The sequence below is a fragment of the Astyanax mexicanus genome, chromosome 1 (genome assembly GCF_023375975.1).
Source record: "Astyanax mexicanus isolate ESR-SI-001 chromosome 1, AstMex3_surface, whole genome shotgun sequence".
Taxonomy (NCBI): Eukaryota; Metazoa; Chordata; class Actinopteri; order Characiformes; family Acestrorhamphidae; genus Astyanax; species Astyanax mexicanus.
The window spans coordinates 43,851,345-43,995,523 of NC_064408.1; the positions used below are offsets into that span (position 1 = coordinate 43,851,345).

Genomic DNA, 144,179 nt, shown 5'->3' on the forward strand with positions numbered 1-144,179 from the left:
TAAAACACACATCCAAATATTTATTTTGTAAACAGACCATGTCTCACTGTCTCAACACATGGATGGCATGTAATACATTTGTATTGTATTGTATTACATGCCATCCATGTGTTGAGACAGTGTAATATGTGTGTTTTAACTAAAATAACCGTGTTGAAGTTACCTAAATTTATCTGAAATTGAATTTACTTAAAAAAAAGCAAATGCAGAAAGTTGCTAAGTAAATTTTATGCATTATTTTTTCAGTGCAGACCTCAACCCAATAGAAAAGCTGTGGGTTGAGCTAAAGAGGAGAGCGCAGAGGAGAAGATACAGGACTCTGGAGGATTTAGAGACGTTGTGTAAAGAGGAATAATGGAAGATCCCTCTTTGATTTCATTTAAAAGAAATAAAAATCAATGTGTGATTATTATTATTATTATTATTATTATTATTATTATTATTATTATATTTTTAAGAACTTATTAAAAGCCAAAGAACACTTCTTAGCCAGGGATGCCAATACTTATGGAGGGCGTTGTAAGTGGATCCCCATGGCCAGATCCAAAGAGCTCTCTGAGGACTACAGTAAGAAAGTGCAGATGCAGATAAGTCTGGGAAGGAATTTGAAAGGATCTCAGAACAATTAGAAATCAGCTTTTCCACTGTTCACAAGTGTCCAACAATCCTAAAATGTCAGACCTACACAAAGCTCTCACCACAGTTGATGTCAAGGTACAGCATCTACCATCAGAAAGAGACTGCATAGGTTAGATTTGTATGGGAGATGTTCAAAGAGGAAACACTTGCTGTCGAAAAAACATCAAAGAGCACCCAGACAAAGCAGGACTTCTGGGACAGTGGGTAAATATAGAAAGCACTATGAATTCTTCACTGTATCAGAGGGCACTTTGGAACAATGTAAAACCTTGGGCCGTATCTTACCCCGGAGCAAGGCACACTGTGATGCTCATTGCTATCTTACACCCCGACAACAGTTTATATCGTTTAAATAGTGACAGAGCTTACATATATATCTAATCTGATGGGCGTGGTGGTCTGGATGTTTTGCTGTCTTGGCAGCGGAAAACACAGGTACGCCACTGACTGATTAGAACCTAGATCCCAGTCGACTGTCATTTTACTTTTTTCTTTTAGCACATGAAGTGCACAATGTTTGGTAATACTGTACTACACAAAAGTTTGTAGACACCCCTTCTCATGTAATGTTTTTTCTTTTTTTTTTCTACAATGTAGATTTATATTAAAAAAAGGCAAATTTATTTTCTATATTAGATTCAAAGTAGCATCTTTTGTTTTGATGCTCTCTTTGCCCACTCTTGGCATTACTCTCTCAGCTGGCTTTATGAGGTAAAACCTGGAATGGTTCTTTAACTGTCCCAAAGGATTCAAAAAGTGCTGAGGACAAGTTAACTGTTTTTCCTTCACTCTGTGCTTCATGTGAGGCGTTTGCGAAGGCCAAATCAGCTAATTAAGAGAATTAGTACATGCTTTTTGCACGTTTTAAGGTGTGCAACGCATATATTTTAAATCCAACTGCACTGTGCATGGTTGATGGCTAAAATAGGGCCACATACTGTATGTCCAAAAAATGTAACTGAAGTGGAGGTGGACCATGCAACATGACTATGACCTGAAACCTTTTCCTGGATGATGAAATAGAAATAGAAATATAGAACATGTTTAATTGTTGCCATTTCATATAAATGGGGGAGTACATGGTATTATTCTTTACAAGAATTTTACATTTTTGTGTATTACATTTTACTTTTTCAGTTTTATTTGAGTTACTTGAGCTCCAGGTCCAGGTCATATGATTAAATATGCTCAAAAAGACAAAGGTTGTCATGAGGCATTCTAACTTCTTTTCATAACTGTATATACACACATATATGTAAAAGATTCTTGAATATACAAGTAGTGTTTTATATTAAGTGTTTTAGTGTCAAACACTGCTCAAACCCTCATATCCATGTTTTGCCCCTTTAACAGAACTATGTGCCACTGTGTGATTAGATATGGTAGCACTGTACAATGGACGCGGCTTGGATTTATTGCTGAACAGCATCAGCTATATGTGGAAAAATGATGTAGCAGTCAATAGGTGAGTCCAGAAAAAAAAAATCCAGTGGGGAAACCAAATTATGCCCCTGGTCTCTGCCACCCTTCTAGAGTTTCTCTGCAGCTTCTATTTTTGTCCACACCTTTGTCCTCATGGCTAGCTCCTAATATAGCATATAGTCTCTCCCTGATCACACCACAGTGCTAGCAGTGGGTGAAGGTCAGCGTGCACTGCATTCAGCGTGTGATGGTCATGCAGCTGTCAAGTGGCTGGACTGTATGGCTCAGCATGACAGTGTTTGTATTGCTCTGAACAGATAAAGGTCACACTGACTTTCATCTGCGGGGAGCCTGCCACACTCTACATGACCACACAGAGCCATCCAGAGAATCAGTCAAGATGATGAGAATGCACTTTTATTCATGTCACACATTCCGTTTCATTCATAATAACTGATTTTTATATCAGACTCATAGGAATAAGAGTTCTAAATTCTATGATTGTAATCGAGTGAATCCAGTGTCCAGTTTCCATCACTAATATTTAATGACTGACTGCCTGTTCCACCAAATTAGCCAGTGGTAGGCTTATTAGCAGTGATAGTGTATTAGGTCAGAGTTAGCACATCAGCACACAATTAATGTCTTATTTTGTGGTTAGCATACTATCTCATAATTGGCCCATTAGATTGTGGGTAGCTTGTCTGTCAGTCATAACAAGATGAAAGCAGTAAATCTATTTATTGTGGTTATAGTAGAGATTTTATTCGATTTTAGATCTATTAGATCTAATACCACATCACGCTCGATTTAATTTCATTTAAATGTCCTTAACACTTTCTTCTTGGATTTCTTCAGTTTTTTTGTTCTTGATTCTAAGAAACCAGTCTAACCCTTTACAAGACATAAAACTACACTGAATAAAATAAATCTGAGCGTTAGTAAATGTAACGTAATTAAATCTGTGTTATTAACAACAACCTTTACATGAATATATCTAGTTTTTAATTACTCCACATTTGTTCAAAATACAAGACATTGTGTATTTTTTCCTTAATATAATTTATTTATGTAATCCCAACAAATTATTTTAGGTACACCGGCACAACAAACTAAAGTCTTGTTGTATTTACTAGAGTTTTAGTCACTACCTGTGTCAATACTCTTTCTACAGTGTTGGTTCATACAGCTTTCCTATAGGCTCCTGGTACCATATATTTGCATATAGGGTGTGGCCTCTCCCTTACTTACCATCTTTGTGTTGTCTGTTGCCCGAAGCTACCTTATCCTAGTCGTACAGTAATTATAATATACATGTTTACATGTCTCAGTGTTGTAGAGCTGTAAGAGCACATTAACTTTATTCTGTGTGTCTAGTGATCACAGTATGCTGACTTTCAGCTACAGAGTTCACTCTTTAAAGAGTTTACTCTTATACTGCTACAGTATTATACTGTCAGTATTGGCAGTTAAATAATAATATGCTAAATATGTTGAAAATACCTATGGTTAACTTTAAATGGCAAGATATGTGAATATTACTGAAGTTTTATTAACTTGAAAGTGTGTGTTAAAATAAAGATGAATTGTTAGTTATTTGACTAAACAGATAATTTTTTAAAAAGGACAAATTAAACACTTAAGTTGAGTTAACTCAGCTTTTTAAGGCAGCATTGTACAAGAGAAAATTAAGTTGACAATACTTAAATTTCCCATGTAGTGTCAATGGACTCTTTTAAGTTGACACTACCTGAAAAAGTATGTTATCCCTACTGGAGAAAATTAAGTAGTAAATACAATGACTACTCTTGCTTGATCAAGTTGACATTATTATCATTATGCCATTTTTGTATAGCTGAATGTTTTAAATAACTTTTAATGAAATCATATATTGGAAACATTAAAGGAACAATCTGTAATAAATATGAGTGAATGTGTGAAACGGCTACTGAAGTCCAAGGCTACTAAAGAGTTTTTTGCCCCACCCGCTCCTCTCCAGATGTGAAGCTCACACGAACGGATGACGAGATTCTTACTCTAAAGCTGATTAGTGTGTGTATATATATGTATATTGTAAGCTGTTGTCTATATCTGGCAACATTGTGGTGGAAATGGGACTGGAGGAATGACAGGCAGATTCGAAGGCTGAATCGTGTACAGTTTACCACACTGTACACACTGTCCTAGTAAGAAAATACTGCTGATGATAGCTGCCAGAGTTTAAACTCAGCATGTTTCCTTGATTTCCTTCATTTTATGAGTTACGACAGAAAATATAATCCTGAATTGTCTTTTAAAATATCTTTATTGAAAAAATTATTGATTTTTTTTACAGAAATTAGACCTTTAGATAAAAAACATCAAAAAGAGTAAAAAAAAACACTATTGCTATTTTTTAATCTATAAATTAGATTTTGAATAGTATTTAAATTTGTTAGCAATGCTTATTGACTGTTAAACACATATATCTAGAGCTTATAAAGACATTTGATGTCTGATATGTCTAATGTTAAGCTTTTAATACAATATTAACACATACATTGACTAGCCATAAACAGTATATAATGTTAGAACCATAATGTATAATAAAAGTAATATCCACTTGTTACCTAATTTTCAGAAGTAAAACATACTTCAGCAAAGCCATTAAATACAGTAACAGTCAAAGGTTTAGACACACATTAATATTACGACATTTGCCATTAGAGTTTTGCATTCACAAACACCTCACATGAGTGAAGGAAAAGCAGTTAACAAGAGCTCAGCAGCTATAGAACATCTTTAAGATGATTGAAGAACCATTCAAGGTTCTACAACCCCTGGCAAAAGGTATGGAATCACCAGTCTTGGATGAGCACTCCTTCAGACATTTCATTCTGTAAAACAAACTCTGATCAAAAACATGATACAATAATAAGGTCATTCCAAAGTGCAACTTGTTGGCTTTCAGGAACACTCAAAGAAATGAAGAAAAAACATTGTGGAAGTCAGTGAATGTTACTTTTATTGACCAACCACAGGGAAAAAAATATGGAATCACTCAATTCTGAGGAAAAAAGTATGGAATCACTCAAATTGAAGGTAGAAAATAAGGACACACCCAGTCAATTTCCTTTCCCTAAATGGACACCTGCCTCAGATTAGATCTGCTCGTTAGTCTGCAGTTAAAAACACCTGCAGTCATGACACCTTGGAGGGCTGCTGGACGAATTAGAGTGGCAAGAACCATGGCTCCAACAAGAGAAATGTCTCTTGAAACAAAAGAGAGGATTGTGAAACTTCTTGAAGAAGGTAACTCTTCACGCATGGTTGCTAAAGATGTGGGCTGTTCACAGTCAGCTGTATCCAAGATATGGACCAAATACAAACAGCATGGAATGGTTGTTAAAGCCAAGCGTACTGGTAGACCGAGAGAGACATCAAAGCGTCAAGACAAGCAACTTAAGGCCATTTGTCTTGAAAACTGAAAAAGTACAACTAAACAGATGAAGCATAAATGGGAAGAAGCTGGAGCCAATGTATATGACCGAACCGTAAGAAATCGCCTAAAGGAAATGGGATTTCAATACAGGAAAGCTAAAAGAAGACCATCATTGACACCTAAACATAAAAGAACAAGACTGCAGTGGGCTAAGGAGAGGCAATCATGGACTGTGGATGACTGGATGAAAGTTATCTTCAGTGATGAGTCAAGAATCTGCATTGGACAAGGTGATGATGCTGGAACTTTTGTTTGGTGCCGTTCCAGTGAGATTTATGAAGAGGCCTGCCTGAAGAAAACAACCAAATTCCACAGTCCTTGATGATATTGGGCTGCATGTCAGGCAAAGGCACTGGGGAGATGACTGTGGTTAATTCTTCTATCAATGCACAAGTTTACATTGACATTTTGGACAGTTTTCTCATCCCTTCAATTGAACAGATGTTTGGAGATAATGAAATAATTTTCCAAGATGACAATGCATCGTGCCATAGGGCAAAAACAGTGAAGGCATTCCTTGGAGAAAGACACATTCAGTCGATGTCATGGCCTGCAAATAGTCCAGATCTCAACCCAATTGAAAACCTGTGGTGGAAATTGAAAAAAATGGTCCACAAGAAGGCTCCGACCTGCAAAGCTGATCTGGCAACTGCTATCAAAGAGAGTTGGCACCAAATTGATGCAGAGTACTGTTTGTCACTCATCAAGTCCATGCCTCAGATACTGAAAGCCGTTATAAAAGCCAAAGGTGGTGCAACTAAATACTAGTGATGTATTTTGAATCATCTTTTGTTTATCTGTTTTTCATGATTCCATACTTTTTTCCTCAGAATTGAGTGATTCCATATTTTTTTCCCTGTGGTTGGTCAATAAAAGTAACATTCACTGATCTCCACAATGTTTTTTCTTCATTTCTTTGAGTGTTCCTGAAAGCCAACAAGTTGCACTTTGGAATGACCTTATTATTGTATCATGTTTTTGATCAGAGTTTGTTTTACAGAATGAAATGTCTGAAGGAGTGCTCATCCAAGACTGGTGATTCCATACTTTTTGCCAGGGGTTGTACCTCATGAAGCCCACTGAGAGAGTAATGCCAGGAGTGGACAAAGTTGGCATCAAAACAAAAGATGCTACTTCATAGAATCTAAAGTACAAAACATTTTTTGGCTTGTTTAACACTTGTTGGTTTACTTTATAATTGCATATGCGTTCCTTTATAGTTTTGAATTCTCCAATATTAATCTACATTGTTAAAAATAAAACAAATAAAAATTTAAAATGAAATGAGAAGGGGTGTGACCAAACTTTAGACTAGTACAGTATTACCAAACATTGTGCTAAAAGAAAAGAGTAAAATACACTCACTTTATTTAAAGTAGTTTTCACCCCGTAAATATAATCTACAATAAACTGCTGACAAAAAGCTGAGACACTATGAAAAATAAGGTAAAGACTAAATAACATTTCTTAATACATTACACAATGCCCCATCCCTTACTTAACATCAGCATTACATAATAGCTGTCAAATCCTGAGCTAACATGCTATGTTTTATTCCAATCCTTGCTTCAGCTCAGTGCTTTAGGTTACTGGTTTGTAATTCCCCCCCAAAAAAACATCACAATGACTACAATGACAAGATTGAGCTATTTTTGTGCAGTTCATATGGAGTTTAATTGGGGACGTTGTATCATATTAATTTTGAAATATCTTTGAATATGGTTAAAAACAAAGGCAACAACTCTTCAAAATACAAAAGTCTCAGGGTCACCATCCATTTCCACTCTGCTATTTTATACCTCCACCATCGTACCTTTGAACTGCACTCATGTTAAATTAGCAAGTTGTTTGCTCTCTTAAAAGGTTCCAGGAGGCAGGAGGTGTGAAAAACAAAGCCATTGCCGTCTTTGGGTTTAATTAAAAAGCTGCTAGTTGCCGTAATCAAGTACTTGTCTCCAAGCTGCACCAATTACCTGTAGCTGCTAGACAAAACAAATCACGGCTGGCGGCTCTGGCCTGCTGTTCAGAGACCTGTCAGCTCCGTTAATTTTAGCCCGTGGAGATAAAATCAGTCTTTCGGAGCATTTGAGAGACCTGTAATGACTCACGCTTTGTTGCATAATCTACACTCAGAAAGACTCAGGAAGCATCAAATTAACGGTGCGTGACGGATCTGAGGACGCCGCTGTTGTCTAGAGCCTGAATATAAGAAAAAGAACAACGGAGCTCTTCCTCTTTATCAGAGGAAGATCACTCTGCCAGCTGTATTCTGCAGGGAAAACATAAACCACACTAAAGTGATTCCTCAGTCAGCTAACACCGGACTAGTGACATCTTTCTGCAGGCACACTAGTGGCAGTTATGCCATCCTAATGGACATAAACTGGTTGAATATTATTTTACTGGTTTAAATCCTCTGCTACAGGCACAGTGATAATGCTTTAAATGAACTACCAGCATAATTATGAACTGGCAAAAGAATCCGTTAGTCATATTCTGATTTTCATTTGGTGGTAGCAGTGTTGTCTAAAATTATTATTTTTATTACTATCACTACCAGATCGTCTATTTGGCTTTGTTTGGTACAAAACACCAGTACATTTAGTCAGACTTGACTCTGTCAGTCTGCCTGCCAGTACTCACACTAGAGACTCCATTTCCCAGAATTCACCTGTGCCGAAACTCTCAGACCTGCCGGATCACATGACACTTTGGCCCATTTACTGAGATTGCTCACACCTGTGTTCCCCTGTATAAATACCCATTGTTTTCATCTTCTTCTTTGCTCTTCCACCCAGTATTTATTTTGTGTTTTTCCATTTATTGACCAGGTTTTTACTTTGACCACCCTTATATAGTTTTACCTTTTTTTGTTTACTCGTTGCCAAACTTATTTTTATTTTTTTTACTACCCTTTTTTGCATTGCAATTCAAACTATTAAGAATTAGCCATGTAATACCATTTTTCATGTTAACTCTAGTATGTTTATTTTTGTTGCCCTTACTGACCTTGCCTTTCCCTGACCACTCCTGTAGGTTTTGCCCTTTATTTAATAAACTGTGTGTTTGGTATTCGTGTTTGTTGTGTTTGGCCACCGTGAAACATATGCTGCAAAAAAAGCAAATATGTATATTCCATCCCACAAACAAATTGAATTTAAGTCTAGAAACAGATTTGACAACCTAGTGTAAATGCATGTGGCTAAAATCTTATCCAGATTCAATTCAGGTACTACTCACACAAAATGAAAACCAGACACTAGTCACATGACCTGACACAGGAAGTCTTTTATACTGTAATTAGAAATTTACCTGTAAGAGTTTCTGCTTCCAACAACTTCTTGCCAGTAAACAGTCAACACAGTTTACTATCTGAATTTTAACTACACACACTCTGTAACTGTATAAATAAAATATATATTTTTTTAATATAGCAGATGTTCCAGGTGAGCTGATGTGCTGCTACTCAGGGCATCTGTGCACACTGCAGGCCCACACATCTATCATCATTTACATTTTACACACTTTTATATAAACTGTGTCTAACTACAGGCATTTACAAAAAGTTTCTGGGTGAGAGTTAAGAGAACTAATGCAAATATGATCAGCTAGACCCAGCTAGTATGTAGTCACACTGAGCAATACTGAACGCAACCTGCTTTTACAGCCTTTAACACCAAGAGCAGGAAGTTAACTATTAAATAACACATGTGAATCTCGAGAGAAGCAGCCTGTGGAGAATGACTACACACTGATGGTGAGTGAGAGGAGGACATGCCCAATATGCAAATAGCGTGACCAACATCAGGTGAAAACCCCTGCTGAATTGATCAGTAGACCCCGTTTAACTAAAGAGTAAAACTGAGCATGTGCAGAGTAGTTGGCTTGGCCTTAACTAAATTTAGCTAAACCTAATGATTTAGTTAGACCACCTTTAAGAAGAAATTAAAAAAAGTTATTTGAAGCAATTAGTTTGCTATAGTTTATGATGCAAATTGATATTTCTTGTTCAGCTGACTTAAAAATCAGCTTAAGGAGAACAATTTTAAGTTTTGTTTTTTAGTTTGATTTATTAATCATGTTGATTTGCTCATATTATATATTTACTTAAACTTCTATTGCCCCTATAATGTCAGTTTTGTTAAATTAGTTTTAATAAAGTCAACCAACGTTAATATTCAACAGTATGATCAACTTTATTCAATGCTTTGTTCCCACTATTCATCCCTCACATACTTAAAACTGGTGCCTGGTGGAGCTTTTTTACTTCTCCAGAGTGATCTTCAACATGCACAAGTTGGTGGGAGACTTCAGATGGAAGGGAGAAATAAGTTGTCCAATACAGATAAATAAGTTGCCGGAAAATGGCTTTTGTATTTCAATGTTTAATGGAATATATTTAGTCTGGGTTAGTCAGGAAAGTGTGTTGATACAATACTTCCATTTTTATATGTCACTATAACTCAATAAAACAAATTCATATAACTTATTTTTTTATATTACAACAGGGTATTTATTTGAGTATTTTCTAAAGGCCATCTTAATTACTTTTTAGAGTGTATACACGTCAAGGCAGTTCTCATATTGCATCCCAAGATGCATTGCGTTTTACAATTTTACAACAAAACATCTCCAAACAGTCAATTAACCATCCTGTTGAACACTCTCTCTATCAGTTAAGATAATAATAGTAGATAAAAGATGTTTTAAAAACCTGTGAAATTGCTAGTTGTTATAAATGTTTAAATGTTTGCTTAAATCAGCTCAAAATTGCTGCTCATCATTTAGAGAAATACTAAAATGTGTCTCTAGGTCTCAGTCTTGCCATATGCTGTATCATGCTTGAATGTTAATCATATTATTCCGCTCCAGTCTTGATCCTCTCATGGCTGCCATCCAAATGCAAACAGCGCATTTATTTCCCCCCAGTGTTTCCTGGATAATCCTATACTGTAAAAGCAAAGTGTGAGTAAAAGGCTGAATTATATAAAGTGCATTCAAAAGCAATACATACACTTTTTTTTTAAAGCAACCAGTTCTCACTTTTTTTTAATAATGGGGAATGAAAACTTGAGTTAGCATAAATTAAAACATGGAGTTATTACAACTAAAGGGAAAGTTGATTTAACGTTTTGATTTTTGTTGTATTGTAAGACAAAAATAACTTTTTTAAGGCAACAAGTTTGCTTAATTTTTTTTTAATAATGGGGAGTGAAAGCTTGAGTTACCATAAATTATTACAACTAAAATAAAATTTGAGTTAACTTTTTTATTTTTGCTGTACCAATTAATTTGCCCAAAACGTCGACTTAGTATCCTGTATTCCAAAGAAATAAATATGTTGAGTTTTTTCTCAACATTTTACAAAAAATGAATTTTACAAATACACACTATAAGCCTGGAAAAGATTAATTTAAAGGCCGACAGTTTATCAAAATATATGAGCTGCACGTTTACCAAAGGTAGCCCCGGGGGAATGACTACACTGAAAAAAAGTGTGCTTGATCTACTTTAAAAAAATCATGTCAACTTTTTGCATCAGATAATTAAGTAGATCAAGCAAGAGTAGTCATTGTATTTACTACTTAATTTTCTCCAGTAGTGCTAACATACTTTTTCAGGTAGTGTCAACTTAAAAGAGTCCATTGACACTACATGGGAAATTTTTATTAAGTATTGTCAACTCTTCTATTGTACACTGCTGACTAAAAAAGCTGAGTTAACTCAATTTAAGTGTTTAATTTGTCCTTTTTAAAAAATGATCCGTGTAATCAAATAAACTAACAATTCATCTTTATTTTAACACACTTTCAAGTTAATAAAACTTTAGTAATATTCACATAACGTATCTTTTTAAGTTAACCATGGGTATTCTCAACATATTTAGTGTATTATTATTTAACTGCCAATTCTGACAGCATAATACTGGAGCAATACAGGAGTAAACTCAGTAAAGAGTGAAAGAGCATTTAAACAGGTAGTGACTAAAACTCTAGTAAATATAAAAAGACTTTTGTTTGTTGTGCAGGTGTACCTAAAAAGATTTGTTGGGATTACATAAATAAATTATATTAAGGAAAAAATACACAATGTCTTGTATTTTGAACAAATAGTTGAATATTGTTCAGAAATATCCAATTTTATCTAACAGTGTATACAACTCAATTACACCAATATTCTGCAAGGTTGTCCCACAATCTTCATACAGTTGTGTATATTAATCCACTTGGACAGGTTGTCCTTTCTTTTTGAGAGCCACTGATATTGTACAACCTACCATTTCATCACAAAAAAATAACTTATTACTTAATACTTTTAAAAAATTAGATCAAAACCTCTACAAAAAACCTCTATTTATTCTAGTCCCAAAAATGTTTTTTCAAGCCATGGTGGCACAATCTGAAGCTTCAGCAGAGGATAAATCAACCTGCATCATTCCAACAAAAGCTGCCGTAAAGTGGAGCTTCAGTTCCAGTAGCCAGGTCACTGCCCACCAGCTCCAGGCTTCCAGCCCCCCTCCTCCCTTTTAGACCAAAGCCAACAAGAGGCTCTTTCTGCTGCCTCCCCAATCCTGCGTATAGCTATTTTACGTTCCTTGCCTGATATGCCGAGTGAAGTGAGCAGTGACCATACAGACTGTGCCGGGAACCCTCTACACCCCACCTCCACTGGAAACAACCATGCTTGCCACCCTTTCTCTCTACACTCCATGACAAGTTCTTAATATTTTGACCTCTTTCTCTCGTGAGCCTCATCACAGCCTTCTTCCCAGGGGACAGTCAATTCCACAAGGATGATCTTCATTGCTTGCTCTGACCAGATGACTATGTCAGGCCTCAGAGTGGTCTGCACAATGGATGGGAAAGTCAGCTTCCGTCCCAGGTCAACTTCCATCTCCCATCCTCGTGTTCCTTGAAGAATGTTGGGTCTAGTCTTCCTTGAAGAAAAATGACTGCTCCCCTGCCCTGATGAACTGCAATTTTGGTGCTTGTGTGGTTGTGGTTTTTTCCTAGCCTGCTCCAAGATGTCTGCGATCACTCTGAGAACCTGGTCATGCCGCCACCTATATCTCCCCTGTGTCAGAGCTGTGACACCCAGCCAAGATATGGGAGAGCGTACCCGTCCTCCCGCACAGCTTGCATAGTGGATCCACCCTCAGTCCCCACTTAGCAAGGTTCACTGGTGATGGAAGTGTGTCGTAAACAGACCTCAAGAGGAAACTTATGCGGAATGGCTCCAGCCTCCATAGTTCGGTCCATGAGACCCTCCTTTTAGGCAGGTCCCATTTGGTCCATGTTCCCTGGGTTGCTAATTCGACAGCTTTCGCCTTCCGTGTCTCCTCTACTTGACGATGCACTTCAGCCTGGACCAGCTCTCTCCTCTGCTGCACACTTGCCTTCCCCCACTGGATGAACCGGGAAGTTCCTAATCCCTGCCGCCCTATGCAGACATTGCCAATGATGTCCCTTAGCTCCAAAGAACTTTCAGCCTGCCTGACTGCAGCATCTGCTGCCCACTTACGGCCTGCTCTTCGGACTTGTTCATCTCTAGAGTCTCGGAGGATCATTGCCACTCTGCACTTGGCCACCTTAAACTCCTCTACCACAGATGAAAGTGGAAGTTGAAGCTGCCCTGACCGGATATACAGCCCCACTGCTGTAAACTGGATGGGATACCGAGCCACCGCCTCAGATGTTTATTCACTCAATTCTCCATGCCCTCCACAGTAGTCATTGGAATCTCATAGACTGTAAGTAACCACATCAGCCTTGGTAGAAGCCCATGCTGGTAAATCCAAGACTTAAATTTGCCTGGTAGCCCCGGTACCTCATTTCTCCTCAGCCACTCATCTGCCTGTTTTTCAGTGCTAGAGATGTTATTCCTATCACTAAGGGTGTCATCATACCACTTTCCCAGGCATTTGATAGGATTCTCTTGGATTGTTGGGATCTCTTCACAATATCCCCCTCCTTATAACCATACTCCGTGACTTCCTGGGCTTGAAGGTCATCCTAGCCCACGATGCCACAGCACCAAGTGTTTTCAGAATCCACCTTGCCTGCACATGAGTATTTGTTGTTATTGTAAGGTCATCCATGAATCCTCTCACTGGGGGTTGCCTGGCCCCTGCTGCTGTCACTGGTCCCTTGGCCTCCGCTGCTGCTGCTGTAATAAGGAGATTCACCCCCATGATGAACAGGATGGGGGAGACTGTGCATCCTGTTACAATCCCCTTCTCCAGCGCTTGCCATGCGGCGGTAAAATGTGCGGTCCGAAACCGCATCTTGAATGACCCCAGATAACTGCTGATCATGTGCCTGATTTTATCCGGGATGTGGTAGTAATCCATTGCCTTATTGATGAGGCTATGTGGCATAGACCCATACGCATTAGCAAGGTCCAGCCAAACAACAGTCAGGTTTCCCTTATTCCTCTTTGCTTCCTGGATTAAATGGCTGAGAATAGTGGTGTGCTCCATACACCCAGAGAATTCTGGTATCCCACCCTTCTGGATCGAGGTGTCTACATAGCTGTTCTCTATCATGTAGGTTGTCATCCGCCTTGCTAAGACTGAGAAGAAGATCTTAGCTTCCACACTCAAAAGGGAAATGGTACGAAACTGGCTGACATCGGAAGATCCCTTCTCTTTCGGCACAAAACAGCCCTCTGCAATCCTCCAGGATGCTGGTATGTTGCCTTTTGCCCACACTTTCCGGAGAAGCTTCCATAGTCTACGTAGCAAAAGTGGGCATTTCTTGTAGATTTTATAGGGCAGGCCACTCGGTCCAGGGGCTGATGCTGTCCTTGCCTTCTTCACCACCTCTGATACTTCCTTCCAGGTTGGCTCTCTAATCTCCAGATGTTTTGCAGGGAGTGCGACACTGGTGACCTTTGGGTGGCTGCCCAGATCTTCGTATCTGCAGGAGTCACAGTGCGTTGATCTAGGGACTTCCTCAACCTCCTCTTTAGAGCTGCTCAATGCTCCTGATCTAGCTTCCCCTAACAGAGTCTTGGTAAACCTGTAGGGGTCTTTGATGAACTGAGACCTCTTGACTTGTCTCTCCTTCCTATGTTTCCGTGTCTGCTCCGCCTTCCTCAGCCTGCACAGCCGGTCTCGGAGTCCAGATGTAAGGTCTTTAATCCCCTCTTTTTCTTCTTGTGCAGCACTCCTAAACCTCCTGGAGAGGATGTTGAACTCTTTCCTCAAGCTCTTTATCTCCTTCTCTCTCCGATTGAGCTGCATCTCCTTTGGGCTGATGGTCTTCCTGTCCTCAATCCCAAACCGCTCCCTGGCCATGTTATATGTTATTGCTGTCATTGTCTCGATTTTCCGCTCAACTGTATCGGCCAAAGCAACTTCAAGGATCTTATCCAGATCTTTGTCCAGCTGCTGCCACTCCTTGTTGCTGCTCATTCTGGGCCATTTCACCCTTTCTTTCACAGGTTGGGGTTGTCGGGAGGCATCAGATTGGACCATTGTATGGTTCTGGGGTGAAAAAAACATTAACTGATGCTGAGAGACTGATTTCAGGAGGGAGATTTTTCCACAGTCTGTGAGCATTTGCTGCAAAAACCTGGGGAACCTTTTAACTTAAGGTGAATTTGTGAAATAATCAATAACCCTTAACAAATCAGATCAAAGCTTATCTATTTTTTCTAGTCCTAGAACGTTGTTTCCATTCATGGTGGCAAAAGCTGAATGTCTGAGAGAACTAGAACAGAAACTTTGCCTGCATCACCATACTGCACAATATAGGATGAGACAGCATTCTCTAAGATCAATAAAATAAAAGGAATCTTAAAAATTGTCCTGTAATTGCTTCAAACTCATGGGTCCAGATTTATTTTCTTAAAAAAAGACTTGACACACGCCAGTCAGGAACACAATCTGAAGTGGGAAGTCAAGACAAGTCAAGTCATTATCAACCGCTTTATCCATTAAGGGTCGCGGGGGGGTGCTGGAGCCTATCCCAGCCAGCATCGGGCGGAAGGCAGGATACACCCTGGACAGGCCGCCAGTCCATCGCAGTGAAGTGGGAAGTGTGTTTCCCAAACACAGCAGACAAGGGGCAATGGATGATAAGACCCATTTTAAAACCCCTGATTTTAGCTGACTCCACCTATGGCGTCACATCAATGTCAAAAATCGAGGGTGCAAAAATACCAGGTGAAAAAAATTAACCAGCGTGTTTTACCATTTTGTGTGTGTAAATTAACTACTCGTGAACACAAATGTGAAATGCGAGCAAAAAAAGTGAATCGTGTGCACGCTGAAGAAAATCTCGAGCTTCATTTTTCTCTTCTCGGGTGTTTTTTTTTTCCTCGCTTGCTGTGTGAATTACCTGCTGCAGCAGTTTGTGCTCGACTGAGTGATTTGCACTTGAGTTTTGAATGGGGTGGTTTTGACAGTTTGGGGGCGGGGCCTGGGTAAACTCCCTCAGTGAAGGCTATTGGCTGATTTCTCCAGGGTTCGTGACGGACCGCCTACCTCCACGAGCCGGAGGAAGCGTGGACAGAAGGACGGCAGGAGAGTTAGCTAACTGGCTATGCTAACATCCGAACAACTCGATCTCCGGTGTCCCGGCTCTGTCTGCCCGCATTTACTGCCCGTCACAAACCGTGGAAATATCAGCCAATAGCGTTCGCTGAGGAGATGACCCCCGGCCCCGCCCCCAAACTGTCAAAACCACCCCTTTCAAAACTTGAACGCAAAAAACTCAGTCAAGCACAAACTGCTGAAGCAGGAAAAAAAAGCACCTTAGATGAGAAAAATGAAGCTCAAGAACAACATTTTCTTCAGCGGGCACACGTTTCCCTTTTTCTCCAGAAGGTGTATTTTCTTCTGTTTAAGCCGTTCAATTGTTTATTTACTTCCAATTTATGCAGAAATCTAAGTAATCCCAAAGGGTTCACATACTTTTTCTTGCAACTGTAAATTCATCACCTAGACCAAAGAAGCACTCTCCACCCCCTGAAATTAGTTGTGGGTGTGGCCAGGCCAGATCATCATTTGTTTACAATAAATAAGGAAGTATATAAGAAAAGTTTATTTATTTTGTCATGTGTGTCATACTAGTATGTTTCCTGTGTGCAAAACCAAGTCATTATTTTTTTTCAGTGTAGACCTACCAGTGGTCTGTTGGTGGGATTTCTGCTAGTTACCAAACATTTTTATGAAAGCACTGCTTTTAAATGAAAGTAAAACAACACGTTTACATTTACATTTACAGCATTTAGCTGACACTTTTAATCAAAATGACTTATCCTTTTACAGAGGTTGACCAATGTAATGCTAGGAGTCTTGCCCAACGACTCTTATAGATGTAGTGCAGCATTTAGTCACCCAGATTAAGAATTGAACCCCAGTGTACCACAGGGTGTGGTAGCTCACTAGCAGGTGGAGTTGTTATCCGCTGCACCACACCAACCGCAAATTTGAGCTACCAAAAGAACTCAGCAGCTTTAATACAACTCTTTTCTGGTCTGAGAGTAGCAGATCTGCACTGTCACGTGAGTGCAGAGCAGCACATGTCCTGTGGGAAATCTGTCAGTTTGACATGTATGTTTAAGTGTCTATGAGGGGCCACCGTCAATGCCAACGTGAAAGCCTGATCCTGAGAGCTTGTGATTGTGCCATAGTTGTCATGACTCATTAGCTAATGTGTGTGTGATGTGTGGTTACTGGCCCCTGTGTCTAGGCCCTGACATTGTCACATGGGATGAAATATGCTATAAAAAGCTTCCTTTCTTAGATCACACTCTCTGTCCCTGGGCCACTCAAGCATATACATTACATATACTCAAATGATTTTGTGTTTTAGCCAAATTAACAGTATTATCAGATGCTAAGTCAGCTTAGCGACCAGTGCGCAGTTTCCCAAAAGCATCTGAGCATTAAAAACATTGTCATGCTGGCCAGATACACGACAGACACACACATACACACAGTTTATTATAAATAAATGGATCAAAATGGCAGCAACTGGAAACAACACACTGTAAAACCTAATAAGTTGACTGAACTCAAAACTTTTGTTGAAACCGATTACCTAATACATTTAAAGTTCATGTAATATCATTTTTAAGTACAGTGAACTTAACAAATACATACACATACATATTTTAAATTAATATTTTTCTGAACTTGTTTATAGTCTTTGTTTGGGTTTCATTCAACTATTATTTTAAACACTCATAAAAAAGAAGATGAAAGAAAACATTAAAAAATAAAAGTGCTGAGAGCACAGTGAGAACACAGAGTTAATGCAGCTCAATAAATGATGCCTGTTTTACAACCAACAACACATAGACAAAATATTTAATCATAAAATGTGATCTACAAGTTTACCTAACCTAGCCTGGGAGGAATCACTACACACTGATGGTGAGTGCCAGAAATTGGGGGACACACCCAGTATGCAAATAGATTGTGACAGAAGCCAATGGAAAAGACGCTCTCAATGGCAACAGACTAAACTCCGTTATTATAATTTGATTCAACTCAAAGATCTCTGTTTAAGTGTATATATGTGACCACAAATGTTCAACTAACTCAAAATAGTTGAATATTGTTTAGAAATCTCCAATTTTATGTAAAACAGACTAAATTTATTTGAGTTCAAACAACTTCTGGGTTTACAGTGTAGAGTAAGGCAAAAGTGTACACTCTAAAAAGTAATACTGTGTTTTGGTCAGGAGAATCAGTATTATTAATTTGAGTGAACTTACCGGTCAGTACAACTCAATAAAATGAGTTCAGAGAACTTCTACCTGAAAACTTAAAATGTTTGTTGAGCCAATAAAAAAAATGTGATTTCAACCAACTTTTAGTCACTACACGTCAATGCTCTTTCTACAGTGTTGGTTCATGCAGCTTTCCTATGGGCTACTGGTACCATATATTTGCGTATTGGGTGTGGCCTCTTCCTTACTTACCATCTTTGTGTTGTCTTTTGCTCAAAGCTACCTTATCCTGAGTGTGCAGTATTGTAATATATTTGTTGATTGATAGTTCTCAGTGTTGTAGAGCTGTAAGAGCACATTAACTTTATTCTGTGTTTCTAGTGATCACAGTATGCTGGCTTTCAGCTACAGAGTTCACTCTTTACTGAGTGTACTTCTGTATGATATACATATATAATAAGTAATGGAAACTTATAAAAAGTTATTACAATTAAAATAAAAAGTTTGTTTAACTTTTTTTGTTTTTTTGTACCAAATTAATTTGCCCAAATATTCTACTTAGTTTCTTGTGTTTTGACTAAATAACTATGTTGATTTCTTCTAACTTTTTTTTAGAAAATCCATTTTACTTAAATATTTATTTTATAAATATTCACACTGCACTGAAAATTATGTCTGCTCTGATTGGCTGCCTTGCATTACTTGTATTGGGCCTCATACAAAATGCAGTGTAAACTGAAGCATTCTTTTTCTTCAGTATGAAAGTGCAGCACCTATCAGCTCTAATCTCAGTATACAGTTACATTTGAACTCATATCTTTTGAAATAAAGAAAACATTGCTTTGTTTATATCATGTTTTACAGGAGTTTGTCAGTCACAGTCAGTGTGGCTCTTAAGATTCATGTCTATACTTCTACTCTGCAGTATAATGTTGTTATTTTCCCATTTCACTCCTTTCCAGTTGTCTGCCTCATATGTTACTGAAAGAGATGTAATTACAATGTAATTATCCCAGATTAACGTGTGTATGATAGACATCAGTGAAGGTCTTCTCCAAGTCTGATCTATTTATAGACACATTGAATGAGCTGTCAGCTCTAATTATAGTAAATAACGTGAGAGCGCAGGCGTGGAGAGCACTCACGTGTTCACCTTTTTTATTCATGATAGGAGAGGTCATGTCTCCTGATATCTGCTCCTGTCGGGGGGAAGTCACTGCTCCTTGCTGAAGCTGCAGACTTCTTTCAGATGAACTCATAAACACCAAGTTTTAAAGAGTCCATATCGCTAAAACCTAATAAAATGTGAAAATTGTTGAAAAATACACTCAATTTGTGAGAAATGGTTGTAAAAATAGCTGCAAACAGATGTGTCGAATTAAAAAATGCTATTCAGAACTATGATAAAAGATTAAAAGATAATAGAAGATATTTTTTTTTTATAAAATGTTATAACCAATATTTATGAGTAAAACATTTATGACACAGCTGATTCAGCATGTAAAGTCAGAGTTGTAAAGGTTCCTAATGGTGTTCTGCAGTAATCCTTTCCATACAGCTTAAATATTCTCTAAGAGTTCCTGCAGATGTTATGCATGAGGCGGAGTGTTAATAATGTGTCCAATAATATCCGATTAGAGCTTAGATAAGACCTCAAACATCCAGCCTGACCCTACCTAGCCTGACCCAATTTAATTGTGAGTGAGAAGAGTGCTAAAACTGACATTTTATCTACAACTCTAAATTGTTTGAATGAGTTAAATCTGTTCAGATTGATGTTAATGAACAGTGCGACAGGAAACATAGCCCTATTATGCAAAGGAACACTCAGTAATAAATGAGAGTGAGTGTGTGAAACGGTTGCAGGAGCTTAATTTCCAAATGCAGGATACAGGTTTCTGTCTCACCTGCTCCTCTCCAGATGCAAAGCTCATGCAGGTTGCCAGATTGACACACAGTGACAATTTCAAGTGTATGCCAGTGAATTTTTCCGTTGTATAAGAACTTTAACGCTGCAGTTCTCAGTGCACTGCTAGAAATTTGTCACACCTTACAGGACAGACCATAGTAACTTACTCTTATAGCCAACAACAGACTGACAAGAGAAACTAGCATTTTATAAAATATAATGAATTACCCAATGGAAGGTAGCCCCGTTGAGCAAGACTACACACTGATAGTAAGCTACGATTAGGGGACACTACCATTATGCAAATAAATGTTGCTGAATATTTCAGTTAACACTGAAATATTTTACTTTGTCAAATAACTTCACCACTGAACATGATTTAAATCCAAAATGCTAAAGCTAAAATGACACTTTTAGAGTGAAAATCAACTCTCAGTTGTTTAACTCTCCAGTTTTTGCTGTGCACTTAGTCTACAGTAAACAGCACACGTTCCCTATGTGTTGATATAACTAGAAATTCGTTAATACACAAATAATCGGAAGTAATGTGCATAATATATTAGTTTAAAACATGAAGTGCGCAAAAGTGAAATTGCACTTTCACCTCCTGAGGTTAAGTGAAGTCGACGTGGCAGAAGCATTAAAGGTAGATCCACTCCAAGACAGTTGAGTCACGCTCCTCAAAACCCTTGAAATAAACTGAAATACTATACCGAAAAAGAGTTCCCCTAACTTAATGTATAATCTAAATTAGAGAATAAACTCAGACAATTTAACACTTGAACACACTTTTTTTAACTCCAGATTTTCAAACTCCAGAAATTAGCTTTCTTTATGATCACAGTGGGATTTGTTAGTTTTCTATATAGTAATTTTCACACTGTAGCTTTATTTAAAATAAAACATAACTTAAAAAAAATGTAGGCCTAAATCACAAACCATTTTCTTGAGCCCGACCTGACAGGAAATTCAGAAATTCAGAAATACATTTGTCAATGCTTTTTCTACAGTGTTGGTTCATACAGCTTTCCTATAGGCTCCTGGCATCATATATTTGTATATCGGGTGTGGCCTCACTGTTACTTAGCATCTTTGTGTTGTCTTTTCCCCATTGCTACTTTATCCTGGGCGTGCAGTGCTAAACTTTGTGTGTTGATTGCTACGTCTCAGTGTTGTAGGCTGTAAGAGCAAGTCTCTTTTATTCTGTGTTCATAGTGATATCAGTATGCTGGCTTGTAGCTACCGAGTTCTCTCTTGTGCTCTTTCAGTATTATGCTGTCAGTGTTGGGAGTTCTATAAAAATAAGCTAAACATGCTGAAACTTTTCATATATATATTAAAAAACTAAGTTTTTCAAGCCCACCTTACTCAACAAAACACTCTTGAGCTAATTAAACTTTTTTGTGTGAACAAAACTCAGTTAAGTTAAATAAACTTAAAATGTTATATATTTACAACTTTACTGAGTCAAATCAAATTTTCACCGTTAAGTTGAGCCAAATATTTTTTTTTCTATATTTTTATAAAACTGGTTCAGTTTATTAGTGTTTTTCACTTCTGAGTTTGTTAATCTAACTAAAAATGTTTTAGAAGCTAATTTCAACACATTTTTTTTTGTCCTCGACTAAATATATTAAGTTTAGCCAACTTAACATATTAGATAATGATAAAAGAACTATGATCAATTCTATGTTAAGGTGATTCAATCATTTAAGTTTAGCTAACATTTAAGACTTGTTAGGTCAACTTAATTTTGTAAGTGCAGAAAGCAAATGAGCCATAAAATTTTACTAACTTTAAAAAGTCCAGAAAGTTAGTTGCTTAATGATTTTAATTTGTAGTGACTTGTAGTGAAATTTTTTTAAGCAACAGCAATAAAATGACCATATTTTCCGCAATATAAGGTGCACCGGATTATAAGGCGCACTATCAATCACATATATTTTCTGGTCTGTTTTCATACATGAGGCGCACCGGATTATAAAGTGATTTTTATTCGAATTTTATTCGACTACTCTAAAAAGTGATTCTATGTTGAGTTGAGAGAACTTACTGCCCAGTTCAACTCAACAAAATGAGTTCAGAGAACTTTAACCAGAAAACTTAAAAATGTTTGTTGAGCCAATAAAAAAAAAGAGACTTTAATCAACTTGTAACTAATGCTCTTTCTACAGTGTTGGTTCGTGCAGCTTTCCTATAGGCTCCTGGTACCATATATTTGCATATTGGGTGTGGCCTCTTCCTTACTTACCATCTTTGTGTTGTCTGTTGCCCGAAGCTACCTTATCCTGGGCGTGCAGTTATTATAATACATAATATAATAATATATATTAAACACATAATCACTTTTTAGAGTGCAGTAAGCTTACAGTATATTTACAGATTTCTACTAAAGCATGTGCATTAGCGGCTAACTGCTATCGCTTAGTGGCTAATGGCAACCGACACTGTAGGTTGTTTTAACACAGTGAACGCACAGACTACAGTCCAATATACTCACCTCTAAACAGCAAAGAGCTAGCACTGTGGTTAGTGTGGTTAGTTGCACTGACGATTTTAGGAAAATTAAAGTATTAAATTGAAACACTGCAGAAAGAGCTGCATCTTAAGCTTATCTTATGATGCATGCTGTATTCAGTGTTCTGGGCAGATTTACATGACAAGTTGAAGATGCCGGGATTTGGAATAGAATATAGGGATAATATCCTGACCTTCCTGGAGAGTCAGCAAGTTCTTACTACACAAATAACAGAGAGGTTGTTCAGCTGTAATGTTGACATTGAGGATCGTAAGTGCATCTTAATCTAATTTTCTGCTGCACATTGCATGCTGTCATCGGAAGGGCTAGCATTATGTTTAACACAGTATTAACCTTAGGACATAAATGCCAGGAGTGCAGAAGTTATCAGGTATATCAGACGCATATACATTACATATGCCTAAATACTGACACCCTAAAAAGTGATTGTGTGTTTTAGTCAGATTAACTATTATTATTAGATGCTGAGTTAGCTTCCCGACCAGGACCAGAGAGAGAGTGCTTGCATGACCATCTAAAAATGGTCTTAGTGATAAAAACCTTTTGGGAAACCCACCCCAGTGGACTGTAAGCCTGGATAAGTTGAATTTACATAAAAAATTAAGTAATGGGTAATTAAAACTTAAGTTAGCATAACTTAACACATCAAACTATTAAAACTAAAGATGAAGTTGATTCAACTTTTTTATTTTTGTTAAACTGTAAGACCAGATAAGTTGAGTTCACTTAACTTTTTTAAGGCAGCCAGTTTATTCATTTTTTTTTAAGGTATGTGTAATAAAAACTTGAGCTGGCAAAACTTAAAACACCGTGTAATTATAACTAAAAGAGAACTTGATTTATTTGTAAGGTAGCCCAGGGGGAATCACTACACACTGATGGTGAGTGTTAGTCAGAAACTGTTGGACACACCCAGTATGCAAATAGATTGTGACAGAAGCCAATGGAAAAGAAGCTGCCAATGAAAACAGACTAAACTCAGTTATTATAAGTTGCTTCAACTGTATAACTGAATGTATAGATGTGCCCACAAATGTACAACTAACTCAAAATAGTTGAGTATTGTTTAGAAATATCCAATTTTATGTAAAACAGACTTAAACCATTTGAGTTCAAACGACGTATGGGTTTACAGTGTATAACTGAATAAAGTAAGTTAAAAAAATAACTTCAACCTGAAGAGTTGAAAGTGTTAGTTGAGCCAATGGAAAACAAAAGTTTTTAGTATACTACGCATGTGTCACTACATCTTGCCAATTGGCCAGATAATTTATCTACTCCCTTACTTACCATCATTTTGTTTATATGTATGATTTAGCTTGACAATAGAGATGAGGTTTGTACTTTTTATGTTTTTTTTGTGCCTAAAATGTGTTGGTCCCACTTCATAATAAGTGTTTCTGATATTAACAATCCAGATTAGTTATAATTGTAAAGTTAATTACACCTGTGTATAAAGGTCAGTTAGACATATCAGAATCTTCCTATAATGAAAACTGAATCATGACTTTTCCATTAAAACAACCACAGCCCTAATTACATACCAGACCAAGAGCTACTGGAGTAACTACAAGTGAAATTTCACACATGCAATTCATTATTAAATACAAGTCAAAATTGATGCTTAAATAACCTGTACAACTGTAATTAATCTGTAACAATATGTACTTCACCAGTAGTTACACTGTTATTGGTTATCAGACACATATTATAAACTGGGACCAATGTTTTTCTAAAGCTTATATAAAATACAGTTTCTAAAGTTCTATATTTAACAGTCACTATTTCTGTATGAATCACCTCTGGGGAATGTCTGCATGCTTTGCAGAACACTCTGTCCTTTGCCTGCAATAATCAAACAGTTTTAATTGCTCATATTTTAATTGCATTTCTACAAATAACAGTGAGTCTTAGCTGAAGATATTGTTCCTGGGAATGAGTGTAGTTTAGGGTGCGTCAGTGTTAATGGCAGTTAACAGCAGCCGAGTCTATCGCTGGCTTATTCTCAGAAGGTTGCACTGGCAGTCTTGATTGAATTGCTAAAGCATCAGCTGCCTGCGTCACAGCCTCTGTCATGCCTGCCTGGCTTGTTGAAGCTGTAGCCATGAGGTCATAGTAACCTTAAATAGGTTGCTGCTTTCTGGAAAATTCTTGTCAATCAGGCAAAAAAAAAAAAAAAAAAAGACAGAACTGATGTTTGTGTTGGTAGTGTTGTCTCTAATGGCAGGACTTCTAACTGGCATTTCTCAACAGGATAATGCTTGCCCACATGCAGCAAAGTTTCCCCTTAGGAAAAACATTTACTTCATTATTTATTTACAGTGATTTTGAACCCTTTCTGAATGAATATGACATTAAATTCAAAATGATCAGATCCTAAAAGTCCTAAAAGTAGTCCAAGACAACCCAGTGAAACAAATTCTCCATTTTTATCAAAGAAAATCATTCAGTATTTGAACACTGTAAAACCAAATAAGTTAACTAAACTCAAAACTTTTGTTGCACCCGATTACCTAATAACTTTTAAGTTCATGTAATAAAATTTTTAAGAACAGATAACTTAACAAATACATATACATTTAAAAATTCCTGAACTTGTATGTAGTTTTCTTTTTGATTTCATTCAACTATTTTTTGAAATACTCATAGAAAAGTAGATGAAGAAAGAAAACAGTAAAGAATTAAAAGTACTGAGAGCACAGTGAGAACACAGAGTTACTGCAGCTCAAAAAATGATGCTTATTCTACAGCCAACAACACAGAGACCAAGTATTTAATTATAATCAGTGATGTACAAGTTTACCTAAAGTAGCCGCGGGTGAATCACTACACACTGATGGTGAGTGTTAGAAATTGGGGGACACACCCAGTATGCAAATAGATTGTGACAGAAGCCAATGGAGAAGAAGCTGCCAATGGCAACAGACTAAACTCAGTTATTATAAGTTGATTCAACTCAAAGATCTCTGTTTGAATGTTTATGTGCCCACGGATGTTCAACTAACTCTAAATAGTTGAGTAATGTTTAGAAATCTCTAATTTTATGTAAAACAGACTTAAATCATTTGAGTTCAAACAACTTCTGGCTTTACAGTGAAAAGTGTCTTTCAGTCTTTCAATCTCAGTATTGTTTGACCCCCCTTTTGCAGCAACAACTGTAACTAAACGTTCCCAGTATCTGTTAATCAGTCCTTCACACCGGCGTGGAGGTATTTTAGCCCCACTTCTCCATAAAACACAGCTTTAATTATGGAATGTTGATGGGTTTCCTCACATTTACTGCTCATTTCAGGTGCTGCCACAATGTTTCCATTGAGTTATAGTCAGGCCATTAACTTGGTCCTTCCAAAACAATCACTTTTTTCTTCTTCAATCATTCTTTGGTAGAACAAATTGTGTGTTTAGGGTGATTATCTTGCTGCATAAACCACCTTCTCTTGAGATTCAGTTCATAAATAGATCTGATATTTCCAGATACAGCAAATCAGATTGCATAATGTTAAAGACTACATTTTCCTTTATTCTTGCTAAAAATGGAAGGTGGGTAAAAGGCCTGCAGTTTGTAAGAGTGAGACTGTTTTAAAGGTAGTGGGGACAAAGGAACATACAAGGCTTGAGAAGGAAGGTAAGATTTACTGATTATTTCTGATACAGAGAGCGGCTCATTCATTGTCAACAGATTTAACAATAATAAAGGAAACAGTTTGTCAGATATATCACTGGAAACCTCAGGAAAAAAAAAATCCTGAACATGATTGGCTGATTCCTCTGTCCTTTTTCAGATTCTATTGTTATTTCGATTTTTCTGAAGAATAAGGTCTTCTGTCCTCTTCCCAGAGGCCTGGCTGAGCTGCTTAACAATACAGTAAGAGTCACACTGATTGCAGAAGTGCTGCTTGACTTGCAGAACTATGTCCACTACAGTGGAGAAGAGTTAAGTGCCGGATCTCAGGAGGAAGATACAGCAGAGTGTTAAAATATTCAGTGTCACTTCACTCAAGTCTTGAAGGAAGCACCTCGCCCTTGGTCATCCAGCAGCAGAGGTAGAGTACTGTAATAGAGGGAGACCTGGCTGGTGGAACTGAACTCAATAATACTGGAAAAAAATATTTCATTAAAAAAATATTTAAACATGATTGACTAATTTCTCTGTCACTTCTTACACTGAAAAAATGATACTTTGAACCAACCTAAAAAACACTCTAATTTGTTACACCTAAATATATTAGCTTTTTTAACTTTTATTTATGATTTAGTTAGAATCTAACATTTAGATCTTTTTTTACTGTAAAAAACCCTATTGTTTTCTATTACAGCCATGTTTAGTTTTACCTTTGAATAAACTAATTAAACAATTTTATTTATTTTAGTTTTAGCATATATTTATATATTTTTAATAGTCACAAGTATAAAACCTATCAAAGTTTGTTAGAATAACTCAAAACGACTTAACATTCTAACATTTGGTAACAATTAAGACTGAGAAAACTTTCAAAAGTTCCTAGTCCTTGAGCACACAAACACAGTATAACTGTACAGCAACACAATTACGAACATTGCAATACTCAACAAATCAGTGACTTGCTCTGACAGCCTACAACACTGCATTCAAACATTTAACCATTATGTAAAACTTCCCTCCGTAGCTAAGAGAAGATACCCTGAGGTGAACAACTTCACAATAATGGTGAGGGAGGAGGCCACGCCCCTTACATGTAATAGTAGTGATGAGAACCAATGAGAAGAGTGTGAGACTGACTGAGAGAAAAACTCCAGGAGAAGTGATCTGATGGAATCTCATAACCTCTGAAAAGAAGTAAAAAATATTATTTAAGTTATTATTTATTATAAGTTGTTTTAATAGGGCATTGCTTTGCTTTCAGGCAAACTGAGAAAAACAGGTTTGAACCAGAAATCCTAATTTTTCATTAGACCAACATAAAAATGCACTTTAAATCAATGACATAGTCGTTACACTTTTTTCAGTGTAGATTCTGTTGGGAGTTGTTCTGAAGAACAAGGCCTTCTGTTCTCTTCCTGGAGGCCTGGCTGAGCTGCTTGAGCTGTTTCCAGACATTGTAGTATTTTCTCCCAGAATTCATTAAGCACTATATAAGATTATGGAAGACCCTGTTGGTTCCTTTCTAACAAAAACACTGCAGTAAACACATTAAAGTCCTGAAGAGACTCAGTATTATAGCTGCTTTTATTTCTTTAAAAGATAGAAATGAGAGAAAATGAATGTAAGTCAATACTTACAGTTGCATCCAGACACAACAAGATTTGACCATTTTGTGTGTGTGCACACTTATGGCCATAAATGGGAAGGACTGTGCAGGTTGTCCTTGGATTTCACTTTCCCGTTTTCCTGTGTTTGTCATTGGCTGTCTGCATGACGGTTAATGTTTTGGTCTGTCATGTGCCTTCTAGCACACGGCTCGGTTTGTTTTGTTCAGTGTCTTCTCCTTTGTCCCATCTTCTCCCTGTTTGTTCTCAGCTGTTCCTCATTTCAAGTCCAGGTCTCTTGCATGTTGTCAGTTTATTTGTAGCCCTGTGTTCTTGTTTATGTCTGAAACTGTGTTTTACACTGTCACACTGTCTAATTCAATCTCTTATGGCTTTGCCTGCGTGGCATTGTATCAATGTTTTGATGTGTGATTAAGTTTGGTTTTGTTTGGCTTAGTAACTAATATTTATGCTGCATCAGCACAACCCTGTAAACCCATACGTTGTTTAAATTCAAATGATTTAAGTCTGTTTTACATAAAATTGAAGATTTCTAAACAATACTCAAGTATTTTGAGTTAGTTGTACATTTGAAGATACAAATACATTCAAACTGAGATCTTTGAGTTGAACCAACTTATAATAACTGAGTTTAGTCTGTTGACATTGGCAGCTTCTTTTCCATTGCCTTCTGTCCCAATCTATTTACATTCACTATTTGCAACACTCACCATCAGTGTGTAGTGAGTAGTTTTCTTTTTTTTTTTGTAAAACAGACTTAATTTATTTGAGTTCAAACGTTTTTAAACAAATTATTACTGAATTAAAGAGACTGAGGACTTTTCAAATCTTTTCAAAGATACTGATTTATAGAACATATAGAACTTATAGTGTTTATAGTTTATTTAGTTAATGTAAATGTGTGCTGTATCTGTTACATTCTGTCAAATGTATGCTTGCTATACTAATTAAGTAAAGTTCTTTAAAACAATAAGTAAATGGTAGGGGCAAGGGATGAAATAGGATTGGGAAAAAATATAAGGCAAAAAAAACTATTGATATTGACAAATTAAACACCATCTACACTCTAGAGAAGGCAAGATGTCAAGGTTCCTCTATAATAAAAGGCCTGTTCCACAACTATGTGAGCTTTTCTCGGATCCTGTGTTGAAGATGACTGAGGCACAGATCAGAACACGTAATAGAAAAAAAGCTTTATTGTGTTGAGTAATTTGAAAAGGTTGTGATTTTTCACACATCTCGTGTCTCAATGGAACCAAATCCTCAGATCGTCTTTTATGGCTCGGACACAAAGACGTCTGATCTACAAGTACTGGCGATATACATTAAACATGCAGCTGTAATTAAATCAGTCCATTCACACAGAATATGCACAGGGGCTGAGCTCTCTGTAAATGTTTCATCTAATTAGAAAACTGCTCTTAAAAATTCTAGGATGTTTTGCACAGTGTGCAGGTTTTAAAAATGCGCTCTGTGCTTACATTCGTATATAAGATCTCAAGAGATGTTTCTGTGAGAGGAAAGCTTGAGGTACATTCATGATGATGCATTATGTTTCCAAAGGGTTGCACACAAAGTTTCTTCAGAAATCAAGGGAAATTAAAAGTGAATATATTATTATAACATAATAATGTTGAATAATTATAATATTTTCCAATGCTGGGGTGTTTTATACCCCTCTAGACCATGGACATCAGTGCTTCTACCATAAAGTAGACAAACTCAATCCTTAGAAGGGCCATCTGGGTACATTTTGACATATAGGGCCCTATCTTACACCCTGTGCAAGGCGTGTCGCGATGCTCATTGCTATCTTACACCCCATCAATAGTCTATTTTCACACCTTCTGCCTGCACCATTTAAATAGCAACAGGTAAATTTCTGGTGTATTGCTATCTAGGCAAATGAAAACACAGATGCACCACAGACTGAATACAGCCTAGACAGACAGCTACAGTCAAACATTCATTGCTATCTTGTCAACACAAGACAGGCGTGCCGTGTACATCCTCGCTCATAACACACACACACACACACACACACACACACACACACACACACACACAGCAGCAGCACAAACGCAACTGATTAATTAGGAGAATTAATACATGCTTTTTGCACATTTCAAGCCACACAATGCATACTTTTCCCATTGTTTCTGTAACAAAGACACAGAGACAGGTCCTAAATCAAGCTGCATGGTTTATGGCTCGCCTATAGATCTCTGTTTGTTATTCATATAGTAATTATGCTGTGTGATTAAACACATAATCTTCCCAATAATATCTTACAGTGCACTGTATTAAACTAGCACTTTGAATGCTACAATTTAATGCTTACAATGTTAATAAATCATTGACAGTGTTGATTTAACACTGACAGATTTGCTATCTAGTCAAGCAGTTAGCATCATGCTAAGCTTCCATTACTAGTTAGCTACATTAGCCTCAAAACTCCAGTGCAAAAGTAAACAAACAATTATGCTCCTGAATGTCTGTACTTAAGAGTAAGTTAAAAAAAAAAGTAAAATTATTTTTATCTTTTATTTTTGGCTGAACTGTGACTTTTATTTTGTTGTTTTGCTGAGGCGCAGTGATGTTCTTTTTCCAGACATGTCAGTACAGTGTCCATTTTCCCTCCTACAGCCTCACTGAAAGCTCACTGTGTGTAGAGAAGTTCACTCTCAGACAGGTCCCAGTGAGGAGGATATAAATTTATGATGATTCTCATGTACACGCACACACACACACACACACACACACACACACACACACGCACACACCCCCTCTCACAGCACCCCAGAGGCGGCAGACTCTTTTATGTAACAGTAGGTCTTAGCCGGGCTCCAGTCTCTCTTATTTCACTTCCTCTCTCCGTGACAGGAGGGCGTGCTGTCACATCACATCAAACATCAAACACAGAGGAAATCATGGGAGCGAGATTTCCGCTAGCTTTTAGCATCGTTCTGCTGAGCTCCAGCAGTCAGCACTGGGGGCCAGTTCACAGCCACAGAACGTGATTAGCAATACATGCTACATGCCTTAGCATTCTGCCCATGCGCTTGTGTTTCATGCTGTCTTCAGCTCCTGTCAGATATAACATACTGTATTTAGACAACCAGATGAGTGCCCAGGAAATTTGTGTTTATCAATAAGCACAGACTTGGGGGATAGTGAACAGAAAATGTTGAAAATGCTGACAACTGTATTTTAAATTGGTCATGGTACATTCTGTAGGAAATGAGAGTGAGCATGTGAAATAGCTACAGCAGTCCAATTTCAAAACACCACAGAGAGTAGTCTGCAATCATGATGATCTTATTAGAAGACAATGTGTGCTCCAGTCCTGTCTTTCACCCTGAGAACTTCGTACAATTTAGAATAAACTAAACTACTTGTAATACTTCTACAAAACCTCTAATTAAGTGTAGAGCTTAAAGAAAACAAGTCACTTTTTTAATAGAGCACTTGTACTTTTACTCAAGTCTGGGTCTCTAGTACTTTATACATGTCTGGTTGTCTCTGACTTAAGGTACAAACTGTGGCAGACTGCAGCAGACTCAAAAAATCCTTCATTCTGGGAGCCATCAGACTCTTTCACCCCAACCATCAGGGACGGGATGCTGCTGCTGACTGAGTTTAATCCAGTCACACCACATGGACATTATTCAACCACTTAATTCTCAATTCTTTACACCATCACTTCCCCAACCTCACTTACATTTAAGTACATTTACTCATGATTGGGTATTTACATATTCACTTCTCAGAACTATTTTGTAACGTATGCGTATTTCTATTTCTATGGCACATCATATGTAATCAATGTCATTGCACATTGCACTTTGCTCTGTTAATTATTTAATGACCATTAGCAACATCTACTGCACTGCTCTGCTTACAGATAGATCTTTACCTTGTATAGTACGTTTTTTATAGCCTTATATATTTTCTATTCTTCTGTGTTTTAATTTATGTTTAAATATGTTTCTTATTGTATCTATCTATCTATCTATCTATCTATCTATCTATCTATCTATCTATCTATCTATCTATCTATCTATCTATCTATCTATCTATCTATCTATCTATCTATCTAAACTTTCTAGGTGGGCTTGAAGGCAGCATTAAAAAGTGGGGCATTGTCTGAAACAGCATATGAAATATTAGATGATGCTACACTCTTTAAAAATAAAGCTCCCTAACTGGCTCTCAGCTTGTAGGCAAAGCTCAGGAAAGACATTGTATTGGTATACACTGTTCATTATGGGTAATTATCCTACTTTTCTCTTGATATTTGTTTATATTTTCTCCTGAGTTCCACTTACACCATTTGTACCAGAACACTTTATTATAAAAATGTAAAAAAAAAAAAATTCAACATTTTTTGAAATGCTTTATTTCTTCAGAGTTAAACATGCTGTGTCTGCTACTGTGCATTTAGGACTAATTGGCCACTCTTGCGCTGTACTGCAATCAACAAAGCAGTCCAGTCTGAAACTTTTCATATAACTTAACATATAACTTACATATATTGCAAATGGGTGGAACTGAACTGCTGTGGGCTGAATATGTGAATGTATGTATAAGCTTTTTTTTTTCTTACATAAAAAAGTAACAATTTAAAAAAGGAAAGAATATTTTTACTACATGTCATAACAAATGAATTAATGGAAATATTCAATGAATACCTGCAAAACTGTTTTGTGGTAAATTTTAGAGGATAAATGACTTATTTGTACAATCTATTTAGTGTCACATGATAGATTTTTCTCCTGTTCCTCTTAAAACAAAAATAAAGGCTGTGGAGCAATTCACATTAAAACATATTAGGTAGAGAAAAAACTGTTGCACCATTAGTGAAATGTAGAATTGTGTGGTTTGTGGTGCAGCAGAACAAACCGAGCCAGCACAGGAGAAATAGAGCTGAACTGAGGAGGAGAGTTTAGTGTTTTTAGCAGATAAGGGCCCAGATCCAGTTCTGAATATTTATACCAATTCAAAGTTCAATCAAACAAATTCAGTGAGGAGCTCATTTATTTTTTTTATATCAGGAACATGACTGTAAATAGGTTAAAATCCTGATGTAATGTAAATGACGCAACACCAATTTCATAACTTGTATTTCATTTTTTGTTCTATAAATCAGGTCAGAATTAATTATATGGAATGTACAGCATAAATTAAATATTTTAAATTGTTAAAACTGAGCTGTAGAAGCTAAAATACACATTTAAAAGGTGTTCATTTTATCTCCAGCACTAACAACACTACAATCTGCAAAAAATGTCACATGACCACACCCTGTCCTGTGATGCTCTCAGGATGTTCAGTAGCTACAGCTCTGAAACAAAAATAAGAGACCAGTTTCTGAATCAGTTTCTCTGATTTTGCTATTTATAGGTTTACGTTTGAGTAAAATAAACATTGTTGTTTTATTCTATAAACTATGGACAACATTTCTCCTAATTAATTCCACATAAAAATATTGTTATTCAAAGCATTTATTTGCAGAAAATGAGAAATGGCTGAAATTACAAAAAAGATGCAGAGCTTTCAGACCTCAAATAATGCAAAGAAAACAAGATCTTATTCATAAAGTTTAGAGTTCAGAAATTAATATTTGGTGGAATAACCCTGGTTTTTTATCACAGTTTTCATGCATCTTGGCATGTTCTCCTCCACCAGTCTTACACACTGCTTTTGGATAACTTTATGCCACTCCTGGTGCAAAAATTCAAGCAGTTCATCTTGGTCTGACAGTTTGTGATCATCCATCTTCCTCTTGATTATAATCCAGAGGTTTTTCTATTCGATAAAATCAAAGAAACTCATCATTTTTAAGCTCTTATTTTCCAGAGCTGTATATGTTACTTCTTCTGCTAGAAACCTTGTGCACATTTAAAAGGCTCTGTGACTCTTACGCCACCTTGGGCTCTTTTGGGTTAATAGGAAAACTTTTCAGCTTATACAGAAAGAGAAAAAAAAAAAAAAATGTTGTGAACAGTAGATCACGAGAACAAATTTTACACTGAATGTTAAATTTTGACTATTACTGATTTAGTTTAACACTGGCAAATATTTATAGTTTTGTGCATTTTCAATTTAGTTTAGTAACTTTATTGGACCTATGTAATCATCTTTGTTTCTAAATCTGAGCCTTATGATTCAGAAATTATGTAGAAATAAGTGTTTTAAAAGGGCGCCTGTCACTTTTTCCTTGCTATTTTACAACTACTTAAGTCTATATATGAAAATTAGCTACATGAAATTTCTTTTAGTGCCCCACTTTTCTGATGTCCCAAAAATGACAACATTTACATATCCCTGCTGATTGATACAAAGCAGTTTGGCTCCACCCGTCCATACTGAAGATATAAGAACTGTTTCAGACTACACTGGTTCTCATATGTGATGTAAATACAGAGCAGCCAATCATAACAGAGAGAACACATTTACGTATGTAAAGACTTTACGTCTTAAAGTCACAGTAACAGAAATAACCTGTAAAAGATAAAAACAGGTACAAAAAGCATAAGTGGAGGACCAGGATACACAGTGTCATTGATGCAAAGCACCAAAAGCTATTCATGTATTAAAAGCTTTTCCTTACAGACAAGTCTGCTAAATATTAGTGTTTGCTTTTAAATAAAAATGTATTAAATGATATAGTGTATGAGCTAAACAAGTTATAGACACAAGTAATAAACGTAATAACGACCCACTGAGCAGTTCTATCCATTTTAGTTGCTAAAAAACAGAATCATTGAAGGATAGTTATAACTTACATCCATCTATAGACCCCTACTGACACCTTTATTCTAAGAGTGTAATCAGATGAAAGTTAATCATCTGCATTTGGAAAAATACTGCTGTTTTATGATGTTGGTTTTGCAGCAACATAAATTAGGCTGATCATGAGTAGGGAGGAGCTCACTGTGACTACTTCAGTTTAATCACAGCTAAATATACAAATTCCTTCAAGGCCGTGTCAGGTTCTCTTCATTTCCCCACAAAGGCCACGTCCTGGATTTGGCATTCAGCAACATAAACAATCAACACACGGACAAAATACAAAGTTGAGCTGTATGTTAGTCACATAAATGTGAATATAAAAGCATAAATAATACATACATGTACATGTGAGATATGTAGACCAGTTCTCAAAGCAAACGATCAACCTTTGCTGTTCATAGTATAATCATAACTACATCACTGATTGAAGAATAATATTAAAACATATTTGGCTCTGTTGGACTTGGCAAATCTACTTCAGTTAGTCAAGATGCTTCTCTAGGTTAAAGCCATAACATATGCTGATATTTTTTGTGGTCTCTTATAAAGTGGTTCATACATGCAAGTATTTTTATACAATGCTATGAAACTCTCTCTCTCAACAACTTAATTTCTGACCACTTTGGAAAGCAAAAAACAAACAAACAAAAATACAGTGCACTGTATTTTCATTTTTTCATTCATGAAGACCTCAGCTTTTAACCAGACCAACATCTTACAATAATCCAATGATAATCCAGAGTAAAAAAAAAAAAAAAAAATGCACTGGAAGTAGTGAAGCTTGATAATATCATAGCAGAAACATACCAGAAAAAATGGGGAAACATTCAAGTAATATTGAGTTACATCTCTATTGCCACTTTCCCTTTTCTTTGCATATACATCCTTCAGTATACATCATTACCATCTGAGAAATCTTACATGCTAAACCGCATACATCAAAACCAGGTTACATCCCTGCAAACAATGCAATGTGTGCACTCCACAGAAATCATAGCATCATGTGAAAGCATCTTAAATATTGGTGATCTATTTATATATTTTTATTGGGAGTGGTTTAAGAATATTATAGCACTGTTGGTTATTTTACTTATCTGAAACATTTGGCTTATTTCAAACTGCAAATGCAATTACATGTCTTTTTTCAGTATAGTATATTCCTACCACAATCTCATTTTGACTAAATTTAAAAGGATTGCATGTATTTAAATTAATTTTAATTAATAAATAGGGGTGTAACAAGATCTCGTGCCACGTTGTTTTCCGTGTTCTGTAAATTGCCTGGTCCCGCCCACACATTCCCACATTTTTAAACTGCAGAGCGATGCAGAATCACTTACACACAGAGGCAACATGTTGAGAAATATAAAAAAGAGATTTGGTCATAGGATGCCAGGTCTGTATAAAATCTGCAACATTCACTAAGGACTGATGAGACTCATGTGAGATCATACAGGAGAGAAGTTGCTGGGTTTATGGTAAAACCAGCTCCAGTACTTAGATACTGTAGTGTATTTTACTTAGAGCAAAAAATGTAAAGAATTCACCTGCAGTTCTGTGACTTTTAGTCAAATCAAATATTTTCAATCATGTATTTCAACATTGATACTGTAAAAATCTCATCTTTTCTTGTTCTCGTGAACCCAATATCGTGTCTTGTCACACCCCTATTAATAAGCAACTTTCAACATTTTTTTTTTTTGCATTCATATGAACTTCTTTAAACTTAGTTTTCTCCTTACAAGTAAACAGGATACTTTTGTAAATCTGTTTTTTTTTTATAAGCAACAGTCTTGGCTTTTAAAGATAAGAAATAAAGGAAAAGGAGGTTCATACAGGGAAATAGGCTCTTTAAGATGCTTTCACTTCGCAGAGATATTATTTCGAGCAGGATAAACGTGTCTTCTGCATTATAAATTGTGAGGGCATGGAGAAATCTTGTTATATGGATTTGGGGTTTGGGGAGATGAATAGTAAAATAGGTACTTGTAGGATATGAGAGCAGTGGAGTGTATTGGTCATTTCCTACTGATGCCAGTGGTTTCCAATCTCGGAGCTGGAGCCGGGTAATGATATGGGATGAATCAGGTGCTTGAGCAGGAGGAACTCAGAAAGCTGTGGGATTGATTGCCGCTGGTCTAAGAATATCCTGTGATCATTTTGCCCTATTGGTTTCACCGGCGGGGTAACGAATCATGTATCCTGTCCAATTGTGTCCTATCATATCCAAGCACATTATACTCTTTCAGTGTTGTGCTGTATTGTATATTCCTAAGAAGAAGATGCTGCACGGCTGAGATAAGGCATGGAGTACGAACAGAGTCTTGGTACTTTTAATGAGAAACGCCACTGAACTGGCTCTACAGTCATGTCTCGGTTTTGCGCCTGTAGCCCGCAGGGTGGGAAGAGGGTGCGAGTCAGACTATACTTGGTTGCCAGGTTATAGTTACCATGGTAATCCTTCCAGGGATGGGGACCTCTTTTTTTTTTTAGGCAAGAGGCTCAAGTCCTATTCCCAGATCATCATGGCAACAGCAGACCTCAGCAGCTCTTCTGATTAGCCGGTTCAAAGTTCAGATCTAGGCAAAACCCGCCTCTATATCCCCTCGACCCACTTTCGTTTAGCCTGGGGTGCTTTACCTTTAAAATAAAGAATGCAAACATCCTCTTAAGGTGGACTGTGAAATATCATTAAGACAAATAACCAAGCAGAACGTTTCAGAAAGAGATCAACACATGCAGTGAATGTTCTTGAAAAGAGAGCCAAGCGAGTTCCATAGGAATTAAGGCACTTTTGACAGTATTTGACAGTAAAAAGCTGCAAGACTAAAAGACAGAACATTCTCTGGTCCAGACGTCCTTTCGGCAGACCTGAAGCGACTGAAAAATAGAAAGAAAAACGGTTTGGCCTTCAGAACAACAAATGCACATTCATCTCAAAGCTTTCACAGGACTGCTAGTGATCGCTCGGAGTCTTGAGCTCTTAAAGGAGTTCCAGCAGTAAGTCCTTCGTCTCTAAAATCAGGAGCAAGTAGAAAAGGCAAAACGTATGAAGTCCCATTCATCGTTCACAACACAGAGCGGCATAGCGGGGAAATAAGAACCTCTTCATCTGATGCAGACTCATGGGTCTTTGGGCTCTCAAAAAGTGGTTGTGGGTGGAGTGGGGTGTGGGCAGGTGCGAATCACCTGTGCAGACAGGCCAGTGTCATCAGCTCTTAGATGTAAAAGTAACACTTGTCTTTAATAAACTAGGCTGGTGTGCAAGCACGTCGGTCCCTGAATCAGCACCTTCCAGTGTCAAAGTTGAGCTGGTGGAGGACATTCCTACCCTCGTAACAGCTGGCTCTCCCACTGAGCACAAAGACATTTCAAAAAGATGTCTTCCATGGGTGTAAAAAGTTGACACTTTTTTTTTTTTTTTACATCATATAAAGCCAACAGAACGTGTCTGAGTTGGCCCTTGAGCAATTTAGCCAGGCTCTCTGGGATGTTCACATTAAAAGCCTTTTAAGCCTTGAAGTTTTTGAAATGACACATATCTGTCATATATGAACCCTTTCACACCTGAATTATGTTCCAGTGCTGAAAAATATAAGAAGCGTGCTGTTTCCTGTCTGTAATGTACTAGAAATACATTTCTATGTTAAATGCAGTGTATTCATGTGTTTAACATTGTTCTTTTTTATTATTTATGACTTTTAGATCACTTTCTATTTCACAAATCATCCCTAAGCAATAAAAATATTTTTATTATGAATAATTTTTATTATAATTTTTATTATAAAATATTTTTTTTATTTTGTCCAATGTAGTAGGCAGGACTTAGCTGCTGTTTGATTGGTTAATAAATTTAAATTCTGTTGGACAACAGGCCTCAATCTGTGTTAAATGCAAGAATACACAAGAAATAAACAAAAAAACAGATGTTGTCCATTGCAATGGATGCAGGGTCTGAAAGGGTTAATGTGAATAGCAATTCATATTTGGGTCTTTTTTAATGACACATATCTGTCATATATTATGTGAATAGCAATGAATGAAGGGATGTATGTACATTACAGTAGAAATCCAAGTCTTCTTCTTATGAAGCATAAATGTTTGTTCACATTAGGGTGAAAGAAATTGGATTGTTGTTGTTTTTTCAGAGCTGTGTAAACACCAAAAATGATCTTGAATAGTGAGTGGTTTGAATCACTATTGTATAAACTCCTAAACTGGGGACACATGTGATACATGGAGGTGCTAAAAGCATCAAATATTAAAAAGCATCTAATCCAAATTTGATAGTCTTTTAACACTTTTAACACTGAAGACAATGATACTGGCTAACATTTCTGGAGAACATTTTGAGCAGGGCTGTGCCAAAATTTGAAGTTTAGAATTGAATTTAATTTAATTCAATGGATGCATTTGAATTTGAATGAAATACACACTACAGTATGTTGGAATGAATTTAAAATAATTGAATTCATTGCAATTCAGTATCTTATCACATACGTGTGTCATTTTGTATATTGCTGTAAATACAAAAATTAATAGTACAAACCAGCTCAGACCTACAATTACCTTCTTTCTCTGAAGTGTACTTTATACAAAATGAAGACTTGAAGACTTGGATAAAGCACGGTATTCTGGAAAATGAAATTCTGTTCTATCATTTTAAACAATTTGAAAGTTTTTAGAGCTCTGTATTATAGTCTGTATTTAATGTTAATTTATGGTCCACACAATAGTATCTATCTAAAAATTCATGTTGCGATCATATTTACCATATACTGTAAAGATTCATTCTTAAATACACCTTCACTATGTATTAGAAATTTCTTTGACTTTCATGGAATTCTGATCCTACTTCCTGCAATTTGAATTTAAATTTAATTAAATTCCGCAATTCCACTTCCTGTTTGCAATCTCACTTCAAATTCTACTCAAATTCAAGAATTTAATTCATAATTCATTTCTAAAGTTTGTATAACCCAGATTCAGTAAAGTCCAGATTATTTAGGAAACAAATGGCTGAGTTTGACTATACAGTTTGTGCCTATAGAGCAGTGTCAGTGTGGATTAAGGAGAGTGAATTTTTTGAATAAGCATCTGATCTCAATTAAATAGTCGCCGGTATGTTTAACACTCCTTTCCTCCTTACACAGATTTGTATATAAATATTACAAAAAGCTATGAAAGATATAAAAACTTCAGTGTTGACCTTAAAATCTCTCAGCAAATCTTTCAGAGTATAAACCCCAGAATATTCCATTAAACAAGAAAAAGGTTATGAACGCTGAACAGCTAGCAATGTGCTGAAATGTGTTAGTCTGTTCGAGCTGCACGTCTGTTTAGTGACAGATATGTGTCATTCACACACACAAATGTGACTGTGACCTGTACTGATGGAAAGATCTGATCTCCATAGAGAACTGGAACTGTGGGAAAAGGCTTATAATGAGAACGTACCCTCAGTCCTGTAATAAAGCATGTGGAGCTTCACCTGCTGAAAAGAGCACAGAACACACTGCCCCAGCAAACACAGCGCCGTCCCTCAATTCCTGATGCTATTTTCATCACCAGCTCCCTCTTTCACAATTTCACCACTTCTGATCTCCTCTCTCTCTCTCTCTCTCTCTCTCTCTCTCTCTTTCTCTTTATTAATCTTCATCTTTTAGAACCGTTCCCCTCACACGTTGTCCACACCCTCCATATGTTGCTGAAAGATTCACACAGTTCACACATTCACACAGTTTCTCCACATAGTCTCTAATGTAGTGGATCAGTTAAGACGTGTTTGGTGTCTGGAGGATGCTTCTTAAGGCAGAGATATTTAGCTGGCTGTAAAAAAACTGATTGATAGATCTTGCTTGTTTTTTATTGTAGGTTTGTTTGTAGGCGAAGATGATTTGACTTGAAGTGAGATGATATGACTGAAATCTTGAGCATTACAATTTTTCTGCTATTTTTCAACAAAAGACAATATATAATTTTTTTGGATATAGTGGTGTATAACTTAAAAACGTAAATATATATATATATATATATATATATAGTAACAAATTTGCAATAATGATAATAATTATAATGATAATAATAATCATTTATTCTATCTTTTCCTCCTATAATATTCTGTATGTTTTGATGCATATTGTGGAAAAATACTTATCATACGTTTCCATGGAGACTTCATTTTCAGTTTCTCTGATTTTGCTATTTATAGGTATACATTTAAGTAAAATGCACATTGTTGTTTTATTCTATAAACTACAGACAACATTTCTCCCAAATTCCAAATAAAAAATAATGTAATTTAAGCATTTATTTGCAGAAAATGAAAAATGGATGAAATAACAAAAAAAGATGCAGAGCTTTCAGACCTTAAATAATGCAAAGAAAACCAGCTCAGAGTTGAAAGAGTTCAGAAATCAATATTTGGTGGAAGAGTTTTAATCACAGTTTTCATGCATCTGGCATGTTCTCCTCCACCAGTCTTACACACTGTTTTGGATAACTTTATGCCAGTCATCATTTTTAAGTGGGGTCTCTTCATTTTTCCAGAGCCATATACATATACGCATGTATATGCTTATTCTGATTTTTTTTACGGTTTTCTCAATCAGTGCATGCTGCTCACAAACATTACTCGAACTAGCACAGGTGCTAATTAATCCCCCCCACCCCCCAAAAAAAAGAAACTCATCACCATAACTGAAGCAAATATTTAAAAAAATCTACAAGAAAATCAGCATTATTAGAACTAAATAAATATTAGAAAAAATGTATATTAAGAAAACAAATGTTCCCAATATTAATAGCTGATTGTAAAATATAAATTCAATTATTGCTTGGCTCATGTAAATCTGGAGTTTCCCGTTACCTGATTACCCAGGTGCATGTAAACACATTGATCAAATTAGTGGAATAATCTAATTTTCTGCAGATTCATTTGCTATTTTAATATTTAAGAATGCAATGATAGTTCGGTAGTGCAGGACGACTTTCTGTTACATGTTAAATGTTAACCTTGAAGTTTCCTATGACCAAATTCCCGACACCAAACGTCTTACCTGATAAACTACATTGGAGAAGTGAAGGGGATAACTGTGTATATTTGACTTTTTTGATATAGTTGTAAGGCTGGTGCTCAGTCTCTCTCTCCCTCTCTCATTTCAGGTGTTCTATAACAGCGATGTCCCGGCGGTCGGCGGCGTACTCCGGACTGAGACCGTTCATGAACAGGCTGCCGTTACGGGAAAGCGGGTAGGAGGGGTACACCTCCCTCTCGTCCCCCAGGTTGACGGACAGCGTGCGCTTGCCCATCTCTTGGTTGACAGGCGGGTTGTTGAGGCCCAGCTCGGCCGAAAGCTTGCGTTTAATGGAGGCGGCTCGCTGGAACTTGTCGTAGATGTCGACGCTCAGCCGCCGGCGGGTCTCTTTGAACTCTGCTGAGACGTTGGCGGTCCACTCTGCAGCGTGTGCCCGGAACTCGCCCACCTATTACAGAAGAGGCAAAGAGATGCACAAAGGTGGATGAAGTGCATTTTCTATAAATTCTTGTCAATACAATGCAAAATACAGTGCTGTTCAAGTCCGTCCTCAAATAGACACTGGGTTCACAGAAGGAGTTGGACAAAATATTGATACTGCAATATATGTTTTCGTATGTTCTATGAAGTATAAAGACAATTGTCTTGTGATATATAGAATATCACAGAATCACAGTATTGTGATGATATCATTACCGTGGGAAATGTATTGTGATAATATTGTATAATGAGATGCTCTTGGATTCACACTCCTACTTTACAGACAGTTCCATGGGTGCCCAGAGGTTGAGTTGGAGAATGTTTATAACATGTGATTACTTTGGGTTGGTCATCGTAAGGCGCACTGGATTATAAGGCGCACTATCAATGAACGTCAATTTCCATGCATAAGTCGCACCAGATTCTCTCCTCAGGTGTTTCTGTTCATTTATAGTAAGCTTAGAATTCCAGTATTTTGTCCAAGAGTGAGCGCTAGCCATGGTTAGCAAGCACTTAGCCAGCCCCTGTTAACAATGCTAGCCAGCCACAGTTAGCAGTGCTAGCCAGCTGCGGTTTGAACCCTGAGTGTTCTGGTAAGGCAGGGTGCTATCAGATAGCGGTTCATCCCACGTAGCTTGTTTTAACACAGTAAACGCGCAGGCTACAGTCCAATATACTCGCCTCTGAACAGCAAAAGAGCTAGCACTGCAGTTAGCGGCTAATGCTAATGCCACTGCACTCAGCCTCAGCACTGGAGAAACTGTCTTTATAAGGCACACCGGATTAAAATGCGCACTATTGATTTTTAAAGAAGGGGTACCCATTATATTCACTGCACGTCACTGGTTCTAGTGTTCTGTACACACAGTATGAGTGTATGAAGAGGTTAATAATAAACTTAATATAACTAATAACTAATACATAAAATTTAACATACGCGATTATCATTAAGTTCTAATATAAGAACTGAAAGGAATTATGTTGTAATTAAATTCCTTTTCAGAACGTCTGAAATGAAGTCAGTATCAACAGCAAAAATGTCAGTAGATAGTTATAGAAAGATTAAGTTTTTGTCAGTCTTGAGATACTGAATAGACTTATCAACACAAACAGACTGGGGAAAAAACAAACAGCTAAAAAACAAGACAGGAACATGAAGGACAAAGAAAGGAAGAAAACAGGCAGACGAGAGCTAAGATGTGGTAACATACTTATTATTATCGTATATGAAGTAAAAAATAATAATATAGACATGTAAATATATGTACACAAATAATGTACATAAATTGGCAAATCAGCAGTCAGTTTCTGGGTTAAGTGAGGTCAGCTGTGTTGGAGCTGAAGTGATGGGAACATGCAGGTGCAGGTGCAGGTGACAGAGAGGATGAGACTCGAGTGAAGAAGATCTTGGGGGGTGACTTGAAGTCACTTCAAACTAATGAAGTGTAATCAGATATAGATCTACATCTGCTCTTTCTATCTCTCTCTCTCTCTTTCTCACTCTCTTTATCTTTCATTCTCTCTCTTATGTTCTTTTTCCCTCCTCCCCCTCTCATTATGAAATGATTCTCACGCAAGAACCTTCAAATATATGCACCCTGCTCACTTATATACACAGCAAACATGAGGCACAAATATCTGAGAAATTTCTGATTTGAGCAGGACTAAGTCAAATTATGTGTGTGTGTGTGTGTTTGTGCGTGTGTGTGTAGAGAAGGCTAAAGATATAGTACATGCTATGGTGGAAAACAATCATGTTAACGTAAGGGTTTGAATTCACACCTGTGCGTAATAAATGTATGTCTCTATGTAATAAATATCACTCATGGTCGCTTAGCGCAGGAGAGGAAGGCGGTTGCTAGGTAACCTGGTGACAGGTGTGATGGTGACTGGGTTACTTGGCTGTGTGAGCAGTTAAGGGCTTTTATTCCACAGGGGCATCAAGTTCAGCTTTTGATCATCTGATCTCAGGGTTTTTCTGAGTTTGCTTTTTAATACTGAACTTTACACACAAACACACAGGGTGTAACAGAATGTCTCCTAAATACCAACATATGTGTAATTATACTCAGTTTAGCTGCAAGTGTCAAACTCAACTGTTGGCCCTCGAGCAACCAGGAGCAAACCAGGCGTATAGTCTTAGTCCTTTCTAACAACTGAAGGATTACAGGGACACTTCTATCTTTTTATTTGTGAAAGCTATCTTTCCCTTTAAATCATTTATATATGACGATCTGTGTACATATTAAGTAAACATACTGAAATACATTTAGAACATTTGCGCAGTATGCTAGTATTTTAGTGCACTGTGAGGAGAACACACCTCTTCTTTAGTTTTCTTTGATATGACTCGGAACCAGTCTCCAATCATGCTGAGAACTGCAGCGAAGTAGGCCAGACCCACCAGAATCCAGAACCAGACCACTGGTTTATAGTAGTCCTGATACTCCATCTCAGACCCACCTGAACAGGAGAGAGAGAGAGAGAGAGAGAGAGAGAGAGAGAGAGAGAGAGAGAGAGGTGCATACTTAAAAAAAGAAAAAAAAACATCTTTGGGTGCTGCCCTATTATGCTTGAGGCCAAAAGCTCATCTCTCAAAACTATATAAAAAATATCTCAGGGATCAGACAGCATAGCTGCAATCATTTTATATAATAGCTTTTTTAATGGTAGTTTTCAGAGGCATTAAACCCAACTGGGCCCTTCAGGACCTTCAGAGAAAATCTTATGATTTTAGGCAACTGATTAAATATACTTTGTTTTATTATTTATTTCTGGGACTGAATATTATACACCTTGGTTCCTATATTATTTATTTATTTTATTTATTATTTAAAATTACATTACTAATCTTTTTCCATTATTAATGTTTTGATGCCAAGAAAAGGATTAAATGAATGAAATTTCAAAAGAGAATATTGTTTAAAAAGCTCTTGCATTGGTTCTGACTTGTCAGATTAAACACCAACATTATCAGTATTAGAATTTGCAGAGGAAGCAACCAATCTCTTGAACTATCCAGTGGGTGAAAACAGTTTAAAGCGTGTGTAAAAAGACATCATTCTCTAACTTTTAGTTGTCCTGCATACTATGTGACTGGTTGTGAATACATGTTGTTGTGTAACCAGGTTTCAGTCTCTTACTGACTCTTACTGAAAGTGACACTACTTCATTTCAACAGAGAAAACCAGAGATAAAATACATGGCATTGTCTGTATTAGGCATCAATTCAAGTGTTAAACATTTGTATTAAACATGCATTGCTGTTAGCTTTGTGCTATCAGTCTAATAGAATCCCATACTAAGGCTAGCATAAATTAGCTATAAGTAACAGCTGGCTTTTGACATTGTTGGCCTCATATGAAGACCCAGGTCTAAATCATGTTTTGGCTGCACGCATGACACAGTTACAGAATGCACGGACCAGAAGACCACAGGACTTTCGGAAAACCCACCCTATATCAGCTGATTGAGGTTGAACATTAACAGGGCAATGCTTATTACTGCAATCTACAAGTGAAACTAAACAGGAAGGCCCACGATGAAACAATGTGATTTATTTGAAGTGATGCCTCACCTGCCACAAAATCTCCAAAACCAATGGTCGTCAGTGTGATGACGACAAAGTAGATAGCGTCCAGTGTGCTCCAGCGCTCGATGTGCTGGAAGATGATGGCTGGCAACGTCACGAAGAGCAGGCAACCAAAGAGGATGAAGAGAACCGTGGAGATTACACGAATCTTAGTCTGGCTCACTTTCCATTTCTGCAGTAAAAAGACAGACAGGATGAATGGATGAGTGGAATGTGGATGAATAAATAGATGGCATGCGTTTGGTTTACAGTAATGTTTAGGGCATCAGCATAGATAGTGGATAGATAGATGAGCGAAAGGATAAAAAAATGGAGAAATGTAAAATGCCGAATGAAAAGAGAGAGAGAGAAAATGTGTACATGTGAATTGCATATACAGTTGGATAAACAGGGGTTGGACAATAAAACTGAAACATCTGGTTTTAGATGACAATAATTTATTGTGGTGACGGACAGTTGAGGTGCACATTGAATTCTGCCGTGATTTGGGCAGCCGTGGTTTTATGTTTTTTGGATACAATCCGGGTTAGCACCCGAACATCCCTTTCAGACAGCTTCCTCTTACAGCGTCCACAGTTAATCCTGTTGGATGTGGTTGGTCCTTCTTGGTGGTATGCTGACATTACCCTGGATACCGTGGCTCTTGATACATCACAAAGACATGCTGTCTTGGTCACAGATGCACCAGCAAGACGTGCACCAACAATTTGTCCTCTTTTGAACTATAATGTTGTGTGCACTGCAATAATTTGAGCAAAACTGTGCTCTTACCCTACTAATTGAACCTTCACACTCTGCTCTTACTGGTGTAATGTGCAATTATTGAACATTGGCCACCAAGCTGCTACAATTTAGCCATGAAACCATGAAACCAGAGACAAGACAACAACAAAACAGGGCCATGAGATTAAAGAACACATGGTTAGGTAAACAAACAGGCTGGGGAAAAGACAAAAACAGACATGAAGGGAAGCAAGACAGGAACAGGAAGGATAAAAAAAAACAGAAGAAAACTAGGCACACAAGGGCTGAGGTGTGACAACATACTTTGATATGTTCTATCTAAAGCCTCTGCAAGAAGCTGGTATAAACAGGACACGCCGGTGAGATTTTAATTTACATATAAAAGTTTTATTGAGTTACTAGGGAGGTATTTAAGGACAAGACCATTGCTTCCGCTGTGATTGAACTTGGTTGTCCCCCTCGAGTGCTGTGAAAACTCCTTCATATGAGTTTATCCTGAGTTTATATTCTCTTTTAAGCTCTCAACAAAGAGAAATGACTATTTAAGCCCATATTAAAAAGCCTCTCACTCTGACTTTGTGAGTGGATGAATCAGCGTTTCCCTCCGGTCCTTTGAGTGGCATATCTCTTTCTCCTTCATTCGCTCTGTCTCTGTCTCTCTCACATGCTTCCTTTCCCTCAGGTTGTTCTCTATGCTAGAAACACACTCAGTGTTTCAGACAGACTGCTGATCACACTCTCAGCTGCACACACTCAACTACTGCCTGCCAATAACATCGTTAAGCCAGACATGAAAGAGAGCCTCCCCACACACACACACACACACATACGTTCCTGTGGCTAACTCGCCTCGTTTGAAACAGACTCACTCTGTACTCCTGCTGTCATCATCATCATCACCTGTGGTGGAGCACAATGGAGAGGACGGCAATTTATTGCTTTCAGAGAGCTGCTGTATCAGTGCTAGCTCTGTAATATGCAGCTTCTGTACAACAGCTTGTAGATTTGGGCTTCTTGTTATTCGGTTTGTGAGGATATAATCAATAGCCCCCCCCCCCCAAAAAAAACAAAAAAAAAAACATATATTGACATTTTAATTTACATCAAAATACAGTTTTTCTGTATTTCTGGTCAAAATCTATAAGCAGAATTATACCACAGTTAGTTCCAAACCTGAAATGTAATTGGCTGAGAGGCGTTCTGTGAGTGCCATTATCAGCCGGTAATTCACTGTAGCTGAAGCTCTCAATGTATTACTCCGCCACATACAGGTAACCTAGCAACGATACAGCACTTAAGGTTGAGATATACTTGCTGTTAACTACATGTACGCATTATGGCTGCTTCGCGTATCCTGCGTCTGTTTGGAGCGTAGGTCGTGCACGTTCTTCAAAAATTAATGTGACGCGCACGTGAGGTGCAATACACACAAAACCGCTAGGGGCAGTGTAGCCACTAACCAGCATAAAAATGGCGGAAAGTTTGGAGTAGCAGTTGTGTGACCAAGTCCGGAGCTACCCGCATCTTTATGATGTGTCCTTTCTACGTTCTGCCCTCTAGTGGAAGCCTCCAGTTACACGCATTGCACATAGGCTAATATGTTCTCAGTCACATTCACAACACAGCCGTTGTCTACATACAATCCAAACAGAGCAGCAATGGGACTATTTTATCTCACAGAGTTTGCATAACCAAACAGATCGTATTTTTTCTCGACCTCTTTACCTCAAAATCTTTCAATAAACAGTGATAATGGAACAGAGGTTTAATCACAGTAATACACTCAAGGTTCATGTTATAACAGTTAATACTGGCACTGCAGACTTGTGCCTACAACCGCAGCACAGCAGTGCTGAAATTACATGTTATAGAACGAACCTCTTGTGTATTATTGCTTAAGTAATTTTGGAATATAGATCAGATACTTAATGAAAATCTTTCTATAAATCAATGTTTCTATTTTCTATTGTTTCTGTTTTTTTAGAGCCATAACAGAGCCATGCATTAGAAGCCTAAAGGCTATTGCACACTATAAGCAATGCAAAAGCAGTGAAGTGCTGAAGTGAAAGCGCCACAATGGAAGATTTGTTTGAACTGAGGGGTAATGCAAAGCAATCTGACAACACTGCATAGATTAGAGACAGTCTACACTTTTCCAAGTTTTTTTTTTTTTTAACATTTAACTCTTGTATTTTATGTACACTTCATGTCACAGGCCATTTTTATGTATTTTTGTAATTTTTATGGATTATTTTGTTTTTAATTTGACAAAATATAGTGTGGCATGCTGAGAAACAAAGACGTATTTGAGCATACACGTATGTAAAACATGATCATTCACTATTGTCTCGTATATACATTCTATATAGTGCCACATAGACATAGTGGGAGTTTTTTTCTTTTTTTTTTACACATAATGCTGAGACCCTAATTTTTACATGTGTTTTTTTTTTTTTTGCTAGCCATGCTTTTTTTCTTCCCTCACATGTATAAAGACAGAAGGGTCTTTGTGTATTCTAGGTGCATGTATGTGCACTCCATGAGTCCAGATGTGGGGTGTCAGGTAAAAGTATCGTACTTGGGTACAGGCAAAAAAAAGAGAGAAAGAGAGAGAGAGAGAGAGAACAAAGACATCAAATTGAGAATCCTAAGCTCTGCCACTATGATCAGGAAAGCGCCGGTTTGAATCCTGTTCATGTAGCTTGCCATCAGCTACCAGAGCCCTGAGAGAGCACAACTGCCTTGCTCTCTATGGGTGGATGGTGCTCTCTCCCCGCATCACTCCAAAGGGTGGTGTCTGCAGCACAGGACGTCTGTGAGCTGATGTATCAGAACCGAATCGCTGTGCTTTCCTCCAAGTGCAATGTGATGCTACTCAGCAATGCTGAACATTAGCAGCAGTTAGAAAAGAGGTGGTGGATGACTTCACATGTATCGGAGGAGGCATGTTCTAGTCTTCACCTTCATGGTGTTGGGGCATTACTATTGATAGGGAAAGTCCTAATGAGTGGGTTGGCTGAGTAAATTGGGGAGAAAATGGGGAAAAATCTCTGTTGGCGTATGGAAAATTGCAATGAGCATTGTGACAGATAGGGCCTGAGGTGTTTGTTTGACGCTGTTACTTATATATGTAATATATTTTTTTGCATACAAATTACAGTATTATCAGAGTCTTTTTTCACACATCACCTCAGCATCGGTGAGCAGAACACAACACACATGAATGGCTCTTCACCACATTCAAATCAACTCAAGTCTAAGAAGAGTTTAAGTCACTTAAATAACACAGACAGTATAAAGATCTTAGTCAAAGTGCGCAATCTCAACTAATCTTATGTAACATGGAAAGAAAAGACAAATGTGTGTAGATAATATGATTTTATGGCTTATTAAATAATTATTTAATGAGTACGGAGGTATTGAAGATGAGAAGTAAGAAAGTAAGGAAGGCTGTTATGTTGATGTAATGATGTAATGCCCAAGATAAAGCTAGAAAAGCTAAATTATATATTTACCTAAATTATGTATGGAACTCACTGTTCCTTACTTAGTAGACAGGCAGCCATCTGATTCCACAACAGTAAAGACAACTAACAGATGGATATTTAATAATAAATGAAGGATTTTGCTTTTGCTTTTGTTTTCTACAGCAGTTTTAATGGAACAGCACATCTACACCACGTTCAGATATACATATGTCGGATATTTAACTTTAACTTTTAACCATGTCAGTAAAACCCTAAAATCTAAAATAAACATATTATTAGCTATGACATTCAATAGAAATACCCCCCCTCCCTACAAATGGCATAACCCTGAACGTAAAACAGCTCTGAAAATAATTAAGAGACCACTTCAGTTTCTGAATCGGTTTCTCTGATTTTGCTATTTGTTTGCAGAAAATGAGAAATGGCTTAAATATCAAAAAATAGCTTTCAGACCTTAAATAGTGCAAAGTTCATATTCATATCACAGTTTTTTTTGTGCATCTTGGCATGTTCTCCTCCACCAGTCTTACACACTGCTTTTGGATAACTTTATGCCACTCCTGGTGCAAAAATTCAAGCAGTTCAGCTTGGTTTGATGGTTATGATCATACATCTTCCTCTTGATTATATTCCAGAAGTTTTCAATTGTGTAAAATCAAAGAAACTCACTTTTAAGTGGTCTCTTATTTTTTTTTCCAGAGCTGTATATGTTGAATCCATGTGTCAGTCAATGAATCGCCCAATGAATCACCATTCGGTTCTTGAGGAAACAAAAATTGATTCCTTTATGGCATCACTCAAAGAGACATTAGTAGCACATTTAGCCATTAGTTTGTCTACATTAATGTGAGTTCAGAGCAGCATGGACTGTAAAGTACGTGCTCAGGCTCATGCAATAAGATTGGTTTCCAAGCGATTTTGGACTGTTTCTATTGGTCCGTTCATCATAAAAGGTTCACAAAGTGTAAAGGTCAGCTGAGGTCAGATCGGGTTTGATTGGGGGCGTGTATCCTTGAGCAGAACATCTCATGCTACATTAGTCTAGCTGTATAAGATTACACTGTAACTCACCCTGGATGAGAGAAAATGAAACACCCTTGCATAATAAGCTTTAGATGACCTTGCATGTACACGTGACATAAGAGCTTGTGCTATGACAGCAAGGATATACTACAAAATAAGAGTGTGTATAAGGGAGAGATTTAGATAGATAGAGAGAGAGAGAGAGAGAGGGAGAGAGAGATGACATTGGGCAGGTCATAAATGCTGCGAGAGGCACTTTCAGTAAATTATAGTGACACACATCCATCACAGAATTATAGAGCTTGCTCGGTAACAAGGATAGAGAGAGAGAAAGAGAGAGAAGGAGAGAAAGAGAGAGAGAAGGAGGGAGAGAGAGAGAGATATGAAAGAGAGTCACATTCACAGCAAAGCAGCAGGTACACTTACAGTATGTGTATCATTGTACATCTCTATTAAACCCATGGTCTTGACAACAATTCATTCAGATTATCCTTCAACTGATCAAAATCTCTCACCTGGGAGATGAGCCGCAAGTTCACGCTGCTCACAAAATACTTTTATTATGTAGAACTGGGGCTTTGTGTGCTGACATGTTTTATGCTACTGTATAAAAGAAGCTCTTCATGCTGTCTTTGTTGTTATATGCTGCCACAGTGAGTACATATATACTGTATACTCTTAAAGAGTTCATTTTGAATAATGTCTTTCAACAAACTTTGTCCTGCAACAAGTGTCTACCTCTAAAACAGGAACTTAACAAGAGAAGGATAATCCCTCCTAGCTTTGCATAGAAATTCGTCCATTTGTCAGGAGGTTTTCTCTCAAAGCATTAAACAGAAGTGTCCAATCTTCAAAGGATCAGTGTTTCTGCAGGTCTTCATCACAGAATGCACATCTCTGTTCTAGATATATTTATATCTAGAATGAGTGGCCCAAGAGTGAACACAAACATACACGCTGGCACCACAGACTTTTTTCCCCAATCGTGTGTGAGAAAGAGAAGGAGAAGGAGAAAAAGGCTTTCATCTCGTGTGCATATTTATGAAGCGCATGCAAAACAGAGAGGGTTCTGATTGGCCTGTTCTCTACAAAGAGTCTGTGAATCAGCCAATCAGTCTTTAGTGTGGGCAGGCAGTGGACGGGATGCGTTTAGTGAGTAAGAGAAGGAGAATTATGGCTTCCATCAAAACTCTTTTTGCCTCTGAATTCTCTAAAGTATAACAATGTCTGGTAAAAGTAAAAAACAATGAAAGTCTTGGGCTATACAGTTATAGTAATAGTGATTTTAGCATTGGCCATGGGGGACTAAATGATTGCAAAAGGAATGTTGAGGTGAGTTAATGTAACTATACACACACACATATTTCATCGAAATCGATCGAAATGATGTCATGGTCTCAAGCCTCGAAGTTAAAAAGAGGATGACTGTTCCTGTTTTTTATTATTTATTTTGTTATGTTGCACATTGCTGTTTTAATAGTGCACACTGCTGCTACCAAAAACAGCCACTCGATGGCATTACATATATATCTTAATTAAATTATTTAAATTTGATCATTAGTGCCTAATGTGGTGTATTACAGATCACTTGTATCACTTTGCATCACTTATATGAAGCCCACCTTTTGAAATAAGATATTGTAAATTTGATGAATCAAACCAATGACTGACCATAGACTAATCTAAAACTGGCATAGGCCTCTCTGCTGTGAAAAAAAGAAAAAAGAAAATTGAGAATCGAATCCAATCGTGACCCTAAAATCGGACATAAATTCAAATTGAGGATTTAGAGAATCGTGACACCCCTAATATATATATATATATATATATATATATATATATATATATATATATATATATATATACCACCTCCAAATATGTTTTGGATATACAATGTCCAATTCCAGAGGTATCTCCCCTGAAATTAATTTTTGCAACCTGGCATGTCTGTGTATGATATTATGTATTATAGTAAACATCTGTCTAGGTTGTTTTCATGTATTCAGACAGCCGCACACCTGTGTTTTCCATTGCCAAGATAGCAATACGCCAGAAATGTACCTGAACACACCTCACTTCCAGACCACCACACCCATAGGCAGAGATATATATATTCACAAGTGCTACTGCTATTTAAATGACACAGACAGAAGGCATGAAAATAGCCTGTTGTCGGGGTGTAAGACAGCAGCAAGCTTCGCAACATGCCTTGCACAGGGTGTAAGATAGGGTCTAAAGAGTCTAGAACATTTTTTACTTCACAATTTAACAGCACTCCACCCTCATTATCTATCAGTGGAAAAGGCTTAACGCATGACCACAGCTCTCTGGATATTACTTGGATTGTAAATCATTTTAGTGCAGCCGAATAACGGTCTACAGACAAGCTACAGTCTATATGGCTGGTGTTTCAGATAAAGTGACCCAACAGTATGAACACGTATGTGAAATAGGTGCTATTTCTGTTATTTTGTCCACCCTATAATATCTGTACCAGGCCTTCCTGCTTAGTGTTGTTCATGCTACTGTATACAATGTGGTTTTCTTTTCGGCTGGTAAAGAACTTCGGCTTGTATTGGCTTGTGTTGTGCTACACTTTACAACAGCTGAACAGATGTGTCTGCATCTGCTTCATGACCGTGGGCAGCAGAGCACAGCTGATGTACTGGTAACAACACTGACCACAAATCAACTGGAAACGATGAGAGCTTCTTGTGCAGATGTTGACATGCTCCAGAGGTTTGTAAGAAGTTAATGTGAAAATAATGTAAAACCAAATCATAATAAAATAGAATTTAACCTCTTTCTTATCACATACTCTTTTGTCCATTATGACATAGGCTAATTGCTAATGAACTTTACTGCTGTACAAAATGTCTAACAGGTGCATTCTTGTAAATATTTTGGGAATGTGATGTTTTTGCAGATTTTTGGAATTTTTTTAACATGTTTTTTTTTCTCTTTTTAAATGTTTTATCTAATTTTATGCTTATAAATCAGAATCTACACATAGTGTTTATTAAAGCATCAGTTAATTGAGCAGTTTCTTGGTCGCTCTGACTGCGTGTGGCCTGGTCCGCTTCAAACAACAAAACAAAGACGGGCTGTATTTCAAAGACTGGGAGCATGGCCAGCAACTGACAGCAGTCTTCACTGCCTATCCTAAAGAGCCTGGCGAAAGCGTGATTCATCTCAGCAGCTAATTAGCAAGTACTTCATTAGCTAAGTGTGGAGCATTAGAGTGGGGAAAACACTAAACTGAACTGTCTGCACGTGTGATTTTTCAGGACTAGAGCTCTAAAAACCTTGAAAACCTGGTGCTGATAACTTGACTCACTAAATTCCAGTGTTGTTATAGATTTTGTTGCTACTATTTAAATGTAATTACATAACAATTACATATTTAAGTGCAGGGAATGTATGTTAAAAAATAAATTGATCTGGTGTGTATGTGTGGAAGTGTGTATAAAATGTATGTATAACTGTGTGCCCAGGTATGGATTGGCACTCTATCCTTGGTAAATGCTGTAGTGTCCGTTGCAGTCCTCCAGGTGGATAGTCATTTCCGGTTGAGAGTACGCTGTGCACTATTGGCTGCCACTTCCCACTGGTTTGTGGATGAGTGCTGAGTTTTTATCTTTAAGGTAGATTTCAGGGCTTGAATCAACATGAATAAATGGTGGAATATAAATGTGTCACGTCTGTAGTATTCTTCTAAAACTAATATGTATATTTTTTGTGAAATATTTTGTTTGTGTGTGGCTAGTTTGCCTGCAGAGCTACTATCTAGGTCACTGATCTGGGTTTTCCTAAGACATGATATACAGACATCTGTAAGTAAAGTTTATTATAAAATATACAGTACAATTTAATGAAACTAAAATGTTATAATGAATATATCAATAAAAAGCTTTTTGTAATGAACTCAGAATTGTTCTTTATATGTTGACTTCCATTGAACGTTTTATTTATTCATTACTCCATCAGGGAGGAGACTGCAAAGTCTCGTGGCTAGGACCAGAAGACTGAGGAACAGCTCCATCCACCAGGCTGTGAGGATGCTTAACTCTCTCCATGCTCTACACCTCCCGCCCCACACCAACACAGTACTGGAACCTTTTAAAGAACTGATGTGCTCATACACCCCATATCTGCACTACTGCTTATCTACTGCTTATCCCAGTATCTTGCCCACTTTAATTCCCCCTACAACTGTGAACGTTTAAGACCTTTGCACACTCATTCACTTTAACAGCCTTAAGCTATTATACCTCTATATTGGCACTACTGTTACACGGGTTCTGTTTATACTTGTACTGTCATTCCATCTTAATCACCCCCCATCACTATTGCACTATTGTCTTGTGTCTTTTGTCTCACGTATGTCTATCTGTGTCCTTGTTGTATCGTAGATTTAGTGTCTTCCATTCTTTTATATTTATAATCTTATGTTCTATACATGCTGTAACTTTTGGGAAGGAGAGTAATGTAATTTCAATTCTTTGTATGTCCTGTACAGACTTGACTTGACTTATTTAAAGTTGCTGTTTTGGAGATACAAGATTTGTGACAATGAGAGACTGTGTGTGTATTATGTGGCTTCGCATTAAATGTGTACATGTATTTACTTAATGTGTTTGTCTGTTTGTGTGTGTGTATTCGTGGTAATCATGGAGGATAATAGTTAAAATGTAGCTATTTTTACATTCTGAAGCCAGCCTGGCGTGCTTTAACTCTGTAATTGAGTTTTTTGAGTAAGGTTTGAGTAACAGCTGCACTCTGGGTAAATGTCTTAACTGAACACAGCTGGGCTAAAACAACCCATGCTGAGTTTTCTAAAGTGAACCAAATCGACGACGAGTTGGGTTATACATTTTCTGAGTGTCCTTCCATAGCTTGACTATATCAATATGAAACCAAAGAAAGAAAAAAGGAGAGATAGATAGAGAGAGAGAGATAGAGAGAGAGAGATGCAGATGCTTACAGTGTTCAGTGCTTGTGCTTCTTCTGAGTTCTTCTGCAGTAAATGGCCAATTGCATTGTTATGGATTTGACATTTGGACTCAAACTGACTTACAAAACATCTCAGAGAGCACGCTCAGCACCAGTGAGGCAATTAGCATATTTTATCATTCAGTCACTCATACAGTCTCTCAGAATGAGCAGATACAAATCGTCAACTCTCATTTCTATTTACACTTTACTGCAGTTAATCTGCTTTATGGTTGTGGTTTTAAATGAAGAGATATTTTTTTCAAGATTTTTTCAATCTTGAATATTTACCAAAACTGTTCCTCCGCCAATTCTATAAATCACATGGTTAAGTTCTATAAAACATGATTAAAAATAAGCATTAGAAGAATCAAGAGAGATAACGATGATCATCGTTCTGCGCTTATAGCTTCATTTCTCTGAGGTAAGCCTGATAATTGGACGGAACTGTGCAGTTCTATTTTCATTTCCTGCGCTCACAAACACTTTCAACTGCTTTATTTGGACATGTGCCAAGTGTCAGCTGGGAATGTTTCCTTTAAACAGCTTTGATATTGCGTGTCTTTATTCACGTCGTTTTTCATTTTTATTACTTTCTGAAGATGAGAAGGATGCGCACGCTGAGATCTCATTCTCTGCAGTGGTGAACAACGTCTGCTGGTCATTCAGTCAGGACCGATAAAGCAGATGAATGTTCTCTTATCTATTGTAGAGGGGGTCCAAGAACAGAAAATGGCACGGCAATCGAGTATAATTATATTCCATTCAATTCAGCCAAAAAGACCAAGCCAAAGAGTCACGCCGGCACAAATAGGATAGTTTCATTTTGTGACTTAAGTGGTGGGATGGAAGAAATTTCACATATTACTAAGCACTACTGAAAATGTTCAGGACTTAATGTTTAAGTCAGACTGTTTTCATAAGATAAGAAACTATTTCTCATTAACTTCAGTATTAGGTAAAGTGTCCTATACACAGTGTATTATATATCGAACAACTGCATCATCTATGCTGCACTACAGGTGCATTTTTTATGATATAAAAACTGCTATCCAACTGCTATCATCTTCAGAGCTTGCCTTGTCTTTGATACTATTAGATGTGCTATCAACAGTCTACCTCTACCGCAACCATGCAGAGATGTCTAAAATGTTGTGTTATGCATGCATTACACACTTGTATCTCAATAACTTTTGTCCATATTTTAAAATGTACATTTCCAATCACTTATTGTACCTAATGACCTTTATCTGACGCTTCTTTCAGGGTTTAAATATACAGCTCTAAAAAATGTTTTTTTTTTTTTTAATTCTATAGACTACGGACAACATTTCTCTCAAATTCCAAACAGAAATATTGTCAATTAGAGCATTTATTTGCAGAAAATGAGAAATGGCTGAAATAACAAAAAAAAAGATGCAGAGCTTTCAGGCCTCAAATAATGCAAAGCAAGAAAACAAGTTTATATTCATAAAGTTTTAAGAGAGAAATCAATATTTGCTGGAATAACCCTTGTTTTAATCCCAGTTTTTGTGAATTTTCTTGCATGTTGGTGGGAATTATATATAGGTGCATGCATGGCACAGTTACTGTCTGTAAGAATCTACTTGTAGCATAGAATCGGAGGACACAGAGGAGCTGCACAGTCAGACTCTGGGTAAATATTTTGCCAACTGCTGTTTGACCAAATCAAGCAGTGACATTATTTCACTCATGGCCACGCTATGTTTCTCTATGAGCTCTTCATTGCCGAGTTCACCTAGAGGGTTGATATTTGCATATAAAGCAGCATTGATGCCAAGGGCTCTATCATGTGGACACCCGTGTTCAATACAATACAATACAATACAATACAATACAATATAGAACCAGAAGAAAACAATTAACAGCTGATGTTTTTGGAGGTGAACTGCAATCAGAATCCACTAAACCTCCTGATTTTAGCTGACTGCACTCTCAGCTCAAATTTGAAAAATGCTTAAAAATGGTAGGGGAAGTTTAGAAGGGGCACTGGGTGATGTATGGGTTTAGAGGTGGGGCAGGAGGGAGAGCTGATTGGCTGAGCTGCAGCAGCAGCAGCAGTGTGCCTCTGATAGTGGTGAGACGGAGATGGTTGGATGTCAGCAGAGGGGAGGTATTACTGATTGACTTATTTGCATATTTAGAGTGTCCACGTACCAAAATACACAGAAAAATCATCCACACCTAAAACACAGTTGAATCTGAAAGGAGGCTGCAGATGTGGAAATGACTGAAAGAAGGCCTTGTATGTTTAATTACTTTAAAGAAACACAAATCAGCTATTAATTCAAAAATATGTAGTTTAGGATTTAGTGCCTCTTTAAAGATATTCATTTGAAAGCAAATTCATATAGTACTTCCATTCCATAAGGGTTTGGGGAAACTTTTTTTTAATTGAAAATCAAACATAAGTATGAGTTAACAAAGTTCTTTTGGGAAATGCACCTATGATTTAAGAGCATTTTCACACCTGTTTCTTTGGTCCGGATCCGTTGATAAGTTTGTTTACTTGGAGCATTTTCTCCCTCTGTTTGGTTTGGTTTCACACTGGCATAAACCTAAACGCACCAAAATGCGAACCAATAAATTACGCAAGCAGACTGTGTGCTCTGATTGGTCAGAGCTGTCTGGCGTGGGAGTAAATAAAAATATATGAAAAAAGTAAATATAGCGAGAAGATTCTGTTGCAGTGGGAATATCTGTGTTTAACACTGTTGTAAGTCGCTCTGGATAAGGGCGTCTGCTAAATACCTTAAATGTAAATGTAAACGTAAATGTTAACACAAAACTGAACGCTGAAACACTGAGCTTTCAAACACAGTGTTTGGTCGTGCTGCACAGATGTACACAGAGTAAACTGAGTCACGTGAGTAGTTAACGCAGCATAGTAGCTGTGAGAAGTGAATGCAGCACAGGCTGAACGTGCATGGTCACAGCGTTTGTTCATAGTTGTGGTAATTAGCATTATCTGGCTAATATATCAGATTAAACTGCGCCTTATCAGCAGTTTAGCATCAAATAAATGGACTTTATTTAATAGCTGGGTCAGATCGAGACCGGATCACGTTCTCACCACAAGTGAACCGCTCCAGAGTTCGTTTGGGACCGGACCGAGACCGCCTCCCCTAGCAGGTTTAGCTCGGTCCGGTTCCTTTGATTACTGTTTTCACACCTGCTCGATCGAACCGCACTAAAGGTACAAACGACCCAAAGTTCGTTTTAACCGGACGAAACAGTGCTGGTGTGAAAACGCCCTCAGAAACAAATCTGATTTACCTGCAGTCTGAACACAGCCTGTGTCATAATGGTCTGTTTGTGAACAGCACATTTTAAAACATTAATAATGTTTACACACTACATGAACATTTTTAAAGCAATTCTACTACACCCCACCATTCTTATTGATTTTTGCGGTTTTAAAATTGATGTAACTTCTGCTCTTGTGCTGCATAGGTACAGAAACCTTTTCTATTTTTCATAGCTTTGCTCTGCCTGTAGTCACACGCACACACAAACCAAGCTGCAGCTAGTTTGTGTTTAATTTCACCACACCTCGGTGTGAGAATCAGTGCAGCACTGACTCTGCTCCAGGCCGTAAATATTGGTTATGGAGAGAGAATCTAAAGGAGGGATTTGGCTAGCCTGTCTCATCCATATTTTATATGGCTGTATCTGAGAAGGCACTGAGAATCTCTTATCTTTTGTGTTAAAACAGGCTGCAGAGCGTTACTGTGAACAACTCGTTAAAGCCAATAATATCAGTCTAAACACAAGCAAACTCCTGACAACAAATAAGCTACAGCTGCAAGAAATAACAGCAGTTCTAACAGACCAGACAAAACAATGAGTGGAGTGTAAACAATTAAAAATAAATGTAAATAAAAGTTTTGTTTTGGTGAAACATCATACAGGTATCAAAACATTCCATTTACTTCCAAGTCCAAACAAAATGTTATGTAAAAACAGTTTGTTGAATACATAATTTAAGTAATGCGCCTGCTTTATCAAACCCACTGCAACTCAGAAAGGTCTTGTTAATGAACTGGGGTGTATTTCCCAAAAGCTTTATAACACTAAGAACTTTGTTACCTCGTACTTAAGATTGATCGGTAAATAAAAAGTGTTTCCAAACCCGTGCTTAACTAAAGTACTGCGTAAACTTACTCACAAATTAACAAGTAAATCTGTAGCTTGTACTCTAATTAGGCCGTTCACAAGGTAAAACCGTTGGTGTAAATGCTGCTTTATATTCAAATATCACCCCTCTAGATGAACTCATCGATGAAGAGCTAATAGAGAAACATAGTTAACACATATCCACCTATTTAGCAGTGCTACTGATGTATAGCCCCACTAACTTACTCTGAAGTTGTACGGAGTGTATTTTTTCACCGACTGCTTTTTAAATAAGGCCCAATACAGGACAGCTAATACAAAAATTAAGAGACCACTTCAGTTTCTGAATCAATTTCTGAATGCCACTCCTGGTGCAAAAATTCAAGCAGTTCAGTTTGGTTTGATGGCTTGTGATCATCCATCTTCCTCTTGATTATATTCCAGAGGTTTTCAAAATGGTAAAATAAAAATAAAAAATTAAGTGATCTCTTTTTTATAAACCTGTATGTGCAGATTTTTTTGACATACTAGTTTTCAGTCTTAAAGGCACAGTCTGTCATAAAACAAACATGTAAACATGAATGTTAGCTGTTCTTTGTACAGAAAATCAGACAACCACAATAAAACTCACATGCATCATGTAGGAAAATAATAAAATAATGTAAACATCTGAGTTCTAATAACATGCAGGTGGGTTTAAAGTGAGAAAATGGACTGGCAAGTGAAAAAATAAGGGTTTCTGAGAATTGACAAGAATAATAATAATAAATAAAAAAACATTTTTACACATTTAAACCACAGGTGTCTGCAAAAATAGCCAATTATGTCCACATTGTAAAAAAAAAAAATCTTAAAATTGTTCTCCTTAATGTTATTTTTAATGTGATATATTGAAGGATTATTAAGTTTCTTGTTTGGTCTAAATAAATAATCTGTTTTTGTACATTTTACAAATTGTAGTTGAACCCTAGTTAAGGCCAAGGCAACTTCTTTGTACTACTGCACATGCTCAGTTTGACTCTTTCATTGAATGAGGTCTACTGAGCATTTCTGCAGTTGTTTTCACCTGATGTTTTTCACACTATTTACATATGGGGCGTGTCCGCCGACCTCACACTCATCAGTGTGTAGTCATTCCCCACAGGCTGCTGCTGCCTTCTCTTGGGTTTTATATACAGGATGTGTTATATAATAGTTAACAATCTGGCCTCAGTGTTGAAGGCTATAAGAGCAAGTTACTATGTTTTGTGTTGTTAGGTGTGATTATATGCTGGCTGTGTCCAGCTGGTTGAATTTGCATTGCTGCAAGTTTATTTAACTGCAAGTTCATCTCTGAATCAATACAGAAATGTAATGTGATATCATATGATCAGAGTTGCTAACTCAAATTAATAAAAAATTTAGTGTTGCTCCCAGTGCATGAACTTATGATTAAGATTATGTAAAATCTGTCTTAGCTTATTTTGTTTGTTGATCATATAGGATAGTCAGCAGAACTTACACTTATAGGTACATATTTAATAAAACTTAAATTGGGCCTAAACTACAATTAATTTTTAGTTTTAGACTTTAATATATATGAAAAATGAATTATCTAAACTTAAGATTTCTAGTTGGCACAGTTGGTGTTGGTTTGCTTTAAAACTGAAAAGTTTTAGTTTGCCTCAAAACTCGAAACTTTATTATTTTTACAGTGCATGTGTATCATATTAGATTAGCACACTATTATCATTAGATTAACTTGTATGATTCAACATAACCATGTATTTTCTGATAAAGGGAAACCTTTATATATATATAGGTTCAAACTTTTGTAAATATGTATGAGTCTGTCTGGGGTGTGTGAGAGAGAGAATAAGAGATAGAGAGAGAGCAATAGAGCTATTGTCTTTGCTAATGAAGACCTCTGGCAGCTGCCAGCTCCCGTAGCATTGACCTAGCATTGGTCGGGGCGGGTCAGGTAATAAAGTTGATGCGGCTGCAGTCTGATGAACTGAAAGAGCCTCTAATGAACTCTCCACTGTCTGATACAGCACTTAATGGGGGGATATGAAAGAACCTGGACTCTGAAAATCCTGAGAGTTCAGGTATGCACAGCATGTTTGCCTTAGAGACTCAAGCTACCGGAGCAAGAGTGAACGATTTATATCACACTTCTCCTGTTATTGTTGGCACATACTGTATATTTTTAGTTCGGCAATAACAGAAGCCTTTACAGTTTTTTTTTTTTTTTTTTTACAAAATTAAAGTCAAACTAAACTACACAGTAAAAGTAATATTTTCTATGATGTATTTCCAGTACACCCACAACACTGTGGATCAAGGAATGATAAATTCCAGCACAATCCATTTGACAGCCACAATTAGGCTTCACTCCATCTCTGGTCATTCATGTTTACATTTACATTAACCTATTAACAAGTCTTATCCTGTATACAGGGTACAGGTGTAGGTGATACAAAACCATTTTTTCTGCAGTAAAAGAACCTATTTACACTCTGAAAATGTGAGGGTTTTGAAATCTCCTACAGGACACTGTAGGACACAGGACACTGTAGGAGAAACTGCCTGTTCACTCTCTACTCCACTTAATAATTCCAGATCAGTAACAGGAATCAAACCTAATTCTGCATGATTGAAAATAAACATAAAAACTAGAAAAAATAACAAAACTAAAGGTTTGGAGAAAATTAACTGTTTAATTTGTATTCAGGAAAATACTGAATTTAAAATCAAGCTCAGGAAAAAGACAATCTTATGATTTTATTTATTATATTTTGACATTTGACAGATTTACTTAAATCTTTTTTTTTATATTTTCTATTACAATTACTGTTATGCTTTTCAGCATATGTTCCTTATCAAACATGAAACCTTTTTATGTAATGCTTATATAATTGAATAGAAATCCTCTAGATTTAAGTGTGTAATGTCAGGCAGACAATTGCCAAAATTCCTGGCCTGTTAAGGAGTTATGGGTATTTGGCAGAAGCTCTTATAAACAGTGATTATTTTTGATTATTTTGAAAATATCCATAGCTTTTTTTAAAGACTAGGATGAAAAGATACACCAAGCTTCGATAAAGTTTGGTCACATAGGAGAAAAGTGTTAATTTGGGAATTTAAAAAGAAGAGTCTTTAGTCTGCGTTTGAGTGACTTTGAGTTCGAGTGACTCTGCTGTTCTGACTCCTGATGGAAGTTAATTCCACCAATCTGGTGCAGGACAGAGAAAAGTGGAGATGTTTGATTTCTGAGGCTCAATGGCTCAAAGAGACCCTTGCTATCAAGTGTAAAGGAGCTGGTCCATTTTTGGCTTTGTAGGCCAGCGCCTGGGATTTAAATCTGATGTGTGCAGCAGCATGAAGCCAGTGGAGGGAACACAGAAAAGAAATCACACAAGTGAACTTGGAAGATTGAAGACGAGTCGTGCTGCTGTGTTCTGAATCAGTTGCAGGTGTTTGGTGGCTCATAGTAGAAGACCAGCCAGTAGAGAGTTGCAGTAGTCAAGTCTTGAGATGACGAGAGACTGCACAAGCACCTGAGCGGCTTTCTTAGAAAATTAGAGAGAAACAGACGAATACTCTCAATGTAATATAGGAGAAATCTGAATTACAAATTTGGAACATGGCTAAAGAATGAAAACTGGTCATCCATACCTACCAATAACTATCCATACCTACTGCATTGCCATGAGCACACTAGCCGGTAGTCAACCTCACTCACAAGATAACACCTCACAACTGTCTACACACTAAATATGCCATGACTGGAAGCAAGACTAAAGGATCACATTTCTCCTGTTATGGCTGGCACATTTTAGCTTGGCAAAAATAAAAGCCTTTACAGTTTTCTAAGTTAAAATAGAAACAAAAATTAGACAAACATATCAAAACTAAAGTTTGAAGGTAATTAACTGTTTGATTTGTATTCAGGAAAATATTGAATTTAAAATCACGTTCAGGAAAAAGAAAATTTTATGATTTTATTCATTATATTCTGACATTAGCAGATTTACTTAAATATTTTTTTTCTTTTACAATTACAGTTATGCTTTTTCTTAAATAGAAATACTCAAGATTTACTGGTGTAATGTCAGGCAGACAATTGCCAAAATTCCTGGTCTGTTAAGAAGTTAAGGGTATTTAGCAGATGCTCTTTTCCACAGTGACTATTTTTGATTTATTATTTTTCTGTTCCGCCTTAATAGCTGCAGCTCCTGCCGTCTGTTGCAATATTTAAGGTGGAATAGTAAAATTAGCTAGCTAGCTACAGCTTCTTCTTTTTATAAAGATTTTGGCCGTTAAACATTTTAACTTGTAATATAGTAATTATAATAATAAACTAGTAATATAGTGCTAATCGGCCAGTGTTTCTCATACCCCTCGGTTTGAAGTGTGTATCTGAAAAATCTCCATACCCTTCCCCCCCCTACCGCTTCAACATAAAAAGAATCGGGACACCCCTACCCCTTGGTGTGCACAAGCAAAACAGAGGGGTAGGGTTAAGTGGTGAAATAAGATTGGTCCTTTATGCAGAACTGAAAGGCATTCACCATAAAATGACAAGACGGAGGGTCAACCAAAAGTGCCATCTTGAAGCTCATCAATCTTCTGTGTTTATTTTCTTGACTAGAGCTGCTTGATTAGAATCTGCTCACTCTTCTCTAGAACAGTGTGACTGATTGTGATTAGTGGGTCTGTCAGACTTCCAGCAGAAACTGCTGGGCTTGTGATGCACATGGGCAGAGGTGGGATAAAGTGCACAAGACAACCGCTCGATCGCCCTGTGAGGACATGTTCAGAGTGAGAGCGCTGTTGATTAACTGCTGTGAAGGAGAGAGAGAGAGAGAGAGAGAGAGACTCTCCACCTGAAGCACAGACTAGCATTATTTCTTATTCCCACAGTAGCCTAGTCAGAGTGAGAGAGTGAGAGAGAGAGAGAGAAATGCATAAATGTTTTAAAATGCTCAGGAGAGGAATTTCAGATGTGGTTGCTATGGAAACCCAAGAGACATTTCCCACATCACAGTGTGTACCTGCTGAACTGAAATGCATTCCTTTTGGTAAGAATTTCAGCCTTTCCATGTAAAGTCATTTGTTATGTGCATGTTTATTTCAAGTTTATATGCGCAAGTCTAGCCCTAGGGTGCTGGATATGTTCTGTGTGCTCTCCCTCTCTGTGTGTGTGTTTTTTCATGTTTCTCTGCAGGTTGCAGTCCACCTGACCTTCATGGGAGGAGCCATGGGCTATAAAAACCTGCAGTCACCACCAAGATGGCGGCTAGAGCTCACACAGGAAGTGGGGCCTACTGTGTGTGCTTCTAGTTCCCTTGCTACCTTCACTACCACCATCACTGCCATGTGCTTTATTCTGAGTGTTTGCTCTTGTAGTCATTCCTTAGGGAATATCTTTCAGTCCTGTTTGTGCCATACAAAGAGTCCAACAGGTAAGGTTAAGGCGCCTTATACATTTCCATCATGTAGCTGTCTTTGTGTATAGATACATTAGGTTAGCAGGCGGGTGCTTCTTTTGTACTTATGTTGTTAGTTTAAGTAGTAGTTTTTATTTTGTTCTTTTGTTTAGGATAAATAGTTTAGATTAAGTTTATGTTTTGTTTCTTTCTTTCCTTTGGCACAGTCACCGTTGGCTCCTCTTAGGCCTTAAGACTCTTAGGCCTTGGTATTGTTTAAAGTTGATGTTTGGCAGTTTTAAAATAAATCACTGATTGTGAAACATCTAATTCTGGTCTGGTCTCCTCACTTCCCTTCTGTTCCCTTTGTTGCAACCATTTTTAAAACGAGCCAACTTGGGTTGTAACAGTGTCGTATATATTGGAACAGCACAAAAAGAAAACAGAGAGAAAAAAAAGCCTAAATTCACATAATTTCACACAAAACTCCAAAAATTGGCCGGACAAAATGATTGGCACCTTTTCAAAATTGTGGGTAAATTATTTAGTTTCAAGCATGTGATGCTTGTTAAAATCACCATTGTGGAAAGTAAATTTAAAAATCACACCTAAAACCAGATTAAAAGGAGAGATGTTGACTCAGTCTTTGCATTGTGTGTCTGTGTGTGCAACATTAAGCCTGGAGAACAGAAAGAGGAGAAGAGAACTGTCTGAAAACTTGAGAACCAAAATTGTGGAAAAATATCAAAATATCTCAAGGTAACAAGTCCACTTTCATAGATTGTGATGTTCCTTTGTCCACGTTGCGTAACATAGCCAAGGCATTTATAAACCATGGCACTGAAGATAATCTTCCATGATGTGAACAGAAGAGAAAAGTTGATAAAAGGTTGTGATATAGGATAGTCTGGATGGTGAATAAGCAGCCCCACTCAAGTTAACAAAAAAAAAAAATCAAGCTGTCCTGCAGGCTCAGGGTGCATCAGTGTCAGCGTGTCACCATTGGAACATTTGTATGTAATGAAACACTATGGCAGGAGACTCAAGAGGACCCTTTGCTAAAACATAGACATAAAAAAGCTAGACTGGACAGATCAGACCAAAAAAAAAGCTTTTTTGGTAAAGCAATCATTCATTCTGCTGTTTACTGAAAACCGAATGAAGCCTACAAAGAAAGGAACACAGTACCTACAAATATGTCAAATATGGTGGAAGTTTAAAGATGTTTTGAGGTTGTTTTGCTGCCTCTGGAACTTGTTGCCTTGACTGTGTGCAAGGAATCAAAATCTGAAGGTTACTAAAGAATCTTGTATAATCTTGTCATAATGTAGGGCCCAGTTTCAAAAAGCTGGGCTTACTTCCTAGGTCATGAGCCTTCCAGCAGGACAATGACCCAAAACATATTTAAAAAAACACCCAGAGATGGATGGAAACAACGCGCTGAAGTGTTCTGAAGTGGCCAGCAATGAGTCTGTATCTAATTCCCATTAAATACCTGTGAAGAGATCTTAAAATTGCTGGTGGAAGTTGGCAACCTTCAAATATGACAGACCTGGAGCAGTTTGAGCAGTTCAAAATTTCAAAGAGGTGTAAAAAGCTTTTTGATGGTTATAGGAAGCGATTTATTTCAGTATTTTTTTTCCAAAGGAGGTTTAACCAAATAATAAGTTAATGGTTTTGGGTTAATTTGGCCCCCTGTTTGCTTAAATCCTTGAAAAACACTTTTTTGGGAAGTGATTTAGCATTTATTGTTCTTGGCCTTTTTTCATTTTTGGATTATGGTCTAGTTTAACTAAACTGATTTCACTCATCAAGCATAAAATGTTGAAATTAATTATCAAAACTGAAACTTATTTACATATTTTACTGGAGTGTCTAAGCAGTTTAAGCAGTGTCCAACACGTTTAAATCTAATATAAGATAAAAAATTGTCAATTTTTTTTTATTCTTACAGATAATCTAATGTAAGCAAACTTCTACACTTATCTCTACAATATTATTGTAACACTCTTAACTATTAAAAAAAGAGTTTCGAGGTCCATGTGTTCGTGAATCATATCTGGTCATCTAATCAAAGAAAAATAAGATTGATGATATTCTGCTGAAGAAAACAAAAAAGAGGGTTTTCAAACTGTAGCTGCCACTACATCCACTGCCCCTCAAACATCAACCATTTCATGATATTATTTAATATACACACAACAGAAATCTAAAAACTGTGTGTAGCAGTGGTCAGATACTTCTTGTCCGGTGAAAATCGTGCAAATGTGTATAAAGTCTGGACTAAAGAAAATCTGTAAAAATGGTCAAAAAATTATATATGTTTGAACCTGTAAAATTCTCAACAGATAACAGAAAACACAGACACGGCCATAGTCTGTACTGAAGAGTAGTACAAGCAATTCAACACACTCACCACAATCATTTTCTCCACTTTGGCAATGCCCTTCCCAAATATGGTCCCCAGCTGGTCACCCACTCCCGCCAGCAGGAAGCCGAACAGAGGGATTCCCAGAAGAGCGTAGACAATACAGAAAATCCGGCCCCCTTCTGTGTGAGGCGAAATATTCCCAAACCCTGCGGGAGGACAGAAACATAGAAACTGAACTCTAAAACTGTAAACACTAAAAAACAGATAATCAGTGAACTTTTAATGAATACATTAAAGTTAGGCTGCATGATACTGGAGTAAAATACACTGCAAAGTTTTTATTTCTGCAATATACAGTACAGGCCAAAAGTTTGGACAGACCTTTTCATTCAGTGCGTTTTCTTTATTTTCATGACTATTTACATTATAGATTCTCACTGAAGGCATCAAAACTATGAATGAACACATGTGGAGTTTTATGTACTTAACAAAAAATGACCTGGACTCCACAGTCACCGGACCTGAACCCAATCCAGATGGTTTGGGGTGAGCTGGACCACAGAGTGAAGGCAAAGGGGCAACACGTGCTAAACACCTCAGGGAACTCCTTCCTTCAAGACTGATGGAAAACCATTTCAGGTGACCACTTCTTGAAGCTCATTGAGAGAATGATGCCAAGAGTGTGCAAAGCAGTAATCAGAGCAAAGGGGGCTATTTTGAAGAAACTAGAATATAAAACATGTTTTCTGTTATTTCACCTTTTTTGTTAAGTACATAAAACTCCACATGTGTTCATTCATAATTTTGATAACTTCAGTGAGAATCTACAATGTAAAAAGTCATGAAAAGGCATTGAAAAATAGAAGGTGTGTCCAAAACTTTTGGCCTGTACTGTTCATTGCAATGTTATAAAATCACTGGAGTAAAATAAATGATATATGGCAGGTATAACCTGCAGATGCAGTGTGAATTTTCATTTGTATTAATCAGCAAAAAGGAAATATACACTCCTTAAATAATACTTAAATAATAATAAATAATAACATAAAAAATAATAAAACTAAAATAGTATATTGTGCAGTTAAACTTTGGAGTTTTTAGGAAGCATTTACTACTACACTATAGAAAATAAAAATAAATATACAGTAACTATTGTACATTATTCAGTATGTGCTATGAACAATTTAGCATCTTATGTGAACTAGATTTTTATTATCTATTATAATACGTTATTATCTACTGTGTTCATGATATTCATTGTTTAATATCTAATTTGGTAACTACAATGAATTTTCAATTATTCAATATTCACTATAAATCAGTTCTATCCAGTATCTAATCTAAATAATTCAGTTATAGATATAAAGATTTCATGTCTGTTATTAATTAATCAGTATTATATATTATATAAACTACCATGAAATTCTTATACACATTAGGGGTGTCACGATTCTCTAAATCCTTGATTCGATTCTTGATTTTTTCTTGATCTTTCTTTTTTTCTTTTCTTTCTTTTTTTCTTTCTATTGGTTTGATTCATCAAATTTACAATATCTTATTTCAAAAGGTGGGCTTGATATAAGTGATGCAAAGTGATACAAGTGATCTTTAATACACCACATTAGGCACTAATGGTCAAATTTAAATAATTTAATTAAGATATATATGTAATGCCATCGAGTGGCTGTTTTTGGTAGCAGCAGTGTGCACTATTAAAACAGCAATGTGCAACATAACAAAATAAATAATAAAAAAATACAGGAACAGTCATGTACAAAATAATAGAACAATTAGAGCCTTAACAAACTGAACTCTATCCTACTATAACAGTTAAACATGAAAAATAAAACTCGGTCCCTGAGAATGACATGTTTTTTTCTTTAACAAAGATATATTATTAACTTTATCTGAGAGAAAGATGCTCCTTAAGGTACCAAAACTATTAACATATTTGAGGCTAGACAAAACAACTGTTATTTTTATATTTTCAAGTTTTTCTTTAAGAATATGAGAATGTCCAGATTCTTTGGAGAAAGGGCTCTTTGAGCAGCGGCGTCGGCTACAGTGTGCTGCACCATTTGCGTAGCGCACATGCTTGCGTAGCTTAGAGGGAGGGATCGTCGATCCTCTTTTTGACTTCGAGGCTCGAGACCATGAAATATCGAAATCGTGACACCCCTAATACACATACAATAAATCATTCAGTAACTCCTCCTAACGATTGAGAGTTTAAGTGCAAGTAAATAACGCTGAGCATCAGAAACAACCCAAGGACATAAAGCAGAAAACTGTTTTACTGCATATCTGAGTTTTATGATAGGAGGGTAAATTACTGTAGCGTAAAAATGTCTGCCTCTGTGTGGTGTGTGCGCTCAAGGGGCTGCGGTTGAATCACACACTCCAGCTCCTGCTCCGCCGCAGCTCCAGGCTCAGGGCTAAGTGCATTTTTCAAAAACTGAAGCTAAAGCACACAAGAAGCTTAAAACTGCATCAACAAAGCTGAGGGCAAATAAAGTGCTGTGCTTAGTGATTTTACAGCAGGAAATAAACAAACACACACACACACTGTGTGTGAGAGTGAAGGGTGTTTCAGGATAATGTGACGATTAACATCATTAACATTAATAATTGAAGTCTGATGTTTATTTATTTTTCTTTCTGTTTTTCCAAACTCTTATTTAAATAAACCCACACTAAGTATAGTATACATAATCTCTCATTCATACAACCTCACATGATCATTTATAGAAACGCCGTTTTTTTTCTATCTCTCTCTTTCTCTTTTACATCCCCTCAAAGTCACCCCCAGTGTCCAGATGGACATTTATACCAGGGCTGTAATTAAAACCTTAAAATCCAATTAATCCAATCAGTCAGTAGCGCTACATCATAAATCATCATTAAATGACCAAACAAGCATCTCTACAAGCAGCCAAACATGGTACAACTATTGTAACTGTATAATTAACTATCGGTTTACATTAATTATAAATCATCAGGTAGTCAAAGCTGTTATAACTACCAATACTGACTTCTTATTTTCACACAGTCCATACCTGTCAAATTTTAGATTAAAAAATAAGGGATATTTTCCTCTGTCCGCTTAAAGTTGTCCCACCAGCCCAACGTAGGTTTAGTATCCCTTACATTTTAAGACAGGTTTACAAAAAAATATAAAATAACCACATGTGAACCACTTACACACTACAATTAGATTATCAGAATCTGAAATGTTGCGGACATTCCTACATATGTCATTCTTTTAATACAGCCAAATTAAAAACACTTTTCCAAATATTTTTTTAAAAGTTAAGATTTCATGTCTTTTTGGCATAAATGCACTCTTTTTTATAATATATTTTTATTTATTTAATGGATTTAAAATTGAACAAAGGGTGCACAAATTCTGCAAAATGAATCTTTTGATCACTCCACCCCTGATCAGTTTAGTTAATTTTTAACATTTCTAGTTCAAGCTGTTTTTTTTTATTTTAAAAGGTTTAATCTGTGTGTTTTATTTCAGAGACAAGTATTTTTAAGCAGCTATCAGAAAAATCTCATCACAGTTTACATGATTAGCCTACCGTTCCCTTTCTTTTAGAAAAATCGCTGTATATCCAGATATGTTTTAACATCAGCAGCTCCGACTAGCTGCCTGTGGCTTCCCCACACTGACCCTCCTTTGCAAGCTGATTGGCTGTTTCTCCTTGAACCGGCTGCACGATTGGTTAAGAGACACAGAGCAGTCAGCTCCCTGTCTCCTCAATAATATATATTTTTTTATTTTAATATAATACGGGAAATTTACGGGAAAATACTAATACGGGAGGACAGCGGGAAAGAGGAGTAAAATACGGTAGTTTCCCGGCCAAAATGGGAGACTTGACAGGTATGCACAGTCAATAATGCCAGGTTCACACTGCACAACTTTTTGAGCCATCATTAGTTGTGCTGTTCAATCTACACGACAGGTTGTGCTGTAATTGTGAGTCCTTTAGTGGACACAGGGTCATAAAGTACACGATTACATGAGAACTAGCGATGCCATGCCCAAAAATATTTATATAGGAGAATACGCACTTGCAGTGAGTCCAAAATGAATGGGTTCATATGATGCAACTGAGCATCTGAGTTTATAAAAAGTCTGATGAGTTTAATATTGAATTATGTACTTATGTCTTTAACACAGAACAATATAAGATGTTTTTGTACCACAGACATCATTTGCTATCATTTTGAACTTCAGTTATAAGCCTCTTAACCATGCTTTACCTGTATCTCCAAGAACAGCTCGCCAACCAATCAGCTCACAGTAGCAGTGATGCTGGTGTGTTTAGAGTGTTTTTTGTGCAGTTTTCTGTAGATAAACTGAAACATACCCATTTGTTGCTTTTTTAGTCAAATGCATTATTCTACTTTCTAAATCTAAAGAATACTCTGAACAAATAGTTAAATGTTATTTAGAATTTAAAGTTTTTAGCTTTGAGCTCTATACACCCCCATTTATATAGGACTCACTCGTGGGCTCCCTCTAGAATTTAACAGTTATTTAATGATCAGGGCTGAGTTTCCTAAAAACGATCAGTCTTAGGGAATAACGAAGGAACTAACGAATGATGTGAGAATAGAACGAGCCAGTTCTGCCAGTGTTTCTCAAAGAGTATTTAAGTAGTACATAAAGAACATGAACTGGGTCAGGTTACTCGTTAATCTGCGAGCAAGTTTAAGTAGTACTTTAGTTACACGCGGGTTTGGGAAATCAATCTTAAGTACGAGTTAACAAAGTTCTTAGCGTTACAAAGCTTTCAGGAAACCTACCCCAGATCATTACAGAAAGTGGTCAGACTCTCCAGGAATGCATTTTGAACCCGTGGTCCTCTCTTTCTCCATGATTCCATTGGCTGTAGGTAGCCGCTTCTTCTCCTGACTCCCAGTCGCAGACTGGTTCAGATATCTAGCATACCAAATATTTGCCAGGTGTCTATTACTGGCTGGCCTCTCACTCAGTGACGGCTCAGCAAGCGTCTTTTAGTAGTTTACACTATGTGACTGTGTGAGCGCAGTGTTATTAGATGTGTGTCAACAGTGGATCAAAAACGACACTCTCAATCTTCCCTTTGAGCTGCTGGATGGAACTCCAGAAAACAAAGGACCATATCACAGTTCTCCCAGAGCTTTTGTAGGCATGCTTAAATATATCCTGTTTTGTGTGTATATAGGTCCACTGAGTATAACTGAATAAGTTTAGACTTCTCTAAATATCTGATTGGTTCTTAAATCAATCAAAGCCCATTCCAAAACACTTAAATTTGGCAAACTACGCTGATCTTTATACAACTCTGGAAAATAATAAGAGACCACTTAAAAATAATGATTTTTTTTTTATTTTAACAAATTGAAAACCTCTGGAATTTAATCAAGAGGAAGATGGATGATCCCAAGCCATCAAACCAAGCTAAACTGCTTGAATTATTGCAACATGAGTGACATAAATTTATCCAAAAGCAGTGTGTAAGACTGGTGGAGGAGAACATGCCAAGATGCATGAAAACTGTGATTAAAAAACAGGATTATTCCACCAAATATTGATTTCTGAACTCTTAAATCTTTATAAATATGAACTTTTTTTTCTTCGCATTATTTGAGGTCTGAAAGCTCTGCATCTTTTTTATTATTTCAGCCATTTCTCATTTTTCTGCAAATAAATGCACTAAATGACAATAATTCTATATGGAATTTGGGATAAATGTTGTCCGTAGTTTATAAAACAAAACAACAACGTTTATTTTACTCAAACATACAGTATACCTATAAGTAGCAATATCAGAGGAACTGATTCAGAAACTGAAGTGAATTTTTTCCAGAGCTGTATATTGGAAAGTCCTGCCCTTGGGCTGTTCCCTTGAGAGTCCAGGAGAAAGCCACTCTGGTGTGAGGGACCTCAAGTGCTTTGAAAGTGAGTGCTGAATTAATGAATACAGTATTTCATCCTTCTCTGTCAAAACACATTAGTTAGAACTTGTCACAGTAAGGATCTTCTCGTTTAGAGAGAAAGAGAGGGGGGTGGGGGGGGGGACCAAGACAATGAGAAAGAGGGGAAGAGACAGATAGAAAGAGAGAGAGAGAAAGAGCATGTGAGTATAAGTGGGTGACTGAGAAAGCCTGGGAAAGACAGACTAAAGAAATAAGAACAAGAGAGAATAAAGTATAGAAAAAGAGCAGCTAATAGAGGAGAATGAAAGGAGGAAAATAAGGCTGGGAGAAGAATATAAATATGTTCATGTGTGACATGTCAGGGATAATAGCCTTGTGGAGAAGCCACAGTGGAGAGCTGAAAAGAGGCTCTGAATGAGGAGTGACTTTTTAAAAACCACTGTGGTTCTCCACGCCTGTCCAATTCTACCCCAGGCTATTAGGAGCACACTGACCACAAAGCCACCAGTGTCCGGTTTAGAAATGAAAATCATGGTTCACTTAATTACTTAATTGGTGGACGACTTGTGTGCACATACCGTATCTGTTGCATTCAGAGTGATCACTGTGTTACTACTTCATCATAAAAGCTTCCTTCTCTGACCCCTGCAGTTCTTGCTATACTGGCAAATGTAGCCTGTTTCAGCTCTAATATCTCGTACTGGTCGATATTAATAGTTCCAAATCACAAAAAAGAACAAGAGATCTATTCAATATCTTTTATTTTATTTAAACAAATATTATAACAGTGATATTAGATGATGAAAGATTAACTCAACAGATCATTTTACACAAAGCAGCCTGAAGCTCATAATAAAATAATTTTCCTTTCTACATTTTCCTTTCTACAGTTCGGATAATATTCAGCTGCACTAACATTCAAGTGTACTAACGATCAGCAACTGCACTAACATTCAGCTGCAAGAACATTTATCAACTGCATTTACATTCACCAACTATACTAACATTAATTAATGGTGCTAACATTTATCAACTGCACTAAAGACCTATCCGGACAGGATTAGTTTCTCAGGGGGTCCTGGGGTAATTTTCTTTTTTATAGGAGGTCCGCTAAGTTTGTATTCCTGTCCGGAATGAGAAATTATGCATGATTCAAAACATTCAAACATAAAAAAAAAAAAAAAAAAACAGAAAAGTGTAGTGTGGAAAAATATTCAGCCTCCCTGGGTCAATCATTTGTGGAACCACCTTTTGCTGCAATTTCAGCTGCAAGTCTTTTAGGGTATGTCTCCACTAGGGATGCAACGGTACAGCGTGGCCACGGTTTGGTTTGTATCGCGGTTCTTGGGCCACGATATCAGTTTGGTTTTGAAATATTAATATTATCTAGCTCCAATATGCAGTACATTTTTAGCCCTTTCTATTTCAAATCAACAAGGTGCTCCTACTCACACTTGCAGAGCCAATATTAAATAGAAAACAGGCACAGATGAATTCAAATCTATTATCTATAATATATTATCTATTATAAAAAAGGAACACTTGTTCTTACCATTAGTCAAAACCAGGCAACTGATATCACACTGTGCTTTATCTGCTGTCTTTTACCTTGTTCATCAAACTCAATGCTGAAGCCAAAATGGTCCCAAACAGCGGATTTATAAGATGATGTCGCCTCTTCAAAAATCTTCAGCGTCTGCCTTTAATTGCTGCTTATTTTCTTAACAGGGAATTAGCAAACTCAAATTGAAGTCTTCTTTCTTTTGTAGAAAGGAAAAAACAGCGATTGGGCGGCGGGTGGGGTTGTGGGGTAGAGACAGAGGGAGGTAGGAAAACACACCGGCAGGGCAAAAAAATACACATCGCTGGCATGGACAAAGATACTCACTTACTCACTTACATGGCACTGAAATATCACGGTTCATCTGGGTGTATCGAACCGAACAGGCCGCAACCGAAAGGTTCAATAAAATACCGAGAACCGTTGCATCCCTAGTCTCCACAAGCTTGGCACATGTAGTGACTGAATGTTTTGCCCATTCTTCTTTGCAAAACAGCTCAAGCTCAGTAAGATTTGATGGAGAGCGTTTGTGAACAGCAGTTTTAAGATCTTGCCACAAGTTCTCTAATGGATTTAAGTCTGAACTTTGACTGGGTCATTCTAACACATGAATGTGTTTTGTTTTAAACCATTTCATTGTAGCCTTGGCTTTATGTTTAGGGTCACTGTTCAATTTTGGTCTCATCTGATCAAAGCACCTTGTTCGACATGTTAGCTGTGTCCCCAACATGGCTTCTGGCAAACTACAAACAGTACTTTTTAATGGTTTCCCTTTAACGATGGTTTTCTTCTTGCCACTCTTCTATAAAGACCACATTTGTTGAGTGCACGACTAATAGTTGTCCTGTGGACAGCTTCTTCCACCTGAGCTGTGGATCTCTGCATTTCTTCCAGAGTGACCATAGGCCTCTTGGCTGCATCTTGGCTGATCAGTGCTTTCCTTGTTCTCCTTGGCCTGTAGGTTTTGGTGGACGGCCTTGTCTTGGTAGGTTTACAGCTGTGCCCTACTCTTTCCATTTCCGGATAATGGATTGAACAGTGCTCTGTGAGATGTTCAAAGCTTGGGAAATCTTTTTATAGCCAAAGCCTGCTTTAAACCTCTCCACAACTTTATTCTTGACCTGTCTGGTGTGTTCTTTGGACTTCATGATGCTGTTTACTCCCCAATATTCTCTTAACCAACCACTGAGGCCGTCACGTCACAGAGCAGCTGTATTTGTACTGAGATGAGATTACACACAGGTGGACTCTTTTGTTAGTCATTAGCAGTCATCAGGCAACTTCTGAATGCAATTGGTTGCACTCAGAGAAAAGGCTGAATACTTTTGCACACCACACTTTTCAGTTTTTTTTATTTGTAGAAAATGTTTTGAGTCATGCATCATTTTCTTTCCACTTTACAACTCTATGTCTTTGTGTTGGTCTTACACATTAAATTCCAATGAAATGTATTTATGTTTGTGGTTGTTACGTGACAAAATATGGAAACGTTCAAGGGGTATGGATACTTTTGCAAGCTGTGTGTGAGAAAATTACAGGCTGAATTACTTACTGTTTTTTGCTGAACAAATTTTAGTCCCGTCCGGACGCACATCTCTGAGTTTCATTTTCTTGCGTTTAATTAAATAGCTATTTGTCCACTGATACGCACTGTAATTACACTTTGAGTGCACGTTTCCATGGAGATACGCGTAAACACAGCAGCGAGTGGAAATGGAGGAGCTACTGAACGCGATGTCATCTGACTGTGAAAACTAAAAAAAAAACTCACAGGTCCTCCTGTCTTTTTCAGTTGCAGGACGCAAGAGTTTTATCACTGAGTTGATTTGTGAAATATTTTTCACAGACGTCCCCCTGAAAAACTAATCCCGTCTAGATAGGGCTAAAGATTCATCAGTCGCACTAGAATTCAACAACAGCATTAACTTTTTTTAACAGCATGGAAACTGAAAAGCAGAAATATTTGGGACTTAACCAGGTCTGACGTAACTGCTGATCAGACACAGTTAGCTTGTTTTTCCACTGCTGTAATAAAGTCTATGCTTATTTTTTTTTGCTGATGCAGCCTCTGCTCATTAGCATCAGCGCTAATTAAGTTAGAATGTTGACAAGCACACAGCGCGGAAACTGTTATCAAAGGCCTGGTCCACAGCAAATCTCTGTATGCTGTGAGCCACCATGCCTCAGGGAGCTTAGGAGTGCCCATGAGCAGCGAGCCGGGTCGAGGGTACAGTACAAAACTGACAGAGTACAAAACTGATGCCCCAAGTACAAGCACCCCAAAGAGAACATCAAGTGGGACAGAGACACCACTTAACCAGACCAAAGAACCCAAAACACTAAGAAATGTTGGAAAGTCGGCATCACACCATATGAGTTGTGAGTCGATCCATGAGGATGGCAACAAATCCTAAAGGACTAGCTTTAGAGCTTCTGCTCATTTTACACAGCTTTTCCACGGCCAGTAAACACGTTCCTCACATTTAATCCAGTGGTGGCTGCTGTGGAATGACATAGATAATTGATCTCTCTTTCTCATTCTTTCATCAGGTGCTTGTGTTGATTAAGCTGTTTTTTAGGACTATTTTGCATAAATGCAGTAGCTTTTGTAGCATTTATGTATTCACAGTATTCGGTCTCAAATGTCTTTTGTTTTATTTCTGTTCATAAACATGGTTTAATCTACAGTTACAGTATATACAGTGATGAATCATGAGCATTTCTGTTTGCACTCATACTGTTACGCGATGCGTGTGCACATGAATAAGAGTGGGATTTATCTACACCACCAGTTCTTTTTCTTCTTCTGTTGTTTAACAGGTGATGGTAGAATGCTTCATCTTCCTGTAATTGGTTTAAAAGACTGAAGCATCTAGAAAAGTGTTTGCACACAGCAAACAAACCGAACCATAGCTCAGTAGATCCAGACTGAGACAACCTCTTCTGGTCAGACCAAATCAGTGTGCCTATGAGTTTGAGGACTAAACTCAGTAAGGGTAAAAGAAATGGAGCAGAAAGGATGGTAGCTGCAGTTGTCATCTTGGGAACTCTTTACCGAAAGGCAAAATGCAGCTGAGCTGAGATGCTGATCCGGAGGAGAGTCAGGCTAAAGTGCAGTAGAGGATCCTTCACTTCACTTATCTTTAGCTATGGATCACAGATCACAAGCTCAAGATCACTTCTATTGATCATAATTCACACAGGCAGTTCCATGCATCTAAAATCTCACCAACTGAATGCCAACATGTTTTTGATTATACTGTATGTTTGAATCTTTTATAGATCTTTTAGATGTATATGAGAAGGTGGTGTAATGCACTTTTACTTCAGGACAAAAATATCTGAAAAATATATATATAATACTTTGGGAGATAAATCAGTTAATTAGTTGTTAATAATATTTTTTTTATTAAAAACACTAAAATAGTAGAGAGCGTAACTGATTTCAGCCAAAAGGAAGGAATGGGTGACATATGTATTTTGTTTGTTGGAAGAGCTCAATTGCCATTGGCTAAAAACTTAGATTAAATGAGCGAATAGAAGATGTTCCTTGATTTACACACTGTAGTCATCTTCCAAACAATGTGCATAATACATGTTTGCCATTTTTATTGTGCCAGAGGTAGCATAAGTGCACCCAAAAGCAGTGTACAAGACTTGCGGAGAGCCTGCAAATCAAATATTCATTTCTAAACTCTTCCTGAGTTCAAATTTAAATTTAGTATTGTTATTTGTAAATGAATATGAACTTGTTTTCTCTATTCTGCTTTATTTGAGGTCTGAAAGCTCTGCATCTACTTCATTATCTTGACCATTTCTCATTTTCTGCATTCCTGGGAGAAATGTTGTCAGTAGTTAGAATAAATAGAATAAAGTGAAGTAGTGCTGGTCGGTATACCGTGGAGGGAAATAGAACCGGTATGTCTTTCTCTCATACCACCATACCACTAGAGGCGCTGCTGAGCTGTGGAGTCAAACACTGGTCTAGCTCTGTTCTGCTTGGAGAGAAATCAGAGCAGCTCCTGCTTCTGTTTCTACTGTATGAGTGTTTTTATCCCAGTAAAATAGAGCAGTAACTACAACCCTTTTAAATATATTAATACTGTAAAGGATGATTTGAATCTAGTTTTTGACTGGAGAATAATAATAACATAGTTATAAACTTGTGTCTTACTTGTGCAAAAGAGCTTTTGAGAAATATCTCCTTGAATACTTAAACACTGAGTAGTTTATTTACATTTATAATGTACATGGAAATATTTAAAATATTTTTAGGTCTATTGTTTACATTCTTCTGCTGTTTTTCTGATAATAAAGTCTGATTTCTTCATATATTGTTTAATTTTGTGGGATAAAGTAAACCCTATACTAAGCAAAGCCTTCAAAGCCTTAGTGTTTTATATTATATGTACTCCTAACAGTACAGTAACTCACAAACCTATATTAAAGCCCAGTCATGCAAAAAAAAATATATATATAATAATAATAATAAAAAAATAATAATAATTTAAAACATCTTGAAAAATACAGTGATATGTATTTTTGGCCATACCGCTCAGCACTATTTTAAAGTGGATCAACTACATATTCATAACACACACACACACATATATATATATATATATATATATACATATATAAGGGTATCCTACAGTGCCTTCACATTTGCGAAAAATTGCAAATACGTATATGAGATCATATTGCACAGGACAGCGAGAGAAAAATGACACACCTTTTGATTTGCACAGGATTGATATAACCTGAGTTTATTTTCATGGCTTGTTTTACAGAAAACTGTAAAAGGCAGATGAATCTTTAATAGATCTTTAGTCAAACTGTCCAGTTCATAAAAATGAGTGATGTGGCATATTTTGAGTGGGAATAAAATCACTGGGAAACTCTGTTAATAATTACAATAACTGACCTCTCTTTAGAGTGAAAGTATTATGTATCACAATACTAGATCACAACGTGAACATTTATGACATTTATGTCATACTAAATATGCAAAATAGTTATGCAGTCATTATTGCTCATGACACTAGTGCTCATACTGTAACAGTAACATTGTATTTCAACAATAAATACAGTCTAACTCTTCTCCAGTTTCTCTGTTTGAGAGCATTTACTGAATCAGAGTATTTAATTCTATATATGCTTGTGTCTCTGACAGCCTCTCAGACTGAGAGCTTTAATGTTTGCTTATTATCTTTCCGGAAACATAAGGAAACTATGACATCACAGAAAACAGAGATGACTAGTCTAGGCTGCGGAAACGTTTATTACATCATTTGCATAATAAAAGTGTTGTAATCATGAAAACTGCAGGGAGCAGGTAGCAGGAGGGCAGAGAATCCTGAATCCATTACCCGAGCAGCAGGTTAAAGAGGCGGGGCGAAGATTCAGACACAGATACATTCTGCAGGAAGTGATTTCCCTGGGGTATCAAACGGCTTTGTGATTCATCTTGTTCTCTTCCTCTGTCTGTGTCTCTTTTCGTTCCGTCTAGTTCGCAGAAGAATACTAGACAGAGGTAATGGGCGAGGCTGCTTACGATTTCTTGATCAGAAGAGGACTCAGGAAAACACTCAGCTCAGTGCAATTAGCGTTTCCGTTCACCCTCTTCTCCATCAACAGTCTGCCCTATACTTTCCTCTTTACCTTTTAACTAAAGCATCGCCTGTTTCTCTACCAATCAGCTGATTGCAATTAGTGTTTCTGAGATTCGACTCGTTGAGCCAAATTAATTAAAAGTCAGGCGGAGCGCCGCATCCGAGTGAAGAGAGCGAGTGCAGAGCTCTCAGAGAGATGTGCAGATGAGAAGAGCCCTTAAGGGTGAGGTGCTGATAGAAGATTCTGGATAGATAAGACCCAAAGGAAGACACGTCGACTCACAGCACAGCTGCTTCTGACATATGCAAATACATGACACATCTTCAAAGATGCCTCTGTGTCTGTTATCACACATGTGGAACGAGCAACACGTGAACCATGACAGTCAGTGAGCAAAGTGTCATTTAAAAGGAATCTCTTTCTATATGTTTCTTTTTTTACCATTTTATTCTTGATCACCCTTTTCTTTCTATCTATCTATCTATCTATCTATCTATCTATCTATCTATCTATCTATCTATCTATCTATCTATCTATCTATCTATCTATCTATCTATCTATCTATCTATCTATCTTTCTTTCTTCTTTTTGCCTCTATTTCTTCCCTTTAGCTTCCGAATATACCTGTTTATTCTTTCTTGTTTACTTTCTATATCATTTTTTTTCCTTACATTTTCTCTCTTATTTTTACTCCCTCTAATCTCTTTCACTTTTATTTCTATTTTTCTTCTGCAAATCTTTCTTTTTTTTCTTAATTTCTTTCTTACATGTAAATCTCTTTGCCTGAGGCTTTTTGAGTCAATATTTAAACATAAAGACAATAAACAACGATATTCAGAATGTAGTCTACAATAAATATATGAAGAAATAAATAACTAAATAAATAGAAACTATATAGAAACTATAGAACATCTCTAGAGGTTTTAAAGACTATGACAGATAACCTGAAAAATGCCAACTAAATAAAAAAAACAGTAGTTTAAATTCGTATTTAAATATGCATTGTAAAATGACTGTCTGTGTCTTTTAGTAATGATAACAGGTGTGTGTGTGTGTGTGTGTGTGTGTGTGTGTTACCTATAGTAGTGATAACAGTTCCAGCAAAGAAGAAAGAGCTGCTGAGATCCCATAAACTCGTCTGATTGGACGCATATCCTGATGGGTTCACTCCTACTCGGATTGCATGAATCACTTCCTACAACAGAAGAAAGGATATTATTATTAACATACAGTACATTCATACATTTAGATCCTTAAACATCCTTATATTGAATAACATGTTTTTACTGCATCAGTTACTGACCTTTGTTTGTGGTCTCTAATTATGCAAAAGGTCATACAGTGTATACAGTATTTAATTACATCATCAATTATGATATTTCTTTTGTCTATGCTCATCACTTATTTGCTTAATATTATTTATTCTTTTTTTTTCCAGGTAAACAGTAACACACATACACATATACACTGTTAAGTATAACAGAACAACTTATCTTATCAGAGATTATAAATAGACACAAATGTTGCAACAAAAAAAAAAACTAACAAAGCAAAAATTGTATATACATATTTATCTTTGTAGCCTACTATGTATATAAATCTTTTACTAAAATCAGTTAAATTAAATTCAATCCTAATTTCAACTTTTGTAATTGTTGGTATGTTGTCATGTTTAACATATGTAAGATGATACTGATATCATAAACAGAAAATCTCCATATACTGCCCTGCATGTTGTTAATGTTTAACAAAAGAACTTATTAGGATTAAATCTAAATCAATTTGTTGACTTAACTGAAGATGAATTAATGTACATAAATACAGTTAATGGGTTCGTTTTCATGTATGAATAATCAGATAACTGCAGAAAATCAGATGTTGTCAGTAATCTGATCAATGTGTTCATTTTTATATGGGTAAAAAGGCAATGATAAAATATTGTGTTTCATGGGCAATGGGACTTTCCACTTTTCTACTTTCCACAGTACCTTTCCGTAAACATGGACCCACTCTACCAGCAATATGGATCATACTTTTTTTATAATTTCTCATAGTAGACACTTCTTCCCTTCTGACCACTTTCTTAATATTAATGCAAGGACTGCATAAGTCTTTTTTAAAAGAGCATCTCTCCTATCTAGTTATGTTTGCATGCATACAGAGACTTACAAAAGTGAAAGAAGTCAGAGTAAGCGTTTACATGCCCTGAAAAAAATATGATCCAGCTTTATCAGATTTATTGATCAGGTTTTTATTTATCTGATCTGAGAACATGGTGTAAGGGGGCGCCGAGCGCTGCCACTATGAGCAGGAGGTCGCAGGTTTGAACCCGCGCTCATGCAGCTTTGCCATCAAGCTGCCGGCGCTCAGAGGAAGCAAAATTGGCCCTGCTCCCTCCGGGTGGGTAGATGGCGCTCTCTCCTCACATCACTCCTACGGTGATGTCCACAGCACAGGGCGTCTGTGAGCTGATGTATCAGAACCGAGTCGCTGCGCTTTCCTCCGAGCGCGCTGTGATGCTCGGTAATGCTGCATCAGCAGCAGCTCGAAAAGATGCGGTGACTGACTTCACATGTATCGGAGGAAGCATGTGTTAGTCTTCACCCTCCTGGTGTGTTGGGGCATTACTAGTGATAGGGGGAGTCCTAATGAGTGGGTTGGGTAATTGGCCGTGTAAATTGGGGAGAAAATGGAAAAAAAAAAGAATATGGTGTATGCTGATTAAATGAACACTTGATGTAGAAATCCGACTATGAACAGATTATGAAGATGTAAATGAACTCACTGATCTATTATTCATTTATTCATTGCCATCTGTTTGGTAAGTGCAGTTCATGTGTTCACATTCACATCAGGGGCGTGACCACAATAAATGTTAAACCATTACCGTGATATTAGCAAAAAAATTAGGGTTACTGAGAACTTCACAATGCTGGAAATGGACCATACACACACACACACACACACACACACACACACACTCACACACACACACTGACACCTAAATGACCTCAGCAAACATCTCTGTAGCAGACAGGTCAAAGAACACTGATCACAACCTGTTTGTCGGGCATCTCGTCCTAACCATGGAGACACTGTTCTCATTAAAAGACAGTTAATGAGGTCAAACGAGGAGCAGCCTGACTAATTTTCACACAACACCTGTCCACTCGTAACGTATTAGTTACAGCCTGCATGCATGCGGAGAGAGAGAGAGAGGGAGAGAGCGAGAGAGAGAGAGAGAGAGAGAGAGAGTAAGTGTGTGTGTGTGTCTGAAGCCTCAGAAGACCTTTATAGTGTGAAACTGCATATTGTGTGAGATAAAACGCTCTCTGTGTGAAAAAATGAATGCCATTTTCATTATTCAGCTCTATAGTAAACAGAAGTGTTCTCTAGTTTATACGCTCTGTTCTGTGGACAGGATCACGACTCTGCGGAGGGGATGGGGAGGGGCAGGTCATGTGTGGATAATATTCATTGATCTGTTGATGCTGTCACTGTTTTCTTCTCCCAAGCTTTTATCTGTGTTCTCTAATGTTTACCTTCTTATCTCTTCTTATCTGTCCGAGTCGTTCCGGCTTCAGATAGATCGTACACAGCAGGACTGCCCAGGAGCACCACATACCAGCTCGCTACACATGTTGTAACCCTTGTGTTGTATTAAGGGTCAAAAGTGACCCACTACCATGTTTAGCAGCAGAAAAAAGACCTTAAACTATCTTTTTCCAACTTGAATTTGTATGATTTTTTCCTAAAGGTACCCATTCATTAGAAAGAGTGATACTTTGTTTTAGTTTATGTTTCCATGTGGGCTGTACACCACTAGGGTACAAAGATTGTCTGATGGGTCATTTTTGACCTGTAAATTATAAAAGCATTTAAACACTATAAATCTCTCTAATACACACATCATCAAACATCATAAGGATGACTCCAGGGCCAACAGTGTGTTCAGCTTCCCATGTCCAGAGCATTTCCTCCCATCCACCTTTCTCCTGTTCATCACACCAGCCATCGAAAAAATCATCTGGGCGAATTCACAATTCAATTAGGCTGCTTTATTTAGGGGCTTTGGTAGGACGGGTAAACAGAATGTGAAGATCGCATAAGGGTTAATGTTGTATAATGAACACACTAGGGGTGTGACAAGATCTCGTGGTACGAGATCTCGCAAGATAAAAAAAAAAAAAACTTGATTTATCAGGGCAAATTATGCCCTGTGTCACTCAGTCTTAGGGCTGTTTGGACAAACTGTTAAACTTCTGGATCTCAGAACGCTGTGGGAGAACGGAGGTGTGCTATTCATCAAAGATAAGTACTTTTTATCATGTAATTTTTACACCGGAATTCAGAAACTCAGAAAAGTGAAAGAAGTCAGAGTAAGCGTTTAAATGCCCTGAAAAAAATATGATCCAGTTTTATCAGATTTACTGATTAGATTTTAAGACCTTAAACTGATCTAAGATCAATTCAATCTAAAGAGATGCAAAAGCCGTATGTGGCCACCAGTTCAAGTGAGCATAACTGTATCACTGTCTCTGCATGGAGAAAATCACACCTTCTTTCCTTCCATCACTCAGTATGACACTAACCAGCATAGGCATCTATTAGCTGACAATAGAACAGGCAGTTAGCACTAACAGCACTTTAAAAACCTGCGGTTATGCATAGCAACCAATGGAGTTCCAGCTCATGAGTGAGAATTAGCAATGACACAATTGGGGAGTTTCTACAGTGACTGTTATTATAAATAATTTCTCTAACTATACATTACTTAACTCTATTAGAGGAAACTGATATACTAGTGCTTCTCAAAAAAAAAAAGTATGTAAACCATTTGGGATTACCCTTTGGATTTCTGCATAAATTGATCATTAAATGTGTTCTGATCTTCATCTAAGTCACAACAATAGTCTGCTTAAACTAATACCACACAAAAAAGTACGTGTTTGCATGGTTTTATTGAACACAGCATGTTATCATTCACAGTGAGGGGGGGGGGGGGGGAGTATGTGAACCACTAGGTTAAAGACTTTTCTAAGAGCTAAATGGAGTCAGGATGTAATGAGATTGGATGTGTTGGTTAAAGCTGCCCTGCCCTATAATAAAAACACACACCAGTTTTGAGTTTGCTGTTCTTAAGGAGCATTGCTTGATGTGAGTTATGCCTCACACAAAAGACCTCTCAGAAGACCTATGTTCAAGAAATGTTGACTTACAAAAGTATCTCTAACAGTCTTGATGTTCACGTGTCCACAGTAAGACAGACGGTCTACAAATGGAGAAAGTTCAGCACTGTTGCTACTCTCTCTAGGTGTGGTCATCCTGTAAAGATGACTGCAAGAGCACAGCGCAGAATGATCAATGAGGTGAGGAAGAATCTTAGAGTCTCCTAGAGCTAAAGACTTACAGAAATCTCTGGCACATGCTAACATTTTTGTTGACAAATCTACAATAAAGAAAACATTAAAGAAGAATGGAGTTCATGGTAGGACATGGAGAAAGCTACTGCTGTCCAACAAAACACATTCAAATTAAATATTGTGTCCCGTATTGAACCAATATGTGAAGTGATTTGTTCTCTATTTCCATAAATGTTCACATAAATAATATACAGGGGCTGGACAATGAAACTAAAACACCTGGTTTTAGACCACAATAATTTATTGTCCTGACGGACAGTTCTGGTTGAAACAGGAGAGTTAAGGTGCAAACTGAATTCTGCCGTCATTTGAGCAGCCGTGGTTTTATGTTTTTTTGGCTTCAATCCGGGTTAGCTCCCGAACATCCCTTTCAGACAACTTAACCTCAGACAAGCATCCACAGTTAATCCTTTTGGATGTGGTTGGTCCTTTTTGGTGGTATGCTGACGTTACCCTGGATACCGTGGCTCTTGAAACATCAAAAGACTTGCTGTCTTGGTCACAGATGCGCCAGCAAGACGTGCACCAACAATTTGTCCTCTTTTGAACTCTGATATGTCACCCATAATTTTGTGTGCATTGTAATATTTTGAGCAAAACTGTGCTCTTACCCTACTAATTGAACCTTCACACTCTGCTCTTACTGGTGCAATAATGTGCAATTAATGAAGATTGACCACCAGGCTGCTCCAATTTAGCCATGAAACCTCCCACACTAAAATAACAGGTGTTTCAGTTTCATTGTCCAACCCCTGTATGTATGTACATATAAAAATATTTGGAATTATCTATTTACTATTCGGTGGGCGTCCCTTATTTTCATTTCTGAAAGCAACCCTATGCATATGTAACTGAATGAAAGAAGCATGTGGACTGAGGCTGCAGAGTAATATTACAGGGATTTTCATAAATATGACTCAGCAATACATAGTAGCCCACGTCACCAGACCTGGAGTAGCAGTGACAGAGATGCTATTATCCCAAATTCAGGTCAGTGGAACATCCACATTATATCAAATCTAACATTTAAAGACAATAATGCTACATAATATTGCTTTGAGCAAAGAACATAATATAGCATTTTTTTTTAAAAACAGCATTCCATTGAGAGAAACAGCTGTAAATTACACATGTCCTTTGGGGGTTTTCTTGCACATTGCAGGGAAAGCATACAGATTACCTGCCTACAGAAAGAAAATCTAACTACCCTGAGACATGAGTAATGTGTACGCTCTGAGCTGGGGGTGCATTTATCTGGATGGACACAATACATAATGACAAGTATAATCCAACTGCAATTTCCTCTGACCTGGTGAACTGCACCAAAACATGCGATAAGAGTTCACAACACAAAATATATACAACAGAGATACTGAAAACACCCAAAAATCTGACCCGAAAGCAAAAGACTGCAATGACATTAGATAGTATTACAGTGATAATAGAAAAATGGAGACACCATCAAATCGAGAGATGTACAGTAAAAGAGAGCGGGAGAGAGAGAGTGTGTCATGACCTGGTTGCTGTCCGTGGTGCTTAAATGCACATTTTGCTCTTTTTAAAATGATCCCCCTCCATTCCCTAAATAATGAATAACTGAGATTCATCATGAATAAAAGGCCAGGTCATGAAACACACACACATACACACACACACACACACACACACACACACACACACACACACACACATAGTCATCAGACGTTACTTTGAAAAAGTAATTAGTTATAGTTACTAGTTACTTCTCCAAAAAAGTAACTGAGTTTCTAACTGAGTTACTCCACTGTAAAAGTAACTAGTTACTAGGGGTGTGACAAGACACTAATATCACGAGACGAGACGAGACACGATATTGGGTTCATGAGAACGAGACGAGATTTAAAAATAAAATTTTAAAGAAAACGTCAAAAATGAAAAATGAAAACTGGAGTTTTATTTGACAAAATCATAAAACGCAAACTTAACCGACTGGTTTTTTATAAGAAATAGAAATAAGAATAAGAATAAAAAATTTAAATAAAACTTATCTAGGTCTTATTTAGTGCAAACAATAAGTGCAAACCATAACCAGTCATATTAAGACTATGGTTTGTAATTTTTTCTCCTAAATCTCTTGTAATTTAACTATGCATAACCATAACCAGTCATATTAAGACTATGCTTGAAGTGCATAGGGGCGCTGCACTACAGGGGGCGCCAAATGAAAGCCCCAAATCAATTTTCTCTCAGGAGAAACAGCCAATCCCGCTTAAAAATCCACACGTTTTAATCTCGCGAGATCTCGTGCTACGAGATCTCGTCACACCCCTACTAGTTACTAGTGAAAATACCTATTGCATTACTTTTGTGTTACTCGCCCCCGTAACCCACGTAGTTACGCAGTTTATTTCAACGCCAGTATTCCCATCACTGATAGACAACTCAACAATCTATCAACCCAACAAGTCGTCAATGCCAATTAACAAAAGGGCTTAAAGGGCTTTAAGACCTGAAAGTGATATTCTGCAACACTAACAACACCTATATACATACTAAACCCTTCAACTCACATAACAATAACACACACACTACATACACATTTATCAAAATCATATTGCTGATTTTGAAGTAGCATACACATGCTGTTTCTCCAGAGCTGCAAAGTGCTGCATAAGCACAGAGCTGTAAGCTATAAGAAAAGATTAATATTCCTTGGAACAGAGTCTGAAGACATATGTTTCACACTCTGTAGATTGCATGGCTTTCTGTAGGTCAGCAAAAAAGACCCCCAATGTGTGTCTATGGGCCCTATTTTAGCGATCTAAGCGGTCTTCTTTCAGAGCGGATAAATCAGATTCCAGGTTATGTTCAGTCAAAGAGAGAGAGAGAGAGAGAGAGAGAGAGAGAGAGAGAGAGCTCTTAGTCAGAAACTTTTCTTTAACTACACACTTTGTTTTTACTATGAGTAAATGAGCTACAGAGGTCTGAGTTTTCAATGAACAGGATTTCACCCTTTCTCTGATCGATATCGATATTACTGACTTTTATTCAGTGAGTTTAACTTGTCTTTCTGTTTCTTAATACCAGATAAAATCACTCTGCCACCATTAAGCCAGCCAATTTTCCGGGAATATTAATCCAGCACAAAGTCTTGATCTGCAGTACAGAGGATGGTAACTTGCTCTTACAGCCTACAACATGACCTGGCAACCAACAACTGTATCAAATGTTACTGACTACCCAAGCGAAGGTAGCTTTGGTAAGCGAAACTTCACACTGATGGTGAGTGAGTGTGCAAATAAATAATGCCAACAGGAACCAATAGGGAAAATATACTTTTTGTGTAATATATCAAGAAATGTTAAGTAAACTTTATTTTATTTTTTTGTGTGTCATCTGTTTAGTGTAGGTAATATTTTTTTTTCTGAATATGTGGTGAACTGAACCCAAATATTTTTAGATCATAAGGTGAAAATGATTAGTAATATTTATTATCTTTCCTCAAGTATGTTTTACTGACTAAAATTAGGTAACACATGGATTTTACTCAAAATTTTAATACTACAGTCACCATCCATCATATTTATTTGCATATGTTCTGGAAATGTCTTTTGATTGTAAAATTTGGGAAATAAGTGATATTCTGATATACTGAAAGTTTAATACAATTGGTATCTATGCTTATGTTTCCTAAATGAATAAACTCTAATTTGTATATGAAGATGATACAGTGCAAGATACTGTTCTCTGCATTTACTGCTGCTAAAAAGACAATACTACAAAACTGGATCACACCTGGACATCACATAAAATCATTTTGGATGGTTAATTCACTCCAATATACACAACATAGCAAAAATGTACCTAAATGTTCAACTGCTCGACTTCACCTTAACTGTTGAAACATGACAGATTTGTGTGTTTGTTAGGCCAACCACTTCCTGTCTGCCTACGATTGACTCTAATTCAGTGACTCAGAACTACACTCCCCAGAATCCCCCTGTGCTCTCTCCATCAGACTCTCCCAGTCACGTGCCACTGCCTCTCACGAACTCTCCGTCATACTAACTAGTCTGATTGTTCTCACCTGTGCTGCCCTGTATAAACACCTCTCATTTCCTGTTCTCTGTGCCTGGTGTTGAATCTGGTTTCTAGCTCTTCTAACTCGCATTCTCTTTATCTTCTTTCCCTTTCGTTTATGAGCTCTGCCTGTTTGTTTACTGACTACTGCTTTAGCTTAGCCCCTCTGTTTATGATTGTGTTCTGGTTTAGACCCTTGGCTGTTTTTGGATCTTGCTCTCTGCCTTGCTTATGGTTTGTGCTGTTAATCTTCTGTTTTTGACCTTCTGCTTCAACCAATCTGGTATGTCGTTTATTTATGCTGCCTTACTGTTGTTAGCTACACCTGTGCTTGGTGATACTGTTACTATCTTTAATAAATTCTCTGACTTTAATGTGCATGTGTCTCACCTGTGTCTGGCATTCGTGACAGTGTTGTAAATGTTGGATTTTCTGCAAGGTATGCTCTGAACTCAGACACTTGCTCATAGCTAGCTTTATCACTTAATTGCACCTACAGAATAATTGCACCTACAGAAACATTTGTGATTTATGCTTCATTATTTATTTTCTGGCTGTCTGTTGCTACCCATTCCCTTTTTGTTCAGATTTTGGGAGACGATAAAATTCCTGATCACAAAAAAAACACCCATCTATTTATTATTTTGTAGATTTTGGTAATTTAGTCATTTCGTTTTTTACCTTCAACACTTTTTGGCTTCCAACTTGCCTGTTCAGCTTTGGGTCCTCATAAATCATACCTTCAGCAAAACCCTCCTGGCTTGGATTCCTGTGAGGACCATTAAGCCCTTTCAACTGATCTGTAGTGTAACAACTTGTGTGCTGACGTTCATCTGTTTTACTCCCCTGCTGTGTTCCTTTATTGGCTTCCTGCAGCTTCCAGTGATCTTTGTTTCCAAAGAGGTCAGATACCTTTATTTATGAACATTTAGTTGATAGGAAGAAACTTGCAGTTTTACTTCTGCATGGTTGTGTTTATGGGGAGCTGTGGATTTTTTTTACTTATTGATTGCATGTCTTATCTAAAAATAGAACAGGACTGTCTGTAACACATAATAATGAGACTGCTACACTCAAGCCTAATGCCAGACATGGGCTACAGAGGTACAATTTTGGGTAGCAGAGAACTTAGAAGGATACATCAGTTGCGCCCTAAAAATCACTACTAGGGCCCTGGTCAATTGCGTATCTTGTGTCGGTGTCTCTTTGGTATTGTAAGGGGCACAAAAAATATGCCTTGCGCAGCTTTGAACGAGCAAAAGGCATGTACAAATTTTCTTAATTAATCATGGGTGTGTGAAATAAACCAATCAGTGTGTCAGTATTCATTTCCTTTAAGAAGCAGATGTGCTATGACTTTGGCTCATACTTATCTTAAGTGTGCAGCGCTTTTGTACGTCTCAGCAGAGGAAACTGACATGCACGTTTACGCTGTGAAGGTAGCCAGCAGTTCATTTAAGAGAACAGCAATGTTATTTTATTCTTTATTTTATTCTTTACTCTTCTAATAATTAATAGAATTGCCAAAGACACAGGGCACCCCACTAACTGGTGCGCTATAGATCATTAAAATAGGGCTCTATTTATTTAACAAGCTGGTGTGTAGACGCACAGCACCCCTTTTTGGCTAAAATAGGATTGGACAGCTGATTGCTGACTGTTGTCTGGGTTTTAATCAGTCAGTGGTGCACCTGTATTTCCCACCACCAACAACACACTTTACTTCCAGACCACCACGCCCGTCAGGGTAGATTTATTCCTGAAATCAGAAGCTATTTTAACAATGGTGCAAGGCGTGTAAAGTGTGATGATGCATCCTATACATAATGCTTTCCATGATTCTTATATTATCAAATCTTATCACAGAAGGATTTTCATATTTCAGACACAGACTGACAGGCCATCTCATGAATAAATGCATAAATCAACATTATTCTTCTCCATAACCATTTAATGTCCTTAACTAATTGCTATTTTAGTAAATGACCTGATCATGCAGCTTTACAGCTTGAACACACAGGTCAGTACTATCAGTACTTCAAACAATATCCAGACATTAAAATGCCTTTTAAATCTCATGTTCAGCTGTTTTTATTGTTTTTAGTGATGGAGAACATGGCCATTAAAATACCAATCTGCCAAAGTCAGAGCACACCTGGCTCTTAAAGGGAATAACAAGTGACACACTGATTGGTTTATTTAATGTTAACAAGGTGTACTTTTCCCGACGTTACGATAGCAAAGGCACACTGACAAGCTATGCGGTGCAGGGTTGACGGCTCACCTATAGAGATAGATTGCTAGTTTTTAAAATAGACAATTCCATTCATCAAAACAGCTGCGTCTTTAACATGCTAATGAAAAATGGTGATGCGTTTAAATGTGAAAATTCCACCAAAAACAGTGGGGAGTCATTTGAAAAATGGATCACAAATAAAAGTCATACTATTGAAAAACACAGTGATTTCTAGTGGACTGTATTAGCTATTTACATTTCTGCTGATTGGTAGAGATGGCACAATCAACCTGGGTTAAGTTCTACACCCTTTTTAAATGAGATAAAGTGATGCAAATGTGCTCTACCATATGATTGAGCATCAGTTAAAGAATTAAAGTAATATAATATCTGTGTATGTGTGCTTCTTTGTAGCCATTACTGTTGACCCCTTGCTTCTAACAGTGTTTTAGTTTGTGGGTGTGTTTGAATTTCCATTGTGACATTGTACCAATTCAGACCAGTGTGTGTGTGCGCGTATGAGTGTGTGCCAGAGGTATTATGTACCTGACCCTAGTTAACATAAGCTTATTTGTAATGTTAATGTGGATTCTCTAATAGATCCATTTGATGCTTTGACTCGGCAGCTGTGTGGGGAGGACAGGTCACACTTGCATATGAACATATGACCCAACCAATAGCCGAGGGGTGTGAGAGATCTCTCTCCTAAGCTATTACACACACACACACACCATCAGACATAAGTATACTGGCCCTGGCATACCCTGTGGGCTTAACAGCTGTTAGTGACTCTGATAGCATGTGAAGGAAGGGTGAGAGGGGTTGAGGCTGAGGAGAAAGAGAAAAAGAGAGAAAGAGAAAGAGAGAGAGAGAGACCACAGGGTAGCAGAGGAACAGAGGTGAGGTCAGCCAGTCCTTTTTAAAGCAGGTCATCCTGCACCAGCTCGCGGTTTTCTCCTACGCGGCTGCTGGACGCTTTAATTGCTACCATACTGAGCTCACTTCAGTTGTCAAAACTCTGGCAAGACTTCTAATTATCGCTCTGTGTGTCTCTCTGCATCTCTCTCTCTCTCTCTGTTCCTCTCTCTCTCTGTCCTTCTCTCTCTCATATCCTATCCTGTCACCCAATAACTCATATTGCACTATATAGTTGCTGCAAAGAACTGACTGAAGAATAGCTATAAATCATTTGAGAATTTGCTGTTGATAAAATCAGGAAATCATTTAATCACTTCTGAAGAAATTCAATAAGAAAACATGGCACACTGGTGAACCTTCCCACTAGTGACGTGCCGACTGAAAATATTCCAAAAGGGCATGGACAGCTCATCCAGGAGGTCATAAAAGAACCCAGAAAAACATTTAAAGAACTGCAGGTTATTTTTAATGTTTCAATAATAAGAAACAGACTGGTTAAAAATGGTATCCATGGGAGAGTTCCAAAGCAAAAAACAATGCTGAATAAAAAGAAAACAAAAGCCCATCTCATGTCTGCAAAAAACATCTTAATAACGCACAGTACTTTGGATAAATACTCTTTACATATCAATAAAATAAATGAGCCAACAGCTCAACAGCTCAAGAAATCACTACACCACTGAACTGAGTTAAAAATAACTAAACTTAAAAAAGGAAATAAATACATAAAGTGGAGCCACATTACCTCAAACTCACAGTGCTGAAGACACTAAAATGTAAAAAAATGCCTAGCAAGCAATACAATAGCATCTGTAACAGAAACTCCAGGTTAACTGACAGGTTAGCTGACTGCCTAGATATGTAACTTATATTCTCAGCAAAAATAAATAAACTGCAATTAATACAACATTAATAAGCTCCAACCACCAGTGCTTATGTAAAGAGCCATTGAACTTATCATATACATTTTAATGTTTTTGGTCATGCTTTCTAATGAATGCATTCAGCTGTCAGTCACACCTGTTGCTGACACATATGTGTAAATGTACAGACACTCCTCTAGTCCCTGTAGAGCAGAACTGTCAATAGAATAGAACTCAAAAAAGGAGCCAAAAAAACACAAACCTGTTCTGTTGGCACCATGCCTAATAGAAGGTGTGGGCTAGACATGTATAAAACCCCCAATAAGCTGCATTTAATACATTTCTGATAAGTTGGAAGTTGGGGATGAGTTGGGGATTAAGTGGGGATGAGTTTAAGAGTTTATTATCACTGTGAGTGCCACCCATCTATTGTCAAAAAACAAATAATTATTCAATACAGTATTTACAGCATCTGACCAATGTTTGTATTTTTTTTTTAACCTGACAGCACTATTAAAAACCTAAAAAATCCTAAATGTGGTGAAAAAAACATTAGGCAAACAAAAAAAATAATAACTTTAGGGTCTTACTTGTAACAAGGAAGAGGCGGCAGGATGCAAATGCAAGTCGGTTTTATTTTCCATTTTTAGCAAAAATAAACAAACAACAAAACACTAGGAGGAACTATAATGAATAAGGATACTAAAGCAAACACTATAAAACAAAGGACAAACTGAAAGACTTAAACAAACAAGCAAAATAAGCAAACAAAAAAAACTAAAGAAAACAAACCAGAACACTGTAGACAAAAACACAGCAGGTCCAAGGCTCAACAAACACAATTAAACAAGATTCAAACAGAGTAACAAGAGGAGGTCAAACAAAAAGCACGACAGAGAACAAATGAGCACATGGGGTATTTATACACAGGCACACACTAGGGACTTCTGTGGAGGGAATGAGGGGGCGGAGTTACAAATGAAACACAAGGTGATAACACTAATGACTAGGGCAGGGCTAGGGCGGGGCTAGGGCAGGGCTAGGGCGGGGCTAGGGCGGGGACAGGACAATAAAAAAAAACAATGCCATGTGCTCAAAAAAGCACGTGGCTGAGAACAGGAAAACAGATGGCAGGAGCACAGAAAACCAAAAGAAGGAAAAACACAGGACAGACACAGGCTAATGTGTGACACTACTAATGTTCTTGTCACTGAATGCAATCAAAACAAAATTAAGAACAAATTCTTTCATTGACATAAATCAGATTATAAGTCAGATATTTCAACACAAGCATAATAGACTTGCTTTTAAATTGAGCTCAATGTTAAAAGATTTTTTTCAAGTCATGTTAGAGCATTTCTATCTGCCCATTTATCCAAATCTGACACAATATAAAGAGCAAGTATGATATTTACCTCATAACAAAAAGTGAAACATGCAGAAACAAGCTTTTCTGTACAGAATTCTGGAACTCTGTTTACTCCGTTTTTTATAGAATCCTCATGTGCTGTGTGTGGGAGAACCTACTCATTAGCTGGGTTGCTACTATGCTCCAGACACCAGCTCAGTCCTTAAACTGCCCAGCACTGAGAAAAAAAAACACAGTTCAACCCAGCGTCTGGGTACAAAAACAAAAAAAAACACAGCCCAGCATTTGTAGAGTGAGTGCACTGAAGGATAAATGCACCCTCTCTCTTATCCACAGAGACTCTACTACTCTATCTACTCTAATCTACTCTACTACTGCACTCACTCAGCCTGCACTAGTTCATCAGGTGCTCTGCTTTGTATCTCTCATGATAAAAGAAGACTCTGCTGTGTGTTTTAGCATGATGGTCTCCACAATGTTCTAAACTTCTTTTATTACTTTTAGTCTTTTAAGCTTTTTTATAAATCCTAATTTGACTTTGAGTTTGATCCAAGGCTGCTTCACATTACAAGACAGTGGGTTCATAAGCCAAAAATAAAAATTAAAAAAATTAAAAAATAAAAGATCAGATTGGCATAGGGCTAAGCATCCTTCTTGCAGTGGTCTCTGTCTGGCTATCATCTTTCTTAAAGCGAGGGACAGTGTATGTACAATACGAGAGTGCTCGAATGAATGAATAAGTTTATAAAGGAGGAAAAAAAAGTAAAGAGCAAAACAAAAGCAGAATAATCAGTTTAAATTGGCATGTCTACCTTGCACATTTTCTATTGATATCACAAAAGGTCTTTTATGCTTTTATGAAATAGTGTTGTTTGTTCTTTTAGAATTGCAATCATGCTATTCAGACTGTCTTATTGTTATTTTTCTTTTGTTGACTCTCTGTACTTTGAGCAAGAACTGTAACGGAGCACTTTATGCATTTGTTGAGTTTCACAAAGGGATGCAAATAGTAAAAAAAAACACTTGCTGTGTTGTGCCAAAATAATGAAATGACCAAAGTAAATGTGTAACGAACAATATCTTGTTCAAGTTCTATTTCAGTGTTTCAGGAAGATTTTTAAAGCCCACTGTCCACCCCCTCCTCCCTATTTCCCCCTCCCCCCAGCAGTACATATCGTCGCTGTCCAATGAAAAACACTTATCTCGAAAACAGCAACTTTACAGGAGAGAGAAAAAACCTTGTAAACTTTCAATGAAAGTCAATGTAAAAAGAGTTTATTTCAGGTCATTTTAAAGAGTTTCTATTGGTCTGCTCATCAATAAATTTTGGCACAGTGTAAGGGACTGTTTGTTCAAATTATGTAGTAAACTAAAATTGACAAAAATGTGTTTTTCATAGGACAGCGACGATATGCAGAGCAGAGAGTAAGGGAGAAAGTCGACAGGAAGAGCCAACAAATAGCAGGTTTAAGTTCATATTTATGCTCTGCCTGTTAGTACGAGTTAATAATTGTAATAAATAGAAGTAAATAGTAATATAAAGTTTTAGGTATGAGTTCACTTATGCCAGGTTCACACTACATGATTTTATCCCAGTTTTCAGTCGCCGACAGTTTTCTGTTGATCGCCGACAAAAACTCTGCTCTGAGCCAAATCGGGGATCTCTCGGCACTCGCACAGTTACGTAGTGTGAACTACTGAAAGATGCTGACCATGTTGTTGCCGACTGAACGCCGACCAAACGCAAATGCCTGGCATATATTTGGCTTGCTAGATATCCGACCCAGTCGGCGACTGGGAGTAAGGACCAGTGGCTACAAACAGAGAACCATGGGTCCACAACCAGTCATGTAGTGTGAACAGCACAATGACTGACGATCCAAAAATTCCTGTAGTGTGAGCCTGGCATTACTCTTCACAAAATAGTTGTATTCTAAGCTCCAGCTCATCCAAAATCATTCATCTCAGTTGGGTTTAGATCAAGGGATTGTGGAGGACACTTTTTTGTTGCATGTTTATAAATAAAAAGCACTGGTGAGGTAAATGTATAATTAAAATAGCAGTGCTGATGTAAACGTATTGTGCTTTGCTTGTTTGTCCGCTATTAATGTAGGTTAATGTAGTTTTGAAAAGCAAGGCAAAATACATTTAGACATTTAGATTACAAAAATGATAAACATGTTTCATAGTACTAAGTGGTGATATGTAAGAAATGTTAATTATCAAATTATCTGTACTTGTGTGTGTGTGTGTTTCATATTTCCATACATAAACTGTAATATATTCCCATGTGTTTACTCTATGTGTGCATGTCACATTACTCATCCACTTTGTCTCTCTCTCTCTCTCTCTCTCTGTGGTAAAGTGTGTGTCTGGTTCCGCCTAATTAGACCCCCTAAGCAAAAACAGCATGACCATTTATCTCAGAGGAGGAGCAGAGCCATGGGACACACTCCATCACTGTATGAAGTGTGTGTGTGTGTGTGTGTGTGTGTGTGTCTGTGTGTGAGTGAATGAATGTGTATATAGAGACTTTTTATGCCTAGATTTACATTCAGAAGAAGGGCTGTCAATGTTAAAGGCTTAATGCACACAATTCATTTGGAATCAGTAATGCGCTATTATTTTTTTAAAGGTCTCATTCCATTGTTTGTTCATTCATTTTAAAATGTCTAGTCTAGTATGTCTCTAGTATGAATAAATGATGTGAGCTGTTTTTTTATGTAAAAAAAGTGCTCCGTGATCCAGTATAAAGCTGCTTTAGTCCAATGAAGGAGTGGTGGGGGGAGAAACGATAGGATTTTGGCTCTTGTTCATGAATATTCATACATGCAAACATATCGCTCCTGATTGGCTAACAGCACTGCAAACCAGCGAAATGAACAACAATTAGAAATGTTATAAATTTAAGACATTTTTACACTATTAACATTTTTGCCATGTAATATGTTACTTTTCAACACATGTAACGCCCTGCTAAGTGCAGTTCAGCCACTGACCTAGTCTTAGAGTTTATGTAAAACGCAAAATTCACCGGAGATCCTATGTAAACCTATAGTTACACACAGAGGTCCACACTAAGCTCCTGTTTAGACAACCTCTGTCCTCTAACATCTCGAGCCATTAGCTCAAGCAAACCGCAGCCATGGCTCAAAAATTACACACTCAGGGAACTACGCTCCAAACTCCGAGCTGCCGATAAATCATGCAGACCTAAGAAATTACCAACTGTTCCTGGCTTCTTTTTCAGCCAGCCTCACTACTGCTAAAGCTGAATTTTATCAAGGAGGAAAACAGAAGAAAAATAAAGGAAAAATAAAGACAAAGACAAAGGACGAGGTACAAATGAGACTAACGACAAGGCAGGGCTTGGGTGGAGACAAGAAAGAAGCAAAACAAGCAGAACTAGAAAAAACAAGCAAGAAAACAAGACAGAAACAGAAAGAACTAAAAAAAGAAAAAAAAACAGACTAAAGACTAAGGTGTGACACTGAATGTATAAATGTTTATATTTATATTAAATTAAACTTATTTATATTCCTTTTTGGACTAGTACGTATATATAATATATATATAGTATATATAAAAAAAACTCTTTTTTTCATATCGCCAATATTATCACTGAAAAACCCTGAAATATTGTGATATTATTTTAGGCCAATATCACCCACCCCTACCTCGAAACAATGTGACTGTTCTCTGTGAACTGCTCTCATGAACAATGTGTTTCCATCTACAAAACTGCTGTTTACTGGATCTTCCTCTTAATAACACCATTACGAATAAACACTAAAGACTACTGTAAAAAAAATCCCAAGAGATGTGTTGTAAAAATACTACCTAATACTACCTGGTACTACCTAATACTATTACTGAATAATACTGATATTCGAAAGTAAGTTCTAATTGAATTAGTATCCATAATGGAAAATATTATTTGACATCAATAAGAAACTCTCTCACAAAAACAGTATCAATGTGTAGTTAAAATTACTGTTGTATGTAAAATCCTAATACATATTAATGTAATTATTGAAAGATTGAATGGTAACATTAGTCTGTGTGTTTTTGTGTGACTGTGTCTGTTGCATGAAAGACAGGGGGTGTAAAATCATTAATAAATCATCAGAGAGCTAGAGGGGTGATCTTTCTCCAAAGCCTATCCCTCTATGTGAGCTGTTTCCGTGCTTCAAACGTGCTTCAAACCAGCTCACCGCATGCTGACCACACCTCCAAACCTCACGAGTCTATTACCCCCTCACTTCCAGTACCATTAGCACCTCCACAGAACATCAGCCTGCACCAAAAATACTCTGTTAAAGTGTAACCAAGTCCACCATGTCCACCAAGCCACAACAGCTCGACATAATGAGCTGAAAACTCTGTACTCTGTACGGAATCGCAGAATCTCGTGAACACAAGTGCTAATGGTGTACAGCTTCCATTTGCATTGCTAATTTCCTCCGGTCAACTTTGCAGTAGCAGAGGAAGCCTCCAGTGGACTGAAGTTCTCACGAAATCTGTCACTTACTCAAAGCAGCCACTGATATTGCAGTAATAACAAACCACGTTATTACACTGACATGCTAAGTCATGTGACAGCCCAATGTAAACTTATTCTGAAGTGTTACATTCGGGAATGGCTTTGGAGGTTGCTGTAAGCTGTGAGGTAAAGTGAGTATCAAATATCAAATTATAGCTATAATTCTCTATAAGTCTTGTCACACACCTAATTTTCACTAATTCTAAACTTTCAATCCAGACCACATTTATGTTTGTGTCACGGTTGGGTGCAGGAAGGTCAAGGATCGACAAGCGAGAAAAGAAAACACGGACTACACATAATAGTGGACATGAACAGGAAGCAGGAAACACCTGGGTCTCAGGGGCGGAGCTACAAATGAACAGGTGAGCAACAGAGGAGGAGACAGGATACACACAGGGCACGTGCAGAGGGTAAATAAACACAGAGAAATACAAACACAAAAGGGGAAACACAGGGAAGTTTATTTGTTTTATCCAGTCAGAACAGTGCGACCAGAAGACACAAAATGAACCACTTTCTAATACCAGTCTTAACATGTCAGCTATTCGTTCAAAATCTATATTGTAGTTATAAGAATTAATACAGTGTAGCAAGCGATAATATTGTGATACTTTAACCTATCAATATTTTCTTAAATTTGTAATATTTGTAAAATGATCTGCATCAATTACTACTTACTACTTATTTCACTGTTCATATTTAACTGGAAACAGAAGTGTACAAATCCAGAAATAATTAAAAATATATAAAAAATGGTCCATTCAGGTAAAACAGCCAAGCAAGCTCTCTCATCAAGTAGAGTCTTCAAGAGCTGAATTCAAGACCCAATACATTTCATTAACAACCAGCGTAATTAGAAAGTGGGAATGAAATCAATAACTGTTAGTGACAGTGGCATCGATCAATGTACGTGACAGTGTGTAACTTATCAGCCTGATAAATCTCTCAATCGATTCCTGCCCTACACGTGACCTCCTGTCTACTGTCTAGCCTGTGTCCAGTAAATCTAATGACCTGCTGAGGTTTCAGCACTGACCCAGAGATCACCTGCTCCAATACCTGCCCAAAGGACAAATTCTCTAATACCTGCCCACAAGTCCCCCTACTCCAGCACTGACCCAGAGGTCACTTGCTCCAATACCTGCCCAAAGGCAAAATGCTCTAATACCTGCCCACAAGTCTCCCTACTCTAGTTCCTACCCCCAGGTCACTTGCTCCAATACCTGCCCAAAGGCAAAATGCTCTGATACCTGCCCACAAGTCCCCCTACTCCAGTTCCTACCCCCAGGTCACTTGCTCCAATACCTGCCCAAAGGCAAAATGCTCTAATACTGCCCACAAGTCTCCCTACTCCAGTTTCTACCCCCAGGTCACTTGCTCCAGTACCTGCCCAAAATACAAATGCTCTAATACCTGCCCACAAGTCTCCCTACTCCAGTTTCTACCCCCAGGTCACTTGCTCCAGTACCTGCCCAAAATACAAATGCTCTAATACTGCCCACAAGTCTCCCTACTCCAGTTTCTACCCCCAGGTCACCGGCTCCAGTACCTGCCCAAAGGACAAATGCTCTAATACCTGCCCACAAGTCCCCCTACTCCAGTTCCTACCCCCAGGTCACTTGCTCCAATACCTGCCCAAAGGCAAAATGCTCTAATACTGCCCACAAGTCTCCCTACTCCAGTTCCTACCCCCAGGTCACTTGCTCCAATACCTGCCCAAAGGCAAAATGCTCTAATACTGCCCACAAGTCTCCCTACTCCAGTTCCTACCCCCAGGTCACTTGCTCCAATACCTGCCCAAAGGCAAAATGCTCTAATACTGCCCACAAGTCTCCCTACTCCAGTTTCTACCCCCAGGTCACCGGCTCCAGTACCTGCCCAAAGGACAAATGCTCTAATACCTGCCCACAAGTCCCCCTACTCCAGTTCCTACCACCAGATATACCTGCTCTCAGGTCTCCTGCTAAAGTACGTGCCCCCCAGTGTCACCAGATCCAGTATTTGTCCCCAAATGTACCTGCCCAAGTACTTGCCCCTAAGAATCATGCTTTACTACCTGCTCCACTACCTGCCAATACCTGACCCCAGGTCACCTGCTCCACTACCTGGCCCAAGGTTACCTGCTCCAGCACTACTCATTTATCTTCCTGTTCCCAGCTTCAGTCCAGTTACTGTCAGTGTCTTTATTTCTGTCCGTGTCTGTATGGTAGACCTGTGTCTGGTTGCCACCCCCATTGTAATTCCAGTTATTGTTTCTGTTCCAGTTCCCTGAACCCTACCTGTTATATCTCGGATATCTTCCACAGTTCAGCCCTGTGTACTGCGTTCACCCCTGCCTTTAATATAGTCTCCATAGAATCACAAAGACTGAACGTGACAGTGACTGATGACAATGGCTGACATGACAAATACCTTAACCATCTGTAATGTTTTTACTGCCTACTGCTGAATATCAGACTGTACTCTGTTGAGCATCATCCCACCCGAATCCTAACCATTTCCACACAAACAACTCAGGCATATTCTTGTTTTGAATACAATTGCACACAGATGGTAACCTGTCAGGAGTGATATTATGATTTTTTTATATCTTGCATAAAATAGTGATGATAACAATACATTTCCTGCCCATCTGTCCTGTCCGTGCTCTTTTCTGTACCTCTGTCCTGTCTAGTGTTTGTCCTCAGCAAATCCCATTAGCTGTCCTGATCAATTGGTTCTTCTGTTTGTTTTTCTCTGTCCTTGGTTTGTTCTGTACCAGTCCAGTCCCATGTGACATACCTGACCTTCATTCAACCTTTTTATTTCTAGTCTATGTTTAATTATTTTGTTTGTTTGTGTTTCTCTATTGATCAATTCATTTAAAATGATTTACACAGTTAAGAGAAAAGCTAATGGGTTATAACACTATAATGAAAAAATGGACAAAACATTAGATATATGTTTGTTGCGGTTGGTTATTTTAGACTAGTGTTTGATAATGGATGTTCCTAGAACTTAAATGGAGTTTAAAGAAAACATGACTTTGCACTTGAATATAGCTTCCTTTTCCCTTCATTCTTCACACAGAGGACTAAATCATGTTTTGATTTCGATTAGCAGGCTCAACTCTGGACCTTCTAGGGTTGCAGATGCATCACTGGCTGTGAATGTGAGTGATAGTGTAAGCATTTTATTTTTAGTTAGAAACAGAAAACAGCGGCAGAAACATCCTGCAACCAGTTTCCATCGTATCACTGGCCGCACATATACTGCTGTATTATTATATTATTTATTTGACATCCATTTGCTTTAGTGTGTCTTGTATCTTGTATCCAACATCCCATCCCACTTGTATCTAACATTTTAGAGCCTATAAAATTGATACTATTATTTATAACAGTAATACAGTTATGAGAGTGAAAAGTGTGAGTGTGCTTATAAACAGGGTTTAACGGGGTATAGGTGTTTTCACATCGGAATTTGTAAGTCCAATTAAATCAGACTCTGCTTCGTTTTCTCCCTTCATTTGGCAGTTGCAATTACTGTAATCGCTCTCAGACGCAAACCAAAACAACTGTACTCTGCTCTTCCCAGTCCTAAATGAACTCTGGTGTAGTTTTTATTTGGTGAAAACCAATTATCCTGTGTACTCTGCCAAATCTGGTTTATTTGGGGTAATTTTAGTAAGGTAACCAGTTTTATGGCGCTGTTACGCTCAAGCAATGCTTATATTTTGAATCCTTACTGACTTTGTAATTCAAACATTTATAGTAACATTTAATAGGAAAAATGTACGCAGTAAAAACGTCTCAGCTCTGAAACACAAATGGCCATTAGTACAAAATGACAGCCTAAGAATTGATGGGAATTCTAAATTTAACATGCATTTTTGATATATTGCGCTCATTTGTTCTTAATTCTAACTCATAAAACCCGGCTTTAGAGGCTTTTGTGTGGAGCTGTCCTTCTCATTACACTAAAGAGCACAAATCCATTGGATCAATAAAAACTGGTCAATTTTAACAGCCATCAATAAAACCTCATATTACACAAGTCCCCCGCTGATGGTTGTTCTTCACGGCACGCTCATATACTCAGCTCATATACTTGTTGAAAAGCGAGAGCCCAGAGCAAGCCTGAATAAAGCACTCAGAGGAGGAGGGGTTCGTTTAGGGGTTCGACCCAAATTGGAACTCCTGCTTTGCTTTGTTCATTAGGTCTAGCTGATTGCCTTCTTTGGCTAATGAGAACAAAATGCACTGAATGACTAAAATTACTAAAATGACTAAAACATGTTTCAATCAATTTCAAAGCTCTTGGAAATTGTCATTAGAGCAGGTTTCTACTCGTGGAGAATTAAATATTAACATGTGTTGATGCTGGCGACAGAAAAGGTAATTACCAGCAATGTTACAACAATTCCATTAACTCAGTTTTTCTGTAAGTAAAAATGGTTATTTTGAAAATATAATCTGATTACTTATTAACTTTATGGATACTGATTAACTGATTAACTTTATTACGGATAACTTGATTTTAAATGCAAGTAAGCTATTTACAAGTTACTTTATTAGTTACATTCAGCAGCTGCCGACAACACCCCCCACACACATACCCCACACACCCTTGCCACCTCACAACATAACAATTTTGGCAAAACTCACTTTACTGGAAGTTTCACTCCAGCTTTGAGACTTGTTCTGTAAGTGTGCTGCTGCGACTCCAAACGGTTCTTCAAATTTGACGTTGTGTTTTTGAAGCTAGGAAGCCATTTGTCTACCTAGCTTGATATTGATTATCTTTAACTGATACAAACTGTATCATCTGTAATTCCAGCTAGAAAACAACTATTGAGGTCATGACTATTTAATGTACGATAAGCCACATTACATGTCTAGGTGTAGGCAATTTTAACCAATAGCAGATCAACTTTGATCACAATTACAGACACTTTGACAACTTAATGTTATGTTAATAATTTCGATGCCAACAGGACAATGCTCATCCATATGCTTCTGTCAAGGCTTGCTGTGAAGACACAGATGCTATGTCATGGCCAGCTGCATGGCCCACAACTATCCCACGATTGAAAAAATGTGTGGGATGCTTTTGGATGCACTATCAATACTCAACCCCTGCTTCAGAGACCTTTTCTTTGTTGAATTCTTCAGAAAAGCGCTCTAGATCTGATAAAAAGTGTTATTTTTTACCTTAAAGACTAATTAATCTACATTTAGTTCACTTAAAGAAAAGAAACTATAAGGCAAATCAGTGTGTGACATTCTGTTAACTTTAAAATTTTAGGGGGGCGCCGAGTGGTCCAGCGGTCTAAAGCGCTGCCACTATGAGCAGGAGGTCGCAGGTTCGAACCCCAGCTCATGCAGCTTTGCCATCAAGCTGCCGGCATTCAGAGGGAGCAAAATTGGCCATGCTCCCTCCGGGTGGGTAGATGGCGCTCTCTCCCTACATCACTCCTAGGGTAATGTCAGCAGCACAGGGTGTCTGTGAGCTGATGTATCAGAACCGAGTCGCTGTGCTTTCCTCCAAGAGCACTGTGATGCTACTCGGCAATGCTGCAGCAGCTCGAAAACAAGCGGTGGCTGACTTCACATGTATCGGAGGAAGCATGTGTTAGTGTTCAACCTCCTGTTGTTTTGGGGCATTACTAGTGATTGGGTTGAGTAATTGGCCGTCTAAATTAGGGAGAAAATGGGAAAAAATTAGGAAAAAAACTTGAATTTCACTGCAGTAAAAACAGTAATCTAACCTACTTTAAGGAAAAAATATAGATTTTTTTTGTGCTCGTGTCTGTTGCAGGTAATCACAGAGGCAGCATGTTCTCTCTGGATTATCTAACAGTACTGAGGCAGCACTGTTTCTCTTTTTTTTTTCAGACTCTTCCTTCAAAGCCAGAAAAGAGCAGATGATGGATCTGGTGAGTGAGAAAAAAACAGCCAACTTCCAGCACAGCCTGAGGTTTCCCACTCAAAAGCCATCTTTACAAGACTACATAGATATGTCAATCAAACCATGACATGTAAAGGGATAGGACAAGCACCTGCCCATCAAATAGGGAAAAAAAGAATAAGAGAGAAAGAGAGAGAGCATAGTGCTGCGTTTGTTCATTTTCCTCAGTTCCTGAGGAGTGCAATTTTCCTAATAACATAACTGATTTCCTGAGGTCATCCGAGTTCCTCCATTACACACTTTCATTACTGCTGTGTTTCCAACTAATTCCAAATCCACAATACACAAACAAATTAAATTAGCACAGATGAACTGACCCCAGAGACAGTAAACCCATCAGTGCACCCTGCCCCCCCACCCCCCTACTGTGTACACTGGCATAGAGAGAGAGAAAGAGAGAGAGAGCTGTGTGGTGCTGTCCATGGTGCTTAAATACCGCTACACACACTTTATAGCTTCTTCACTAGACAAAGGACATAAAAGCTGGACCAGAGAAGCCCCACAAGCACACTAAGACTTTCCTCATGAGTATATGATTATTTTGCACTTTACAACCCACAGTGGAGCATTTAACAAATAATTGAAATAATAAAAATATCAATAGAGTAGTGCACTATAGGACCCTGTGGTGCTGCCCAAGCTTTTATCATTAATCACATTTTTTTAATCCCTTACATTACTTTTACTTTTATACTTTAATTAGTTTAAACCATAAGAATAAATGTAAATACTTATGACAATTTTGACCAGCACTCTGATCTGTTAAGAGAGATTTTATGACAAAAAGTCCCACCAGACCTAATAATACCTTAACTAATAATTTTAGAATATATCATTTAGAATCCTCAAACTGGCTGTATTGGTATTGTGGTAGTCATAATATTCTTTTGGACTTTTTGGACTTTTTTATTAATGTGGTTGAAAACTATTTTGGAAGAACAGCAGTCAGGGGAAGCTGCTTACAATATCTTGCAAAAGACCTGCAATGGAATGTTGATTAGAGTTGATTTGTTGCAAACTTGTAACCTGTTGATGTTCTGAGGTGTTGATTACAGTGTTTTGCCGATTATAACAAATGATTAACAGAATGTTGAATGAATAAAGCTGTCAGTCCTGACGCTCTCAGTCTGCCTGCTCTAGACTCTGAACCACACAACAAAGACTTAAATTCCCAGCATGCACCCACACCGGACTTTCCTGAGTCTGCTGATCAAGTGACACTATGGTGTTCCATCTCCCCCAGCTTCTGATTGTCTGCACCTGATCTGTTTTGTATAATACACCTCTGTTTCTCTATCTATGCGGTGCGCTGTTCAAATAGCAATCCACCAAAGACAGACTGCACCTGACTCTTAAAGGGATTTATTTCATTTTACGCCCAAAACACACCCATGATTAATTGAGATAATTAATACATGCATTTTGCAAAGACACACTAACACGCCTTAAATCCAGCTGCACGGTGCTCGGCTGACGGCTCATCTAGAGATCGATAAAATAAGGCCCCATATGTTTTTAACATCTCACAAAATTCATGGTCATTACTGTCTTTGGGATTGGGGATGTTAGAATCCCTTTTTCATGATCAAACAGTCACAATCAATAACTATAAGCATTAATGCTTCTGACAAGTACAGTAAATATAAAATAAACATTTACCTTTAAAAAAAACATACCTTCTAATACACACTTAAGCAAATCCAGTTGACGTCCTTCCAGTACAGCTACTGTATATCAGACAATCACAATCTGTAGCTGCTGGGCCTGTCTCTTATAAGTCTTTCCACTTGTCCCTTAAGCCAACCACCTTTAAACTAAGACAAATTAGATCTAAATTAGTAAGAACTTATAACATCATTATTTAAGAACTATTTGTTGCCTCAAAGCCAGGAATTAAAAAGAGCCAGCCTTGTAAAGATGGATGAAGCCTTGAGGCTATACTCTGTTTACTACAGCAGGCACCTGCTGCAAGTCACAAGCTACCAGAGTATTAAACCCTGCTCTTATCAGTAGCATTCTCTGAACATACTGTGCTCTGCGTTTCTGAAGGTTGTTAGGGAACAGGGCTGCTGCTGACCATGCTGTAGTAGCTGGAGAGGAGATCTTAAGAGGGGGATGGGGGCTACAGTTACTGGGCATGAGGCTAGCTGGAATGGGGGATGAGTTTTTTTTTTTCCCAAGAGGATGTTGAGAACAAGAGGGTGGAGGTTGTGGGGGAAGGATTTGTTTTTAGATGTCTGATAAAGGTCTCCAGCAGATGGATGGATGTATGGATGGATGGATAGACAGATAGATGTATATGAAGGACTAAACAGATACAGAAACAGATACAGAAAAAAGATCCTTTGGAGGCACAATAATTCATGCACCATTCCCAGCTTCTCCAATCAGGAGCTTTCTTTTTTTCATGAAATTAGATTTTTTAAAATTGAAGCAGAGAACAAGAAAAGCCATCAAAGCTTCTCTGGCTCTACACGTTCACACCCCACAGAGGGTGGGCCAGGTATTTTCTTGAGATTAATGACAGAATCAAATATACAGCTCTGGAAAAAATGAAGAGAGCACTTCAGTTTCTGAATCAGTTTCCCTAATTTTGCTTTTTATAGGTATATTTTTGAGTAGAAAGAACGTTGTTGTTTTATTTTATAAACAACAGACAATATTTCTCCCAAATTCCACATCAAAATATTGTCATTTAGAGCATTTATTTGCAGAAAATCAGAAATGGCTGCAATAACAGACCTCAAATAATGCAAAGAAAAAAGGTTCATATTTATAAAGTTTTAAGAGTTCAGAAATCAATATTTGGTAGAATAACCCTGGTTTTTAATCACAGTTTTCATGCAACTTTGTATGTTCTCCTCCACCAGTCTTACAAGCTGCTTTTGGATAACTTTATGCCACTCCTGGTGCAAGAATTCAAGCAGTTCAGCTTGGTTTGAGGGCTTGTGATCATCCATCTTCCTCTTGATTACATTCCAGAGGTTTTATTTTGGTCAAATCAAGGAAAAACATAATCATTAAGTGGTCTCTTATTTTTTTAGAGCTGTAAATATATATGCAGAGCTCAGGCAACTTTGCAGAACATTGTACAGTGTGTTTGTGTGAGTGTCTCTCCTCACCTTCACTAATTCCTCCAGTTCGGTGGAGTTGACGCAGGGATGCTCTATGAGGAAATTGAGCTTTTTGTTGAGGATGGCCAGTTTTTGGGAGATCTCGTGTGGCTGCTCCAGAGCCTTGAACACGGTGGCTCCTATGATCAGGTAGAGCACCACCAGCAGAAAGACGGTCAGAACAGTTTTCCAACGCATGACGCTGACTCGCGGCTCAAAATCGTCAGGCGTGTTCAGCACCACCGGCTTGGCGGAGAACGAAAGGCGGGGCTTGGAGTTGTGGGCGGCGGCTTTAGGGTCCAGAAGATCAGGAGCGGCCACTGTGAAAGGGGGAAAGCAGGGTAAGTCTATGTGTTCAGTGGAGGAGTGGATGATGAACAAACAGCAGTAATGCCTTCGAAATGAAACGTTTTCAGCAGACATACCAACAAAGCACACTACAGCGTTCCTACTATATATATTTACATATATTTTACACAATTACAATTCCTTTAAAAGAAGGGATTCAGACATGGTAGCCAGCCTTGGTTTCTAACAGCTGGGAGACAGTATGTAATGCTGGTGGTCTTGTATGGGCTGGTGCAGTTCAGCTGCAACCCTACCTAACTGTTACTCCAAGCTGGATTACTCGCTGAGTTAATGACAGACCAAAATCCCTGTGTGAGCTTAGTCTTCACACAGCCCTGTAGCTAGAGGGAGCCCACCTATCTGTCGATAGCTTTAAGCTAAACCTAACCTCATTTGGTAGAGTTTTGGGTCTTGGATCAGCAAGTAAGTAAACACTGCAATATGACCTACAATAAACTAGCCATCGTTATTAAAGTGATTTTTTTTGCAATTTTTAGCTGACTATATTTGGTTGCCAAATATTCGGTGCATCCTTAAATAGATGCATAATTTTATCCAATGAATTTAACATATTTATAACTGAATATAGCATATTTATAACTGTTAAAAAGCAGTACATTGTGTGGAAATTACAAAAATCTGAAAATTCTATATGAACAATCTATATGTTTAAATTTGATGTTTGTACGTGTTAAGCACAAGGTCTTATAGAGCATTTTTAATTACACCTTAAGAGTTACAATTTGGGAACTACATGGAAAGCAATGCAAACTGGCTTTTCTACGTTAATTTTAAGCATGATTCTATGTTCTCTACGTTAACGTAATCGTCAGTGGGCCTTATAATATGTAAGCGCTTAGCTGTTAATGCTAATGCTGCTGCACCCAGCCTTAGACTGGAAAATCTGGAAATCTAAGCTTGCTGTAAATAAATGGAAGCACTTCATTTAGCCAAATAAACAGTTTTCAGGAGAGAAATCTGAGTAGATTAACATCAAGCACTCGTTTAACTTGTGTTTTTTTTTATTGCAGTTTTGTTTACTTAACTTAGCTTTACTCACTATAGTTACCCCCCTCCCCCTCACCACCAGCAGGAGACCTGCTGAATTAAAAGGAAAACACGACACCCTTGTTCCTTACTAGTGTCACATAATACGCCTTATAATCCGGTTCACATTACAGTGTGAAAAATACAATATTATAAGTTTTCTAGGTTTCCCAGTAAAAAACACCAAGAATCATTTGTGCAGTTTAAGAAGTTAAGTCAAATCTTGACTGTGACTACACACCAGTGCCCTATAGGTAACTCATCTGCATATGATTTACATCACATCCATTGCGTCTGGCTTATTAGAGCAAGACTAATCCTCATGAAAGTAGCAGTCCATTCTCATTTCAGGAATTATGCATGAGGTCAGAGACAGCTGAAAGTAGAGTCGTGTAGCATATCTTAATGTATAGTGGCATGACTAATCTAAGCATTTCTACACCCTTTTCTTTAGTGATGAGTGAAAATCCATACGGGAGATCTTCTGTAGAGTAAAACCAGAGAAGCTTTCCAGCACGCGAGACCTTCCGGCCTGATTCTAGCCGGCCTGATGTCCTTGCCAAGGTAGATATTAACATAATACCAGCACTGCAAGACTGTCAGTATGCATTCCTGTGTTTTTCATCATCTTCCACTGCCCAATTCACATTCCAATACTCAATAACAGTTAAAGTTCCCAATTGTAAAAAATGAGAATGTATCAGTTTACAACTCACTGGCTGAAATGAATAGAATTATAATTTGAATGTCCTTGTATTTAAAATAGAAAGTTTTCCTGGTTCTGCTTGTAAAAACAAATAAGGAAAGAAATCGGTAGCAACGTTTTTTAATCTTAGTTCATTTGATAAAAATAACAAGTGGTATTTTTTAAATATTAAATATTTTTGTGGACAATATCTCCTCCCAGAAATTAGTGCAATAAACAAACTCGTTGTAATTTTAAGATCATTAAATGTCACTGAAATGAAGATAATAGAATAACATTAAATAGCCATTTATACTCCTTTAAAGACAGCAAAATTTTAGTTAAATATAGTTTTGGGAAATATAGGCCTATACTTATTTTTTCACCTAATTCAGTCCACACTGTGTGAATGGAATCACAGTTACTAAAGCATTCGTCTGGTATTGCATAAGTGGCTAAAATACCCTATTCCGTTATATATGTGAACAAACATACAAATAAACACAAAAGAAAAATAACAATTATTAAAAATCAGGTCATGTCCGTTTATTGTACAATAAATCGATAATGTAATTATTGACAGACCTATACCAGTACTCAATAACAATTGTTAAGAAAAAAATCTAGGATGTATTGTTTGCAGAGGAAAATTAACAGAAATACCCAGAATTTATTGGCGATTCAATGTAGACATAATTGCATTTCAAATAAACAGCTTTCCTGGTTCTGTTTTTTTTTTTTATAAGGCAAGAAATGGGTAGTAAATTTTTAAAATCTTAGTTCATTTGATAAAAATAACAACTGATTATTCTGTCATATTGTGAGGCTACTTTATACTTCTATGATAGTCTTAGCTAAGGTTAGCTTTGGATAACAGTAACCAACCTAAAAGGCTTAGTTTATGGTCTCCATGTTATTATTTATTAATAATAGCTAATAAAATAGCAGGTAAAGACCATCTCAGCAGGTGCTCTGTTCTTGTGAGTTTGTTCTTGAAAGGTAACGTTCTGTCAAGAACATAACTCTTCACACTTTTGGTATTATTGGTATAATATTATTGAGAAACACCCACAGTGTTTATGAATAAACTCATACAACCACCTCCACCTCCCCCTCAGCCATAGTGATTACACTAATGTCTAATAAAAACAGATTGGATGTTTGTAATACAAGCATTTAACTGGCAACAAATTGTCCTTGTAGTTTTTGGAAAGGATCTCCTATTAGAGCTGGACGATATTGTCGGTTACAATTATATATTTTCGGTTACAATTTAGATTTTTAGTTATTACATAACAACTACAGTTTTTTTATATCCCTTATAATGAATTTCCAAATTTTATATTATATTTTATATTACACATGGTGCAAACACAATGTAAAAAATGAAAATCTCTGCCACATAAAAAGAAAATTCTTTACAGGTTTCAGAAGCAAATTCCTATCTAGTGAGATATCTCCTATACAATATTTGAAGAGATATGTAGTCTTTAAACCAGTAGATCCATCTCTCATCCATACTCTCTGTGAGTAGATATGTTTACATTATGATTACATTTCTCATTTTGATTTGTGTATTACTTAAAAACTATTTTAGAGCTCATTAAAAACCTAGTTTTTAAACCCCACATCTAAAAATACAGCACCCTGAGCACCGATCTGACCACACCCAACTGTTCATCTATCCACAGCTATAACTTCATCACTTCAAATCAAATTAAACTGCAAGCCACCATGAGTTTACATCAACAACCCCCAGTGTTGTGTTTATAACTGCAACTAAAAATAGCTCACTACTCCTTACGTGTGAAAAACTTAAGTCTTAAATGAGGAAAGCACCTTTGAAAGTGGTCTATGCTTGCCCTTTCTTTTTCTATTTCTCTTTCTTTTGTGTTCTACCTTTCTCTCGCTCTTTATCTATCTTGCTCTCCCTCTCAACCCACGCAGAGAGGAAGCCCACTTGACTTTTAATCCTCAGTTCCACATACAGTTCAGGCAGACTGAGCTGAATCAAAAGAGGGCTTCAAACTGAAACAACAAATGAACAGAATTCAATAAAACATAGGTCTTTCATACAGAACGTGCATAAAGAAACAGCGCAACAGGGTTATAACTTGTTTTATAAGTTAAGAACAAAAAAAAAGAACAAAAAGCTAAATAATAAAAAACAGCTGCTCAATCCACCAATAACATTTACATTATCAATATTTATGCACCCATACTTAGAGTGACTTTGAAAAGTAACTTTTTCAAAAGTGTTCTGTAGACCATACGACTGCGTTAGCACTACGTAATTGTGATTTTTGATCGTGTAACTTTTACGTTGCATCACAGTATGCTTTAATGCATGTGGCATAGATGTTGTTATTACTAATGGATCATAACTAAAATATTTTATTCTCTTTGCTTAGATTTAGTCTTCAAATTGTGAAAATGTCAAAACAAAATTATTATACAGTATTATTATATATATTTTTCATGTTCAATCTCTTGGAACTGATCAAACTGCAGAACACTGAGAAAATAGATTATGTTTTGTGTATTGTGAAAATATTATGTATTATATTATGTACCATTGCGCATTCTGGAACTGCCTCCTTGTCAGACAGTTTTGGTCGAAAGTCATGGGAGATCTATCTAAGATCCTTAGCCTCAGCATCCCACTCTCTCCTTCTGTAGCCCTGCTGATTGACTTTTCATCTTTATCAACCTCAAAATATCTCCAAACATTCATCTTCATTTATACAACAATGGCTAAAAAAATCTTTTTACTCAACAGGAAAGACTAAATGATCAATAAAGCACTGGTACCATCTGCTAACTGAACACTCAAATTTGGAAAAACTTACATTTACCATAAAAGATGACATCAATCACTACAACAACATCTGGTCCCCATTTTCAACATCTGATCCCTTCACTTATGTGTTAGTTCACATAACTACTTTCTCTCTTCTTTTAACATACCTGCTCAATACTTAATATTACAATAACACCCCCTGTCTGTTGTCTTGCCTTACTATATGTTGCTTGTCTGTTTTGTAACTACTTCTTTCTCTCTATACTGTCACGAATATATGAATCTGTATATGTGCGTAAATCTAAAAAAAAGGAAGCCTCATGATGTACCTATTTTGTTCTATACTAATCTTATACATGTTTTATGGTTAACACAGTCATCCTATAACAATGACAGTATATTTGGTAGCAGTAAATGCTTAAATCAGTAAATGCATACAGAGATACACATATTGAGTACACAGTCAGTACTCTTCTTCACCAAAGTACACACAGTGCAAACATACTCACAAAGGTACAACATGATCCTTCAGATCGAACTGTGTCTTTTTTTTATTTAAGGAAACAATACTTTTTTTGGCTGCATAAAATGTTTTAATGTTGATGATGGAATAACAAACTTTAAACCATTTTTTTATTTAACAGCAACTAATAATCAGTTAAAGGTTCTAAAGAGTTGTAATGTCTTAATTGTAACATTGAATCAATGTTCATTTAAGTACAGACTTTGAATGATTGGTGCTCTTATAACTACTCACACTCAAATTAATGCTTTTAGGTGAAATTAGCTCCCTTCAAATATTAATAATAAACATAATTTTTAGAATTATTATTCCGGTGTTTTTTTTTTTCTACACTGCAGAAAGATGGTTCAATGTATGAGAACAGAAGGCAAACAGCATATACATATTTAATGTTAGTAAAGTGTAAAACAAACAGTACGTCTAAAACCATAACGATAAATCAATGTTAAATCAATTTAAAATCAGTGTGCATGATTAAATCCATTCTAACGTCGGAAATGAACGTTGTTCCAGTGCAGTGCATCAGTGAAGGAAATATTGAGTCTTATTCAATATCATTGTAATCTAAGATCTAATCTAAAAGTAGTATAGTGATGTGACTGGGGGGACTCTTAGCATGGTTTTAAGAGCGTAAACCTTAAACAACACTCAGCATGTGGCCATAAAACATAAAAAAATAATGATGCAGTAACTTGTTGCCTGTATTCTTTGTTTGTTTATTTCTTTAATATAAACTACACAGTCAGCGCTGGTGTTTATAATCATAATTTAGGCTGAAATACAACAATTAACGAGTCAAGCACACAAGATATCAACATATTCACACCTTATTTACACTGTGTGTGTATGTGTGTGTGTGTGCGTGTAAAACCGCTCTTACTTCTTTGATGCCCGATTCTCGTTTCTCTCCCTCATCTGCAGAGCTCGCGCGCTTAAACTCCCCGTTTCCGTCCTCTCCTCATGACTCGTGATCGGAGCTCGAGCTCCGCTCTCCTACTCCTCCTCCTCTTACTCGCCTCTCGCGCTCCCCTTTATACTCTCTCTCTCTCTCTCTTTCTCTCTCTCTCTCTCTCTCTCTCACCTTCTCTGCTCTCCCTCTCCGTCTGCCTCTCCTTATCTATCTCCCTCTCCCCTCTCTCTCATTTTCTCTCTCTCTCTGCATCTCACTCTCTCTTACATCCCCCTCTCTCTCTTCATCTGCTCTCTCTTTCTCTCTCCCATCTCCCTCTCTCTCTTTATCTGCTCTCTCTTTCTCGCAGCCGGTCTCTCCTTATCTCTCTCCCTCTCCTCTCTCTCTCATTTTCTCACTCTCTGCTCTCTCTCACTCTCTTCCATCTCCCTCTCTCTCTTCATCTGCTCTCTCTCTCGCAGCTGGTCTATCTCTCTCCCTCTCCCTTCTCTTTCTCTCTTTTTCTCTTACTCTCTGCTCTCCTCTCCCCTCTCTGTCTTTCTCTCTCTCACTCTCTCATCGCTCACACTCTCTCTGTTCTGTCTCTCCATCTGTCTCTCTTTCTATCTGTCTTTTTCTATCTCCCTTTCTCTCTCTCCCTCTGTTTATCTCTCTTTTTTCTCTCTCCCTTATACTCTCTCTTTCTCATGGCATTGCTGGATGATGTTGTGGTGCTTGCCTCTATCACTTCCTCACACCCACACACACCTACAGAGCCCCCCCCCCCCCACACACACACACAACAGTGTGTCCATGTAGTTACAGTATCTCACAAACATATGTACACACTGAAGATATGACACACAGTACACACTGAAGATATGGAAGTAAAGTAGTCAGTGTACAGCTTGTATAACTAATAATAAAATTTGTTTAGATTTGTGCCATCAAAAAAACTAGAGACACAGCCATTAATGTCTAAACCACTGACAACAAAAGTGAGTAAACCCGTAGGGGTAAATTTTGCCCTTCCCATTTTCATGTGACTTGTTATTGTTAGGTGTGAATGGGGAGCAGGGCTGTTAAATTTGGTGTTTTGGGTAAAATACCCTCATGGCACCTCATGGAATGAAAGCTCTCTGAGGATGTGAGAAACTCTCCTAAACTGAGATACAGCACAACGGCTAACATCATACAGCAGTCTTCTAGAATATGTTTTACTCAGAACTGGCATCCCCAGATTCCTCCAAAGAATGTAAGTCCACATGTTCAGCGTAATATCCAGGGGCTGGTTTTAAACAATAGAGGCATGAGTGCTGCCAGCATTGCTGCAGAGTTTGAAGAAGTAGGAGGTCAGCCTGCAGTGCTCAGACCATTTTATGAGTGACATTATCAGCTGGTAATGCACTGTAACAGAATTTCTCCATGTATTACTCCACCACATACATATAACCTAGCAACGATGCAGCGCTCACAAACCAAATACAAACCAAATGAGATATCATTAAACACCACTGGGATCCTAGATCCTATAGGCACTTAGTGACAAAGACGCGGTCCCGGTTTCATAGCGCATCTTATAGCATCCATCATAGTTTCAATTAGAGATAGCTCTGGCAAAGCAGCTGAGATGGCAGTGATATGTGGACCAGCACTGTCCTGTTGTTCTGAAACGGTAGGACCACTGGTTGCAGGACCTTATGAACATTATGTTGGGTTATCAGAATACCTGTAATGATAACTGAAGATGCACTGAAGGCATCTGTGAGCTGATGTATCAGAACCGAGTCGGTGCGCTTTCCTTCGAGTGCGCTGTGATGCTACTCTTCAATGCTGTATCAGTAGAAGTTTGAAAAGAAGTGGTGGCTGACTTCACATGTATTGGAGGAGGCATGTGCTAGTCTTCATCCTCCTGGTGTGTTGGGGCATCACTAGTGATAGGGGGAGTCCTAATATGTAGGTTGGGTAATTGGCCGTAAAAAAATAGGGAGAAAATGGGAAAAAAATTGAAATAAATATAATAAATAAGTAAATAAAGTCACTTGAGTAGAAATGAAAGAGTTCTTTAAGCACAGTACTTAAGTGGAAGTATAGAAGTGCTTAAGTATTGCAAGTAGATTATTTTAAAATGTACTACTCATGTACTGAAAGTAAAAGTACAGTATTGTGTTGTGTATTTTTTACAGACTGCATATTGTTTATATTATTTCAAATGTTTAGGCTAAAGGACTGTCACAATTCCTTTGGCTGTAGCAGCTAAAGAGAATCGACAGCAAGAGCAAGCCATTAGGATATTTTAACCAATTCAACATAAAGGGATCATCAGTGGGTCTGTCACCATTGTAAAATCAAATCAAGCCGTCATAGGCCACATACAAGTGTTTAATATGTAAAAACAAACATTAAATATTTATACAAAAAAAAAATATGTCAAGTATGTCACTTCCCCCTTTAAAGCATCGCTTTCTTTTCTTTCCCACTCGAAAAAATGAAAACATGGTCTCTGAGGGATAGCGGTGGTCTCCTTCACTCAATGTTGAAGGTGCTGAAGGTGTTAAAGGTGTTGAAAGTGGTGTTTCTTGTTCTTCCATCTTAAATCAAACTAACAATGTTAAGCTCCAGTGTTCTCAAAGCAGGTAGGCAGCAGTGTGAAAGGCAGAATGGGAGCAGCGTGGTCTTTTTATAAGAACAGCTTGATCTCTTAATTCACTCAATGATGAGGAGTTTCTTCAAAACCTCTGACAGTGATGATCTGGGAATGACTTGTAACATTTTTATAATTGTAACAAGAAACAGCACAAACATAATGTATAAGAGAAAAAGTATTAAACTCAGTAAAGTAAAAGTGGAAGTAGAAGAAAAAAACATACTGCAATAGATACAGATAAAGCAATTTCAAGATTCAATATTCATTTTATTGTCACGTCACAGAGTACAGGTGTACATGTGAGTGAAGAACTTGGGTGCAGGTTTACACGAGTGTGCAGAGAACAGCAAGTTTACAACAAGTAGAATAGTAAAATAAAATAGAATATACAGGTAACTTTACAGTATAAACAATATACACAGTAAACACAATCACAATACACACAGTAACGTAGACACTATAGACATACTGACATATGGTATTGCATGGAAATACGTTGGAAGTAAGACATAATATATAAAAATACAGTGTTACATAGATGTGCAGATATCTAGAGTGTGTGTGTGGAAGTGAGGAAATAGTTAAATAGGTAACAGAGTAATTATGAGTAAAGTGCAGGTACAGAATGAGTTGTGGTTTTAGTACTTAAGTACAGTAGTGCAGTATTCTACTTCATTATTATACATCTCCAGTGATGTTTGGTAACAAATCGTTGATCTTGGTGCTGAACACAGTGCCTCCACACCCAAATTCATTGGCAGTCTCCAACAAGACAACAGTGGGACACATCAGTGAAGATGACCTACGTTGCCAAATCTGCCATTTTGCCATCTACGCTGACTATGACAGCAAAGAGAACAACACACGCAACACACACACATCACACTGTTCAGGATGCCTTTATTCCACTGCATCTTTAAAAAGAAATGTCAGATTTTGCACCTTAAAATTGTAGTCATTTGCATTTATTGTATAATGCATCTACTGAGGGTTTTAAATGTCCTGATTTGGGCTGGAATTTTACCGCAGAATGAAACACACTGATTTTTCTATAATGGTGAGCTTTGTAAAAAAAAAACAATTGCATGCATTTATTGTATTAATGCCAGATTTGTGTATTATCAGACATTGTTGCTGTCTTCACATTGTCCAGTCAGCACAGTGTGAGGTTAGCTAGCTGCAGAGATGTTAGTGTGGTTTAATTGGGTAATCTTTTAGCCTTTAGTTTCCTCACTTCACTGGTTTAAGAGAGACACAACTTTCAAATGTTTTTCTTACAGTCGTGTTTCCTCCAGTTGGCTCTTCTCCAAGCGGTTCTTCACCTGATCTACCAAGTGTGTAGCATTTATAGCTAAAGCCCAGTGTAAACATGGTCTATAATTGTATATACATGTTTTATAAATACTGCATGTTGCTTCTTTTGAAATGAGAGTATCCTGCTTCTGTTATACTAAATGTTGTAGTCTCCTGTCCAGGGAAAACTTTCAACTATATTCTACAGCAGGGGTCGGCAATTAAGTTTGGCCGCGGGCCAGATATTTTCCAAGCCATTATGTGGCGGGCCACAAAAAAAAATCTGTTTTGGAAAATGAAGTGTAATGGGATAGGGTGCTAAAGACTAGGGTTGTTGAACACAATTGCAGAACAGTTGATCTCAACGCAGGTAAACCCAAGAAGAAAGAATGAAATATATAAATAAACACCACTCCTCACGTGAAATACATTACTGCTGCCCCGGCTAGTGAATTGGGACACGGCCGTGAAAAAATGTCCTTATAAGGACATAGGGAAAAACAAGAAAAACGAGGAAGGGCGGAAACTAAAGTCACGCTAAGCGCAACAGAGAGAGAGGGGAGGCATGTAAATAAATGCTCAAATAATAATAATAATAGCACCACAGATGTAATAAAGATAGATTGGGTTCTAACCATCCTTTCAAGATTGATTTGTTGGCTGCTGTTGTTGCTGCCATCATAACTTATCTATATTGTAGACTCAGCATTAAATTAGAATCATTGAGTAACAAAAGCAAAGTTGGGCACAACTGAACACAACCAGAACATATGCATAGAATCTCCAGCTAAGCCCAATTGACATCTGCAACAGTTTTGGTCTGCAGTAGTTTTTGTCTTGGAACTATAGGAGTCTATATTTCTTGTTATTGAATAATGAAGACTGACCTTAATTGAAGCAAGACCTGGATGGAGCATCACCATTCCAGAGAACACAGTTCCACTGCTCCACAGCTCAATACTGGGGGCTTTATACCCCTCTAGCCCACACCTGGAATTATGAACGGTGGCAAATAGTTCATGGCTTATCTGCGTCAAAAGGACCTATGCTATTGGCACAGGAAGTAGATAAGCTGTGTGTATTAGCACATTTGTTATAGCTATGGGTGCATCTTAGAGTATCTCAATGAATCCGTTAGAAGGGGTCTCTATAAACATGTATAGATACATACAGCTCTGAAAAAAAATACTTAATAACTTAAAAATTACAAGTTTCTCTGATTTTACCAATTTAAAAACCTCTGGAATATAATCAAGAGGAAGATGGATGCTCACAATCCATCAAACCAAGCTGAACTGCTTCAATTTTTGCACCAGGAGTGGCATAAAGTTATCTAAAATCAGCGTGTAAGACTGGTGGAGGAGAACATGCCAAGATGCATACAAACTGTGATAAAAAACAGGGTTATTCCAGAAAATATGAATTTCTGAACTCTTAAAACTTTATGAATATGAACGTGTGTCCTTTGCATTATTTGAGGTCTGAAAGCTCTACATCCTTTTTGTTATTTCAGCCATTTTCTTATAGTACCTGCAAATAAATGCTTTAAATGACAATATTTTATTAGAAATTAATTAGAAAAATATTGCCTGTAGTTTATAGAATAAAACAACAATGTTCATTTTACTTAAACATTTACCTATAAATAAACAGCAAAATCTAAGAAACTGATGTAGAAACTGAAGTGCTCTCTTAATTTTTTACAGAGCTGTATATAAAATAAACAATTTTCTAAGAATTAAATAGGGTGTTGGGAAAAAAAATCTAACAAAATCTATGTACAATTTAGGATGTGTTCTGATTTATACTTAAAGACCCCCTTATTCTTAAGTTAAGTTAACAAATCAAAAACAATAAAATACAATGAACAAATATCTGAAATGTTGTAAAACTGTGATAAGTGTTGGTGAATCTGTTCAGTGAGTTAGATCCAATGATTCCAGGCTTTATACAGCAGTAATGTACAGTATGTGAGTCAGGTGCAGTCAGGTGTTAATAATTCCTTATCTCTGTCTTTATCTGAGCTATTTTTGTAAGCTGCAAACTGTCAGGTAAATGTCTAACCAATGTAAATGGCAGGCCGCCAAAGCACACACTCACACACAAACAAGGTCTTTTACTGTTATAGACAGCAGCTGCTCTCTTTCTCTCACCCTGCCAACACACACCAACACACATACAGCCCTGCACGACACACACACACATACACACACACACACACTCAGAAACCCAGTGTTCTGGGTGAATTCTGCTTCAAATGTGAGCATGCTTCCCGAAGGAAATAGACTGAGAGAAATAGAATACACCTTTTCCTTCACCATTTCCTATTTAGTTCATAACAGGTCATTTTGGTCTATAGAGAGTCATAGGGTGCTAACTTGCTCATTGATATCTTACACCCTGCAAAGAGAACAGTATACGAATACATAGATTCGCTGATGGGCGTAATGGTCTGGAAGTGCGGCGATTTCAGGTACATTTCTGGCATATTGCTATCTTGGCAATGGAAAACACAGGTGCACCACTGACTGATTCAAACCCTGACAACAGTCATCCGTCAGACATTCATTGCAATCTTGGCACTGCAGGTGTGCCACTCACACTCGTACACCCGCGCTCGTTACACACATACCTGAACATGCCTTAGTACACAAACAATAAACAGAATACATCAACAATAAACAGAATACTAAATAAAATAACATTTCTGTTTCCACAATGTCAGTTTCCTCTGCTGAGAAGCGCAAAAGCTCTGCACCGTTAAAATACCAATCCGCCGAAGTCAGAACGCAGCTGCCTCTTAAAGGGAATGGTAAGTCAAATCAAATTTATTTATATAGTGCTTTTTACAATTAAAGTTGCACAAAGCAGCTTTACAGAAATGTGATCACAGGACAGAGAATCAGACAAAACGTTAAACATGAAAAATACAGAACACAGAACCCCCAGTGAGCGTGGAGGCAAGAAAAACTCCCTCAGAGCTGCAGGAGGAGGAAGAAACCTTGGGAGGACCAAGACTCACATTTAAGGGGGGACCATTCTACCACTGCTCAAACAGCTTTTAAATTAATGTTAAAAAGTCTTTATATGTCCACATAGGTTTTATATATTCAGGTGTATAGCAGAGCCACTAATGGAAGCAGTTAGAGTTCATGTAAATTTGGATGTGATCGGTAGAGGAGAGTGAGCAGCTAGTTTGAGGCAGGTTGAAAAAATTGAATGATGAGCAGCTGATCTGTGGTGGGTGATTGATGGGGAAGCCTGGCATCCAGAAACTTCCATCAGTCTGGGAACAGGAGATCCTGAGGGTCCAACATCCATCAGTATCGGGTCAGACAGGTGGGCAGTCAGTAACTCTGAGGAAGACAGAGACAGAGAATATCCAGAGAGAGAATATCCAACATTATCAGAGTGTGATTATCTAATGACTCTGGCAGATCTGAACAAAACAACTAACCTAACTAAAGGAAGAGAGCCAGAAGGTAACATAGACACGGAGGCACCCTGAAACACTGGCATCCACCCACTCCACCATACGTCTACAAACCTGAGTGACTGGGTGCAGTGGAAGAACAACAACACCAGCATCTCAGTTTACCCACAGTTCCCTAAGTCTATGAACCCCTGGATCTGCAGCCTTAACTACAAGGAAAAACATTAAAATATCAAAAGCTAAACTAAACAAGTTTTTTTTCTAAATAACTTTTTAGTCTAGACTTAAAAATTCCGAAAATATTCATGAAGATTATTCCAAAAAACACCCATGATTAATTGAAAGAATTAGTACGTGCCCACTTTTGCACATTTCGAGCTGTGCAAGGTGTATTTTTTGCATCTTTACGATACCAAACACACACCTGCACGCACTAAATTAAGCTGTGTGATGCATGGTTGATGACTCACCTATGGATTTTTTTTTACATGTAAAATAATAATAGTGCTGATAATAGTAATAGAAAAATAGGGGGAAACTCCAAACCAAATAGTAAGTGATGGATAATTGGGTGTGATCGGGTGTGTATGTAGTGGTTGTGCATTCAGATGTGTTCATGGAAGTGTGTGTGCATGTGTGTGTGTCAATCAGTGGAACGTAATTACACAAACCTCAACAGATAAACGGACAAACAGAGACAAAGACAGACAGATTTACATACATACATATATGTGAAGGATTTATTCTATAGATTCTGTTGAATAGTTTTGCTATAGGTCACCTATGGATCGCTAAAATAGGGCACCTGGTCTCCTTTATGTGCTTATTTAGAAACCTAAATGCATTTATTTAGATTATCAATTGTTTGATGGTCTTATACAGGGCCCTATTTTGTGAACTCTGGTCTGGTGTATAATGATCCTGATTTGTTTTTAACATGTATTCCTTGAAAAAGTTAATAAAAAATAATATAAGAAATTTGACTTTGGTTCAACCAAGACGTGTGCTGAACTATGGTATGGTTTCCTAGATACAAGATCTGGGCCAAATACAAGAGGATGATTCAGACTACTGTCAACCATTCAACAAAAGAAGAAGAAAAATGACAGATTACAGTACTAAACATTCCATCAGTATACTGTAAATGCAACAGATTATGTTGGTGATTTCTGTACCCACTGTAACTGTAAATTAATTCTAATGTAAAAAAAAACAATATAATAATGTTTTATACTAGATCTACACACTCAGCATGCACGCTTGTCATGTATCAGTATGCTGTAAGTACAACATATTATGTTGGTGATTCTTGTATCTACTGTAACTGTAGATTAATCATGGGCTTCGAGTGGTCCAGTTCGAATCCTGTTCATGTAGCATCAGCTGCCAGATCCCTGAAGGAGCACAATTGGTCTTGCTCTCTTTTTGGGTGGGTAGGTGACGCTCTTTCCTTGCATCACTCCAAAGGGTGATGTCGATCAGCACAGTGCATCTGTGAGCTGATGTATCAGAACCGAGTCGCTGCGTTTTCCTCCGAGCTGTTGTGATGCTACTCTGCAATGCTTCATTAGCAGCAGTTTGAAAAGAGGCGGAGTCTGACTTCACATGTATCGGAGGATGCATGTGTTAGTCTTCACCCTCCTGGTGTGTTGGGGCATCACTAGTGATGAGTGGGTTGGGTAATTGTGTGTAAATTGGGAAGAAAATGGGATAAAAATTAGAAAAAAAAAACTGTAGATTAATCATAATTAAAAAAAAGGAATGTAAAGGTTAATCTTCATGTAGCTGCTTGTAGCACTACAACTGCACAGTGAACCCAATACTAACTAACTAACTTACTGATAACATACTGATACTACAAAAATCACATTATTTATTTCACAGCAGTTTATGCAATACATAAAAAAGACAGCTGATGTGGTGTTTAAACATTTGGTAGATTTTACTTTTTAAGCATCCAGTTAAGACTTTAAAGCACCTTCACTTTATTATAAGGCAAATCTACAGGTTTGCTGACAGAAATTTGATCATTTCCAACCTGCTGTTCTTTATTTCTTGCTTTTTCATTTGTCTTTGGAAATGACACTAATGAGGGTTTAAGCTACTGGTGATCTGTGCAAGGGTAATGGATGTAAAGTGCATTAGCAGCTTGATGGAAAATCTCTAGTGCTGAAATCATATTAATATGTTAATAATTTTGCTCTGCACACGGGAAATTGCGTCTGACCCAGTAGGACAGTGAGGTTGGTCAGATATATATTTTTGTGTTATCTGTGTTGACTTTCTCATTGATTGTTCTGTAGATGCAAAGCTTTTATGAAGGTGCCCTGAAATGGAAAACTGTGTATACGGTGTCATAGTTGAATGATGAGTGTTACGTAGATCAGTACATGGAAGTGACGAATGTTTATTATTGTATCACTATTAGGTTTAAACTGAACCCTTGCTGACCTGGGGGCTACTTACGTTATTTACAAGCTCACTGTAATGAAGCAAATAGTGTGTTTTTTTATAAGGTCATGACATAGATTTCTGAATGGGTATGTATTAATAAAAAAAAACATTACAAAATACAAATTAATTATAGATTAAAACTTTACATGTTAACAAATGCTTGCTATGGCATCTTAAGACTCTAGATTGGCTTAGAATTCTAGAATATTACAAAAAAAAACAGTACTCTAACAAACAGTACCTTATTGTGAGACAACATTTTTAAAATTAGGATCTAGAGCATCCTAACACTCAGGTCAGGTCAGAATTACGATTTGAGAAAATTCTGAACCTCAAAAGCGAGTTGTTAAATGAATGAATGAATGCATTAATGAATGAATGAATGAATGAAGCATTTTTTAAAATGCATTTCAAGTATACAACGATATTAAACGATCAGCACTCAACCAACACACTCTAAAAGGGGCAAATTACACAACACCTACTGGATGGATGGATGGATGGATGGATGGATGGATGGATGGATGGATGGATACTTTATTTATCCCGAAGGAAATTTAGGATTTTACAGTTCCAGAAACTCTGTTTAACTCAATATAAATTGGAACACCATCTCTGTAATAAACAGGTTCCTAAAATCTGTGAGTGAGCAAGATGAGGAAACCACACACTAGTTAAGAATCAACACATTTTATTTAACCCAAAACAACTGCACCGAGCACAGGCTCACACACATTCAAAGTCAAAGCTAAAATGCGGAAAGACAATTTTACTCGCTACCTTGTTTTATAAAATGGGGTGAAATTTGCATACTAAAAACTACACAACACACAAAAAAGAACATAGAATAAATTGCTAGCAATTCAATAAAGAATCCGAAAGAAATGGGAAAAAGAACAAAACAAAACAAACAATAACCCTTGGACCTCAAGATCTCACCACTCAGTTCTGGTATTGATAGATGCAGCCCAGTAGAAACAATATGTCCCACAACACTACTATTCTTGGACAGGCTTTGTCCCACTACACCCAACCTAGAACCCAGTCAGCTCAAGCATAACAATAACGCCGCATGATTGGTGCTTGCAGCTCTCCAACAATCTACCAGACTGAATCGCAAAGTTTGCCACTCTCAGTTCCAGGCAATCAGATTTTTGGGTGCATCCTTCAAAAAAGAACTAAACCCTCACCCACACACACACACAACATAAAAAAACACAAATATATAAAAATAAATGAATCATGAACCAAAATAATAATCCCCATCTGATACACACAGCACATTCTCAACATTGCTCTAGGGGTGTTTAGCCAGAATGCTATCATTTGTCATACATCCATATCTGAGCATACAGACATACATAGAGGCCTGATCCAGATGTTTTTAAACTGTGGGAGAAAAGTGGGGAGGAGAAATCTAAAATCTGAACCCAAGCCCACATTAGTGGTAGGCTTAGTGTTAACCATCAAATGAACCACCAAGCCACTGTGCCATCACGCAACCGTGAACTGAACTTCAGTATAGGATGATACATGATGCTAGTTTTTTAGCATTGAGTGAGGGTTCTGGAGCTGCTCTGGAGAGAAAGCTCTGGGTAGATTTAAAAGTTACAATTGTGACTTTAAGAGCCAGGTGTGCTCTGACTTTGGAAGATTGGTATTTTAACTGCACATCGCTTTTGCATGTATCAGCTAAGGAAACTGACCTGTGTGTTCAAGCTGTGAAGGTGTGTGAGCAGGTCATTTATGGGAACAGCAATGTTATTTTATTTAATATTCTGTTTATTATTGTCAAAAGCTGCATTCAGTCAGTGGGGTACCTGTGTTTTTCATTGCCAAGATAGCAATACACCAGACATGTACCTGAACACACCTCACTTCCAGACCATCACTGCCTTGTATTTATAAGCTCTGTTGCTATTTAAACAATGCAGGTTAAAAGCGTGAAATAAGACTACTGTTTGCGGGCTGTAAGATAGCAATGAGCATGGCAACGCGCCTTGTGCAGGGTGCAAGATAGTGCCCACAGTGTATTTTTCAGTAATATAATTTGAAACTTACATTAATAATACTATAGAAAGTGTTTTTCAAGATTTCAGTGCTGTTTTCATTTGATCACACCTTGGTTTTCTTCTTTAATAAAACTTTAAACCGTGATCTATACAAAGCGTAATGTTTAAAATATAGTGGATTTGACCTAAAAACAGATGAGAAATGTCTGCTTTTCCAAAATGTTACATTGTTCTAAAGAGAGGTAGTTGTATTTATGGAGTATATCGTTGCTGTCCTATGAAAAACACTTATCTCCATTTTTGTTGATTTTTAGTTTACTACATGATTTGAACACGCAAACTGTCCCTTACACTGCGCCAAACTTTCTTGATGAACAGACCAATAGAAACTCTTCAAAATGGCCTGAAATAAACTCTTTTTACATTGACTTCCATTGACAGTTTACAAGGTTTTTTCTCCACATCTCCCTGCCTGGCCCTCGCTGACAATATTTATTAATTATGTTTATTGAGATGTTTAGACATGCGCTCCTACTTTCACACTGGTATTTCATCTTTTTCTTGTTGCATTTGTATTGCTTATATCTATTAACATGCTTTACATTTTTTTGTTTCAATATGTCATTATGATGATTACTGTTATTATTAGCCTTTTTTGCTGATTCAAAACACATGTTAAAGCCAGAGATAAACAGGGCCTTGGACAGAGGTGAGGTGAGGTGGATTGCACCTAAATCTTTTGAGATTTGAGTGGAGGGTTTGGTTTGGGAAGTACAGAGTGAGCTGGAACTGCAGCTCTGGATGCTTTGCATGTTATTCAGTCAGACTGTGTAGCGCTGCCCTCAGGCAGTTAGTCAATCTGTTGATGTGAGGTTGGGCTGAGGCAGCTGCTTCATAAACTCACTAAAACCCCCTCTGCTTGCCAAGCACAACTTACCCTGTTTACATCCTCTCTCCACACTAAGAAAACACACTCTACTAATCTATGGTTAAGACCTGTCACTGGGACACTGTTAGTGTTTATAATGTTGTGGTAATAATGGTCTCTTTCACATACAGCTCTGTTAAAATGATCTTGTTGATTACGATTGATGGTTAGATGTTCAAAATCATGTTTCACTGTCAGTATACTTTATATAGGGCAAATTAAATTTGGCTGTGGGCCAGATATTTTCCAAGCCACGTGGCTGTCCACAAAAAAAAAACCCTGTTTTGGAAAATGAAGTGTAATGGGATGGAGTGCCACATACTAGTAGCTCTCCAGCCCAGAGGGTTGTTGAACCCAATTGTAGAACAGTTAAAATTCAAAGCAGGTAAACCCGAGAAGAAAGGAATGAATAAATACATAAACACATGAACACACCGCTCCTCACGTGGGATCGAACCTGTGTCGACAGGGTCGCAGTCCAATACACACTAAGAAAAATAAATACAGATTTGTACCGTATTTTTCGGACTATAAGGCGCACCGTATTATAAGACGCACTATCAAAGAACGCCTATTTTCTGCTATTTTTCCATACATAGGGCGCATCACATTATAAGGCGCGTTAAGTGACACTAGAAAGGGTGCCTATATCAAAGTGAACAGGGGTGGCGCCATGTTTCCCTTCCCCCACCGGGGGTGGTCGCTTGCCGGTGGAGCGTCTCAGTATACAAATCTAGCTCTTTCAAAGTCAAACGAGTGCTGGATATTAATCTACACAGATTCCTCTCCTGAAAACTGTTTATTTGGGTGAGTAACGTGCTTCAGTTTATTTACAGTAAGCTTAGATTTCCAGATGTCCACTAAGGCTTGCTGCACCAGCGTTAGCATAGCTATCCGCTAGCACGCTAGCTAGTCACCTAAACTAGTAAAGTTAACCCAAACTTAAACGACAGCGTTACACTGAGTAATCCTGCGTGTTCTGGTAAGACAGTGAGATATTAGCTAGCGATTCGTCCCCCGTAGCTTGTTTTAACACGGTAAACAAGCAGATTACAGGCTGATAAAACTCACCTCTGAGAGAGTTAGCGCTTAGCATCTAGCTAATGCTAGCCAGGCAAAGCAGCACAGACTTACAGGCCGATAACTCACCTCTGAACGGTGAACGCTTAGCGATTAGCATCTAACTCTAATAATACTGCTCCAGCAGTATTAAAAGTGCTAAATTTAGAAAATACTGATCTCTGAACAGTGAAAAAGCTAGCTAGCTAAGCGGTTAGCATCTAGCTAATGCTATTGCTGCTCTGCACGGCAGTGGCGGTTCTAGACCATTTCACCAGGGGGGGCCAGTGTAGGGCCAGTGTTTTTTTTAGAGGGGCAAAATAGTTTTCAGTTACACAATTTGCAGCTTAGTTATATAATCCTTATGTTTTATACATACTCAATTACATATCACCTTTCAGTATCTTTGCTACCATTTAAAATGTTATTAATCCCTTTTTTCAGTTTCATATTACATTTCTTTTAAATCAGCTGTTTTTATTGTTTGTATGCTGCTTTCTTACCAACAGGTTTCCTACAAAACAGATAAACAAAAATCACCCTTCAAAGCTTTTATTATGCTTTACAATATATTATTCACTTTTTCTGTTTCATGTACAATTTATATCAACTTACAATTTACATATTCTTGCCACAGATCAAAACAGGTCAAAGGCCTTTGCTATCCTCAACTAAAAGTGTACATTTACAGTCAAAGAGGACTCAAACTTTAGTGCAAAAAAAAAAAAAAAAAACAGCTCATAAGATACATACAGTTCCATTACATCAACTGTATTCTTCGGTTCTTATGGTTTCTTGCAAACAGATCTACAAATTCTTCTAGATTCAAGGTCTTTGCCCTCCTTGACTCAATACTCAGTACACCCAAATTACTCAATCTCTCATCTGTCATAGTGGACCTTAGATAGGTTTTCACCAGCTTTAGTGTAGAAAAACTTCGCTCACAAGAAGCAGTAGTAACAGGAATTGAAACAGCTACTTTGCACAGTTTGTAGAGCTCAAAAAAAACCTCTTTATAAGGCTCCATAAATGATGCCAGTTCAACTACACTAAAGGGTCTTGGCGTACCAGTTTGTATTTTCCTTTCCAAAATCCTCCTGAATTGATGTAGTTCATGTCCCAAGTCCTCAATGTTTGACTCATACATTTTAGCAAATGAGAACAGAGTATCCTCTTTGAGGAATCCATCACTTTTAGGATTAAGAGCTTGAATGCCATTCATTAGGTCACAGTTTCTGCTGGAGAACCGCCTGTTAAGCTCAGTGAGTATATGATCTAAAACAGGGTAGAAAAAGCCTGTGCGAAAACTCTCTTTTTCTAGTTCTGAATCTGACCTTTTCTGACCTACAGTCGAGAGTACACAGTGTCCACCAAGTTTAGAGCTTAGCTTTTTTTGTCGTTTTGCAGTTGGCTGTACTGCAGTATCACACTGCTCAGCAGTAGTCAACACTTCATTCCATAGGCTATCAAAAAAAGACTCATTCCTGTAGTCATTCAAAGTCTGAATTAAGGCTTCAACTAAATCAACAGCCTTTGAGAGGTCAAGAGATGGAGACTGTAGCATATCAGAGAGAAGTTTTGTTTCTCCAAACACTTTACAGAATGTAACAAGATAAACAATGAATTGTAGATCTATTTGCGCAAGCAGACCTCGTGCCTCAACAGATCTGTCACCATGGTGTTCATGGGCTATCTCCTGAAGGACTCGCTTAATGGCAGGCAATCTATCAATAATGTTACGTAGAGACATATACCGACATGCCCAGCGGGTATCACTTAACCTCTGGAGCTCTCTGGGTGCACCTTCATACATCTCTTTTTGTACACTAAGCCATTTTTGATGCACATATGATCCAGATGTAAAGACATATAGTCTTTCTAGCAAGGAGAAGAATTGGTCTGCCTCAGGAACAGTTTTAACAGTGTCTACTAAAACTAAATTAAGACAGTGTGCACTGCAGTGGACATAAAATGCATGCTTTGCTTGCTCTTTAATGCGCGCCTGGACGCCTGTGTACTTGCCACTCATGACAGAAGCACCATCATATGCTTGGCCTACTAGATTGTCTCTGTACTCAAGACCATGACTTTGTAGAATGTGTATAATTTTGTCAGTAAGCCCTGCTGCATCTAGTCGATCAGCAGATTCAAAGTGGAGAAAACTCTCATGCACAGCTCCGCTGAAATAGTACCGGACTACTAAAGATATCTGTTCTTTTTTTTTCACATCTTTGGTCTCATCAACCATGATGCTAAAGACCTCACTGTCTTTCACTTCTTCTATAATTTTGGTACGAACCATGTCTGCCAAACAACTCAGAACCTCATTCTGAATTACTTTGCTTGTGTATTTTGCATTATGAATGGAAGTCAATCTTTTTTTCACAGTTTTGTCATGCTTAGCTATTGTTTCTAAAATTGCCATGAAGTTCCCTTTATTATCAGAATCTGCAGACTCGTTGTGTCCCCTTTGTGCAATGTTCTGTGTGGCTGTAAGCAGCAGAACCTCAGCAATTGTCTTAATATAGTCCCGATTTTCTGTAATCTGTTTGTTGTGTTCTTTGTTTAGGGCATTTAAGAGTGTTGCATCATTTTTTACAGCTTTCTGATAGTCTCTCCATGCAATCATTGCTTGTTTGTGGCGCTCAGATCTTGCATGGATTGCAAATCCCCCCTCTTTGTAAGTTGCCTTCTTCCAATTGCGGAATCCAGCTACTGAGTCAAACACTGTCTCTGAGCTTTTGGGAGGACTGAAGTGTCTGCATGCAAAGCAATATGCAGAGTCTGAATGTTTGGAATATTCAAGCCAGGGGTGGATATTGTACCAGGCTGCCTTGAAACTCCTCCTCCTGTCTCCCATCTTAGTCCTTGGATATATTTTCAGCATTGGCTGAACTGGTGAATCATCTCTGCATTTGCTGATATCTGCAAAAAAATAAAAAACAAGAACAATATTTAAACAAATATCCGTTTGAGAAACAGCACTGAGATGTAATGTAACACTGTAAACCCTTTTAACACACCAAAAACCTACAGATGAACTGACTCAGAGCATTTTGACATCACAAACCTGATGGTGCTGTGTTTGTGGACACAAACAGCTCTTTTCTCTGGTCCTCACACTCAGCCTCACTCCCATGATGTTCATCTGTCTCTCCCTGTTCTAATGTCTCCTCACTCTCTGCACCGCTTTCTCCAGCTGAACTATCTTCCCGCTCTTGCCGCTCATTATGTGTAGGTTCCGTGGCTCGTCCCTCACTTGAATTCTCTGGCTGTACCTGACTTTCTGCACAAGCTTCTTTCTTTTTTTGGAAAAAGTGTGAAATATCACTTTTCCTCTTCATTTTGAAAATAACTACAGAGCAAAAAACAAGTATCAGTCCACCACTACGGAGGAATTGCTGCGTTAGCAAGCAAGCGTTTTACATATAAAGTACTTAATATACAACACATTCTCAGAAACGCTATCCTAATTACACAACTAATAAAACAGAGTTTCAACAGAACATTTTACATACCTTCGTTTCACGGTTTTAGACACATTCAGGTGCTGAATCGCGCTGTCTGTTGAACAAGGGAGACCCGGTCCGCCGCCTAAAAAGGTCCGACTGGAAAATTTGTTTTTACATTAGTGTGCCGCCTTGTCACTGTTTGCTTGCTAAAGTGAGGAGACTCACGCACGCCTAATTTAGGGGGGCCGTAGGGGGGGCCGAGCGTGTTGTGGGAGGGGCACTGGCCCCCGTCGGCCCCCCCCTAGAACCGCCACTGCTGCACGGAGTGTGTGTTTACTGCTCCTTACACCTGACGGGTAAAATTTAGATAATACTGATCTCTGAACAGTGAATAAGCTAGCTAATGCTATTTGCTGCTCCAGCCTCGGAGCTGCACGGCTCTGGACTCTGTATAGCACTGAAACTCTCTATAACGCTGCACGGAGTGTGTGTTTACTGCTCCTTACAACCTGACGAGTAAAATCCATACAAAAGGCGCACCGTATTATAAGACGCACTGTCAATTTTTGTGAAAATTAAAAGTTTTTAAGTGCGCCTTATAGTCCGAAAAATACGGTACCTAAAAGAGTACAAAGCTTGACGCTGTGGCTGTACCTTATATAGAGGTACAAAAAAGTACCTTTCAGTAAAAGTCCTTTTTTCTACCCAGTAAAGATCATAAACATTATAATCAACTGAAAATGTGTCCAAAATCGTCTGGCTTTCAAATAAAAAAATGTGCAATTAAAATATATATTGTTTATTAGTACAGTGATACAGAATACTCAATGTACCATTTGGCTGATTAAATGATACAAATCGGTACTTATTGCTGTTAGGAAAGACTTTGTACTTCAGAGGGAACAAATATGACCCTGTAAAGACCAATATTGCACCTTTGAGGGTACAACTATGAAGAGTGTACCTTTGAGTACAAAAAAAGTATTCATATCGTACCTCTGTTTTTTAAAGTGTACACTACGGCTGCCCCGGCTAGTGAATTGGAACACTGCTTGAAAATAAATGGCCTTATAAGGATATAAAGAGCCTGAGAACGGGTGGAAAAACAAGAACTGGTGTAAACAGGGAAGGAATATAAACAAAAGCTCACCAGAGAAGCATTTTATTTATTTTTTATTACCGTTCATTACAGTACAAACAACCTCACGGAACAGATGTTTCTTGCTTGCGGGCCACATCTGGCTTGCGGGCCGTCTATTGCAGACCCCTGCTTTATATGATAGCCTGTTTTTACCCAGGAGAGTCTAAGAACTTGTTATAATAAGCTGTTTATAATCAGCTGATTGGCTAAAATGGTAAGATGACACAATGCCTGCCTAATGAGGGCAAATTATTTCTTTTTCTTACATTATATCTAAAATCACCAAGAATTTCAATGATTCAGAGTTATTAAACAACAAAGTTCTCTTCATGCTCTTAACGTTCATCTGCTTCTCAAACATGCTCTCTTTTTTAAGTCCATTAAATGATGTTTTAAAATATTATTCATCCCTGAGAGACATTCAAATCAATCATAAGCATCATGATAACATCATCTGAGCTGAATATTAGCTCTGATTCATGGTTTAATATCAATTTGTAGACATATTAATGTGATGAAAGCCTGTTAGAAAAAAATAACGAGCTTTTGTCCGCAGTAAGCAGAAGGCCAGAGGCAAAGACACGTTCTTCAATCTTTCTAAAGTGTTCTGAGAATATCAGTGAAATATCAAAGTGAAAATCATCTGATTTGTTCTCAGTGCTGGTCTGTCATTATATTTTTTCTCTTTTTTTTTTCCTTAATATTGCATGTGTATTAAAGAGCGGGAGGAGGGGGAGAGAGAAAGAGAAGAGAGATATAGAGATGGAGACATATGTCCATATGCATGTAAACTTGTGTGAAAAAGTGTTTGTCACTCTTAAATGTTTTAGATCATCAAACCAGTTTTAATGTTAGTCAAATACAACACAAATAAACACAAAATGCAGCTTTTAAATGAAGCTTTTTATCATAAAGGTGTGGTTGAGTTAAATTTCTCTAGCCACACCCAGGCCTGATTATTGCCACACCTGTCAAGAAATCACTTTAATAGAATCTGCCTGACAAAGTAAGTAGAAGTAGACCAAGAAATGCTCAAAATCATCATGCCAACATCCAAAACAATTCAGGATGAGAAATGAGAAAGAAAGTAATTGGGATCTATCAATTTGGAAAAGGTTATAAAGTAATTTCTAACGTTTTGGGACTCATTATCCACAAATGGTGAAAACGTGGAACTGTTTTCCCCAAGAGCGCAGCGACGACTCATCCAAGAGGTCACAAATGACCCTAAAACAACATCCAAAGAACTGCAGGCCTCACTTGCCTCAGTTAAAGTCAGCGTTCATGACTGCACTGTCAGAAAGAGACTGGGCAAAAATGCCCTGCATGGCAAAGTGCCAAGATGAAAAATGCTGTGTAAAAAAAAGGCTTGTATCAATTTTCCCAGAAAACATCTTGATGCTCCATCTGTATCTCTTCTGGTTACTCTAACTCAAAAAACTTCTATCTGTAACAGAAGGAAGCAAAGAACATTTCAAACATCATTTATTGCACTAAAATCATGAGCCTCTATAATATGAGATTCATTTTAAGGGAAATGCATTAGAATCTGACTGTAAATGTGTTGGCATTGTCTTCTCTCTGAGTCATTAAATCACTATCTGTTAAACTGAGCAATATGTTCTCCTGAAGGAAACTATAGAGTCTATAGAGTGAAATGTAATACGGTTTTACAAGAATAACTCATTTCCAGAGTTTCTATTTCCCTTATGTAATAACTCTGCCACTGAGATTGAATTAGACGAGATGCATGGCTAATATCTAAGTATAGAAGACAATAATTATTTTAGCTCAGTCTCTAATTGAATAAATTGTCTCTTTCCTGGTCAAGATCGTTTCATTTCTATTCACTAATTGCTGGGAGATGGGCTAGAATGTGATTGCCTAGACACTCCGACGCTTCCAATAAAAAAGAAAAGAGAAGAAAGTTTCTTAAATACTGATTGTGAATGATCAGATGTCCCAGTTATAATCAGGAATGAACAGGAGTAATTAGTAATAAAGAAGAGGCTTCTTAACAGCATTATAATTCATTATGAAGGGGAGAAATTTGCCATGGTCGTGAAGTGATGGTTATGCAAGTATAGAATATTGATGTCAGAATTAGTGGGTCTGGTTTCTTACGCCTGTGGTTTTGCATTCTAATAAATAAAATAAATTTGACTTAGGCTTCAGGAGGGACGTCAATAAGTGGGTTACTGGGTTCAGGACTCCAGTTACATGGTTTTCAAGTAAACAGTAATAAATAATTGGTAAATGATCATTTAGCCACCCTTTGTAATGATTCAAGTAAGTTATGTTGGAAGTTAGGTAACGTTAGGCAAACAAATCAATTACTACCATGTAAACCCTATTTAAAGAATATATATATATATATATATATATATATATATATATATATATATATATATATATATATATGTATTTGTAACCACATTATAAATCAGTATATTTAAAGATTCCTAAATGGATTTTTTTTTTGTAATTATTAGTTGTATAATTATAATTAATATTTAATTGAATAAAAATAGTACAAAATTATTACTTAAATAAACATACTACTTCATGTGTGTAATCCCATATTTTAAATATGCTTACAGCTAAATTATAATACATTTCATGAGAATTACAACTGTATCACTTTTATAAACCAAATTATAAAATATATTAGAAATGTAGTAAGAATTGATTTTAAATATTTTTACAATAAAATACAAATGTGCTTCTTGTTCCTGTCTTTTGTAAGTAGCAAACTACTAGTATACTTCGTTGGGTATAAAAATAGATTTTAATATACTGACTACAATTTTAGTGTTTAACAAATTTACCTAAAATTTTATAAATGTAGTAATTTAATTTACTTTCTAAAAACTTACATGATACATTGTACTTTACATGAATTACTGTAACAGTTGTTTTTAACACACTTGTACTAAAAATGTACAACGTATATTTGGAAATAAGTATTTTAGAAGTATATTGAATTACATTAAAATAAAAATGTACTTCATTGTAGTCTATTTTTTTAAAAATACACTAAATTGTACTTTTTGAAAAGTATGAATGTTTATTTTCAAACATTTGATGAAAGCATAATAGTAATGTACTTTTAATATAATTTAGGTAAGTACATCAATCTTAGACATTTCTCATTATGTTTTAGTAAAATTAAGTATATTTCTTTTCACTAGGGTCTATTTGACCCTGAATGTGCATGACAAAATGGTGTCTAAACACCACCTATCAGGATCACACTGGGCATAGGGCACAAAGTGTTTAGGGAGTGAGTGGGACTGCACCAATAAATATTAACAAAATAATAGTAATCATAATCGGGGGCCTGGTCTGGGCTTCTGAGCCCATTCTCACTGAATGCTCTTCATATATTAGTGTTTACAGACATCAGACATTGTATGTAGTACTACACAGCGGTAAATCTAAATGAATGTACCCTCCATTCAGAAAAGTTGTTCTCCACTATAAACAACAACAACACATACACACACCCCGTCCTCACGTCCTCTTTTATCTTCTGATCAGACAACAGAAAATTCCCTCAACAAAATCCATTCAGACTCGTAAACATCACTGACCATACACTTCCTCTGTCTGCTGGAGATGAGCCTGTCAGCATGTGTGTGTGTGAGATTATCTCTCTGTTCTCTCGGTTCTTCATGGCCTCCAGCTTTCTTTAATACATAAATCCTCCATCTCATTCTCATGATTTCACAACTATTAAGTATAAGTGTGTGTGTGTCTAATGTATAATCTGAGACAGCCTGCAGAGTAAAAAATGAAAACGGGGGAGAGACAGGAAATAAAGAGTCAAAGAAAAGTAGAGAAGAGAGAAAAAATAAAAAGAGAAATGGTGAGTCAGACAAACTGAAGAAAATATATAAGAAGGGACACTCATTGATAAAAAAAAAATGATAAAGGAGTTGTTGGAATGGAATAAAACTTATACAGTACCAGTCAAACATATGGACACACTCTTCTCATTCAATGTGTTTTATTTCTTTCTATGATTTTTTTACATTGTAAATTTAATACTAAAGACATTAAAGCTGTATAAGAACACATTTAATAGCCATATTTATCTTTGGGGACAGTGTCTTCATGAGTAAGAGTCACCTGGAATAGTTTTTTCAGAGTCTTGAAGGAGTTCCTGGAGGTGCTGAACAATAGTTGCTGTTTTTCCTTCATGCTGTGAAGCTCCAGCTCATCCCAAATCACCTCAAATCACCATCTCAGTTGATCAGGTTTAGATGAGGGGTTTGTGGAGCACAAACACTTTTTTTGTTTACTACATAATTCCATATTTGGTCCTTAATAATTTTCATGTCTTTAATATTAATCTACGATGTAGAAAATTAATTAAATAAACCATATTCATACAGTACACCTGTTATGTATGAGTAGTTATATTTAAACAAGTAATTGCAATAAAAAACAAGTTTATTTGACATTTTAGCAGGACATAAATCTTAATAAGACCTCAAAACAGTTTAAAAATATTTAAAAAAATTTATCACATGTAGCTAGAGGACTCTACAGCGCCCCCTATTTGTTTCGGATACTAAATTAGCTGTGACTGACACTGTGTTTCTCCAGTATTCTTGAAATTTGGGAGGAGCATAGATATCACGACACTGCACAACTTACTCATTGGCTTGTATTAGCTGCGTTAACTCTGAACAGCTTCTTAGTCCATGCTGAAGAAAAGCATCCCCACAGCATGATGCTGCCACCACCATGTTTCACAGTAAGGATGGTGTGTTGAGGGTGATGAGCAGTGTTACTTTTCCTCCCCATATACAAAAGTTCAACAATTACACACAGCTGGACTCTATTAACTTATTCAGTGACTTCTGAAGGCAATTGACTGCACTGGATTTTATTTAGGGGTTTTAGAGTAAAGGGGACTGAGATAAGATTGATAAAGGATAAGACAGACAGACAGCAGACAGACAGACAGACAAATAGATAGATAGATAGATAGATAGATAGATAGATAGATAGATAGATAGATAGATAGATAGATAGATAGATAGATAGAAGGAAAAAAAGAAAAATAAATACCGTTATTCAGTTTCAGTCAGATTTTCTGCAGATATCAGCAACATAATAAAGGCTGATAGAGAGAGAGAGAGAGAGAGAGAGAGAGAGAGAGAGAATTATGAATTACTTCTTTTTTTAACTGAGACAGCAGAGAAAGAGTGAGACAGAGAGAGAGAGAGAGAGAGAGACAGAGAGAGAGAGAGAGACTGCAGAGAAAGTGTGAGACAGAGAGAGAGAGAGAGAGAGTGAGACAGAGAGAGAGAGAGAGACTGCAGAGAAAGAGTGAGACAGAGAGAGAGACAGAGAGAGAGAGAGAGACTGCAGAGAAAGTGTGAGACAGAGAGAGAGAGAGAGAGTGAGATAGAGAGAGAGAGACTGCAGAGAAAGTGTGAGACAGAGAGATAGAGAGTAATGTGAATCCACTGGCAGGTTTGTAGACAAGAGCTCAGTTACAGTCAGACTCTCTGCAGCTGTAAGGGAGATAATGGTGGCTGTTAATGTGAATGGTGAGGAAAGGGCATTATGGGTGATGGAGGCATTAGTATATAAAGCCAGAGGCCTTATCTCTGGTGGGAGACACACATTAAATGTCAGCTCTCACTGTTTAGGTCCATTATTAAATATCATTAATGCTCCCTTTGGCCTTCTTGGCAATAATGTGAACATCTTCACCCAAGGCATGAGGATCTCTTCTTTCTCTCTTCTTTCAGTAGACAGTTCCTTTTGTAAAAGTATAATCTCTCAAGAAATTTGCTTTGTAGGAGCTTTTAAAACGCACATATTAGCTTGAACTATAGGCCTGTCATCTTTTCTTTGCTGCAAGTTCATTTGATTTTTGGGATTCATTTCTAAAGACCTCAGTTTAGGAGCGATTTCACACCTGTAGTTCGTTTCTCTGTTTTGAATCAGTTGATGAGTTTGTTTATTTTGAGTGTTTTCCCTCTTGGTTTGGTTTGTTTTCACACAGGCAAAAACCAAAATGCACCAAAATGCATCCCAACTATTTACAGTAGCACATTGTCTCTTTTGATTGGTCGGAGCTGTCTGGCGTGTTCCAGATGTTTTAGATGGGGTAATGTGTTACGGAAACAGGACTGAATAAAACCCTGGGGACACAACTAAAATGTGTATTTTAACTTAAATTTTATGGATTTATTATATAAAAAAGTGTTTTAAAGCATACATGGGATTTTAATAATTATATTTCATGGTAAAGTTTATAGTTAGAGAGGGGACAAGTAACAAATGCTGTTTTTCATTTTCTGTATTTTTTATTATTACATATCTTACTTTTGCAATTAGGCCCACGTAATTTCCTGGGGGCGGAAATATCATAGATTTGGCAAATTATGCCAAATGCACTTTCAAACACAGTGTTTTTAATGGGATGTTTGAGCAGATATCCATGTAGTAAATGTAGCCAGGTGGTGAATTGAGAATACACCTTTAAAATGTATGTCTGTAACTTTAAGAAACACAATCAGAAGTGTTGTCACCCTGAGAGAGGAAAGGTAGGAGCTAAGAGCATGGTAACTACTAACACACTAACTACTTCTAACCTCATTTCCTTCTTCCCCTCCTTCACTCCTCTATCCTATTATTCCCCTTTGACCTCCTTTTATCCCTATCCAAAGATGTTTTTACCTTTAAACTTATTTTACATTGTACTTGACTATTGTAAGTAGCTTTGTACAAAAGCGTCTGCCAAATGTAATGTAATGTAATGGTAGAGAAGGAGTCTCAAGCTGCAGTGTATGGTGGTGCTCCATTTTAGGATCCATCCAGAGCCATCCTAATGAAATAAGAGGTAAAAATCAGGAAATACTGAACAATATAAGGTTTAGTTGGCCTATAACAGTAGTAGATGCCTATATTGCCTTTCTAAACATGTATTTTGAATGAATCACAACCAGATGCGGGCAGATGGCATTGTTTCTGTGGGGTAGTGTGCTCCTCGTGTTCAAGCCTTGCATTTTTCTGGGTTACAGAAGCTGTTTATCCAAGTTCTCTTAAAGAAATGCTCAAATCTTGTTGAGTAAAGCTGAGTAAATCGAGGTGAGCTTAAAAACAAATATAAAAAGAGCTCTGTTAATGGTATTAAGGTGGTATTAATGTTATTTATCTATTTTCTGTAATTAGTGCCACTACCAAATACTGTACTGTATTCTTAGTTAGGGTTTTTACAGTGTATTCATTTTTATTTTTATATTTCATAAAAAAATCAGAATAAAATACCCAAAAAAAAAAAAAAAAAAAGTTCTTTTGTCATTTGGTGTGCGTCCTTTCCCCGGTGACATAAACACAGTTGAGTGGCCATGAGCAGTAAACGCCGCATATGCAGTGGTGTGAAAAACTGTTCCCCCTTCATGATTTCTTATTTCTTTGCATGTTTGTCACTCTTTAATGTTTCAGATCATCAAACGACATTTAAATATTAGCAAAAGACAACACAAGTGGGGGAATTTTGTTCCACTTTTCTTTAAAGAAATGTTGTCATGAACGTTGACCTCAACTGAGGCAAGTGAGGCCTGCAGTGTGTTGGATGTTGTTGTGGGGCCTTTTGTGATCTCTTGGATGAGTCGTCACTGCACTCTTGCGGTAATTTTGTATGGCCACTCCTGGGTAGGTTCACCAGTGTACCACGTTTTTGCCGTTTGTGGATAATGGCTCTCACTGTGGTTCACTAGTGTCCCAAAACATTAGAAATGGCTTTACAATCTTTTCCAGACTGATAGCTCTTAATTACTTACTTTCTTATATGTACTGTGACTGCCTTTATTTGGATATTGGCATGATGTGTAGCTTTTGAGTATTTTTTGGTTTACTTCCCTGTGTCAGGCAGGCCTATATAAGTGATTCCTTGATTGAGAACAGGTGTGGCAAACAACTTGCAAACACTTTTTCACACCACTGTACAACGTTTATTGTGAAAACAGTTTAGCATGGAGCAGCAGCAGAGACAGCATTCTGAGCTGTGATACTTATAAGGGTGATTAATCAGGTTAAACTGCACCTGAACTGCACAATTTAGCTTAAATATAAGGATTATATTTGAGGGTTGGTTCTAATCAAGGTCGGGTCACTTTTTCACCACAGGAGAACTACTCCGGAGTTTGTTTTTAACTGGACTGAGACCACCTGCTCTAGCAAGTATTAGAGCATTTGTTTGGTCTATACCTGAATGTAGTTAGTTTTTTTACATTCGCTGACATGAACCACACCAAGGATACAAACAGTGTATTGAAACAGATGAGAGCAGAGAGAGTAAGATTGGATTTCAGTACAGGGTAATTCTCTTCTGTGGGACATACTAGCTGAAGTGTTGAAAAAAAATACAGTTGCTACTTCAATGTGTAAAACACTGGACATTTCCAGCTAGTCACATTTGATATTTGGTAATGACTGACAATAAAACACTTATGTAACAGTCATAAAATCTCAGCTCCCAGTTGATAACTTAAATTAATAAAACATGTAGCCTTTGGCCATCTACATGAATTTGATTAATGTAATTAACATTAATTGAATGTAAAACAACATTTTTTTTTAGTTGATCTCAAAGGATGGTCAGCAGAAGTTCCAGAACACATTTCATAAAACTTAAATTAAAAACCAAAAACATAAAATTTTAAGTTGCTGATACCTAAGACTTGAAGTTTTTATACATATGAAAAATGATTTTTCTGAACTAAGGATTCCTAGTTGGCACAACTGGTGGTGGTTCTCTTTAAAACTTAAAAGTTTGAGTTGGCCTCAAAACTCAAAAATATAGTGCAGTAAGTTTTTTTTAGTTTTTTACAGTGTTGTTACAGTGTTTTTGTTAAGTAACTTACTATAGGTTTGATATATATTCTTTAAAAATATATAATTAGCAACAAAATCTGTAATGTGCTGTATTATACATTGTTTTTGGCAGGAGGGGGAGCTCTCAGTTGCAGTAATGTGGTTAATAGAATTTTAATATTTAATAGAATACCAAAATCATTTTGCTGGCCGGACAGTGTTTTTTGGGTCTAGATCTTTATGCAAATGAGAAGCGAGTTTCCCTGAGCGGTAGACAATCAGTGCCACGCGGACACGGCTTCAGCACCACACACACGACAGGCTGAACTACAGAGTGAGAAAACGGAGGAGAGGCTGATTATAGCTTTTTCAGGATTTTTTGAGCTTTAGGAAACCCCTTTGTAAGAAAATAGAGACGGAAGAGCAGCTGGTCCTGAACTGGATGTTTTAGCAGGGTTCACCGGCCGATAAAATCAGAACAGAACAGCGTCTCGTTCATACACAGCACTGACGTACAACTCCACACATTCTTGCTGGAGGAAGATAAGCTGCTTGCTCTTTCAGGAGACACGCCCCAAAGCGGCGAGAGAAAGGCGGTGAAAGCGATTGGGAGCGATGCCGCGTTGATGCAGTGTGAACAAGAAGTTACGTCGCTTTAAATGAACACCGTCAGAATTAAATCCTTCTCTGTAGTTTATCGTTTTGGGTCCGCAATGCACAACGTCTGGGTCCGGACCCGAACCGCGGTCCATCTATTAGTGACCCCTGGTCTAGAGGATTACTATGAGCCTAAATATTGCTCATTTGGAGAAGAAACCCCCCAACCAGTATACAAGACACTGGACAGCAGTAAATAAAGTGTAGAAAGCAGTTCATTTAAACTGTTCTAAGAAAACACTGTATAAGAAAAAATATGAGCAGTGTGTGGTAGATATTATGGTCAGCTGTACTGTATGCATACAATTTATTTTTCATCGATGTTGAGCAATTCGTAGAGCTCCAGTACATATTCTTTGTGAATGTACGAATGTACTTGACTAATTAACAATTCT

At 37.5% G+C, this 144,179-nt stretch overlaps 2 protein-coding genes across 3 annotated transcripts; both read right to left on the bottom strand.

The window, feature by feature from the left end:
* Positions 1–38,315: 38,315 nt before the first annotated feature.
* On the bottom strand, positions 38,316–116,245 carry kcnk2b (potassium channel, subfamily K, member 2b). Its single transcript, XM_049479040.1, has 7 exons — positions 115,859–116,245; positions 109,585–109,895; positions 82,177–82,294; positions 68,037–68,197; positions 45,811–45,997; positions 44,557–44,696; positions 38,316–42,201 (listed from the first exon to the last, which is right to left on the bottom strand). Coding segments are annotated over exons 1-7 (1,248 nt in total). The 5' UTR covers positions 115,860–116,245; the 3' UTR covers positions 38,316–41,871.
* A 13,984-nt stretch (positions 116,246–130,229) lies between these two features.
* LOC111193339 (zinc finger MYM-type protein 1) lies at positions 130,230–133,453 on the bottom strand. 2 transcript variants are annotated; one of them, XM_049479039.1, is made up of 2 exons: positions 133,212–133,453; positions 130,230–132,618 (listed from the first exon to the last, which is right to left on the bottom strand). In XM_049479039.1, exon 2 carries the CDS (start codon positions 132,578–132,580, stop codon positions 130,454–130,456), a length of 2,127 nt encoding a protein of 708 aa, XP_049334996.1. In that variant the 5' UTR covers positions 132,581–132,618; positions 133,212–133,453; the 3' UTR covers positions 130,230–130,453. The 2 variants fall into 2 exon arrangements, with proteins under 2 accessions (XP_049334996.1, XP_022529426.2); XM_022673705.2 differs by lacking the exon at positions 133,212–133,453 and adding an exon at positions 132,764–133,094.
* Between the last annotated feature and the right edge of the window lie 10,726 nt (positions 133,454–144,179).

Coding starts and splice junctions, on each gene's coding strand:
- kcnk2b (XM_049479040.1), bottom strand. Junction 68,198..82,176: donor AACTGTTATCACTACTATAG/GTAACACACACA, acceptor GTCCTCCCGCAG/GGTTTGGGAATATTTCGCCT. Junction 44,697..45,810: donor TTTTGGAGATTTTGTGGCAG/GTGAGGCATCAC, acceptor TCTCCTGTTCAG/GTGGGTCTGAGATGGAGTAT.
- LOC111193339 (XM_022673705.2), bottom strand. CDS start 133,037: ATGAAGAGGAAAAGTGATATTTCACACTTTTTCCAAAAAAAGAAAGAA. Junction 132,619..132,763: donor CACAAACACAGCACCATCAG/GTTTGTGATGTC, acceptor ATTTTTTTGCAG/ATATCAGCAAATGCAGAGAT.